At 40.9% G+C, this 140447-nt stretch overlaps 2 protein-coding genes across 4 annotated transcripts; both read right to left on the bottom strand.

The window, feature by feature from the left end:
- Positions 1-19269: 19269 nt before the first annotated feature.
- Positions 19270-88586, bottom strand: SCN4B (sodium voltage-gated channel beta subunit 4). Of its 2 annotated transcripts, XM_075191525.1 has the most exons (7): positions 88436-88586; positions 83513-83623; positions 81621-81770; positions 44059-44240; positions 25798-26041; positions 21183-21312; positions 19270-20067 (listed from the first exon to the last, which is right to left on the bottom strand). In XM_075191525.1, exons 3-7 carry the CDS (start codon positions 81709-81711, stop codon positions 19983-19985), a joined length of 732 nt encoding a protein of 243 aa, XP_075047626.1. In that variant the 5' UTR covers positions 81712-81770; positions 83513-83623; positions 88436-88586; the 3' UTR covers positions 19270-19982. The 2 variants fall into 2 exon arrangements, with proteins under 2 accessions (XP_075047626.1, XP_075047625.1); XM_075191524.1 differs by lacking the exons at positions 83513-83623; positions 88436-88586 and adding an exon at positions 81927-82091.
- Positions 88587-95186: 6600 nt separating this feature from the next.
- On the bottom strand, positions 95187-114389 carry SCN2B (sodium voltage-gated channel beta subunit 2). 2 transcript variants are annotated; one of them, XM_075191527.1, is made up of 5 exons: positions 114169-114389; positions 110343-110506; positions 101389-101599; positions 100788-101024; positions 95187-96998 (listed from the first exon to the last, which is right to left on the bottom strand). In XM_075191527.1, the coding sequence occupies exons 1-4, from the start codon at positions 114233-114235 to the stop codon at positions 100813-100815; spliced, it is 654 nt and encodes a 217-aa protein (XP_075047628.1). In that variant the 5' UTR covers positions 114236-114389; the 3' UTR covers positions 95187-96998; positions 100788-100812. The 2 variants fall into 2 exon arrangements, with proteins under 2 accessions (XP_075047628.1, XP_075047627.1); XM_075191526.1 differs by having other exon boundaries at positions 100828-101024; positions 114169-114387.
- Between the last annotated feature and the right edge of the window lie 26058 nt (positions 114390-140447).

Here is a 140447-nt window from a genome sequence, read left to right as displayed (position 1 = left end):
AGATCTTGCAAGCAAGGACCTCTGGGATCTGAAAGCAAAGCAATTTGAATAATTTCCTCAAAATGTGACTGTAGTCTGTTTTCCACAGTCCACTGGTAAAATGTTAATAATAACAGGCTCTGAAATATCCAAATGAATGAATGTCAGTAGCCACACAGGTGCGAAACACAGGTAATCTCATGTACAGGGATTTCGGGGATAAACAAAGATGTTCAGTGACATAAAAGATCAGGAAACCCAACACGTTTCAAGGACAACTAGTTGGGTAGTGAGCACTTAGCATTGTTAAATAGCTGTAGAGTAAATGAACTGCTGTCTATGGATGAGAACACTTGCGAACATTACACAGTGCAGAATAGATAGGTGATCAGAAGTGTCAATGTACTTCTCCACAATGAAAATTCATGCAAAGAATTTTTCATTTCAAAAATACATTATTATGTACTGCACACATATTCACACACATGAGATCACTGGTTTTAAAGCGGCAATGGCCAGGTTCTGCCATTTCCGCCTTAAAACCGGCAATCTCACTGTGTCCAATTTAAGTGACGAGAATCCCACTGACTGTATTTTGTACAGTCGCAATTTATAGCAACCGGGTCTCTATTTCCTCCTTGTCCCCCTTATAGTCATCGGTATTAATACTGTCAGATTTATTAACACCGTAATAATGGTTACCACTGATAGGGAATAGTAAAATACACAAATACAGAAGTGGTGGCTCTGGGGTGTCAGACATTGGATCAGTAGTTGTACATTTGCCACTCTTATTTGGAAAGCCCTTCCTGGGGTAACAGTGAATTTTGTTATTCTGTCATCTTGGTGGCAGGGAGGTTTATTAATGCATTTTATGTTGCAAATGTATCAGCCTGTGAATCCATGCACTTTTAAAGCCTTGTTCCTGCATCTTTCCCATGAAAGTGCAAAGGAGATATCTCATGATGTAATTGCTGATCACACAGGTTATGATCTGGCCTTTCAGCCCAATCATCATATCTGTAAACAATTTGGCCATATACCATAGTTTCCCACTCTCCTGGAATGTCTGGGAGACTCCCGAATTTCTGTGAGTCTTTCCGGACTCCCGGGAGAGCAAGGCAACCTCCTGGTTCCTGACTACTACATTAGTTGAGTGGCGGGGCTGGGGATTAAGATGCGATTTATAGGTCATTCACCGAATCCCACACACACACACCTCCCCCAGATCTCCCAGAGACCAACTTGCCAAAGTTGGCAAGTATGCCATATACATGTAGGGGAAACTGCACAAATCCATCTGTTCAGGTGCCAAAATATAAAACTTCAATGTGCCTATTCTCCACTTAGAGTGTTGTGCTCCTCTGCATTAAGCAAAAAGTGATCATGGCTTCTGTGGACCTTGAAATAGTTCTCCTGATTACTAGGAAGAACATATTTTAAGTCTCATTAACACACATCTTTTAGGTGTAACAATAGCACTAAGCTTTAATAACTAATTAGATGTATGCTTGTCTAACTTGTACTGGATAGAAAAGACCTGGGGGTAAATGTATCAATCTGTGGGTTCTTCAACACCCGCGTGTTCAGCCTCTTCCGCGATTAAATTTCAAGCGGCGCTGCATTGTAAAGGGTTAACTTCCCTTTACAATGCAGCGCCGCTTGAAATTTAATCGCGGAAGAGGCTGAACACACGGGTGTTGAAGAACCCGCAGATTGATACATTTACCCCCTAAATGCTCATTGTTTGCTGTGTTTTTGAAAGGGCTTTTGATATAAGGGAATACATGTATGTGGATGTGTGTGTAGTGGGTTAATATTCAGTCACCAGCCAAAGTCTTGAGTTGGGGTCAAATAGGGGCTTTATTATGAGGATCCACAGCCAATGGTCAAAGTGGAAATTTAGAGGTAGCGGTATGGAAAATGTAAGTGAATGGAATTTGATAGTTTTACAATGAAAGCAGTAGGTGGCCACCTTCTGACTCTTAGAGCTATCCTAAAAAAAAACCTATGCCTATGGGATAGGTTTATTATGGAGAATATTCTTAATCTACGGTACCATGCTACGTATTGGTTTATACAGTCAAGTCCATAAATATTGGGACATTGACACAATTCTCACATTTTTAATTCTCATTATGTTTTAGAGGTTGTTTGCTAAACTCTAATCTGGTCTTCCTGTTTTTGTGGCTCACAAATGATTTACATATTGTGGTGAACCATCTATATTCACTCTTGGGAAGTCTTCTCTTGATTGTTAACTTTGACACATATACACCTACCTCCTGGAGAGTGCTCTTGATTTGGCCAACTGTTGTGAAGGGGTTTTTCTTCACCAGGGAAAAATTCTTCTGTCATCCACCACAGTTGTTTTCCATGGTCTTCCGGGTCTTTTGGTGTTGCTGAGCTTTCCGGTGCGTTCTTTCTTTTTGAAAATGTTCCAAACAGTTGATTTGGAACATCAGTTTCATTTCAAATAAATTGTGGTGGTTTATAGAGCCCAAAATATGATAATTGTGTCGATGTCCCAATATTTATGGACTTGACTGTACATCATTTTACTCATCGTAGCAAGAAGCTCTAGCACTTAGACTCTCAGTACTCTGATTCCAATCTCGGCCCATCTCCCTTCTTGGAGCGAAGAATCCAAAGAATCATCTTTAAGTGCTTTCTGTCAATGCAAAATATCTGTATTTGTTGGGTCATTGAGGACATACTGCAATCCATCATTTATTTTCTTTCCCTATAATAAGAGCAGGGATCATATCCTGCCCTTCTATTAACACAATGTTAATCTCAGAGGGCCCATTACCCTGTTGATCCAAAACTTTAGGGGGTATATTTACTAAACTGCAGGTTTGAAAAAGTGGAGATGTTGCCTATAGCAACCAATCCGATTCTAGCTTTTCATTTTGTAGAATGTACTAAATAAATGATAGCTAGAATCTGATTGGTTGCTATAGGCAACATCTCCACTTTTTCAAACCCGCAGTTTAGTAAATCTAGCCCTAGGTCTTTTCAAAACCTGTAACTGCTTAACAGCATGCAATACATTCTCATCAGCTACACTGTAAAGTTTCCCGGTGTGCGACTCCGGATGTTCACCCTCCCCAACACTACTAAAATTATCACATTTACATATCACACAAACAGTGTTCTATGGTAGAGCTTCAATCAAATAGTATACATGTATGGTTGTGTTGTGAAACACATTGCTAAAAACCGTATCCAATAAGGCTTGTATCACCACAAATTTACTATGAATGAATGAAAGATAATGACAGTTAATTGTCCAAGACTATACTGCATCTGTAATACAAAGCATTGTTATCATTGTATAGTTGAAACGGTCTAATAATATCTGCAGTTGTAATATATATAACCCACAGCTAGATAGTGACCATAAGTTGGTGCACATAGAAATAATTGCTGTGGTAACATACTGTATAACTAAAGTGGTCAACTCCAGCAATTGTGATTATCACTCCTAATTTTACTGACAGGTCAGCATTTAGTTTCAGTATGTAATATTAGTCGTCACTGACATTAATAATATTCTCTTCCCAGTAGCTTCAGTGAAACCGGCTCCACTGTTGTAAAGGGTAATTAAAGTCACTGGGCCTGATTCATTAAAACAAAAATAAAGCAAAAAAAAAGAGTAACTTTGAACTTTGGCAAAACCATGTTGCATTGGAGGGGGAGGCAAATTTAAAATGCAATGTCAGACTTATAGTTGGGGTAGGGCATGTTCCAGATCACCTTTACATTTCAGTGTACAAATAAAGCATTTGTGTGCTACATGAAGTATTTGTGTGCTACATGAAAAAACAGTCAGTATTTATCTTATGTACAAAATAATAATCTAACTTGCACCCCTTGCATTGTAACATGGTTTGTCCAGGAGAAAACGTAGTCATTTTTTGCCTTACTTTCCTTAATGAATCAGGTCCACTGTGTAGGTCTTGTATACTCTTTCTCTGTGCTGTCAGTATAGCAGACAAATTCCTTCTCCATTAAAGACAATATTGTACAAAATGTCAAGTCAGTCTAATGCAGATATTGGGCTTCATTCATTATGCATGCAAGTACACCCGTATTCAAGTACAAGCGGATCTGAACAAACATTTCTAGTTCAATACAGGTATAAGTATGCTCAGCCTATACAGCACTTGCTATATGCAGTAAAACAGAACACAGTGCAGAATATGCACAATGCATATGTATATATATATATATAATTAGTCCCATAAGAACGCATAGATAAAAAATATATATATTAAATAAATTTTTATTATTATTAACTAGAGATGGGCGCACTCGGATTTCTGAAATCCGAGCCCACCCGAACGTTGCCGATCCGAGCCGGATCCGAGACAGATCCGGGTATTCCTGCCAATTGCAAAACTGAAATCGAGGCTCTGAGTCATAATCCCCCTGTCGGATCTCGCGATACTCGGATCCTATAAATTCCCCGCTAGTCGCCGCCATCTTCACTCGGGCATTGATCAGGGTAGAAGGAGGGTGTGTTAGGTGGTCCTCTGTCCTGCTATATCTCATTCTGTGCTGTTCAGTTCTGTGCTGTGCTGTGCTGTGCTGTGCTCTGTGTTCTGCTCAGTCCAGTGGTGCTGTGTCCTGTGCTCTGTCCTTCTAAGGGCATTGTTATTTCACCATTATTCTCAAATTATAAAAAAATGTAAAAAAAAGTTATAAAAATTTTTTCAAAAAAAGTAATTATAAAAAAAAAATAAAAAAAAAAAAATCAGAAAACTATCCTGCAGTATAAGTCCATTGGTACTGCTATATTACAAAGTTCACTCATTCTGCAGTATAAGTCCAGTGGTACTGTTATATTACAAAGTTCACTCATTCTGCAGTATAAATCCAGTGGTACTGCAATATTACAAAGTTCACTCATTCTGCAGTAAAAGTCCATTGGTACTGCAATATTACAAAGTTCACTTATTCTGCAGTATAAGTCCAGTGGTACTGCTGTATAACTCCAGTCCAGTGGTACTCTCCTGTGCCACATATAATTTTTAAAAGCTTTGCCGAGTGTGTGTAGTTATGTATCACAGGTTTTAAGAAGACGCACAACACTGACAACCTGTTAGAGAAACTGAGGAAAATAATCTCTCTGTGGCTCACCCCACTTAGACTCTCCTGGGGATTCGAATAACTGCCATTTCTAGTACTACCTTCTTTCTTTCTCTATTTAAAAAAAACAAAAAACTGTCATTTCTATTACTACGTTAATTGTTTGTGCAGTCACAAAAAAGAGGAACTGCGCCCTTAACTGCTATGTTGGTTTTAGACATCCATCCGGTGTCCGCCATCTGTGCACTGGAATTGAGACCAGTTGAGGGTTTTATTATTATATTGTGGCCCCGGTATCAAATTGGGGGCCACTCCACTACGCAGTCCAGATACTTGTTTGGTGGAATTCAGACCAGTTGAGGGTGATATATTGTGGCCCAGGTACCAAATTGGGTACCGGGACCACTCCACTATGCAGTCCAGAAAGCTACCTCGGTGAAACTTTTTGGACTAAAAACAATATTGTGAGGTGTGAAGGTGTTCAGAATAGACTGGAAATTAGTGGAAATGATTGTTATTGAATGTTATTGAGGTTAATAATAGCGTAGGAGTGAAAATAAGCCCAAAAACTTGATTTTGGAACTTTTTATGCTTTTTTCAAAATAAATCCGAATCCAAAACCTTAAAGCCGAACCAAAACCTTTCGACAGGTGTTTTGCGAAACAAATCCGTACCCAAAACATCAAGCAAATCCGAATCCAAAACACGAGACACCAAAAGTGGCCGGTGCACATCCCTATTATTAACCTTAATTTATAGGGCACCACATAAGGACCTCTGCGCTATACAGAGGGCAAACAACAAGACAATACATGGTAAAAGAGTACAAAATAGTGAACAAATAGCACTACAAAACTCAACATAGCTACTGGAGTACAAGGGGTATATTCAGTGCAGCCTGAAACCTGTGCCCATTAGCGTGGGCATAACTAACAGGTTTAGAGCCAAAGACAACGGAGGAGTCAATGGGCAGAGAGCCCAACGGGGAGGTGCATAATGTAGTTGGTGAGTAAAATTTATAGGTAATGATAAGGGCGGACTGGGACTAAAAATCAGCCCTGGCATTTAAAATACACAGGCCCACCTCAGTTCAAGCATGAAAGAAACTGTGTGCCGGTGCGCTGAAAAGGGCGCGACCACATTGTGTTGTGGGTGTGGCCAACATGGGGCATTGATACATACATACATTATAATAAAACATTACATTTATCACGCCCTCCCAGCCACATCAGACCATCCCCAGCCCACTGTACTAATCTATGCTTCTGGTGCAGAGTGAGCAGGGAAGCTTTTTGTCTCACGAGATTACCAAATCTTGTGATACTTAGAGCTCCTCGGCTTGCTCTGCAGGCTGTGTCCTGTCCGGGATCTGAGAGCAGCTATCGGTTCCCTTCCCCTAACCAGAGCTGGATTAAGGCTCAGGGGGCCCAGGGTATTTAAGACATCAGGGCCCCTATTATGTAACATGGTTATCATTTTAGACAAATACACAGGCAATACTGTGTGCACTACTGTTAGAAGCACACAGCTCTGCCTTCACAAGCAGTACGTTGTGAAGCGGGACATACCTCCCAACTGTCCTTGCAGTAGGACCAAATCCTGACTAAGTGAGACAGTCACCCAAATTCAAGACTGCCTCACCAGATTCAGGACAGTTGGCAAACTGTTCTGTTCTCTCCTACCTGTCTTGCTCACTTTCACCACTTGTAGCAGCTGGTTTGTTTAGCTTAGTTATTTCTTGTCTTGATCCTGGAATATTGGATGCCCTATTTTGCAAAAATGGGGTACATGATATTTAGATAACTCCAACCAGCCCTGGTGTTAAAACAATAGCACTCACGTTTTATAATTAGGCCTCCCTCCAGTCCCTACAATAATAATATTCACATTTAATAAGTATACCTATTTCCTTCCAACTAGCCCCAACATTAAATTAACCATATACCCATTTACTCAAAACATATTTCCCTCCCTCCAAACAGTCCCAGCAATAAATTAAATAGCATTAAAGTTTAATAAATATAGCCATTTTTCACAACCATCCCCAGCAATAAATAATTCATATGCACATTAAATAAATAGCCTTCCTCCTCCAAATCAGCCCCATATTCAATTGATAGCCCTAAACCACCCCAGCATGAAATTAAAGGTTCCTTCACCTTACCTTAAAAAATTAGCCCCCACCTACACTCCACCATTAAATAGCCTACCTCAAACCCTATATTAAGATCCTCCCTTCCCTCACTAAAATACTGCGCCCACATGCACACAATATGAACATGGCCACACACACATATATATAATGTCCAGACTCGCAATGTACTGATACACGCACAAATGCCAGCCACACACAGCCTCCCCAGAGAGAGAGAGACACACACAGAGCCCCCCCCAGACACAGCCACTCCAGAGAGACACAGCCCCCCCCAATCAGAGAGACACAGCCCCCCAGTCAGACACAGCCCCCCCACAGTCAGAGAAACACAGCCCCCTCCCCCCAGTCAGTGAAACACAGCCCCCCCAGTCAGTGAAACACAGCCCCCCCCAGTCAGTGAAACAAACACAGCCCCCCTCAGTGAAACACAGCCCCCCAGCCCCAGTCAGTGAGACACACTTACCTTGTTGCTCGGTGGACAGAGTTTCAATGTGATGTGCGGCCGATGTCAGTAATCACATGGGACGCGCACCATCTGACAGGTGCCATCCCATGTAATTAATATTACATGGCCGCACATCACATTGAAACTCCCTCCACCGTGCAGTGCACTGCTTGGGCGGGCATGGTGCCCCACCGGATTGGCCCAACTAGCCATCGGCCTTTATGGCATTTGCCAGAAGTGCCCGATGGCCAGTCCGGCCCTGGGTAATGAGAATAGTAGGTAGAGGGCCCTGCTCACTAGAACTTACAATCTAAAGGGAAAGGGGCAAACAAACGGTTGACAAATGGGGGTGAGCCAATGTAAGTGGTTCTGAGGTCAAGAAGCAAGAAAGAGAGAGATGGAGGATGATAGTGGGTGAGGTATACTACATACGTCACCTCAGGAGAAGATTCCAATAATCAAGACAGGAGATGATGAGTGCATGGATGATAGTTTTGGTGGCATCCTGAGAGAGGCCAGATGCGGGCCATGTTTTGTAGTTGGAAGTGACAGGCTTGGACAAGGGATTGAATGTGGTGGGCAAAACAGAGAGAATAGAGAGAGGAGTCGATGGTAGCATACGCCACCTCCCTGAGTACTTAGGAAAATCATAGGGTGCTCCTCCCATAGCAATGTCACCTGGCTAAGGACAGCTCCTAGTCCATAGTTAGATGCGTCGGTCTGTACTATAAATCTCTGTTTGAAATCTGGGACCTGTAGCACAGGGGACTGGACCAGAGCAGACTTCAGAGCTGTAAATGCATTTTCACAATCCTCTGTTAAATTAACCACCTGTGGTAACTTCTTTTTTGTTAAGTCAGTCAGAGGTTTGGCTAGAGTGCTATAATGGGGCACAAATTTTCGATAATACCCAGCTGTACCTAAGAAAGACATGACCTGCTTTTTTCGTGGTAGGGTTCGGCTCTAACATGCCTGGCTCTGGGCGGAGGGTACCGCCACCTACACGGTGCCCCAAGTGCTGCACTTCACGCATGCCAAGCTGGCATTTCTCTGGCTTGATAGTCAGACCTGCCTAAGTAATTTAGCCTAACACACTATTCAGATGGATCAGGCTCTCCTCCCAGGTCTGGCTGAACATCGCAATGTCATCCAGGTAGGCAACTGCTTGTCCCTCCTAGCTCTCTAGCAGGTCATTGACCAGACGCTGGAAGAACGCAGGGGCATTTTTCACTCCAAAGGGCATGACCAAAAACTCAAACAGCCCAAATGGGGTGATAAATGCGTAGCGTTCACGTGCCTCGGGTGACAATAGGATCTGCCAGTACCCTCTACTGAGATCCATGATAGTGATATAGCATGCCTGGGTAAGCTGATCTAGTAGTTCATATATTCTAGGCATAGGATAAGCATCAAACACTGTGGCGTCATTCAACCTCCTATAGTCTATACAGAACCGGGTGCCCCCACATTTTTTTGGGACCAGTACCACTGGGGCAGCCCAAGAACTGTGAGACTTTTGAATTACGCCTAGCTGCAACATCTCCTCTATTTCCATTTTCATTGCTTCTATGCTTCTAGCACTTCTAGGGAAGTACAATATGCTGAGGGGATTCTGGTTGCCTGTGTTTACATGTGTGACCAAGTGTGTTTTTCCAGGTTTCCCTGTAAAATGGGACTGATCGGGCTGTTGCATGTCAGCTAGCTGCTCCAGCTGAGAGTCAGACAGCTCTTCATTGCATTGGGCATCTGCTGGGGACCCTGCCTCTTTAACAGCAGCTGCTAAATCTACCAAGGGTTCAGACTCCTTAACACTCTCAGGCAAGCTACACGCAGCTAATACAAAAGCTTCCCTGTCATAATAAGCTTTGAGCATATTGATGTGATATACCTTCTGCCTCTTTTGGCCCTCATCTTTTGCCACTATATAATTGACATCATTAATGCGCTGTACTAGGGTGTAGGGACCCTCCCAGGCAGCCTGCAAATTGTTCTGCTGCATAGGGATCAGAACCAGAACCTTCAAACTTCAAATATGCGTTCACTCGCATTGTGGTCATACCACAGCTTATGTTTCGCCTGCGCAGCTTTCAGGTTGCTCTGTGGCATCCCCATTAAGGACAGCAATTTTTTCCTGGACTGCACTACATAGTGTACCACTGACGTTTCTGGGGTGATCAATTTCTCTTCCCACTCTTCCCTAATCAAATCTAACAGACCGCGCACCCGGCGCCTGTACAGGAGTTCAAAGGATTCCTGCGGTACCTTGCGCTATGCAAAGACGAGGTACGGCAGGAACCTCTGCCAGTCGTCTCTTCCCTGCGACTCCACAAAAGTCCTAAGCATTTGGTTTTGGGTGCCATTAAGGCGTTCGCACAGCCCCTTTGGCCTGCGGGTGATACAGGGAAGTAATTAGATGATTCACCTGCATTTTTTTACAAAGACACTGCATTAAGTTAGACATGAACTGGGTACCTTGATCAGTTAACATTTCTTTTGGGAACCCCACCCTGGAGAAAATAGCTACTTTGTCTGAGCGAATGGAGGAAAGAGCTACTGCTTCTGGGTACCTAGTAGCATAATCCACTACAGTGAGAATGTACTCTTTCCCTGAGCTACTGGGAATGACTAGGGGACCCACAATATCCACAGCAACCCATTCAAAGGGTTCTGATATGATGGGCAGGGGAATGAGAGGGGCTCTCCCCACATCACCAGACTTCCCAATCACCTGGCACACATGACACGAGCAACAGTACTTGGCTATGTCAGTCAGCATGTCAGGCCAGTAAAAATTATGTACCAAACGAGCTTTAGTTCTGGCAACACCCAAATGTTTTGCTAGGGGTATCTCATGGGCTACTTTCAGCAAGACTTCCCCATAGGTTTGAGGTACAACTAGTTGCCTGTCAGCAATTACATCTGGATGTATACTCGTGACATTTTTCTCTCTGTACAAAAAGCCATTTTCTCAAAAAATTCTTCCTTATTTTCAAGACAGGACTGTCTAACCCTCCCCCTCACTGTTTTAAAAGTGTCACTTCTGAACTTGTCAGTGTTGCACACAGCATGAGGTCGTTCATTCAAATCACTGCCTGAATCTGCAGCTTCTACAGTGAGGGAGGGGGACTGGAGGGGGATTAGTTTCTAGTGAACATCCCTCCACTGTTTCAGGGGTTAATGCACAGCTCCTCTGTGCTGCTCTCCGGGTCACTGCTGCTAAAACATTGGATATATTTTCACACTTTGGGTCACCTTCAGAACTGAGCACATGTAAATCGATCTGACTACCTAAAACATTATCAAATATGGTAACATCCATATCATCATCATCATCAACATTTATTTATATAGCGCCAACAAATTCCGTAGCGCTTTACAATTGGGAACAAACATTAATAAGACAATACTGGGTAATACAAACAGACAGAGAGGTAAGAGAACCCTGTTCGCAAGCTTACAATCTATGGGACAATGGGAGTTTGAAACACAAGGGCATGTGCTACATCATATTGCACAATGGACCAGCTAGAATGAAAAGGTAAAAGTATTGAGTGGGCTGTGTGTGTGGCAATGTTGGTCAGAGGGTTGTTGTCTTGCGTTAGCAGTGTAAAGAATGGTAATAGGGTAATCTAGGGAAATTAAGATGGTGGTTGAGGAATATCATAACCTTGTCTGAAGAGGTGGGTTTTCAGTGAACGCTTGAAGGTTTGAAGACTAGAGGAAAGTCTTACTGTGCATGGGAGGGAATTCCACAAAGTGGGTGCAGCCCAGAAAAAATCCTGTAACCGAGAATGGGAGGATGTGATGAGAGTAGAGAGAGACGTAGATCTTGTGCAGAACGGAGGTGTCGAGTTGGGAGATAGTTTGAGACAAGTGAGGAAATGTATGTATCACATTTAGGCACAATTTCACACATTTTGCTCTGATCAAATTCACAACCCAGGGGGTTTAAAGTGTTAGTCTCTCCAACAAATCATCAAACACATTGGCACATAATCCCTCCCTTTGCATCACGGGTACCTGCAAATCTACATGAGTATTCTCAGCAGCACATGAAATTTCATTACATATTTTTGCCCTTATTTTATGCTGGTCAGCAGAGTTCACCTGGGAAAGATTAAGGTTAAATTGCACCAGTGCATCAGAAATTACACTTTCATTTATATAAATCACTTTCATTTATATAAGCCGCGTGCATCCCCATTTTAGGTACACCATGGCTAGGGGTACTGCAGAATGTATGCCTCCCACTCCTCGCACAGCAATAGTCTTCCCGGGGATAATGTTCTCTGGGCTCACCAAAGCTGGATGTATAAGAGTCAGGTCTGCACCAGAGTCTAACAACCCAAGTGTGACTTGGAGTCCTACCTTAACCACTTGTCTCTGGGGCGTTCTTGAGGTTCTACGGCACACAGGATGGCCGGCACTGGCTTTCCTGCAAGGTCCCCCACAGGAGAAGGAGTTGTTTTCTTCTTTTTGGGGCAATTGACACTGATGTGTCCCACTTAATCACATGTAAGACACCTGCAGCCAGTTGTCAAAACAGGATTTCCCCCCGCCCTCCCCAAAAGGTGCAGCAACAACTGGTTTAGTTGACAGGGAACTCAGGGGTGATCCTCCAGTTTGCCTCTCTTTCCACTTAGTTTTCCCTGGCGCTTCCCAACTCTTCTTCGTTACAAGAGCCCTAATAACTGTCACTTGTCGGCTAGGCTAGCAGCTGCTTGCGCTGTCTTAGGGTCACGATCCACAACTCACCACTCACTCACCTCAGCTGGGCACAGTGGTGAAGAACTGCTCCTGGAGAATAAGATCCTTTAGCTTATCATTGGTATCAGAGGGACTGCACCATGAGTCTCGAAATTTCCACCGATAAGCCTCAGGAGTTATGATGAAACGAAGTAACAAAGCTTTCATAATTGCGACATAATTGCTGTCCAGTTCCTGGGGTAGGTCTGCAAATGCTTCCAAACAGCGCCCGTGCTAGGGTTCACGGCGCCCTAGGCAAAATTTCACCGCCGCTGCAACCCTCTCCTGACCCGTTGACTAGATTAGAAAATCTAGTCAGCGGCTCCCTGCAGGTCCTGGCGCCCTAGGCAACTGCCTAAGGTTGCCTAATGAGAGCGCCGGGCCTGCTTCCAAAGCTTTCCCTCTCAGTACAGGGGTTAAATAGCTGGCCCACTCACTGGAGTCCAGTTCAAACTATCGGTAAGTCCTTTAAAGTCCCCTCAGGAACGCATCAAGGTAGTTGTCTTTTTCCAACACGGGAAAATGGTCGTGCCTGGGTTTTTTCCTACCCGGATCTTGGTCTACTGACTGTCTGTTGAGCCTGGCTAGTTCCAGCTGGTGTTTGCGTTTGGCTTGACACTCTGCAGTGGCAACCTCCTTGTCTGCAGCAGCTTGTTGCTCAGCAGGCTGTCTGCACAGCATTTGGCATCTTGGAGTTGCTGGATCAGCTGCAGCGAGGTTGCAGGGTTGGCATCCTTCAGCTGTTTGAGAGCAGTATAAAGATAACTGTCTAGGATAGACTCCTCACTTGATTGAACAGAAGTATTAGTGGTAATGCCCAATGCTGACTGCTCTCCTGAAGCTGAGAGATTTTCTCCACTGTCACTTCAGACTCTTGATTTCTGATCAGCCTCCACAAATGCTTGGATCAGTTGATCTTGGTTCCTTCCTGGGACGACAGCAATTCCTCTTTCGACAAACAAAGCCAAAAGCTCATCCTTTTTCATCTGCTTATAGTCAGGGGTCATCCTGGACCTCACACTTCCACCAAAAATAGAAAGAAATCTAGAAAGGGGGAACAGAAAATATTTGTGCAGTATGTCTTTTAAAATTTTGTAAGCCTTGCGTGTAATCTCTGGTCAATTAGGATGCTGACTCTCTCTAGAATCACACACCACTAATTTACTTATGTTCTTATGGTAAAAAGAAAAATATTATCAAACCCACCACTACCAACCAGTTTGTCACAAACGCCCAGCCGATCCTAGATACAGAAATCTGACCCGCTGGCCGTGACTGGCATCACCTTAGTTACTTAGCAATGAATACACCTTTTCTGCCACCACAAAATAATTATTATGGTGTCCTCACGTTCACCAGAACCACTTATTAATGTTTCACACTTAAATCATATACACATATAGCATGAGAATCCTTGGGCTTCGTAAATTAATAGAGTATCGCGGATAACACACTAGATTAAATTTATGTAATCTGAAAACTGTTTTCAAGGCTTAATTACAAAAAAAGTTAATTATAAGACATACAATAAATTTGCACAAATAAGTTTTAGACAATAAAATAGAAATAAATGAAATCAGAATTACTACTTACTAATTAAGTCCTTGGAGTAAATGTATCAAGCTTAGAGTTTTCCGGTGGGTTTGGAAAGTGGCCTATAGCAACCAATCAGATTCTAGCTATCATTTTGTAGAATGTACTAAATAAATGATAGATAGAATTTAAATGTTTTTTTCAAGCCTGCGGAAAACTTTCAGCTTGATACATTTACCCCCTGGTGAGGGCACACAATTGAGGAAAATGAGACATATCAGTCTTGATAGACCCCCTCATGAAAATGCACACAGTAATGTCAGAAGATTTTAAACCTTTTTCCACATAGCTTTCACCCCCCATCTTTGGAGTTTAGCAGTCAATATGGACAGATTGATCTCCCAAATGTCACATGGCTTTCAAAGGGAGCTAGGGATGTCCTGAGATCGGAATGTTCACAGGACCTGATTTCCCACCATTGCTCGTTCTACTTGGCTAGATGGTTTTCAACTTTGGGGCTTCAAACTCCTCCAAGATCCTATCTCTCCCTGGTCTGGCTATTTTCAACAGATTAATGACACTTGCATAAGTTCAAACTCATGTCATCTAGCAAAGCACACGCTGAGATTACATTACAAGATTACATAAAATATACATTGTCATACATTAATTCAACAGAAAATAACAATCAGTCATTAGTTTTACTACATAATAGTCACAGGTAGTATAGAGTGAAAAGAGTAGAGGGTCGAGAACAGAGCCCTGAGGGACTCCTACAGAGAGGGGGTGGGATGGAGTTCGAACCAGACGTGGATACAGAGAAGGAACGGTTAGCGAGGTATCATCATCATTAGTTATTTATATAGCGCCACTAATTCTGCAGCGCTGTACAGAGAACTCACTCACATCATTCCCAGCCCCATTGGAGCTTACAGTCTAAATTCCCTAACATACACACACACAGACAGACAGAGAGAGAGAGACTAAGGTCAATTCTGATAGCAGGTAATTAACCTACTAGTATGTTTTTGGAGTGCGGGAGGAAACCGGATTACCTGGAGGAAACCCACGCAAACACAGGGAGAACATACAAACTCCACACAGATAAGGCCACGGTCAGGTATTGGGTAAATCAAGCCAGAACAGAGCCAGAGGGACAGAGAGAGAGAAGGGTTTGCAACAGGAGGGGGTGGTCCGGTTCACAGTGTCAAAGACCGCAGAGAGGTCCAGGAGGATGAGTACAGAGAAGTGACCCCTGGATTTAGCTGATAAAAAATCATTAGTAACTTTGGCTAGGATACTTTCAGTGGAGTGGAGGGGGCGGAAACCAGATTGGAAAGGGTTGAGGAAGGAATTGTCTGAGAGTTGTCTGATGAAGCAGTTGCAGACAATCCGCTTAAGTATTTTAGAGGCATAGGGGAGAAGTGAAATGGGGCGATAGTTGGCAAATAAAGTGGAATCGAGATTGTGTTTTTAGTGGATGGGAGAGATAAGGGCAAGTTTAAATGAGGAGGGGACGATGCCAGAGGAGAGTGCTCCTAAATAGCACACCTCTTCAACCGGTCAGGCAGTGGGGGAGAGAGAGCAAAGGAGGTGAAAGGGGATTGGATCAAGGTGACAGTTAGATGGGGTAGAGGAAAGAATAAGAGAGTGAATGTCATCACTCGAAGAAGGGCAGAAAGAGCACCAGAGTTGGTTGTTGGAGGAAGGTGGAGCAATGAAGGTGGCATGAGAAGGATGGGAGGAGGAGATGTTGAGTCTGATTGCCTTGATTTTGGAGGAGAAAAGGGGGGCAATGTCGGTAGCAGAGAGGGAACACAGGACAGGAAGGGGGGAAGAGGAGAGAATTGAGCGTGGCAAAGAGATGGAGGGGATTAGAGGACTGAGAAGAAATGAGGAAATTAATGAAAGATTGTTTAGCGAGGGAGAAGGCAGAGCAGAAGGAAAAAGGATACATTTAATATGAAGGAACTCAGCCAGGGTGTCAGATTTCCTCCAGAGGTGTTCAGCAGCGCGAGTTCACTTCTGAAGGAAGCCGGTGAATTTGGAGTCCAGTGTTGGGCAAATTAAGCGGTACCAATGGACAGAAGGTGCAGTGGCGACAGCAACCAGGTTAGTAGTGAGAGAGTGGTTATAGTGAGAGAATGCCTGGTCATGGCAGACCAGGTTGGGAAGAGGGGATAGAAGAGTTTCAAGAGAGAAGGAGAAAGAAGTAGGGTCAATGGCATCAAGATTGCAGGTAGTGAGACTTTAGGCAGGGGGGAGCAGGGGAAGAGAACGGAGTGAAGGAGAGGAGATGGTGGTCAGAGAGTGAGTAGGGAGAGTTAGAGAAGTTGGAGAGATCACAGTGATGAGAAAAGACGAGGTCAAGGGAGTGACGAAGACAGTGGCTGGGGGTCCACTGAATGAGGCCAAGGGAGGTGGAAAGGGAGAGAAGTTGGATGGAGGCAGGGTTAGAGGTGTTATCAATAGGGATGTTAAAATCACCAAGTATGATGGAGGGTAGGTAAGAAGATAAGTAGTTGGGAAGCCAGGCAGCAAAGTTGTCAAGGAAGAGAGAAGTGGAGCCAGGGGGATGGCAAATAACAAAGACACGCAGGTGGATGGGGGAGAAAAGACTGATAGAGTGGATTTCAAAGGAGGAGAAAGAGAGGAAAGGTACAGTGGGAATGACCCAAAATGTGCAATTAGGGGATAGGAGGAGCTCCACCTCTCGGACGGTCATCCGGTCTGGTGGAGTGGGTAAAAGCGGATAGGCCCCATAGGAAAAAGTGGTGGGAGAAGCAGTGTCAGTAGAAGAGAGCCAGGTTTCAGTGATAGCAAGAAGGTTAAGAAAGATGGAGATGAATAGGTCATGGATAGAGGGCAGTTTATTACAGATGGACCTGGAGAACGAGAGAGAGGGAAGTGGGGAGTTGTGGATGAAATTGGCAGGATTGCTGGAGCGCAGGGGAGGGTTACAGTTGGGATGGGAAAGGGGGCCAGGGGAGATGATGGGTATAAGACAGGAGCAGGGTAGCATGGTGAGAGACCAGGAGATGAGGGGTGGAGAGAAAAAAAGAGGGGCAGAAGAAACAGGAGGAGGGGTCAGAGAGTAAGACAGACATGAGGAGCATCAAAAGGCAGACCATAGTGAAACAGACCAAATTTTAGAACTAAATAAAGACAAAGTAAAACGATAAGGCAATGACAATATAACAAGATGAAATGAAATAAAATTAAATAAAAATTATAATAAAATAGATATTAAAATAAAATGAAAGGCAATAACAATTATGTAATGCTACAGTGAGTCATGTTGCTACAGTGTGCTACAGTGAGGCGAATCTTAATGAATGAAGCTCATTTTGTCTACAAAGGTATGATATTGTCTTCTTCACTCAACAGTAATACACTACCGATAATAGTCTGTATTGGAATTCCATATGGTTGCTGGGGATGTCACTTACTTAAGTAAGCAAGTTGTTTCTGTTGATATCAGAACTAGAAAGTGGCCAGTACACAATTCACAGTTTTACAAGTATACTGTCAACCGTCAACTTGCAGAAGGTATTAAGCCTGTTTCTGCTGTTTGTTTTAAGGACCTCCACATATTCCAGAGGTTTCTGCCAACTTTGATATCCTAATAAATGTGGTCACTCATATCCGACAATAACGCTCCTTGTCGTTATTTATGACCTCTCAGCCTTTCTCCAACAACCGTGATCATACACCTATCCACGTAATATTTCTCCAGTGTTCCCCAGTATCATGTCCAGTCCTCTCTTAGCTGCTTCATCCAGATTCAACTGTCACCTCTCACACCTAGCTCAGGCACCAGATTCTGTGCTGTTAATCAGTTATCTCGTACCACAGTACAGTGTCACAGGGCAGTGTCTGGCTGCATATACATATATGAGTGTGTGTATACATATTATATATATATATATATATATATATATATATATATACATATCATCATCATCATTTATTTATATAGCGCCAACAAATTCCGTAGCGCTTTACAATTGGGAACAAACATTAATAAGACAATACTGGGTAATACAAACAGACAGAGAGGTAAGAGAACCCTGTTCGCAAGCTTACAATCTATGGGACAATGGGAGTTTAAAACACGAGGACATGTGCTACATCATATTGCACAATGGACCAGCTAGATGCAAAGGTAAAAGTATTGAGTGAACTGTGTGTGTGGCAATATTGGTCAGACAGTTGTTGTTTTGTGTTAGCTGTGTAGAGGGTGGTAATAGGGTAAACTAGGGGAATTAAGATGCTGGTTGAGGAATATCATAAGCTTGTCAGAAGAGGTGGGTTTTTCTGAGAACGCTTGAAGGCTTGAAGACTAGAGGAAAGTGTTACTGTGCGAGGGAGCAAATTCCACAAAGTGGGTGCAGCCCGAAAAACCGAGAATGGGAGGATGTGATGAGAGTGGAAGAGAGACGTGGATCTTGTGCAGAACGGAGGTGTTGAGTTGGGAGGTATTTTGAGACAAGTGTGGAGTGGTGCAATTTTGTTGACGGCCTTGTATGTTAGTAAAATAATTTTATATTGGATTCATTGAAATACAAGCAACCAATGTAGAGACTGACAGAGTGGCTCAGAAGAGGAAGAACGGTTTGCAAGGAAAATCAATCTAGCCGCTGCGTTCAAAATAGATTGTAGGGGTTCAAGTCTGACTTTGGGAAGACCAGTAAGGAGGGAATTGCAATAGTCGATGCAGGAGATAAGTGCATGAATTAATGTTTTTGCGGTGTCTTATGTGAGATATGTGCATATTCTGGAAATGTTCTTTAGATGTAATTAACATTATTTAGATATAGAGTTGATGTGGTGAATAAATGACAGTTGTGAGTCAATTGTAAAGCGCTACGGAATTTGCTGGTGCTATATAAATAAATGTTGATGATGTTGATGAAGGATTACACCTAGGCAACGAGCTTGCGGGGTGGGATTTATGGTCATGTTATCAACAGAAATAGAAATGTCGGGCAGGAAGTTTCTGTTTTTGGGTGGGAATATTATTAATTCAGTTTTTGAAAGATTGAGTTTGAGTTGGCGAGAAGACATCCAAGATGAAATAGCAGAAAGACAGTCAGTAACACGAGACAACACAGATGGTGAAAGATCAGATAGATCAGACAGCTATAGAGATATATATATATATATATATATATATATATATATATACATACGAGTGTGTGTGTGTGTGTGTACACGGACACACATATATTTACCATCTTTCCCAACAGTAGTTTTTGCAGTTTACATAATTTTTTGTTGACTCATGTGCAATTGATACACATCACTCGCAAGCACGTTTATTAAAGATTACATTTTTATTACATTCAAGAAGGAAGCAGCAACAATGCCCAGGCAGCGACTGCAGTAGCAACTGGCAGGCATGATATATGTGTGGCCAGCAATTAATAGTATAAAAGCCAAGTCTTAAAGAGGGTCCTCTATTACATGGAGAAATATCATAGAGGATGCCGGAAACATTGTGAGTCAAGCAGAGATAGATGCAGGATTCTTGTACACCATAAATGCTGTTTAAAAACATCTAGTATTTCTTTGTTCAGGGAATTTGTGCATGTCTGTGTGTAATATACAGTAAATATAGAAATGTACATAGATATTTACACTCACTGACACTCAATGGCAGTGATCCTTTGTTACCACCCCCTCCCCATGCATAGAAAAAGTAAATTATGTTTTTTGCCTCCCTCACACACCTGGCTGGGATTTTTTTCTTAGGGAAAACTAAAATGAGGGTGATTCGGAGAACCCCATTCCTCTGAAGAGCAACACATTCACATATGATGAATTATATGGCATCATACAGAGGTATGTACTACACCTACCCAGAGGGTGTAAGAGAAGGCGATATTATTACTGTGCAGTAAAAGGTTATATCATTGAATATGCAGTGGAGAAGGTGCTCAGCCTTATTACATAGGATTCTTTCCCCTTCAAATGGGTTCCTATAATTCCAGGGCTTTGTGCTATAAGCTCCACAGTCCATTCACTACATCATGCTTTTGGCTTGGCTTTGATTTCTGGTTTTGAGGCATTGTCTGTATTATCGTTGACTGAAGAACTCACAAGGCAGTCTTTCCTGAGGACAAAGAAGAGTTAAGACATGAGAACACTTACCACTGAAAGAATCCACTTACAGTTACGTATATGCCTCATTCGCCCACAGACTGAACCCTTTGCATGTTCAGGATGCAAACATTGACAGAGGTATGAACCTGTCACGATCTGCCTGCAGCATACTGCTTTGCCTGGCAGCTCCTAACCTGGACTATCAGACTTTGCTATTGTATTAATTGTATGTGTTAGCAGCAGTACCTCCATTCACCAGAAGTGCTGCTATTGTGCTTATTCTTTTGCTTTAGGAGTTAATCTTTCTGTTTACTAATTATCTCATGCACCTGGGTGTTCTCATTTCCCCTATATATACCTGTCACTCCCAGCACACATTGCTGGTCATTGATGTCATATCCTGTTGTTACACCCTGTGGATTCTTCCTTCTGCCTTGCTTCTATGATTATGCTGCATTAGGATCTCAACATTCATTGTGCTGACCTGATGTCATATCCTGTTACACCCTGTGGATTCTTCCTTCTGCCTTGCTTCTATGATTATGCTGCATTAGGATCTCAACATTCATTCTGCTGACCCGTTGTCATATCCTGTTGTCACTTCCTCCTGTTTGTGCTCCTGGATTTATGCTGCTGGAGATCTATCTCACATACAATCTGCTGACCTGTTCCTTATGTGAACCTGGGACTAATCTGTGCATTTCCCTGTACACGCTGCCTGGAATATTTCCTGTATATCTGGTAAATTCTGCAAGCTACTATGTCATTAACTGTTCATGCTCTCCAGCAATAAACATTATTTGTTTTTTCACCTATCCATGGCCCCTTAGCTGTATTTCTACATTGATTCGTGACAGAACCAGAATGGTGAAAACTTCTATTCTGACCGATTGCTATCTCTTCAATTTAATTCAGGTTTATGTAATGTTAGAAATCACCTCTTTATTTATAAGACATTGTTATGCCACCGTTTTGCTCTTTTTACAGTATACATCGCTGCGGAATCAGTGGCACTATATAAATAAATGGTGATGATGATAATGATGATGATACATGCTTTAATCATTCTCTCAGTGCAATTACAGACTCAGAATTTCACAGCATCCTCACAAAGCAAAAACTCACTTTTTGTCACGGTTCCGCTTGAGGATGAAGCCAACTATCTTCTTTATAATAAAGATTAATATAAGAAGTCCGATCACCCCTCCAACAACGGACGCAATGATGAGAGTCAATGTGTTATCCACAACCTCAACTGTGGAGAGAAATGGTGTCAATGGAGCTAAAAGACATATATCCAAGAGATTCTATCATTGAACATTTCGGCATATGGTATCTCTTTATAGTTCAACTGAGCAAAAATAAAAGTCTCTCAGATTGAATCTAAAGGGTATATTTACTAAATTGCAGCTTTGAAAAAGTGGAGATGTTGCCTATAGCAACCAATCAGATTCTAGTTATCATTTATTTAGTACATTCTACAAAGTGCCAGCTAGAATCTCATTGGTTGCTATAGGCAACATCTCCACGTTTTCAAACCTGCAGTTTGGTAAATACATCTCTAAAGGTTTATTCTGCTGGAATGCTTGTCAAGTGTCTAATCTGGTACACACATTGGCTGCATTTAATTAATGACTCTGTTTCACATTTGAGTGCCTCTAATTTCTCTCTATATATGTTTATATATATATTATATTGATCTAATTTTTGAGAGCCGAGGGACGGATCACTGTTCTACTTTGCTACAATGGTGGGTGGGGCCGAATTAGACAAGATCCAGTTGTTCAGCACTGGAACAAAATGGGCACATTACTTGCTTCACCGGGGCCTGTTAGTATGCTCAGAAGTTGACACAGGCTGATTGTCGTCATCTTCCAGCCAACATACCCAATAATCATGATGGAGGGGAAGGGATTGCACTCTACTCCTATTTTATGTTGCAAGAGCAGCATTAACAAAAGGTATCCCTCCCTTAAGACAATATTATATAACACAAGTTAAGCGCTCATTGACTAGTAAGAAGACTTACAATGATATCAAATGGTACTAAAAGTCTCTAGATGTTGGTTAATATACTTATCTAAAAACATATATCCTCATATAAACAAGATGAACCTCTAAGAGGATACTTCTTTTAATAAATACATAGTTATCAAACAATCAATGCTCCAATTTATTATTATTATTATCATCATTTATTTGTTAGGCGCCACAAGATCTCCGCAGCGCCGTACACAGTACAAACAGTAGACTATACAGGGTGAAACAGTACAGAACAATAAACAAAAATACCAATACTTCAGAAACTCCAGGCAGGATGCTGCAATAAGCATGGAGCAGAAGAACAGGTGAGGAGACAGGATGGAAGAGAGCCCTGCTCATGTGAGCTTACATCCTAAAGGAGGTTAGACAGAAACAGGGACATGGGGAGCCAGAAGGGAGAGCGAGTGGAGGAGGTGAGGTGGTTAAGTAGATGGTTGGTAGGCTTTGCGGAAGAGGTGAGTTTTGAGTGCACGTTTGAAGCAGCCCAAAGTAGGAGAGAGACGGATGGAACGAGGGAGGTCGTTCCAGTGAAGGGGGGCTGCACAGGAAAAGTCTTGGATTCTCTAGTGGGAAGAAGTAATAAGAGAGGAGGAGAGGCGGCGATCATTGGCTGAGCGCAGGGAGCGAGCAGGAGTGTGAATGGAGAGGAGGTTAAAGATGTAGGGGGCAGTAGAGTGGGAGAGAGCCTTGTAAGTGGTGGTGAGGAGCTTGAAAAGTATTCTGTAGGGGAAGGTAAGCCAGTGTAGGGCGAGGCATTGGAGGAGCGGCGTGAAAGGAAGATGAGTCTTGCAGCCGCGTTGAGTATAGAGCGGAGGGGGGAGAGATGGGAGTGGGGGAGGCCAGTGAGGAGAAGGTTGCAATAATCCAGGCGGGAGATGATGAGTACGTGGATGATGGTTTTGGTGGCATCCTGAGAGAGAAAGGGACGGATACGGGCAATGTTGCGTAGTTGGAAGCGACAGGACTGGGCAAGGGAAAGAATGTGGGGGGCAAAAGAGAGAGAAGAGTCAAGGGTGACGCCTAGGCAGCGGAGTTGGGTGACAGAAGAGATGGTAGTGTTGTTGACGACAATAGAGAGGTCGTGGTGAGAAGGGAGTCTGGGTGGAGGAAAGACAATGAGTTCTGTTTTGGAGATATTAATTTTAAGAAAATGCGAGGACATCCAGGAGGAGATGGCAGAGAGGCAGTCAGATACCCGAGAGAGGAGGGTCGAGGAAAAATCGGGAGAAGAGATGTAGAGTTCAATGTCATCAGCATAAAGGTGATACTGAAGACCAAAGGAGGAGATGAGAGCACCAAGAGAGGAAGTATAGAGGGAGAAGAGTAAAGGGCCGAGAACAGAGCCCTGCGGGACTCCTACAGGGAAAGGGTAGGGGGAGGAGGAAGAACCAGACGTGGATACGGAGAAGGAGCGGTTAGCAAGGTATGAGGTGAACCAGGCAAGAACAGATCCGGAGAGGCCCAGAGAGAGGAGAGTTTGCAGCAGGAGGGGGTGGTCCACGGTGTCAAAGGCTGTGGAGAGGTCAAGGAGAATAAGTATGGAGAAGTGACCCTTGGACTTGGCGGAAAGGAGATCATTAGTAACCTTGGCCAGGGCAGTTTCGGTGGAGTGGAGGGGACGGTAGCCAGATTGGAGAGGGTCAAGGAGGGAGTAGTCGGATAGGTGTCTGGCGAGGCGGCTGCAGACAATCCGCTCGAGTAATTTGGAGGCATAGGGGAGTAGTGAGATAGGGCGATAATTAGCAAGAGAGGTGGGGTCGAGATTGGGTTTTTTGAGGATAGGAGAGATTAGAGCGTGTTTAAAAGAGGAGGGGACCATACCAGACGAAAGAGATAAGTTGAAGAGGTGAGCGAGGTAAGAACAGGCAGTGGGAGAGAGAGAGCGAAGGAGGTGAGAGGGGATGGGGTCGAGAGGGCAGGTAGAGGGTGGGGAGGAGAGAATAAGGGACCGGACTTCTTTACCTGTTGTGGGGGAGAAGGAGCACCAAAGTTGGTTATTGGGGGGAGGTGAAACAATGAGGGTAGCGGGGGAAGGGAAAGAGGAGGTGTTCAGTCTGATGGCTTCAATTTTGGACGAGAAAAAAGTGGCGAAGTCAGAAGCGGTGAGGGAAGGCGGGACAGAAGGGGGTGGGGGGAGAGTAGGGAGCTGAAGGTGGCAAAGAGGCGGCGGAGATTGGAGGACTGAGAAGAAATGAGGGACTTAAAGAAGGATTGTTTGGCAAGGGAGAGGGCAGAGCAGAAAGAGGAGAGGATGAATTTGAAGTGAAGGAAGTCAGCTAGGGAACGAGATTTTCTCCAGAGGCGTTCGGCAGTGCGAGAGCACTTTTGGAGGAAGCGGGTGAGTTTGGAGTGCCATGGTTGGGGAATAAGGCGGCGTCTGCGGATAGAGGAGGCAGGGGCGACTGCGTCAAGGGCAGTAGTGAGGGAGAGGTTGTAGAGAGAGGACGCCTGGTCAGGACAGGCCAGGGAGGGAAGGGGTGATAGGAGAGTTTAAATAGAGGAGGAGAAAGAGGTAGGGTCGATAGCATCAAGGTTGCGCCTAGTGAGGGTGGCTTTAGGCGGGGCAGGAGAAGGGGAGGAGAAGAGAGTGAAGGAGAGGAGATGGTGGTCCGAGAGTGGGAAGGGAGAGTTGGAGAAGTCAGAGAGATCACAGAGATGAGAAAAGACAAAGTCAAGGGAGTGACCAAGACAGTGGGTGGGAGAGGAGGTCCACTGAGTAAGGCCTAGGGATGAGGAAAGGGCGAGAAGTTTGATCGTGGCGGGGTCAGAACAGTTGTCAATGGGGATATTGAAGTTGCCAAGTATGATGGAGGGGAGGTCAGAGGAAAGGTAGGGGGGAGCCAGGCGGCAAAGTTGTCGAGGAAAGGGAGGTGTGGCCAGGGGGACGGTAGATGATGGAGACACGGAGGTGGATAGGGGAGAAGAGACGGATGGAGTGAACCTCAAAGGAGGAGAAGGAGAGGGAAGGTACGGTGGGAATGACCCGAAAAGTGCAGTTAGGAGACAGGAGGAGGCCCACCCCACCTCCTGGATGCTCGTCCGGTCTGGTGGAGTGGGTGAAGGAGAGGCCCCCGTAGGAGAGAGCAGCAGGAGAGGCAGTGTCAGAAGAAGTAAGCCAGGTTTCAGTGATGGCCAGAAGATTTAGAGAGTTGGAGATGAAGAGGTCAAGGATGGATGATAATTTACAATTAATTTGTAAAATAAATAAATAAAACACCTAAAACATCAAAACACGTGAGCACCAGGGCAAAAAGAACATTGCAAGGAATGTTGTGTTGACATTCTGCAGCGACTTGACACAGATCCAAACCTGTTTCATAAAGTAATCACTTGTGATGAGACCTGGTAATCATGTATGTGGCATTTTTAGAGGCTTAATAATGCATCTGATATCATGGCACTTGGCCAAAATTCAAGGTTCATACCTGCTAGGAACAAGCACAACATTGGAAATTAAAGAAGGAATAAAATGCCCCATATTGTGAGGAAGGAGAATAGGGTGAATAACATTGAACTTTACCATCAATTTAACTTTCTTACTTTTACATTGTTCTTTTGCTTCCCTTTTGTCATCCCTGCATTAATGTTCCCACCTTCTAAAGCTCTATTTTCTTCTTTTTTTTTTTATCTCCATAACCAAATAAAATGATAAGTGATAGATTGAATAACAATTGTTGCAGATAATAATGACACTCACACTTGTCCACCACTGTAAAGTAGATTGTAGCATTGCTTGTAGTGTCTTTTTCCTTTTTATTTGTCACAATACACGTGTACCTTCCTGAGTCATCAAAGTCCACAAACCTCAGGAGCAATGTTAAGTTGTAATCCTTGGTTTCATTGTTCGGAATCAGGGTAATGCGATCATGCCGCTCATTTTTATTTTTAACTTCATAGGGTTTAGGGCTGGACTTCTTGTTTTTGAGAAATCCCTTGTAAAGCTGGTAATAAAAAAGAGTATGTGAGTGTTCGATGGGAGGAGAGTGTCTTAATGAACAGACAGTACACATACAGCAAAGAAAAAAATACATGTAACAATATATTATAATTTTCCCATTTTGCTTTGTACAAATTGTCATAAATGACCCCAGATTTGAGAGAACTGATATGACACAGTTTTGCTAAGAGAGAAATAGATGGAAAGAACCAATAAGAAGAGATAATAAAATATTGAGAATCACATGGTGGTGGTATATGGTATTATAAACTGTCTAGTGTAAATGATAGGGCCATCTAGTGTAAATGATAACACCATAGCATTATGTGAGCATAGTAAGACAATGGGCTGCATGTCATGTGACATGGTATTCAAGGTGACTCCATTAGTTCTTATTATCCATAGCAGGGATTCTTAATATTTTCAGTTTGGGGCCCAGATTAATTGGATTCACAAATTATTGTTCAGATTTTCATTAATAGTGTAAACTGCCAAAAGTTAAATATATTTATGGTAAACACACTATTTATAAAAATGGAGACTTGTATAAACTTCCAATCTTAAAATCTAATTTAATAACACAAACATTTTTTAAGTGAATGAACGCAAACAATCATAAGCAGCCCTCTCTGCCTAGACTCCGAGCCACACTTGAACCTAGAGTTAATCAATAATTAAAACAAAATTAGAAACACAACTGGCGCTAATGATAAACTTAAATTAATAATACCTCTCAAAATAAAAAAATATTCAATTGAAATATATACTTTTTTTCTTTTCTTTTGCAAGTCCCACAAGTGACAGTCACCAAGATTATACAGAGTCACAGTACTTGATACAAATGATGTTCCTGTTTATTTAAATGTTCAGCTCTCGATGATATGATTATATTCATGCCAATCACATCATGGAGAGCTCAACAACGAAAGGAACCGGAACGTCATTTGTATCATTTACTGGGACTCTGTGTAATCTCGGTGAGATCACTTGTGGAACTTGCAAAAGGAAAGAAAAAAAGTATATATTTCAATTGAATTTTGTTTTATTTTGAGAGGTATTATTAATTTAAATTTATCATTGACGCCACTTTTGTTCCTAATTTTGTTTTGAGTATTAATTTAATAACTGGTATATTAGTCATTAATACACAGCAAGTTTGTAATGAGAGAATCCTGGAGACCCATCTTCAACGGTTTGGTGACCCATGTTTTGGTCGCAGACCAATAGATTTTGGAAAATCTTGAGCTATAGTACATTGTTTATTATTCAGAAGTGATGCAATGTCGAAGTACAATTCTAAAGTGTAAATGGAGTAAAACAAATAAGGTATGTTTTTCTATATTATTATTATTATTATAAATTTTTAATTTATAAGGCGCCACAAGGTGTCCGTAGCACAGTACAGGGACAAACAAATTACAATACATTAGGAGACAGCACAGTACAGTAAACAGTAAGCACAGTAACTCAATAAGCTCAATGCACAGCTAGAGAGGGTGGGGAAGGGGGAGGGAGGATCCACAAATGACGGGGGCCCAAGAAGGAGGGCGTGGAAGACAGGGAGACCCCCAGGGGGGAGGAGGGAGCGAGAGTGGACGTGGGGTGGAGGACCCTCAAGGAGGAGGGCTAAGTAGCTGGAGAGCAGAGTTAGAAGTGGTGGAATCAGGAGGAGAGATGGCCCTGCTCAGAGGAGCGTACAATCTAAGGGGAGGGGTGGACAGACAGAGAGACTCAGGGGAGAGAGGAAGAGTAGGGGAACGGAGGCAGAAGATAAGGTAGGAAGCTAAGTGAGAGACAGAAAGGCTTTAAGAAAAAGGTGAGTTTTTAGGGCCCGTTTGAAACTGGACAGATTAGGGGAAGTTCTGATGGAGGGAGGGAGCTTGTTCCAGTGGAGGGGGGAAGAAGGAGGTTATAAGGGGGGAAGAGAGTCGACAGTCAGAGGCAGAATGGAGAGGGCGGGATGGAGCATGAATAGAGAGGAGGGTGGAGATGTAGGGCGCAGTGGAGTTGGAGAGGGCCTTGTATGTAAGAGTGAGAAGCTTGAAGAGGATTCTGAAGGGGAATGGGAGCCAGTGAAGGGCTAGGTAGAGGGGGGAGACAGAAGAGGAGCAGCGAGAAAGGAAAATAAGCCTAGCGGTAGCGTTAAGAACAGAAGGGGAGCGAGATGAGAGTGGGGGAGGCCAGTGAGGAGGAGGTTGCAATAGTCCAGGCGGGAGATGATCAGAGAGTGGATAAGGCATTTGGTGGCATCTTGGGAGAGGAAGGGCCGGATGTGAGCGATGTTACGCAGCTGGAAGCGGCAGGATTTAGCAAGAGATAGGATGTGGGGGCCAATGGAGAGAGAGGAAAAGATGTATATATATATATATATATATATATATATATATATATATATATATATATATATATATGTATATATATGGGAAAAGATCTGAAAGCTAACATTTATTTGCTTCAAAAGCCATTTTGTAAATGTAGAGAATGATCACATTTGTATCCAGTGTATCACATCTCCTATGGGTAGATTACTCATACACAAGTCAGGAGTTTCAGACTACACAGATGAGTCAGTGGCAGTGGTTGCAGATAGCTGATGTTTGGGTGCACAAATGGTGAATTCCATCAATTTGAATATTTATAACTATCTGGTTATCTACAAAGTTCTAGAATCCAAAATATAATTGACAAGTTTTTGTTCTCTAGGCATCCATAAGAATATGTGAATTTGACTTAAGTCCATCATAAGCCAGGTCACCTAAGATATTACAGCCCTTGCTATATTATGGATAGACAGAAAAGGTTCAGAGTGCAGTGTATGTAAGTGCCTCAATGAAGGAAACATTTCAATCCTTTTCTGTTACAAGTAAAGGAGCAACAACAGAACTGTTTAAGGACATTTTATAATCACTTATCAGCCATGTCCCTTAATGCCACAGAAGCATGCCTGTCCACTGCATATACTAGTTGGCATGGTCTAGGAGGGATAGAACAGTTTGGCTATACATATTTGCAGCAACATATTTAGAACAATCATATAATGTCAAATTGTTTTGTTTCAGTGTGCACTTAAACAATTGGCAACAATTTAAGCAATAATTTGTGGAAAGCCATAATGGACAGTTTATTACAGAAACAAGTTTCTAATTCAAGCAGTCCATCACTGAGATAAACATAAAGGGTGTACTTGTCTTCTTTGTCAGAGGATCATAAAATAGATTTACAGAAGGAGATGGATCTGACTGTAGTAATAGGATATCTTCTGTATAATGATATTATTCTATTACAGCAATTACATCTTTGCCCACAACATTAATTATAACACCCATGTAATCTGATCTGGTGACTATAGAGCTCTCTATTTACATGTGTTGGATTCAGATTATAGCAGTACTCCCTTATGATCCTATTGATCCCTATCAATCTCGTGCATATTTTCATGAGTCCAGACAGAACACTGACTTGTTTAAAGCCAGCCGTGGAGACTGGGGTGACATAAACGTTCCTATGATGTTACTTTGGATACAAATATTAATGGGATTTTGTTTAGGACTCCACTACCACTGGCTTCACCTGTATGTGAAATCCAGTGATTGAAACATGTCTGCAATTCCCACAATACCATGACCTATGTTACATATAAACAAAAACATGTTAGTGACTCAATGTAGAGAACCAAGCCCCAAGGGGACTTTTCTAATTGCCTTCGATGGGCTCTGACCTTATCCATAGCTTACGATTGTACACTATGTAACTAGAATATTCACACTGGAACAAGGATTCATTTGATAATCCTTTGCCATATCCAGGAACAATGAAAATAAAGAATTCAGGCTAGACCATGTAAAGGCCTTGGTGAAAACCGTTGCCTAAACCAAGAATTTGGAAGACACTTTTAAATATTATGGAAATAAAATTTCAAATGTATTGCCATGTGTTACTCTCTCCATATTCCAATAGGAATGAAGATTGAAGATTGAAGATAGTGGAGTGTTCCGTGCCACAGAGGGCAGCATCTGAGAGACTCGCAACTAATCAGATGCCACCTTCTATGTCGCTAAGAGCTCCTACTTTGTCAAACCTCTCTCAGGCAATCACCATTGTACACTGGGGATCAGCATTTATGCCAGGCTACTTTGCAACCCTTTTAAGGCAGACCTATCCAACTTTCTAAATACAAGTTAGGAGCCAAGGCCAAGACAGCAATTTACTAACATAAAATTTGTGAACTACATAGAAAAAGTCATTAGTAGTGGGGATACACACTCTATTTCGACTGCACAGCATATCAGCATAGCAGATCAAACCTAAAATAACAGCATTTACATTTGTGCAATTATATATTACACAGCCCACAAGACTTACATATTATACTAATTTGTTCCCCAGTCACTCCCAGAAACATCATTAAAAAAGAGAGTTAAAAAAAACACTTTGTGGCTATCGGTGGTAATCGATAAAACGATTAGCACTATTCCGACACTGAGGACACCTACAAAGAAAAAGCGAATGTAGGAAAAAACAATTGCAATATAAATAGACTTACATGAGAACTGACGCTGCACATCTCCGATGGCCCCAGCATGCTGACCGCAAGTGATTCCGAATGAAGAGGTGGCCGTCACTACACTGTGACGTCAACGCAACTTGTAATAATGTTAATTTAAAGCTGCAATGTTGGGACTAAACACTTAACCCGACATTGCCACTTTAAATTAACATTATTACAAGGGGCAATGACATCGCAGTGTAGTGTCGGCCACCTCTTCATTCGGAATCACTTGCGGTCAGCATGCTGGGGCCATCGGAGATGTGCAGCGTAAGTTTATACTGAAATCGGTTTTTCCTACATTCGCTTTTTTTTTTGTAGGTTTCCTTAGGGTCGGAATTTCCACGATCAAAAATCCATACCCAACCCGTGCTATAGTCTCTTTATTGTATTGTTGTATCTGCAGGGTGCTTTACTTATGTGTACACAAATATTTTGTGGTTATTAGAAATACAACAGCCTAAGAAGGATCCTATCTCTATACATTTGATATAATCCTTTATTATTTCTAGGCAAGGGTGGGCTGGCAAATTTTAGCCCAGGGGGCAAGACTTGACTCTGCAGCCTATTAGGAACATTTTATAGGAAAAAGAATGCAGTTGGCCCCTGACCCAACCCACTATGGGACTGTCCCGGGGGGAAGATGCCCCCCTCTCCCCAACCCAAGCTTTCTGATTTGCACTATTTATGGATTTTAACAATATACTCTTGCTAAGTCAATTCTAGAGGGGTATAGAGGCTAAGTGGTTAGCACTTCTGCCTTACAGCACTGGGGTCATGAGTCCAATTCCCGACCATGGCCTTATCTGTGAGGAGTTTGTATGTTCTCCCTGTGTTCGGGTGGGTTTCCTACGGGTGCTCCGGTTTCCTCCCACACTCCAAAGACTTACTGGTAGGTTAATTGGCTGCTAACAAATTGACCCTAGTCTGTGTGTCTGTGTGTGTGTGTGTGTGTGTGTGTGTGTGTGTGTCTGTGTGTTAAGGAATTTAGTCTGTAAGCCCCAATGGGACAGGGACTGATGTGAGTGAGTTCTCTGTACAGCGCTGTGGAATTAGTGGCGCTATATAAATAAATGATGATGATGATAACACTTGGCATTCTTTATCAGATATCACCTAACAAATAGACATTAATTCATGTGTCTAGAAGGATATACATTATCCAAACTGTAAATTATTGTTGCTAGGATAACTTCGAGTCCAATGATGCTTTAAAATATTCAAATGATGTCTTCTCACAGGACCCTCAAATATTGAGGGATTCTGTTAACTGACCAGAATGCATACAGACACAATATTATTTTACTCGTATATCCACTTGCATTACATAGTATTCCTTCCGGAATACTATAATCTTTACTAATATTACTTACTTGAAATATGTTACACTAATGTCAGCCAGAATTAATGTAACTGATATGGTCTCTCTCGTCTCAATTTTTAGGTGACCGGGGACTAATTCTAATACAAATAAATAATTAATTTGGTTAAGGTAACATTTGAGAAGGTATTAGCCGCTCTTTCACTTTAACAATGATGATCTAGGTAGACTAAAGGAATGGTCAAGAGAGTGGCAACTAGTTTAATGCCAAAAAATGCAAAATCATGCACTTGGGTCTCAAAAACCCAAAGGCTAAATATAGTATTAATGGCACTATAATGGAAACTACTGAGGAGGAAAGGGATCTAGGAGTCACTATTTCAGGTGACTTAAAGGCAGGTCAGCAATACAACAAAGCAATGAGGAAGGCAAGTCAAATGCTTGGTTGCATAGGGAGAGGAATCAGTAGCAGAAAGAAAGAAGTAATAATACCACTGTACAGGTCATTGGTACGGTCTTATCTAGAATACTGTGTTCAGTTCTGGAGGCCATATCTCCAGAATGATATAAATACATTAGAACCTGTACAAAGAAGGGCAACTAAAATGGTGCATGGCCTACAGCACAAAACTTACCCGGAAAGACTAAAAGATCTTAATATGTATAGTTTGGAGCAGAGAAGGGAAAAGGGGACATGATAGAAACTTTCAAATATATCAAGGGTTTGAACAAGGTACAGGAGGGAAACATTCTTCAAAGGAAGAGAAGTACTAGAACACGAGGACATGCACTGACACTGGGGGGAAGTAGGTTCAGAGGAAATTTGAGGAAAAACTTCTTCACAGAAAGGGTAGTGGATAAGTGGAATAGCCTCCCATCACAGGTGGTAGAGTCTAATACAGTAGAGCAGTTTAAACATGCTTGGGATAGACATAAAAACATACTTGCCAACTCTCCCGAAAAGTCCAGGAGACTCCCGAAATTCGGGTCAGGCCCCCGGGCTCCTGCGAGAGCTGGCATTTCTCCCGCATCTCGGAATTCACAAAGAATCGCGTCATTTGATGCGATTCTCGGTGAATTACGCCATTTTGGAGGGCGGTGGAGGGCGAGGCCAATCGCGTCATTTTGGCCCAGCCCTCCACGATGTAAATGACTGTTTCGTGGGGGCGGGGCCAAAATGACGACCTTGGGCCCGCCACACCCCTTCCCGCAAGTTTCCAGGAGTAGGCAAGTATGCATAAGAATATCCTTATAAAGAATAAGGGATCAAATTAGAGATGAGCGGGCTCGGATATCTGAAATCCGAGCCCACCCGAACGTTGCCGATCCGAGCCGGATCCGGGTATTCCCGCCAATTGCAAAACTGAAACTGAGGCTCTGAGTCATAATCCCGCTGTCAGATCTTGCGATACTCGTATTCTATAAATTCCCTGCTAGCCGCCGCCATCTTCACTCGGGCATTGATCAGGGTAGAGGGAGGTTGTGTTAGGTGGTCCTCTGTCCTGCTATATCTCGTGCTGTGCTGTGCTGTTCAGTTCTGTGCTGTGCTGTGCTGTGTTCTGCTCAGTCCAGTGGTGCTGTGTCCTGTGCTCTGTTCTTCTGAGTTCAGTGGTGCTGCTGGGTCCTGTGCTGTGTCCTGTTCAGTCCAGTGGTGCTGTGTCCTGTGCTCTGTCCTTCTAAGGGCATTGTTATTTCCCCATTGTTCCCAAGTTATAAACATTTTTTAAAAAAGTTATAAAAAAAAAATAATTGTAAAAAAAAGAAATTAAAAAAAATATCCAAATACAATCCTGCAGTATAAGTCCATTGGTACTGCAATATTACAAAGTTCACTGATTCAGCAGTATAAGTCCAGTGGTACTGCAATATTACAAAGTTCACTGATTCTGCAGTATAAGTCCATTGGTACTGCTATATTACAAAGTTCACTGATTCAGCAGTATAAGTCCAGTGGTACTGCAATATTACAAAGTTCACTGATTCTGCAGTATAAGTCCATTGGTACTGCTATTTTACAAAGTTCACTGATTCAGCAGTATAAGTCCAGTGGTACTGCAATATTACAAAGTTCACTGATTCTGAAGTATAAGTCCATTGGTACTGCTATATTACAAAGTTCACTGATTCAGCAGTATAAGTCCAGTGGTACTGCAATATTACAAAGTTCACTGATTCAGCAGTATAAGTCCAGTGGTACTGCAATATTACAAAGTTCACTGATTCTGCAGTATAAGTCCATTGGTACTGCTATATTACAAAGTTCACTGATTCAGCAGTATAAGTCCAGTGGTACTGCAATATTACAAAGTTCACTGATTCTGCAGTATAAGTCCATTGGTACTGCTATATTACAAAGTTCACTGATTCAGCAGTATAAGTCCATTGGAACTGCTATATTACAAAGTTCACTGATTCAGCAGTATAAGTCCAGTGGTACTGTAATATTACAAAGTTCACTGATTCAGCAGTATAAGTCCAGTGGTACTCTCCTGTGCCGCATATAATTTTTAAAGGCTTTGCCGAGTGTGTGTGGCTTAGGGGTACGCTCTCTTGTGCTACATATAATGGAAAACAAAAATTTGGAGGATAAAGCTGCGTGGAAAAAGCTCAGTTTTCCTAAAAGACCCGCTGGCGGGGATGCTGATAACATCTGGGGGTAAATGTATGAATCTCTGGATTCTTCATCTCCGGCGAGTTCAGCGTCTTCAGCGCTTAAATTTAAAGCGGCGCTGCCTTGTAAAGGGAGACTTCCCTTTACAAGGCAGCGCCGCTTTAAATTTAAGCGCTGAAGACGCTGAACTCGCCGGAGATGAAGAATCCGGAGATTCATACATTTACCCCCTGGTCCGGACTGAAGGACCTGCCAACCATTGCAGATATTTCTACTGTTGCTGTATTGGATGCTGTCACAATAGAAAAAATGGTGGAGGATTATTTTGCTGACACCATCCAAATAGACATGTCAGACAGTCCATATTGTTACTGGCAGGAAAAAAAGGCAGTTTGGAAGCCCCTGTACAAACTGGCTCTATTTTACCTGAGTTGTCCCCCCTACAGTGTGTTCTCGGAAAGAATTTTTAGTGCAGCGGGGAACCTGGTCAGTGAGCGGCGAAGGAGGTTGCTTCCTCAGAACGTTGAAAAAATGATGTTCATAAAAATGAATTATCAATTCCTCAATCAAATACAGCACTGCCCTCCAGATAGTACAGAGGGACCTGTGGTTGTGGAGTCCAGCGGGGACGAATTGATAATGTGTGAGGAGGAGGAAGTACACACTGTAGGGGGAGAAGAATCAGAGGTTGAGGATGAGGACGACATCTTGCCTCAGTAGAGCCTGTTTAGTTTGTACAGGGAGAGATGAATAGCTTTTTTGGTGTGGGGGCCCAAACAAACCAATCATTTCAGCCACAGTTGTTTGGTAGGCCCTGTCGCTGAAATGATTGGTTTGTTAAAGTGTGCATGTCCTATTTCAACAACATAAGGGTGGGTGGGAGGGCCCAAGGACAATTCCATCTTGCAACTCTTTTTTTGGCATTATGTAACCATTTAACAGTCGTTTGCCATGAGCACAAAGTAAAACAAAATTAAAACAAATTCTACTAATTAAACTAAAAGTAAAATGCCCTGTCATAATCAAAAACAAGAGGTATTGATGTGCTAGAACTACTGTAGTGTTTATAAGTTATAAACACTACACTTGAAAGCTTGAGCCTTTAAATGAAAAAGTCACTCTTCATTGCACGAATATTTGCAACAGGGACAATTTTTGGGTTAACAAAGTCAACAAATAACACTTCGACGCTGTCTGTCTTTCACATACTTGATGGGATCTCAATGATGAATGCTCTGTACCATGGTCGTCTAAAACAAGAGTTATTGACGTGCTATAACTACTGTAGTTTTTATAAATTATAAACACTACACTTGAAAGTTGGAGGAGGTATTGTGGCCCCGGTACCAAATTGGGTACCGGGGCCACTCCACTATGCAGTCCAGATAGAGGCGTATCAGATATTAAACAACGTTGACTGTTGCTGCCAAATCATAAATTAATGAAAATGACCTGTCATCGTCAAAAACAAGAGGTATTGACACGCTCGAACTACACCCTGTATATGCTGCAGAGGATGTAGGAGCAGGCAGCTGTGCAGTGGAATTCAGACCATTTGAAGGCGGAGGTATTGTGGCCCCGGTACCAAATTGGGTATCGGGGACCACTGCACTATGCAGTCCAGAAAGCTACCTCAGTGAAACGTTTTGGACTAAAAACAATATTGTGAGGTGTGAGGTGTTCAGAATAGACTGGGAATTAGTGGAAATGATTGTTATTGAATGTTATTGAGGTTAATAATAGCGTAGGAGTGAAAATAAACCAAAAAACTTGATTTTAACACTTTTTATGTTTTTTTAAAAATAAATCCAAATCCAAAACCTTAAATCCGAACCAAAACCTTTCGTCAGGTGTTTTGCGAAACAAATCCGAACCCAAAACCTCAAGCAAATCCGAATCCAAAACACAAAACACGAGACACCAAAAGTGGCCGGTGCACATCCCTAGATCAAATAAGGTTTAAGGTTACCATAGGTTAATAAAACAATGGGCAGACTAGATGGGCCAAGCGGTTCTTATCTACCATCAAATTATATGTTTCTATGTTAACATTGCTGAATGTAATTCTCTGATAGATCATTTATACAGCCCTGTAGATCAAGCTGTCTCAAACCTGGGAGTAAATGTATGAAGCTTTGGGTTCTTCAACACCCGCGAGTTCGGAGTCTTCAGTGCTTAAATTTAAAGTGGCGCTGCCTTGTAAAGGGAAGTTTCCCTTTACAAGGCAGCGCCGCTTTAAATTTAAGCGCTGAAGACGCCAAACTCGCGGGTGTTGAAGAACCCGGAGCTTCATACATTTACCCCCTGATGTCTTTTATAATACAGCTCAGGCACCTTCAAGCACATTATTTTTAAACTGCTATTATCATAAGGTTTCTCCTCCAATAAATGTATACATTCATTTGAGGAGTATATATTCAAATCTCCATACATAGTAGCTATTCATTACTTTACATATCCATTCCTTGTTATGATAGAGAGTATGTTCAAATACTGTGTTTGTAAATAGTGTATCCATATATGGTATTGCAACAGATGCATTTTGGTGGGGCATAAGATTTCCAGCCCCTGACCCTTCTGCCCGTAATTATAAGGTGCATTGTTGTCATTTTATAAGTAATATTATCTGATAGTAGCGATCTGCCAGACCCAATTCATTATTCTTACACTGTGGAGACTTGCTTTTGCAGACCCCAATAATAAGGTAAGTTGTGCTGTCTCAGAGCCTGATATCACTTGTTTTACAGCTGTAACTGCTTCAAGCAGAAAGATCATCATCATCATCATTTATTTATATAGCGCCAACATATTGCGTAGCGCTTTACAATTGGGGACAAACTAATAAACAAACTAGGTAAAACAGACAAAGAGGAGAGAAGGCCCTGCTCGCAAGCTTACTATCCATGGGATACAGTCAGTTTTTAAATTGCTGTGGATTATGGCCATGCACCTATGTATACACAGGAGGGACCAATAGAAAGATTGATATAAAATAAAATTTGCAGCCGTGGTGCATTTTTTATGTTTTGTAAATGAACAACATGAGTTGATTCCCCATTTTATAGCATTGCTTACAGATGCCAGGATCTGAATGAACGTTATCTGAAGAGCTGAATACAGTACATGTCTAGCTTTTTTTTTTTTTTTTTTAAATAACCTAGCATGCAAAAAAGCAATCTGGCATACGATAATCAAATGCAAAAAAATAAACATTGGGAAAATAGCAGACATTATGCAATAATATTCTACAAATATAGCAGAGAGATTAAAAAAGTTTTAAAAATGTATACAATTTAGACCTCTGCTTACATTAATTCCTTGGATGTAATCCAAGGAATTAATGTTTACAAATTTAGGGACTGATGCTGAGTTAGGAGCAAAGCAAAGAAAAGGAATAAATTTGCACCTTGGCAAAACCATGTTGCATTGGAGGGGAAGGTAAATTTAAAATGTAAGGACAGATTTATAGTAGGGGTGTGCACCGGCCACTTTTGGTGTTTTGGGTTCTGATTAGCTTGAGGTTTTGGGTTCTGATTTGTTTTACCAAAACACCCCACAAAAGGTTTTGGTTCTGATTTTGGGTTTTGGGTTCTGATTTTTTTTTAAAAAAGCATAAAAAGTGCTAAAATCCATATTTTTGGTTTTTTCACTCCTACACTATTATTAACCTCAATATCATCCATTTCCACTAATTTCCAGTCTATTCTGAACACCTCACAATATTGTTTTTAGTCCAAAAGGTTGCACCGAGGTAGCTGGATGTCTAAGCTAAGCGACACAACTGGGCGGCACAAACACGTGGCCCATCTAGGAGTGGCACTGCAGTGGCAGACAGGATGGCAGTTTGCAAGAGTTTGCTAGAGGTGCAAGATGGAATTGTCCTTGGGCCCTCCCACCCACCCTGATGTTGTTGAAATAGGACATTCGCACTTTAACAAACCAATCAGGAACAGTGAACGTAGTTTAATCTGTGGTACTAATATTTCTGGACTGCTGGAACAGTGAACGTAGTTTAATCTCTGGTACTAATATTTCTGGACTGCAGGAACAGTGAACGTAGTTTAATCTCTGGTACTAATATTTCTGGACTGCAGGTATAGTGAACGTAGTTTAATCTCTGGTACTAATATTTCTGGACTGCAGGAACAGTGAACGTAGTTTAGTCTCTGGTACTAATATTTCTGGACTGCAGAAACAGTGAACGTAGTTTAATCTCTGGTACTAATATTTCTGGACTGCAGGAACAGTGAATGTAGTTTAATCTCTGGTACTAATATTTCTGGACTGCAGGAACAGTGAACGTAGTTTAATCTCTGGTACTAATATTTCTGGACTGCAGGACTATCTCTGATCGAGATCATGGAGGAAATTGACGAGGAGGGTGTTGCTGGTGTGGATACAACAGGACCAAGGGATTTAGGTGTCCCTGGACTGCTGACGGTCCTAGCCACAGGTCCTGAACTAAACACTGAATTATGAAGGTTCTTCAGGTGACGTATAAGGGAGGATGTCCCTAGGTGGCCAAGATCCTTACCACTGCTTATTTGAGCTTTACATAGGGTACATATGGCCATACATTTGTTGTCCGGATTGGGATAAAAATAACTCCAGACTGAAGAGGTGGATTTTTTGGTCTTCTGGCCAGGCATGACGATGGGCTTTTTCATCCCATGGACAACAACTGTTTCCCCACCTGGTGCCTCATTTAAGATAACCACATCAGCATCCTCCTCGTCAAGTTCCTCCTCAGCGCCAGCTACATCAATATCCTCCTCCCGGTGTACAACATTGACACCTTCATTAGCCAAATCTGTAACTGGACTGTGGGTGATCCTTCCAGCATATGCAGAGGGCGTGCTGCAAATGGTGGAAGGAGCCACCTCTTCCCGTACAGTGATGGGAAGGTCAGGCTTCGCAACCACCAACACCCTTGGACTCGCCTTGGGGATTTGTGATGCCATCTCTTTAGAAGGCAGAGTTGTTTGCTGTGTTGTTGATGACAGCTTAACTCTCTTAAATTTTTTAGAGGGGGGGGAGGAGGAAGGCTTAGATCCTTGGGTGAAGCTGAACCACTAGTCATGAACACGGGCCAGGGCCTAAGCCGTTCCTTGCCACTCCGTGTCGTAAATGGCATATTGGCAAGTTTACGTTGCTCCTCAGATGATTTCAATTTTCTTTTTTTGCTAATTTTAGTGAACTTTGGCTTTTTGGTTTTTACATGCCCTCTACTAGAAGATTGGGCATCGCCCTTGGCAGATGACGTTGATGGCATTTCATCGTCTATGTCATGAATAGTGGCAGCAGCTTCAGCATTAGGAGGAAGTGGTTCTTGATCTTTCTCTACTTTATCCTCCAAATTTTTGTACTCCATTATAGTTTAATCTCTGGTACTAATATTTCTGGACTGCAGGAACAGTGAACGTAGTTTAATCTCTGGTACTAATATTTCTGGACTGCAGGAACAGTGAACGTATTTTTATATATTGCAGTACTAATATTTTTGACTGCAGGAACAGTAAACGTAGAGTAATATTGCAGTACTAATATTTCTTGACTGCAGGAACAGTGAACGTATTTATATATTGCAGTACTAATATTTCTTGACTGCAGGAACAGTGAACGTAGTAAAATATTGCAGTACTAATATTTCTTGACTGCAGGAACAGTGAACGTATTTTTATATATTGCAGTACTAATATTTCTTGACTGCAGGAACAGTGATCGTATTTATATATTGCAGTACTAATATTTCTTGACTGCAGGAACAGTGAACGTATTTATATATTGCAGTACTAATATTGTTTGACTGCAGGAACAGTGAACGTATTTATATATTGCAGTACTAATAGTTTTTGACTGCAGGAACAGTGAACGTATTTATATATTGCAGTACTAATAGTTTTTGACTGCAGGAACAGTGAACGCATTTATATATTGCAGTACTAATATTTCTTGATTGCAGGAACCGTGAATGTATTTTTATATATTGCAGTAGAAATTTTTTTATACTTTTTTTAGAATTTTTTTATATTTTTTTTTTAATTAGTTTTGTATACTTTTTTTTTAGAATTTTTTTCATTATTTTTGTATAATTTTTTTTGTCTTTTTTTTGTATTTTTTTATAACTTTTTAATAATTTTAAAACAACAATGGCCTTAGCAGAACAGAGCACAGGACACAGCACCACTGGACTCAGCAGGACAGAGCACTGGACAAAGCACCACTGGACTCAGCAGGACAGAGCACTGGAAAAAAGAACCACTGGACTGATCAGCAGGACAGAGCACAGGACCAAGTAACCACTGGATATTAAGCAGGACAGAGTGACAGGACACAGGACACAGGACGGAGCACCACTAAACCTATAACCTCCCTCTTCAATGATCTGAGCCCGACTGAAGATGCCAGCCGCGAGCGGGGAATTTATGCAATCTGAGTCTCGCGAGAACAGACACGAGACTTGGACGTCAGAGCCTCACTTTCATTTTTTTGGGGCGCCAGAAATACCTGAACAGTGCTCGGATCCCGTCGGATCCGCACTGTTCGGGTGGGCTCGGATTAGCGCAATCCGAGCCCGCTCATCTCTAATTTATAGTTGGGGTAGGGCCTGTCCTAGATCAACTTTAATTTCAGTGCAAAAATAAAGCTATCAGGTATTTGTGTGCTACATGAAAAAACAGCCAGTATTTTCCTTGCGTGCAAAAAAATAAATCAATTTGTACCCCTTGCATTGTAACATGGTTTGTCCAGGTGCAAACTTGCTCCTTGTTTTGCTTTTTAATTAACTCGGCATCAGGCCCTTATTGAGTAACCTAACTTTTTTTGTAGCTTTGTTTGGTTTGGCACCAATGGGAGGTCTAGAGTGGCCTTAGGGTATTTCTGGGCATTTATTGGAATGTATCACCTGTTTGTTAAGCACACACACACACTCTTACAAGTAGTACTAGTGGGAATTAAACCCATCTGACAGAAGGAAGCACCTTGAAAGTATTGAATGACTTAAACATATATTATCAAATGTGTGCAACTCAAACATAGGAGTCTATTTATTAACTAGAGAAACTCCTACGTCTGGGGATGAATGTGTGCCATACTATTGTCAGCGGTAGTCCTCGCCAGCAAAGAGATTCATTGGCTATCTGCAGTGATATCTCTCCCCATGGGGAAACCTATGTACCAAAGATCACAGTGGTATATGTACTGCCGAAATCCTTCTACCGTTATTGCCATCTCAGGAGATATAATATTTAAAAAATATTTTACAAGTTTTTAACTAGAATGAGGGGGGTGGCTCTTTAAGAACCATAATCCTACTCCCACATGTTGTTTGAAAAAACAAGGCGCACCCTTGTTTGAAAAAGGGGAGTCTCCTCTTTCAAACTATGGTGCCCCTTTTTGCTTTTTGTTTGGTGATCAATTCTGATCACCAAAAAAAAACATAAAACACAATACTTATATAAGCACAAGGGATTGTCTGTTTTAGAAATCAAATGTCTGCAATAGTCTATATGTAAAATACGCAAGGACTCCCAATTCAAACATGGGAGTCTTTGTTTATCTATTGTGTTTGTTATCACTTGTGATTGCCAGAAAATTAAACATATGAATGTAATTTAAGATATTAGGTCTACATTTGTTCTCTGGCACCCTGAAACAAATTGGCACCATTCTTGTTGAGAGACCAGCAGCTATTTAGAAAGGTATGACATCCCTTTTTTTATCAAAGGTTTGCACAACTTTAATTTAGTAAATAAATAAAAAATGTGAACAATTTTCCTCTAATGTGCTACCTCCTGGTTGCTATAGTGCATTACCAGCTTAGGTTATAAAGGTAATTGTTCACTCGTGTGACACATTAGATTGCCTAGTTTTCTAAATTGCATGCCCTCCCCACTTTGCCTCTGTACCCTTTACAATGTCATCTCATTTTTGAAGGGGGAAAAAAAATCGCAAAGAGTGGTAGTTCTGATTGGGGTGCCAGGAATACAAACATTCAAAGTAAACCCATACAAATGAAACACCATTCTTATTGGAAGAATTGTAGATATCTAGAAAGGTATGACTATCCCTTCTTTTCAACAGTTTTCCCCACTTGTATTTAATAAATTAAAAATTTGTTATTTTCTGTTTATTGCACCACTTTCTGAAAACGACAGTGCATTTTAATCTAGGGTTATAAAGAAACCAATGGAATTTTCTGAAAATGCAAAGTGTACTGGAAAAAATGCATGATTTTTTTGGGGCACTGTACAGAAAAATTACTGATATTGTAGTTTTAATGTGATAAGCCTAAAAGTGCCAAAAATATGCTTAACACATGGGTTAAAAATTCTAAGCAGCCCAGGGGTTAAAAGAACGGAATCAGCACAGCCAATAGTCTTGCTGGCTTCCCTACACAGCTGTTGTGTCCTGCTTTGAGATTTGAGGGTACATTACAAATTTTTTGCTCAAATATTTGCCACCACATATGGCTGAAAGATGAATTTTGGAGCCACCTGTACCAGTGGGCACAATATTACAGCCACTGGGGCAGGACTACAGTCCCCCTACACTGGGCACATTGTGGTGTGAAATTACATCCTGCTGGGCAATTACATGGCATACTACATTGAGCTAGGAATTTGCTGAGCATTTTACATCCCGTTGGGCATTGAATAAAGGGGAAGGTTGGTGAAAAGTTAAGGGTTAGAGGTTCACATCCTCATTACCACCCAGAGCCCATTGTAATCTTAATTCAATACTGACAATATGTATGACGCTATGCTGAATGTCGTGCATTGTATTAATGGATTGTAAGGTGGGAGTCAGTCTAATGGGATGCCTAGGAAAGATATCAAATTAACTTTCACAAATATCTCTGAGCATAATCAAAGTAAATACTGCCCTTTAACCTGAACACCGTAAAGGTCATTTGAAGAAGTGCCAAAGCACACCCCTGCACAGACACAACATTGCGAGGCCCCATAGCAAAATTGGGTGGTGGGCAGTGATGCTGTTCATCCTTCCGCTGCCGCTGCTCTGCTCTGTATTTGCTTCACTGCATTTACTATAAAAATGGGTTCAGGCAGTGAATTAATTATTCCCATTGAATGGTGTGTGGCGTCTAAAGCTGCCCTTCACCTCCAGAACCCACAGCTGCAGCAATCCTTGCAACTGTAAGAGTTCCACCATCGCCCCTGCAGAATTTACACCTATTTTTGTGACAATCTGCTAAAGTTTATGCAGCAACTGGAGTTTGAACAGCAAAATGGTGGTGTCTGGAGGAGTGCAAGATTTTCCCTGTTGTGATAGGCACTGGTCTGCCGATTGAGGGCACCGACAGTGGAATATGCACCCTAGCTACGCCTTATATTACATCCATGTGCAAATATTTGATTGTGTTTGTGAGACCAGATATTTAAATTAAATTACATTTTTCTACTAATACTTAATAATAAAAATATTATAACAAGTAATAATATTTATCATTAACAGGAAGAAAAGGACATTGGAAATACAAATAGCAGGTTTGGACGGGATGTCCCTCTATTTTAAAATGCTCACTTCCTCTGGCTTTGATGATTCGTTGAACGTTCTGTATTCCCAGGAGAAGGTCACATCCTCAAAGCCGATGCAGGTGGTGAATACACAGGGCAGGTAGACATCTGTTCCATTCTGGGCTTTCATCTGAGGGTTCTTGCCTACGGATACTTCTAATGTAAAGCAGGTATGGGCAAGTAGCATAGCTGGGGGTAGATATAAGTGTTAATCAAAATGTGTATATTAGGCCATTACTACATAATAATTGATGCTCTTTGTTTCTGAAATGTAAAAAAGCAGGTAGTACAGTATTTTATTCCTACATTACAATAATATAGGGCCCCCACATAACCTGGTTTTCTCAGGACATCCCCTTTTTTTCCATCCAAAATCTTTAACTCAATTTACTTCTTTTACTATAATGTAAACTCCTGATAAACTCACATAAACAGAAAAAGTGGGAATAAATCCCTGCAGTTGTTTTATGGGACCTAAACGAAAGTATATGGTGGACTTGGTGTAAACTTTAAGTCACAGCATTTTATAATAAAATTATGGGAGATCTATAATAACAAAAAGGAGGGGAAAGTTCTTTGGATTTAATATATTAATGACAATTATTATGATGAAAATGGAAGGTACGTATACTACACATATATTTGCATCTTTGTACAGGAGCAAACAATCTTTTGTTGCTGCAACTGACCAATATAGACTTTTTTGTTTAGGGGGGAGGCTTATCAATTATATAATATAATTATACTATATCATTATTATATTGACCTCGTAACAAAAATACATCTTTTTGTGTATATCTGGATTCCCTGTTCCGCGTCATCTGTTCTTACTCCAGCTGTTCACTTCTGCATTATTGTGCGTGACCCAGGGTTAGCTTGCCTGCAAAAGGCAGTAGCGGATCCAAAGTGGAGCAAGCTGTATAGTCTATATACATTTGCCTGTTGGCTAAGTGTGCCTGGGCAGCATCCACTGCCTGCTTCGCGGCCGACAGGCACATGTACATAATATGTGACCGCAGACAGCTCGCCCATGTTATGAGTGAAAGAGGGGGCACTAAATTGCCCCCTTCCCCAATGACTGGAACTGTCCACCAGAGTGTAGGGGGCCGTCAAACTTCCTCTCCAGCATGCTGAAAGACAGCATGGGACAGGAGGATGGGTAAGTAATTAATATGGGCTGCCACTAGAGATAAGAGGTCTGCAGATTATCACCAAAAGTTGTAGAATTATAAAGCCAATAGAGAGCTGGGGTCTGCATCTTTTTTCATTAACAGAGATTGGGAGGTGTGGGAGCTGCCAATAGAAATCTGAGGTCTATCTAGTAAAGCAACCAGAGATTTGGTGGTCTATATTTTATAGTAGCCTCCAGTACACTCCGAGGACAGTGGCAGGTGGGGAGTTTGACTGGGGCGGTACACCTGTCAAACCATAATGCAGGTGTCCTAAGGTGAGCTAAGGGAGGACAGAAACCTCCCGTGGAGCAGAAGGGCAAGGGTTGGAATTGGATAGTAATCACTATAATGCATTATGTTTTCTTCTTCAGAATCCATGGAAGCCCCACGAATAGGTTAATCCTTAACCAGCTAAGTAGTGACAGGAAAAAAGATGACACCCACAGAAGATTTATAAAGTGATCCCTTTCTATTCTTGTCTTTTTCCTGTCTCTTCAGATGTTGAATAAGACAGTGGCAAAGTAGCCATATATTTTGATTTGTTATCCAGATTGGGCTTACCTGTTTCTTGGAGAGGACCCAGAAGGTCCTGGTGTTGCACCCATATGAATTATCCCACTGAGACAAGGGGTGGTCTTGTTGGGACTGTTTTCTTCTACGGGGCTAATGCTATATCCAGGTCAACACTCAGGAAGGAAGGAACGCATCACTCTATTGCTGAGTTCTGGATGCAGCCTGCAGTATGGAGCCGTGACCTAACCCTATTATACTGAAGAACACCCTTTCCAGGTAAGCCTTAGTAAGGGGCGTTGGAGCTTGTTTATGCCCTTATTCTATCTCCTTCCCAGTACTTTTACAAAGCCTGTGGAAGGAAAAAAGACTGGGAAGTTATATAATCGCATGTTTGGAGCATGTGATAGAGAATTATCCATTGATTATATAGAGGCTTTATGCATGGAATGTATGCCTAAGAAAAGGACTCCAGTACAACCCCCAGAATAATTTATTTAATTAGTGAGTTGGATGAAGAAGAATAAAGAAGACCATCAGGCATCCCAAGGGGTTAAAATAATCATTCTCACATGGGTTTAAATTTGGATGAAGTACAGGACTTATATTCAGAGGAGTTTATAGAATCATATGAGGCAAGCTCATCTGAAACAGAAGAAGAGGATGCAAAAGAAGAATCTGGGAGATATCATCCTAAATTGTTCGGGATGAACAATATATATACTGACAAGAAAAAGTAAGTAGACAATACTGGTTAAAGAATATGAAGATGATGAGGAAAGGAATGGATTTCCTATGTCACTTATCATTGGATGGTGTGACACTTTTATCTAGAAGTATAGCATCCACACTGGTGGCCAGAAGAACCCCGACTATATACATGTACAGTAGACCAGCAGTCTAAAAAACATTTAACTGCACTATGCCTAAAGGTTTTCTGTTTGACAAAAGACTGGACTCAAAAAGGTGCAGAGAATAAATTAAATCAGTTACCTATAACTTGTAAAAAAAACCTTTTTCCTGTTTCTTCTTCTAGGTAGTCAGAATTTATTGTCCTCGCAAACAGTATACCAGACAGTATGTGGTCAATCCATCCAAGTGGCCCTTTCAATAGAAGGAAGGAACAAAGAAACTCACAATGACTATAGATTGATCTAGTCTCTAACAATTCTGTTTGGTGGGTAGCTAGATTTCAAGGTATGGGGAGACGTGGACAATGAATGTTGGGTCCAGGACATTGTAATCAGTGGGCACAAAATAGAATTCTACAAGGTGCCCGTGACATATCGTTTTGTAAGATCACACAGCCCATAATCTCTGCTGCAAAGGACAGCAGTCTACAAACACTGTTAGCAAGTAATTTGTCCAGTACCTACCAACCAAAGGGGAACAGGCTTTACTCCATTCTGGTCAGGAGATTTTTGAACTATTTTGAATCTGGAAAGGCCTAATTGGTTTGTAAAGACAATGCGATTTTGCATGGAGTCTGTAAACTCCATTCTCAGAGCAGTAAAAAATGGAGATTTCTTAACATCAATAGATTTACAGGATGTCTACATTCACATTCCAATCACACCACAACATTATCATTTCCTCAGATTCTTCAGCATAGGACAACATTTCCAGTTTACCTGCCTACCTTTTGGCCTCTCAACATCTCCTAGAAAATGTATAGAGGTGTTGGCCCTGATGGCTGCTCTCAGGAAATAGGGATTTGCATTACTGCCATATCAAGATAATAGTCTGGTAATAGGAAAATCAGAGCACAGTGCCAAGACCAAGACACTTTAGGTAATTGCAGTTTTTGCAATTACATGACTTGATTATAAACTTCAGCAAGGCACAAATTGTGCTGTCCCAAGAGATTCAATTCCTGGGTACAGACAGATACAGCAAGAGAAAAAGCATCAGTGTCACAAGAAGGAATCCAAAAGATTCAACGACTGGCTTATCTAATCCAAGCTCAACAGGTCTTCTGTGAGGGAATGTCTCAGAATCTTAGGCACATGAGACGTCTACAACTAGAAGTACTCAAACAGTAAAATCACAATCCAAAATCATTGCATCATTATCTGAGGCTTTCACACAGAAAGATCTTTGGAATGGTGGCAATATTAATGGGGTATACCTCTCTTAAAACCAACATGGACTTCAGTAACAATAGACTCAAGCTTCAATGAATGATGAGCTCATCTGAACACAGAAGTAATACAAAATGCATGGAGTCAAAATTAACGGAGAGTACATGCAAACTCTCTGGAAACGAGAAATGTGGTGTGCAATACAAAGTTTTATGCCTCAACTGCGACACAAATATCTAAGAATCTTTTCAGACATTTGGACAGTGGTAGCTTTCATAAGCAAACAAGGAGGCATCAAGAGCAAATGCATGATGGCAGAGATATTAACAATCATATCCTGGGCAGATAACAATCTAAAGTCCCTATCAGTACTTCAGGTAGTGGGGAAGGGCAACAAAGTGGCAGATTATCTTAGTTGTTACCAGATCCATCCAGAAGAATAGGTATCGAACAGAGAAATGTTCTGGAAAATAACAGAGACGTTTGGGGTCCCACAAATAGATTTGATGGCGACAGCAAGGTAAAACGATCATATTTCAATCAGAAGGACTGAAAAGCAGAAGGAATAGATGCTCTAATGAGACCTAGGAAACTTAAACTGGGATACTTGTACCCTTATGTGCCTCTAACTGCACATATACTGAAGAAAGAAGAAACAGAAGTAATACCAATACTTCCATTTTGGCCTCGAACACCTTGATTTGTGGCAGCATGGGAGATGCTCTCAGAACAACCATGGTCTTTACCAGCTCGGCCAGACCTTCTACATCAGGAGCCAGCTTTTATACAAATCCAGGGAGTCTCTCTTTGATAGTGTGAAGTTTGAGTGCGCACTGTTGAAGAGTAAAGATATCTCTAACAGTGTTTTACTAAAAGCAAGAAAGAATAATTCTTCTATAGCATACTATAGGATTTTGAAAACATTTATGGATTGGTACAGTCATTTCTTTAAGAAGTTTGCAGAAAAGGCTTGCTTACTGAAGGCACAAATGTCAGTGCTGAGTCTATTCCTGGTCACAACATTAATAGCAGATGACTTAATCATGAAGGTATTTCAAGCAGCGAAGATAGTTCATCCTTGCATGAAATCCTTTGTCGCACATCTGCCCATATTCAAAGTTACATTTTTGACAGCCATCATATCTGGTAGAAGAGTGGGAGAACATCAGGTCATATGGTAGAAAGAACATTTTCTGAACAAACATGCAGATAAAGTGGCGTTACGAACAAATCCAGCATTTGTACTACAAGTAATTTCCAAGTTTAATGTTAACCAAGACATTTTACTTCCAGCTCTGTGTATAGAGACATGTAATTGCAAAATGCATTCATTGGATCTAGTCAGAGTAATATCTATGTATCTCTCCAGGACAAAGGATGTCAGTAATAATGTCCAAGGCAATGTCCAGCTCCTTATAAAAACACAGAGGTCATTTCATATGCTTATAAGAGGAAAGGTCGGGACCAGACAAAATTTTTCTACAAGAGCAATAGCGACCTCTTGGGCTAACAGTGCGCAGGCGTCAGTAAACGATCTCTGTAAAGCAGAAGGGTGGTCATCAGTCTGTATATTTTCCAGGCACTATCTTTTGGATGTCATGACTTCTGAAGACTTCAGTTTGGAAGGAAGATTTTGCAAACGGTTGACCAATAACAAAAATTATGTGTATGAATTGATCAGTGCTTGTTTGATTTATTCTGTTTGAGCCCGCAATATTTTATTGCTTGTATATATCCCATTTGTGGGGCTGTCATGGAGTTTGAAAGGGAAATATGCATCACTCAAAAAGACAAGTGAGGAAAGAAGGAGTCATATTACCTTCTGGGGAGGTCAGATTTTTTCCTATCTTTACTCAGCTGCTTAAGCAATAACTCATTCATGGGGCTGCCATTGAGTTCTATAAGGAAAATAAATTATCAGGTAATAATAATTTGCTTATTTGAATAGTGGTCATGAGAATGCTTTCTATAATATATAGATGTCACCATAATTCTGTCTCTGTATTATATAGCGTTCACAAGAAAGTTCTCTGTATTGTATACAGATCACTAGAATGTTCTCTGTATTGTGTAGAGGCTATTGGCATGTTATCTCTATTGTATATTGTTTATTAAGATGCTTTCAGTATTGTATATTTGTCATGCTCTCTGTATTGCACATTAGTCACTAAGGTACAGTATAGAGATCATTAGAATGCACTCTGTCTTGTATATAGGTCACTAGAATTCTCTAGAATGATCTGTGCATTATATAGAAGGCACTAGAATGTTGTCTGTATAGTATACAGATCACTAGAATGCTCTCTGTCTTGTATATAGGTCATTAGAATGCCCTCCGTATTGTATAGACATCTCTGGGATGTTCTGTGCATTATATAGAAGGCACTAGAATGTTGTCTGTATAGTATACAGATCACTAGAATGCTCTCTGTCTTGTATATAGGCCATTAGAATACCCTCCGTATTGTATAGATATCTCTGGGATGCTCTGTGCATTATATAGAAGCCACCAGAATGCTGTCTGTATTGCATAGAAGTCACTAAAATGCTCTCTATAGTAAATATATAGGCTTCCAGAATGTTCTCTGTACTGTGTATAGGTTACTAAAATGCACTCTGCAGTGGCAGATGCAGCTCCAACTTCTGCAGAGGGCAGGGAAATGGGGCTTTACTATTTCTTTACTATTACTATGTCCATCCTCTACAGGCCTCTGCTCTGCTCAGAAGAGCAGAGGCCTGTAGAGGATGGACAGGCATTGCTGGATCCCCAAAAACAGATTGGCTAAGGGGCCTCGTTCGTGTTATGCCACTGGCTCACTGTATTATATATAGGTCACTAGAATAGTCTCTACATTGAATAGACTATTGGTGCTGTTTATATAGCTATTTTACATAAACATTTTTAATATATTTAATTGGTCATATGCAGTATATAAAATCAACCAAAATTAGAACAACCATGCCTGCACAGTTTTTGTCATATTATCATCATCGGTTTTGTCAACATCAAATCCCTACAGCACCAAACTTCCCAAATGCTCGGACTTGCTGCCCTCAAAGGGAGAACACTTACTCATAGGTGGGAGGTACTACACGAAAAAAGTGGGTGTTTTAAACAGGTTTGTTTATTTAGTCCCTATTTCATAAATGCCGGGAGTATGCAGTACAGCCCAGCCCCACATCAAATCCACAAAATATAGTTCACCCTACCGTTCCCCACATTATTAAATCCCCAAAACATACACAGTTTAACTTTCTTCTTCCCCCCCCCTGCCATTACTCTAGAGACCGCCTACCAGTTCCCTTGCCCACCAATATTACATAGCTTGATCCAGTGACAGTAGAGAAAAATCCTTTCCTGAGTATCCTCTGAGAGACAAACGGCACAGATGATGATTCATGTTTCAGGCAGGGGCTGGAGCCTGCTCTGCCTGTTCGTGGAATCAGAGCTTCAATTTGCACAGACGTCAGTGCAAGCAGGGGGTTGTGATTGATAGTTCAAAATAGGGGGCACAGCCAAGCCAGGTGCTGTTAGTTGGACTGGCTAGTGAGCAGAGAGGGCAGTAGCATGGAGTCTGCTATGACTAGATGAACAAGTGTGAGAAACAGTCCACTCATGGTTAGCAAGTGTGGTAGGATGTGGAACAGCTGAAGGGCTAGAAGAGAGAGCCTGGTACCACAGTGACTGGGAGAGTGAGAAGCAGAATGACAATACCAGTATGAGAGAGTGTCAGCTCTCAGGCTGCTGGTTGCAGGGAGGAAAGCTGAATTAGTAAACATGGGAACTATTAATTTAGAGGGATCACTCCATTGCTAGGCTGACCATATTTCATATACCTATCCTTTTTCCAAATAGGGACCCAACATTCCAGGACACAGACAAGCAGCAGGTCCTATGTTTTTGGAGCCCCACTCAGGAATGAGCATTGGTTTTACATTCTTTCTTTAAAAAAAACATTTTATTTTGAAGTTTAAAGTACAGTAGAGCATAACAATAATAAATAGGTTTACATGGTCCATCATTATTTAGATAACAGTAGAAAATGGATATCCAAAAACATAGATTTAATAGAATTATACATTAAGAAAAATATAAAATAGTAAGAATTGGGGTGGCGGGGCAGGGACTTTTACAGAAGAATAAGTGTTATATGAGAGTTGGTGTTGAATGATTTGTTGCAAATGTAAGTGTACATGCTCTATGGGGCCACTGAAAACTACAGCTCCCAGAAGCCCACAGGTGGAGAGAAGGAGCAGGGGACGGGGCATTTGTGATGAGCCCAGGAAACAGGGAGCACAGAGCCAATGAGTGAGGAGGTGGCAGTGAGTGGAAGAGCCACACAGAGGGGCGCTGTGCAGAACTGTGAGAGGAGAAGGATCTGAAGAGAACCTGGAAGTAGGCAGAGGGAAACAAGCAGAGGAACAGATAAGTGTGCTTATGCTATAGGAACATATATAGAGACTGTGTTTTACCAATAGGGTGACTAAGTTTGTCAGGGATAGTGAGGATTAGCCCTGAAGATTGATATTGATGCTAGTTATACTTGGATAATGGACTGTGTCTGTCTTTAGAATGAAGAGAAGTTATCAGGATACCAGAGATTAGCCCTGAAGATCACGAGCAGAGAAAGATATTGGAAGGAAGGGTTTTACATGACAATAATATAAGTTTAGTGCAAATTTGCTGCTGAGTTTGTGGCACTACAGCTCCCGGCAAACTGTCAGACAACTGTATGCATTAGCTGTTGTCCATTCCAGGTGTAGCTGCCACCTGTGGAGAGAGGACATTTTGTTAGTTCAAATCCACTGCATAGTTCATAGAGTTTTGGTAGAATGTAATAAGGTCGGCCTCGGTTACCAGTTACATGTTACAATTATTTCTATGATAATAATAATAATAACATGTACATGTTGTCCACACGTATAGACGTGTGTTTAAATGTAAATATTTGGGTTCTATGGTCATAAAAAAAAAGGAGTTTACTTTCAAAGTGTCTGTACCTGGCACTGCCTTCTGTTTAAAGAAGTTATAGAGAACTGTGTGCATCTTATTCAAAGGAAGCGCAAAATTGTTGATCTCGGGAAAGTCGCAGAGCCCGGACCATAGTAAAGAGGTGTGGTTGATCATGTAGATAATATGTTATCTTTTCCATGCATGTAACAAATTCTGTTTTTAATAGATGATACAGAAGGAGTGTTGACATTTTTCTGATAAGCTGCAATTATTAATTTTGCTACTACCAGTATATGTGAGATCAATTTGATAGAGTAGTTGGATAAATTATTTGGGAGGGGGTAAGAGATAATGGAAATCCACAAATCTTTTGAATATTGGAGATTAGGACAGGGAGTTTAAAAGTCTGTGCAGAATATCCCAAAGTAGATGTTTCTCTGTGGCCACACCTTCTCCAACAGGTAGGGTCTGATGAGGGATACATTTTGTTAAACTTACTGGGGGTATAGTACCATCTATAATGCAATTTGCACCCTGTCTCCTTAATCAGATTTAATATTGAGAAACAGACTATCTTGTTCCTGATCTCCTCCCAGTGATTCCTCTCAGGTTGTGGAAAATGCCTTGAGGAGGGAGTGAGAGACCAAACTCTGTTTTGAAAAAATGGAAAAATAACATGGAATAACTTTGCCAAATAGTATCCATTTTCTCCATCAGGAAGTTGAGCTATGCATCTAATCCCAGCATGAAACAAGGACTTAAAGAGCTTAACGGAGCAACTTCTATTAAAACAAGAATAATTCCATATGGGAGTAATAGGCTAATTGATAGTTGAAGAGTTAAATTTGGCCATACACATGTAAATTGACCATTGTAAATTTAAGTCAATGAATCTGTGCACTTTGGGAAGTCCCCAGAGAGAGGAAAGACAGGTAAATCCAAGGAACATTATTCCTATGTCTATCCAGCCAATCATATTCACTGAGATCTGAGATACATTCTTTCAGTATGCAGTTAGCCTAATATATTTCCATTTATCATTACTATCTTAAAACTTAGGTTTATGTGGTTTGTCATGTGCTTCATACCACATATCTTTAATATGTGATCAAAGTAGTTCTATTCATTAAGATTTCTGTCTTTTTCATATGGAAGTGTAATGGAAGCTATTTTTATCTACCTTATGGATAGCCTCCTTCCAGGAAGCATCAGTCAATGTCTTTTAAAGCTCCTGGGAAAAGGAGGAGGAATAAAGGACAACAGAGAGAACAGGGAAAGTATGAAACCCATTAAAGAATCAATATTACGTCCAACAAGGACAGAAGCGATGAAATGTACCAGTTCTGATTCATGTTTTTACATGTTTTAATTCAAAAAATATTAACTAATATAGTAATCAAAATATTAAGATGTTAATATCTGCATACAGCATATTGAAAAAGAGAAGTGTTGATAAAGAACAAGAAATACAACTGAGAATTGCCCCACTTCTGAAAAGTATTATTTTGCTGTTTAACATACACACAGTTTAAGAAATAAAATAAAAGTTGTAAAAAGTTAACTTGTATCAGAGCAATAAATGAAGAAGGGTCTGTCACCTGCAGAAGCACTATGTCCACCCATATAATGTAATTATTGCCACATGCTAATGATCAACCTTAAGCGTCTCTCTGACCAGATTGTCAAACTTTTGATGGAACCTGATGTAGAGTTGAACGTACACCCATGTTTGTAGTGTAAGTGCATGCCCACAAAATAACCTGCAAGTGTCTATGCTTATCCATAGTAGCTTGCATACACACATGCACCTGAAGTGACGTTATGGGGGAGGGAAGGGGCGTTCTAACGTACCCTGAGTGCAATAAGGCCGTGGTCATGGAATTGAGAGCTGATAGTGACCTGAACACAGATACACCTTATGCAAGCCTATGTGCTGGTGCAAATGCACGCCAGTATAACTAACCGCTTCGGATTACCCGATTGTGTTTTCTCCTCTCAAGCTGCAGGGTGGTTTCTACATTGATCGAGCATATATTATAGGATCTTGTGTATGTATTTATACAAAAAAAATCTAAAGATTCGTGTGTACACGAGAGGGATGTATGTATGTATTATATGAAGCCTAATAGTAAATGTGTTTTAGTTATGAAAATAAATGTTTACAAAGTTTTATTGCACTTGCGACCTGGTTCTGTGTATGAGGGTATAAGTACGTCTGCTGTACACCTAGCGCATGTTCTACATATGCAGAGCTGGACGCATCTTGAGATGTCTCCAATTCAACATATGGGCTGTAGTACAATGTTTTTACATGGGACTTTTGGGCTGTAAATTACACCCAAGTTACGTTCAACTCTGCATCAGTCCTTAAATTTATATGAACCAGGCAGACACCTATAGCTGCAAACAAATTGCGGCTTCCATATTAAAGAATGATGGAGGAGACTGATGAACATATTACCTTGCTGCAATTATCCAAACTGATGGAAGGTCAGTCATGTCAATGAGATAAAGGCTGCACTGTTCATAAGAATGTCTACAATATAACTCTGGATTGGACTGAGCTTCTAAATAGCTCTATAATGCTACCGCTTTAAAAACAAAGTACAGGTTAACTGATTAAGTGATTGATTCGCTACAAGAACAACAATAACTTGTTCTGGTGCTAACTGCCCTCCTTACATCTGGCTGCACACTACAGATCTTAGGTTAGGAGTTAGGAGTAAATCCAGCTAGATGGCTCATGTAGTCGGGATTTGAAACTACTAACATTATGCGGTGGTGAGAAGGAAACGAGGTGGTGGTAACTGGACAAAAAAAAGTAATTGAACTACTAGTAGCTGACTTTGGACCTGACCATTAGACAGCCTTTGGACATGTAGGGCCTTGCCAGGCAATAAGTGGGTCAAACTGTCTCACTTATGGGATAAGTGAGTATATGTTACTACTTGTTCTTCCTGGTAAAGAATCATACGTTGCTCTCTAACCCTACTTACCAGGTCTCAAATGGTGGCATTTATTCTGGAAACTAATCCCTACAAATCAGTATCGCAAGCAATTAGATGGTCACGTTACCATCTTACTACACACAGGGACATAATATACACTGCTCTCTTTTTTTCTTGGAAGTCGATCTTCTACCAGAAGAACCTGAAGTTAATATTAACAATGTTACTGGTAACAAAAGTATAAAAAAGGAATCGATAGGATTAAAAAGATGCAAAACTAAACCAACCTGACATTTTTGTATAAGGATAAATTAGGAAAAAATGCTGTGATTATATACACACGTATATGCGCACACACGTAATCCCCAACAGCACAATCTCACAGTTTTGTGAATGTAACAATAAAAAAATATACAGCCCTTTATGCAGCTGCTTTCAGGATACAATCGCAGGAGACACCGGCTGTAGTGCACATGGAGATATAACTTGCTGATATTTCCCGGTTACAGCTCCATTTGTTCCAGCCAATGTCTGCTAATAATTTCAAAGTATTTCTCACTCCACTATTCTCCAGATAAGTTTCTATGTGATCATATATTAACCCTAGTTTATTAAAGTTACATTTTAAATTCTGCACCATGAGATGGTACTTGTATTATTTCTAGGTTGTCTCTCATGGAAATACACAATAATGTTACTTGAAGAGCTCAGAGGTACATCACTGTATAATCATCTATTTGATTTTAGGCACCTAATTACATAACAGTAATAATACAATATACACACAAACACACACAAACACACACACACACACACACACATACACACACACATACACATATATATAAAAGCCTCAGATAATTATACATTTTAAAATTGAGTAAAGGGTATTGGATTTCTTTGAAACCGGATAAGGGCTTGAAGTAGAGTACATCAGAGTTGAGTCTTTGATGTACTTCTTTTTAATTATCCACTAATGGCCCTGAGTTGCATAGAGAATGCTTTCATATTATGCCGACTATACAAAATTATGCAAGACAAAAATGTCAGACAGTGAAGTCTGTTTAGGCAATGTTGACTGTTGTTGACTGAGCCCTGGCTATATAATAATGCCACTGTATAGGTCATTGGTACGACCTCATCTAGAATACTATGTTCAGTTCTGGAGGCCATATCTCCAGAAGGATATAAATACATTAGAAACTGTACAAAGAAGGGCAACTAAAATGGTACCAGGTCTACAGCACAAAACTTACCTGGAAAGACTAAAATATCTTAATGTGTATAGTAGAGAAGTGAACTGGGGGACATGATAGAAACTTCAAATATATCAAGTGTTTGAACAAGGTACATGAGGGAAACATCCTTCAAAGGAAGAGAAGTACTAGAACAATATCAACCTATTTTTTGCATCCACGGGGGGGCGGCCGGCACGTACAGCCGTTAGACTGCCCCCCTGCCCCCCGATCCAGCCCGCCCCTGGAAACATTCTTCAAAGGAAGAGAAGTACTAAAACAATATTAACCTATTTTTTGCATCCACAGGGGGGGGGGGGTCCCCGGTCCAGCCCGCCCCTGGAAACAACTGACAATGGGGGGAAGTAGGTTCAGAGGAAATTTGAGGAAACACTACTTCACAGAAAGAGTAGCGGATAAGTGGAATAGCCTCCCATCAGATGTGGTAAAGGCTAATACAGTAGAGCAGTTTAAACATGCTTGGGATAGACATAAGAATATCCTTATAAAGAATTAGGGATCAAATAAGGTTTAAGGTTACCATAGGTTAATAAAACAATGGGCAGACTAGATGGGCCAAGCGGTTCTTATCTGCCGTTAAATTCTATGTTTCTATATTGTATGCCTCTGATTCCCGTTCTTCATAATAACTCAGGTGGTGGTGCAACAAAGGGAATGGAGAAATGTTTGTGCAGACAATGGAAATCTAAGCAAGGTTTTAAAATTTCTTCTTGGTAACTCAACTCTACTGAGAGCTGTGCCAAATATTTATATTCTGCCCAGAGGTGTCTACAGACATAATCCATATATGTCTTGTAGATGACTGGGAGGTTCCATATTTGCAAAGTATGGGGCATACTAAGGTGCAGGCATGAGAATTTTCAGTTGCCTAGAAACCCCTAATTCCCCTCCTCGGCTCGGGGCACTTATGCTTCCTCGAGGAGGCCCTCTCCTGGAACCATTCACCTTATAGCCTGTGGCCACGGATTGTTCTGATCCATTACTTCCCTGCGGCGTGCCTCCGTCCCTCCTTCCCCACTCCCAGCATGTCTCATGTATAGACAGTGCTGGATAGAAGTAGGTAAGGTGGGGGGGGGAGCTTTTAATGTAAGTTTGGAGGAGGGTTTTTTAATGATTTAATGTGTGTTGGGAGGGGGCTTTACATGTGAGGGAAAGGAGCTTTTAATGTAAGTGTAGTGGAGAGGGGCTTCTAATATAAGTGTGGGGAAGGGAGGAAAGGGTTTTTAATTTAAATCTATAGAAAGGTGGGTAGCTCTTAATGTTATGTGAGTGGGGGTGTGAGCTATTAATGTCGTGGTAGGGTGAAGGTGGGAGTTAATCATTTAATGGTGAGTGGGAGTTTTTAACTTATTGGTGTGGTTGTTGTGGAGGCTATTTATTTGATGGTGGGACTATTTAATTTAATAGTGGGGTTATTAATTTAAGGTGGGTGCTGGGACTATTAATTTAATGCTGGAGTTATTTTGGGCTATTTCTTGAATGTGGAGCTGAGTTTAAGGATCACTATTACTTGAATTTGAATACTCATTTTTGTTGTAATAAAGATAAAACACTTAACTACTGCCCTACTGCCAGGACAGTTCAGAAATGTCAACAATGACTACTAGATAAAAATCTGTTGCTAATCTTGCATGGTCCTTAACCATCAGAAGACCTGCAGTAAAATGGAAAGAAAGTGATAAGAGAGCACAACTACTGTAGTATATTATATACCTCTATAAGGAGACAGATATTGCAGACTTTATAAAGTTGAATAAACATGTTTATCTGGAATGAAATCGCTTAGAGGTTGGTATCTTCATGAGGGCTCTTCTGTTACACAGAAGGTTACTTCTCCTCCAGACACAGCCAGACAATCCCCCGTAAACATCTAATATTTGAGAGGAAACAGGTTTATTTAATAAATATGAATGCTCTTAATGTAACGTCCAGGCAGGTTGGCGGGGGGACAGGTCTATTTATTAAATATGCAAGCTATTAATACTGGGACTTGTCAAGAGGAAATAGGTCTATTTAATGTTAGGGTTGCTTGGAGGCGGTAGATCTATTTTTAAATGTAGATGCTAGAATTTTAATGTTTTAGCTGGTTTCAGGGAGCAGGGCTGTCTTAACGCATGGGTACGCTGGACAGTAGCCCTGGGGCCACACGAGCATAGGGGCCCCGTAGGCTTGCCAACTTTTCAGTATAATATTCTGGAATTTGCACAATGTGCATGACCGTGACCAACTTTGCAGGAGAATATTCATTATCAAGACTGAAACTGATAAAAAAAATAAGCACAATGGGGCAGCAGTGTTTGAACTGGCTTTCACTTATATGTATAGAAAATGACATCCTGAAGAACATTGACTTTAAGCCAATTATAAAGCAATTCTATGCAAAGAAATTTTGTAAATGTTTGTGTTGAACACGTGATTAAGTATAAATAATTTGTAGTAATTTCGTACTGTGCCATCTCCATCTATATGATTTACCAACTGAGTACCATTTTTATGTTGAATTTCTTGTTTTTCAACTTTAAGGCTTATGTTATATTGTCCAAACTTTTGTGTGCATTAATCTCTGCTGTACAGCATGTTATTTTAAAGTTTATCACTGATTTTGTTGGAGGAACCAAAAAATATAAGCTTAATTTATCGATAATTTACATTTTTATTCCTTTGAGTGGTTGTGTAGGCACGTCCCTAGTTCACTCTTTTGCCCAGGGTCCTATAATGCTGTTAAGACAGCCTTGTCAGGAAGGGAGGTCAAAGTGTTCACTCATTGCTGGGCTTTCCATAATTCATGTATCTATCCCTATTTCCAAACAGGGCCCCAACATTCCAGGATCCAGGCAAGCAGCAACTGAGCTTAAGACGCAAGCAGCAGCAGGAAATGAAAGCTACAAGAACAGATAGGAGACAGCAGGACAATCTGCCAACTGTCCTAATTGTGGTGGGTCAGTCAAAATTTTGGGTGACTGTTCCACTCAGTCAGAACTTTGTCCCAATTACAGGGACAGTCTGGAGATATGCTCTGCTACACCCTGCAGTGCTTGTGAAGGAGGACCTGCATGCATGTAACAGTATTATAGCATTGCCTGTGTATTTGAATGGGATGGAAATAGAATGATAGCCATGCTTCTTACATGCTGGTCCTGGCCACTTTGGCAGCTTAGTGTGGATAAACCCTGAGAAACCCTGCAGTTATTGTAAATACAATAACAAAATTTTATTGTATTAAAGATTGCTTATTACCTTTCATTATTATTGTTTAATTATTATGTTTAATTATAATACACTCATACAAATTAAAAGGAGATTCACAAGATAGATTTGCGCAGGCACATCTTTTTTTATATATATATTATTTAATTACTATTTATCTTTCTAAGCCTTCTAAAAAAAATCAACCACATTACATGCATTGTATGCTCCAAAGCAGAAGAGGGCAGAGCAGAGTTACGGATTTATAAGAAACAAATCAAAGGCACGTCACCAGAAATTGGTTACAAAAATGCTTTTTTGTAATATCCACTAATAAACATAATAGTATGAGCTTATTTTTTTCAAAATTATCATTGTTTGGGATTGTTAGAAGTACAAAAAATGTTGGTACAAAGACCAGTAAAGTGTCTTTTTCATTGAAAGCTAGCTCAACTTTAACACCAACAACTCCAGTAAGATATGCCTTAAAATGCATGTTTGCAAAGACAGCAACGTATATTTCCTCATTAGTTGTTAACTAATGGACTAAAGCACTACCTACCATATCATTTCCTTACTGTCAAAGTATTCAAAGCCCTAGCACAAGCAGCTTGTGACCTTGTGTGAAACCTGGCTGTTAGACCAGGAGAATGCAGCATGCTGAGTAGCTGGGAGGAGGGTGCAGATCTCCTCTTTTGCTTGCTAAGCATTTAAGGGCCTATTTATTAAATATACAGGAATAGCTATGATTTCCTATCACAAAAAAATCTGCTGCCAGTCATCAATAAACAATAATTAGCTGTCTCTGCAAAACTGTCTGGGAGCAGTAAGGCTTAACTTACTGGGGATATATGTACATGTGTGATACAGCTCGCACCTTTCTGCATGTGCAGTGGATATAAATAGGCTTTCAGTTCCACTAAAAAAATAAAATAATAATAATAATAAAGACAAAAATAGATAAAAATATTTTTTTTAACTATTGATAATTGAAAAGATGTTTTTTTTTCAAATAATAAAGCATTTTTATTATATTTTTTTCCTGTTATTGCCCTGTTAAAGCTGGCAAGTATTTCTGTGCTACATGCAAAAACAGACAGCAATTTTCCCTGCATGCAAACAAAATATATTTGCACCCCTTCATAGCAACATGGTTTGTCCAGGTGCAAAATTACACCCTTTAGCTGGATTTACTCCTATCTCTAATCAGGTCCCGCTGTGTACCAAGAATTATGATTATAACTGCATTTTTATGCTGACTAGTATAAATAGGAAATAACTATAAGATTGTGACAAGCTGCAAGTCGCTGCTTCTGCAGTTTTGGTGCCCTTGGCCCAGGCCTATATCACTTTCCCACAAATTCAGGCCTGTGGCTGTATCAAGATGCACTGTTTGGGTCTGTTTAATAGATATGCACTTTTTGGGCCTGAGCTTTAAGTAAAGCAAAAAACAGGAGTGACTTTGAACCTTGGCGAAACCATGTTGCATTGGAGGGGGAGGTAAATTAAAAATATGGGGACAGATTTATAGTTGGGATAGGACATGTCCTAGATAACTTTAAATTTCAATGTATAAATAAAGCTATCATGATAAAACAGGCAGTATTTTCCTTATGTGCAGAATAATAATAATAAACTAATTTGCACCCCTTGCATTGTAACATGGGAGGTAGGGGGTACAGGTTATGTTGGTTGGCAGTGGCCACTTCTAATCCCCCCAAACACCTTCATTGCTATGCAGATAAGCAGTGAACAGAATACCTCACAACTTTTCGACCCGTCTGGGCAACGCTTTCCCGATCGGGATGACGGGTCAGCGTCCTAAATTGGGACTGTCCCGTCTAACTCGTGACAGTCAGGAGGTATGCTATTACATAGAGCACACCATAAACAAGAATACTTTCTAGGCCTATACTGAGGGCTTATTTTTACTGGAATATTTCATATTCATGCTGTTTATATAGTTATACATTTATATACAGTGGGAGGTCACTGCCGGACGACCGGAGGGTTATATATAACACCCTTGTTTATTACATATTTATGGCCATAACCCAGCAAATATTGTAGACACATAAACCAAAGGGATGCAAACCATAGCATTGATAAATGGAGGTCGTCCTTTCTACAGCTTACAACAGATACAGTGCAACTTGGACTTTGCTTTGATAATTACTGACCCAGATTAATAGATTAACACAAAAGTGCACGATTAAGGAATTCCTGAAAATATGACCTATTAGTCGTAATTAAGGAACCGACTGAAGTAACACTGCTGTAGAGGATAATATATTATCATATAATAAGAGAAAATGAATCAAACAATTGTTGTGCACAGATCAATACATTTATTACTAAATAAATATTTTTTTTTCCCCATAAAATACAAATGGAAGGTTTCCAGAAAAAGCAGCAGTGTAGCGAAGTATATATAACATGACTACATATACTGTAGATAAGTATTACAAATCTGCTAAAATATTTAATGAATATAATCATTTAGAATATCATTTCAGTTAATATTAAATCACTGTCCAGTCCAGGTCAAGCTGACAGTTTAAGAAGATAGAATGCAGTACATATCAACCATGCAACCTGAGATCAGCTAAAATAGAAGTCCACTGCTGATATTACAAACTAAAAAAGAATAAGAATGTAAACTGTATAGGTAGGATGAACTCCAGTCAATGTACACTCAATCAAAAGGATCACTACTCTCCACCCCAGCATCAAAAGGAATGTGAAAGTAATTTAGGTGGGGAAGACAAAATAAACGTATATGGAATATTTACTCACTTCTTGGGAGCAAGATCTATTTGATTATCTCTCCTTTTAGAATTCACTATATAACCCACTGGTACATAAATCTAACTGTAACCTTCACCTTCACCTGGTGCAGTGTAGGGAAGACATCGATCCATATAACTATCAAGGAAGGAATCTATAAAACAATGTACAATGGTATCTAACCCTATTAAGACTTACAAAGCTTAATCCCTCCTTCTAGATTCCCAATTGTTTAGTCAAGGCTCATTGTTGCACATTTACGGGCCTATTTATCAAATAGATTTGTCCTACAGAAACTGATGTTCTTCTCACTATCTATCAGAGGGGCATTTTTAACAATAACTGCATTTTTGACACGATCATTTTCATTCATTGTCGCAATGATAAGAAATTAAAGACTGTGACCATTCATTAAAAGTGTTCTGCTGGAACAGCAGTCACCATAATCTCCGATCTCCTCTATGGTCACTATACCTTTGCTATAGTATCTGGAGGGGAGAGAAGGTAAGATGCGGGAAGAGATCTGAAGATCCCTCTAACGCAATACTCTCCCCATAAGCTTCAATGGCTAATGCCAAAATCTTGGTAAATTACGTTAAATAGCAGTCCCCATAGAAACCTATGGGGACTGCATTTGTATACGATAATAGTGGGACCCTTGAGTTATAAATAGTTGGGATCCTTACAACTGCGGTTGTCCTCTGAAAATGGCGGTTTAGGAGCTTCAAAAATAGCCCCATAAGTGTCACTGCAGGCGATAGCAGTGCTATTGTTGGCAAAAAGATTCACTGGATCTCACTGGCGGAAGCTTTTCCGTGCAAAGAATGGGAATCCTTTTCAACATGGGTCACAGCAGTACACAAATCGTTGAAATCCTTCTTCTGCCATTGCCATCTCAGAATTATTTCAGTAAAACATTTTTCAATCATTAATATCATTAAAATATAAAAAATTTAAAATGTTTAGATTTTTTTAAAATATTTATTTTATAATTTTTTTTCATTAGTGTAAGTGAAAGCTCATGTCTATGCTTTCATTTCCACTACACATGTGCCAACCAGCTAGCCGTTTCACACATGCTGATATCCCCTGAGACTGACCCAGCGAAGCGGTAACTTAACCTGGCAAAAAATTTATTCACAAATGGCAGCGATTACAGATTTTCTATCGCCATTATAAGCAGCGATAGAAAATCATCATTATCATTATCACCAAGTCCAAAAATGCTTATTTAGCAGAACAAGAGCTATATACTCTATTGCCAATTGCTCAGCAGCTTGAAGTCTTGCGCAGGCGCACACCCAAACTACTGAGGTCGGCCACATGACTCAGCAGTGTCGGCTGGTCAGAGAGCACTAAATAAGCCTGGCCGCCTGGCTGTAGGAAACTATTAGATGAGCTCTGCTGCAGAGTGTAGTTAGCAAATGATTACACATATTGTATTAGAGGGATCGTATTTTGTATATTTAAACTCTAAAAAAACCATAAAGGGGCATTTATGCTTTAATATAAAAACAAAATTATTTATTGCTAGAGCATCTATTAACCCAGGTTGCTGGAGGGCATTTCCTGGTGTTACATACTACTCAACTAATTAACCTCATTCCTGCTTCACCTCAGGTGCAGAGACCAAACATACAAGCTCATAGGGAGGAACCTGCACTTCAGTTGGCACACTTACCCATACTTGCCAACTTTCCCGGAATGTCTGGGAGACTCCCGCATTTTGCGAGAGTCTTACGGACTCCCGGGAGAGTGTGGCAATCTCCCGGATCTGCCCAATTCACTAGAAAGTGGGCAGAATTAGGTCCCAAATGGAGCGATTCCTGGTGAATCACGGCTTTTGGCCCCGCCCCCATTGTCAAATGACGCGGATGCGTCATGACGAAACAGGAGGGCGGGTCCAAAATGATGCACATTTTGAAGGCCCGCCCCCATCACGCCCACCTCCCCCGCAGCCTCCCGGATATCATCATTCCAAGGTTGGTAAGTATGCACTTACCTATCATTTCTGCTTTTACTGTTTTTATGCATTATGTAGGTCCTCTACTTAGTATACGCATACAGATTATACAAGCACGTAGGCCACTAGAAACTATTTGCCCACATCACAAAATTTTGAAAGATCTCCTTTCTTCCCTACCTACCACTCATCAGGTGTACCCTATCATTCAGCTGAGATTTGATCTATCCCAACATCATATGAAACACTTCATATCAAATTTACCTCATTGATACATTCATTTAAACTGTATATACAGTACTTTTATCTACTGCTGACTAGATACTGATACATAAATATGATATGTCTATGCACAACTGTGCATACAAGTACAATAACATGAGATGCACTTATCCATCAGCAAAAACCCCTTAAAAATTGTATTCAAATATTAGCAATATTGTCACAAGCCGCGGCGGTACTCACAGCCGCCGCGGCTCGCTTCCTGTCCTCTCCGGCGTGCCGGCCGTCACCATGACGACCGGGACGTCACTTCCTCCCTACTCCCGACCGGTCGGACGCCTCTTCAGCGCAGCGTCCCGGCAGCCAGGCACGCACGCGCATATGGGGCAAGCAATCAGATTCAGCCTGTGGCTGAATTAGCAGGCATTAGCCTGCAAATGTGGATGCCAGGGCTAAGCCCTGATTGGTGTTTAGTGTCGCAGACAATTAGCCTGCAAGTGTGCTCTATCTGGGGGCAAGCTCTGATTGGTCCATCTGGGTACTTAAGGCAGTGAGGTCTGCTGCCTCACTGCCGGTTATAGCTTCTGTTCCCAGTCTGCTGACCTGCTCTGCTCTGTGCCTTGTTTCTGCCTATTGAACTTTCTGCTGGTTACCCGTGTATGACCCTTTGCCTGGATTTGGACTTTGCTTGTGTATCTCGAGACCCTGTCTTCTGGCCTGTTTACCGATCTTCCTGTCTGCTCATGACCCTTGACCTCGGCTTGTTAATTGGAATTGCTATCTGCTGCCGGCCCTTGACCTCTGCTTGGACTTCACTTCGTTTGCCTTGGTTCTCCCCAGTCGGTACACACTTCACGACCCTCTGTCAGTCTGCAGCCCAGCCTGTCCCCACCATCAGGGGCTCCAGTGAACACCTGATTGGCAGAGTAGACTCCGGGTTGTGTTGTGCTGGCTGGAGGGGTTCCTAACAAATATGCTATATTTAGTTTCTAGTTTCCAGGATGGCAGTGAATGAAGGCACTTACAATGAGTAATTATGCCCCTTACATTGGTATGCCATGCTCTCCGTATCCACTCTGACACTGGTCAGAATGTATGAATAATCACCCAGTACAGAGTAAAGCTGGGTACACACTATAGAAAATTACTTCAGATGCAATTTCTATAAAGATTTTACCAGCGACTGAAAGTCCCGATGAGCATGCAGATTCATGTGTACACACCTACATCATTTACTTTCAGATCTGTGCTCTAACCATCTGCTGAATAGATTGTGACTCTGCACACTCTATGGAGATCTGCTTACACTGCTGGTCGTGAGTGCATACACACTTCCACATTTGCCCAACATCATTGATCATGATTTTTGAGTTTATAAAACCAAATTAACCGATGCGATGTGCTTTGGCGCAATAAAACATGATGGCGGGAGCGTGCACACTCCGCAATATCAGAACAAACGGTAGTTTATCGCGTGATCTGCATAGTTATTGCATCAGCGTGTACCCAGCTTAACCCCTGGAACATACTAAACAGAAAATTATATGAATATAATTTAAAGATACTTCCTGCTGCCCTCTATACAGACACTATTATAAACACAGTATTACTTGTGATCATGTCTCTGAATTTCCGAGTATTAGGGCACGTGACAAGAGAGAGGTTTTCCAGTTAGGCCATCTGTAATATTGATCTGTCCATGTAAGTACTAACTCAGCATATGTCTGCACTTAGATCACCACATAAAAACACTGCATCGTACAGAGCACACGCTGCACCACACAAAGCTAGTGAACAAGTAATTGTACTAAAAAAGTGTACAGCAGTATAAAAAAGCACCACAATTATATAAAACCCTTTATAAATGTCCCTCACACAGTCACATTGAGCCTTTCCTAGGTCATGTCTGATATAAGGTAGGCATGACGTATAAACTTCAGCATTTCTATCATATTTATTTTTATAGTAAATATTGTGATTTCCCTTATTATTATGCCTGCGAACAAGGTAGAAATAACCAAACTTTGCTTAAAGAAAATTAGCATTTCTTTAAATTCCTGTCTGTTTTGCTGCCATGTTGCTGGTACTACAGAATGGATATTGGATCACATAATAAATGTTATTTTGATCAGTAAATTAATTCTATTATAAAGTTATTATACACAGTCCATAATTACAGTTCTCAACGATATGCTCCATCTACACCAGAGCTGTCCAATGTTGTCTCTATGTAGGACAGCACTCTCTGACTGCAGGGATTTATGTATTAATAGTTATGTATATAGCAGGTACATACTATGCAGAGAATATTTAATAATTTACATCAATTTCTGCCCTAGTGGAGCTTACAATCTATATTCTCTACCCACAGACACAAACACACATTAGAGTTAATTTCAGAAGCCAATTAACCTACCAGTATGTATTTGACATGTGGGAGGAAACCCACACAAACATGGAAAGAACATATAGGACCTCATTTAGAGTCGGACGTAAAGTCCGTTTAAGAAATGTAGAAGTGGGACTGTGCCGCAGCTTGGTAGGGTACTACGAGTGGCAAGCAACCCCAGTCGTGTCCCACTCGTAATACCCTACCTAGCTGCCAGCAGTCCATGCAACTAGCTAACGCTTGCACCACCTAATTCCTGCCGCACAGCTTTAGCCCTGTTTTGATGAGTGTTGCATCTGCGCCTCACTAGGATGTATTTACATGGTCACGCCTTCACAAATCCATGTTCCTCCCATTCTCTCGTAGTGAGTCGCAAGCTGTCGCAAGTGTTAATTGCGTCCAAGATGCAGGCGGATTTGGTGCTTTCTGCACATGCGTGGTAGTGTTTTTTTGCTGGATGCGCCTAAAACTAACTTTGCGTCCGACTCTAAATGAGGTCCACAAACTCCAAGCAGATAGGGCTGTTAGTCAGAAATGAACCTATGACCTCAACTCTGTGAGGAAGCAATGCTAACCACTGTGGCACCATGCTGGAGAGAAGTTACATATGTCTGTTAGTGTGTATTTCGTGGTGCTTCTGTAGAATGAAATTGAATGTAGTTTCAATCAATGAAGTGTGTTTCTCATTGCAACTGTTCGGCTTCCTGATTGGCTAGCCTGCAACAACTGTTTCAACCATTGAAACCGTGGGTTGCTGTGACTTATAACAGTGAAGCCAAGCAGTTAAGGTAACCACTCTGCTTTATACCGCTAAAACTACAACAATGGCAGTTTTTTTACAGTAGAAACCATTGACTGCTGTTTGTACCATTCTGGTGGCCTGGCAGGCTGTGTACAGCTTGTCAGCTGCCATATGGGCAGCCCTCTTCTATTCTATAGTAATGTTAAATGATATATCTTCTGCCTCTTATGGTAGCACAGACCCAACATAACATGACTAAATATTACATGGAGGAAAACCATAGACAGAAATTATTTCTAGAGCCATATTGAGGGCTTATCATTTACTGGAACCTTTTATATTCATACTGTATTTTTATAGTTATAGATGTATATACAGTGGGCATGGGAGTTATATATAACCCCCTTGTGTATCACATATTTATGATTGAATAAAAAAAACTTGCTTTCTCATAGGCTGTTTCACTAGATGTTCTAGGACCAGAAACTGGAAAATTAGTTAATAGAGATTAAAGAAACATCAGTCCTGATTCAGGACCAGTCTTGGATGTTTGGTTACATTATGAGCACAATCTAATTTTCTGGTCAATTCATTTCCCACTGGTGAACTGTGTGTTTCTTCCCATTGTGCAGCTCAGCTGTGTCTCTTGAGACATGGTGAGAGACTGGATTAAAATCCTACATGAATTTTACTTGTATTAGTGCAGCAATGCATTATCTGTTTCTGTTGTATCCCAATACCAGGCCTCCCAAAATGTCAAATGTGTTGTGAGATTTAGGTTTGTTATAGAAAGACACACTTTTCCATCATGGAAGTTTATGGGCAACTTAAGTTGCCTATAAACGCAACTATTTTTTTCACCTGGTGCAATCATATTTAATGCAGTTTCATGATTCTCACTATGTGTATGACACACAAGATATTAATTGAAGAGAAAATGTTGATTACCAGAACATGAAAACACATCAGAATGTATGTGGGTGATCATAATTAAGCAATTGGTTTTCTCTGCATGCCCAGTATGTCAAGTTTGCCAGTTTAGTACAAATTGATCATTAAAAATGTAAACTCGCAGAGTTGGAGCAAGAGTGAGGATAATGTACATTCACTATAATATATACCAATCAACCCAAACATTAAAACCACAGACAAGTGTAGTGAATAACAATGATTATCTCTTCACAATGGAACCTGTCAAGGGGTGGGAAATATTAGGCAACAAGTGAACAGTCAGTTCTTGAAGTTGATTTGTTAGAAGCATGATAAATGGCTAGCGGAAGGACCTGAGCAAGTTTGACAAGGGCCAAATTGTGATGTCTAGCCGACATGCAGTGGTTAGAACATACTAAAAGTGGTCCAAGGTAGTCCAATAGGTGACAGGGTGATGAGAACCCAAAGCTCATTGATGCGCGGGGAAGGGGGTGGGGGTGGGGTGCAAACGCTAGCCCATGTGGTCCAATCCCACAGAAGAGCTAATGTAGCATAAATTGTTGAAAACGGTTAAAGCTGCCTGTAATAAAAAGGTGTCAAAACACACTGCGGCTTGCTGCGTATGGGACTGCGTAGTCGCAGACTGGTTATAGTGATTATTGAATATAGACAAATATAATTGTTAATTTGTAACTAAAAAGTATTAGGCTGGGTACACACTACAGAAAATTTCTCCCGATGACATATCAGTAATGATTTTACAAACGACTGAAGAAAAAAGTCCCGATCAGCATGCCAATTCATGCATACACACTCTACATGTTTAAAAAAGATTTTCCCTCAGATCTGTGCTCTTCATCTTTCATAACCATTGGCTGAAAAGATCATGAGATATATTTACTGCACTGCGGGTTTGAAAAAGTGGAGGTGTTGCTTACAGCAACCAATCAGATTCTAGCTATCGTTTATTTTGTACATTCTACAAAATGACAGCTAGGGGTGAATGTATCAAAGTGCGAGTTTGCCAGCGTGTTTAAATCGCGGCAAATCGCGAGTTTTGGAAAAAAAAACTGAAATGTATCAAGCTGCGATTTTGACACTGATGTTTAAAATCGCTGGTCATCTCTGGCGATTTTGTGCGATGTAAAACACTCCCGAGTTTAGCTAACTCTCCTGTGTACTCTCCTGTGTTTGGCGAACTCTCCTGTGTTGTAACAGTGAGTTGTAAACACATCACTGTTACCAGGGCCGGATTGGGACTAAAAATCAGCCCTGGCATTTCACGCATACAGGCCCATCTCTGTTGATGAGCATGAAAAAACTGGGTGCCGCTAAGGGCGTGGCCACATTATGCAGGGGGCGTGGTCAACATGGGGCATTGATATATACATTACATACATTATAATAAAACATTACATTTATCAGGCCCTCCCTATCATGCCACCCCTCCACCCCAGAAACACATTACAACACCCCCAGTCAACTGTACTTATCTATGCTTCTGATGCTGCTGACATCCATCATAGTGGGAACGTCCTGTAGAGTGAGCAGGGAAACTCTTAGTCTCACAAGATTAATAAATCTCATGAGACTTAGAGCTCCTCGGCTTGCTCTGCAGGCTGTGTCCTGTCCGGAAACTGGGAGTAGCTATCCGCTCCCTCCTGCTAACCAGAGCTGGACTTAGTCTCAGGGGGCCCTAGGCACTTAAGACAGGGGGCTCCTATTATATAATATGGTTATTAGACACATTTTCAACGAATACATAGGCAAAACTGTGAGCACTACTGTTAGGTGCACACAGTTCTGCCTTCACAAGCAGTACAATGTGAAGTAGGACATACCTTCCAATTGTCCTTGCAGTCAGACCAAATCCTGACTAAGCGGGACAGTCACCCACCAAATTCAGGACAGTTGGCAGACTGTCCTGCTCTCTCTTACCTGTCTTGTCATTGTCACCACTTGTGGCTGCTGGTGTCTTTAGATCAGTTGCTGCTTGTCTGGATCCTGGCATGTTGGGGGCCCTATTTGGAAAAAAATGGGTACATGAAAGTTAGAAAACTCCAAACAGCACCGGTGTTAACACAATATAGTACCCACGTTATAAAATTAGGCCTCACTCCAGCCCCAACATTAAAATAATAGTATTCCAATTTAATAAATAAATGTATTTCCCTCCCTCCAAACAACCTCAGCAAGAAATTAAATAGCATTTATGTTTAATAAAAATAACCATTTCCCACAAACATCCCTGGCATTAAATAATTCAAAATCACATTTAATAATTAGACCTCATTTTCTCCAAACAGCCCCACATTCACTTAATAGCACACATTATAGTCATAAACTGTCCCCCACATACATTATAGTCATAATGTCCCCCACACACATTGGCCATTTTTATTTTCCCCCTCCTACAGCCATTGCCCCCCCCTGCAGACATTTTCAATCACCCCCTCTCCCCCCCACAGACATTTATTGCCCCTCTTCCCCCCTCGCACACATATTCCGTTTCTCTCCCCCACTGCACACATATTCCATTTCTCTCCCCCCTGCGCACATATTCCGTTTCTCTCCCCCCCTCCCTGCACACATATTCCGTTTCTCTCCCCCCTCCCTGCGCACATATTCCGCTTCTCTCCCCCCCTCCCTGCGCACATACTGCGTTTGTCTTCCACCCCCCCTCTCCACACATACTGCGTTTGTCTCCCCCCCTCCCTGCACACATATTCCGTTTGTCTCCCCCCCCTCCCTGCACACATACTGCGTTTGTCTTCCACCCCCCTCTCCACACATACTGCGTTTGTCCCCCCCCTCCCTGCACACATATTCCGTTTGTCTCCCCCCCTCCCTGCACACATATTCCGTTTGTCTCCCCCCCCCTAACACACATATTCGGTTTGTCTCCCCCCCCCCCTCCCTACACACATATTCGGTTTGTCTCCCCCCCCCCTCCCTACACACATATGCGGTTTGTTTCCCCCCCCCTCCCTCCCTGCACACATATTCTCTACACTTACCAAAGCACTGACAGTTGCCTCCACTGCAGCTAGTCCTACGCGGGAGCCGGGCCGGCGCACAGAGCCGTTATGATGTCACACGTCATGACGGCTACACACGAAAAAAAACACTATCAAGCAGCGTGTTGTATCTGGCGTGTTTTGATGCAAACTCTCATGAGTTTGCTTACTCGCAGCTTCATACATTTGAGAGCTGTATAGCTGCAGTGGCAAACAGTCCGGAGTTTGATCTCTGGCGATTTTGCATGAAATCTCAGCTTCATACATCAGCGAGTTTCAACTCTCCCGAGAAAATCGCTGGAGTTGCAAACTCGCACTTTGATACATTAACCCCCTAGAATCCAACTGGTTGCTATAGATACATCTCTACTTTTTCAAACCCGCAGTTTAGTGAATATACCCTCATGACTCTGTAAACTCTATGGAGATTCTGATCGTGAGTGCCTACACACTGCAGGATTGGAACAATATCATTCTAGTGATGAACAAGATTTTTAGTCCGGTTTAAAAATCTTGTTCAACTAAACAAGGGGTTTTGTAATGATAATTGTTAAATGCTACAGCGTACACACTAAAAACACTGTAGTATGTACCCAGCCTAAGTGACAGCTCATTTTTCTTGGAGAATTGAAATGACCATCCTCTTCCTGGTATAGCACACAGTATTGCAGCACACTCTCTTAATAATCTATTAATTACACATAACCTTCTGTGTAATTAATAGATTACCTAGTTCTCTCAAAAACTGACACTCAGTTGTTCTTTTCAGACTGCAATAAAACAAAATAGCCTCTACCTATAGTTTTTATCTGGAGACATTGCAAATCAGGGGGTAAATGTATTAATGTCCGGATTCTTGAACTCCCACGAGTTCGGCGTCTTCAGCGCTTAAATTTAAAGCGGCGCTGCCTTGTAAACTGACAATTATTATAAGCATTTCTCCACTTTTCCATTTTAATGTTTATGCACTGTTCTATTCTCATACAATTAATTTAAATTTTTCCAGAAAATAAATACCAATGCAATTTCTCTTTCTCTCACTACTTTCTATTTTTATACTGACCTCACACACACATCTCTAATATGATGAGTATTTCTGGCTGTTATCTAAAATTGCAAAATGAATGTCCCGACTCTTAAAGAAATTCAAGCTTTAACTATCAATCACATCTCTCTTTGGGCACACTACTGAAACGTTGACCCCCAATTAAAATCCTTTCTTCTCAATGTTATCCAAGGACTGGCCTCCAGCTTTGAAAATCCCTTTGATTTTCCATAAACAAGAATGTGTTTACAGTTCCTAATTCCCTTTGATATTACCAGTACACATTGTGTCACCTTGTGTATAAGAATCAGACCATACCAAGGTTACAGCTTCTCTCTGGGTCCTATTTGACATTGAAAATCCCCACTGTATTACTTACAATATCATATTTCTTTCACTTTCACCACAGGAAGCAGCGTAAATATATCAGTGTTTAGATACTATAAATACAATCTATGTAAGTATGTTATTTCCTATAATAAATTAAAACTGTTATTGTTATTTTGTGCTTTGAGAGACTGGAAACTTGAGCTATCGAGTCCTGAAAATATACTCCTGGTAATCCCCTAATGTCTGTGTTCACCTAGGTGACATAAACTGCTACACTATTACCTAATGTGCTTGCATGCATTTTAAAACAACACTTTGCAAATCTTTAAACTTTGCAGTACTCCTAAATGGATATTTAATTGTAGTATAGTATAGTAACAATTTACTAATAGTACTAATATTATGCTCACTTTTAGCAAATTGCTATATTATATTTCCATAAATAACTATAATTTATTCTCATTTTCAGACTGCACCCCCAGTGATGTTATACCAAAAATGTGAGATATATCCCTTGCTAATAGACCACACCTCCAAGTTAATGTATGGTGAGACGATTACTAAACCTCAATTAGATTGACAGTGGAGCAGAGGAACTAAAGAGCTAAGAGAAATCAAATAATGAAACTGTACTAAATGTTGAGCTCTGCAAGCACCATTTATAAACTAGGTAAGTTCCTATAACAGGATTATTTTTCTGAGGATATCTTTTAATATTTACATTAGACAACTACAAATGGAAGTGCACACATAGGACGAGAAAGCTTTTAATAAATGCAAAAGAAAAATTGTTCTATTCTATTCAAAGAATCGTGTGTTCTTTTAAACAGTCATAAAATACTGATAAAATATGCCATAATTATAGATCTGTATTCTGCCGTTATCAAAACCATGCATGCCCCTCTGTGCCGTCAGAAGAACCAATCTGTAGAATGTATTTGTCCTAAATTTTCTTTAATCCACAAAACCACAAATAACAATAAACCTAAATAAAAAGTCTGTTGAGACGTAAATGTCATGCTAGCTGGTATATTGAAAGGGTTAAACTAACAACATCAGGTGATACTCTGTTGCTTTGTAATTGGTTATTTCCCCTGACACATAACATAGGATATTTATAGCTTTCTTCTTTCCGGTGAGAAAAAGTTTCCCAGTTGAAAGCAGTTAAATGACATTAAAGACAAATATTATATACTAGGCGCAATATGATATCAATATGTCGCTATTAAACTAACCAACTTGAGTTAAAAAGTCTAATGTAAGTAAAACGACCCAAAAGTTTGTATAGGAGACAGGAAGAGTTGTGTGTTTCTCCTTGGCAAGTGTACAGGGCCGGATTAAGGGAATGAAGGCCCCTGGGCTAAGGGGGCCTCCATTCCCCCGTGAGGGCCCACCTCCGTGATCCGAGCTGCCCGCACCCCTGCTTTCAAGCCCCCCCCCCTCCCCCCCGGCACTTACCTCCTTCTCCGGCGCGCTGCATGCTCTTTACTGAGGAGATCTTGTGAGAGTGAGACTCACGAGATCTCCTCAGTAAGGAGACTACAGCGCGCCGGGGAAGGACCACAGTGAAAGTGCTCAGCAGCACTGATCGCGCCGGGGGCGCCCCGCCCCCGACCGATCAATACTGCTGCTGAGCACTTTCAAGGGCCCCCTGGATGCCATAGGCCCCTGGGCTGTAGCCCAGTTAGCCCTATGGTTAATCTGGTCCTGTAAGTGTATTTTTAAAAAGACCTCCAACGTTAGTGACGTGACTGGTGTAATCCCTCAATCCGATCAACTAGCAGAACCATTGGAGAACTTCCAAGATATACATTTGGGAGAACAGGGAGCAATGCTAGCGTAGTTAAAAGGCAAGTGTCACCAACAACCTTTAACTTTTAATATGTGTAATTAAACGCAATTCAACGTCAATTTATCTAACTGAAAAAGTTGCCACTAATACAGTTATTTAACCTGTATGGTTTCTTCTCTACCTGGCTTCCCACAGAACACACTTTCAAATTTTGCCTGCACAGTGACAGTGCTACATGGGAGAACTGTTATTAATATAATTGTTGTTGTTGATTTGAAAGGTGCCAGAGTGCTCCACTGTGCTGAACAGTGCGGAAAACAGCAATCAGTGACATACAAGCTGGACAAAATAAATGCAAGTGTGAAAACAAATAGTAAAGAGGGCACATGAGTGGAGTGTATGTCAGAGGCATCATCAGCTACTTTTATAGCGCAACTAATTCCACAGCGCTGTACAGAGAACTCACTCACATCAGTCCCTGCCCCATTGGAGCTTACAGTCTAAATTCCCTATGATAAACACACACAGACCGAGAGAGACTAAGGTCAGTTAATAGCGGCCAATTAACCTACTAGTATGTTTTTGGAGTGTGGGAGGAAACGCAGTACCTGGAAACCAGATCTAAGACAGCATAAAGGAGAGTATATCAAGCTGTGTTTTGAGATTTATAAGGGGGTGGTGTTGTTGAGGACTTTATAGTTGAGGATTATTAATTTGAATTGGATTCTGAAAAATGGGGAGCCAGTGTAGGGATTTGCAGAGTGGTGCAATGAATGTAGAGCCTTTGGAAAACCAATCTTGCCACAGCACTTAGGTAGCATTGACATGTGGACAGATGGGTGTAGAGAATGTCAGATAAGAGAAATTGCAGTAGTCAATTTGGGACCTGATGAGAGAATGTATAAGAATTTTTGGTGGCATATTGTGTAGGAAAAGGGAATATTCTAGGAATATTTTAAAGACAGGGGTGACAGTACTGGGTGAGAGACTGCATGTAAGGAGTAAAGCAGAAGGGACACCAAAAGCAGCAGGTTTGAGAGACTGAGGAAATTGTGGTGTTGGTGACAATGAGGGAGATTTAAGGGTTGGTGGTGATTCTGGAACCAGAGAAGAAAATAAGCTCTGTTTTGGACATGTTAATCCTTAGGTACTGTTTGAATATGCATGTGGAAACAACAGAGAGAGACAATTTGTTGCACAAGATAGTAGAGGACGGGAGAGATCTCAAGAAAGAGACAACCACATCAGTGTAGAGGTGGTACTGGAGGCCAAATGATATAATTATTTCACCAACTGAGAGATGTACATTGAGAAAAACAGATAGCCAAGAACAGAGCTTGAGTTTAGGGAAGTATGTACCAACGGTGGAGACACTGAAGGAGCTCTTGAACAAGTAGGAAGTGAATCAGGAGATTACTGTGTCAGTAAAGCCAACAGAGTGAGGGCAATGCTAGAGAAAAATATGATCAACGGTGTCAGAGAGATCCAGGAGAATAGATATGCTGAAGTAACTCTTAGGGGTATATTTACTAAACTGTGGGTTTGAAAAAGTGGAGATGTTGCCTATAGCAACCAATCAGATTCTAGCTGTCATTCTGTAGAATGCACTAAATAAATGACAGCTAGAATCTGATTGGTTGCTATAGGCAACATCTCCACTTTTTCAAACCCACAGTTTAGTAAATCTAGCCCTTAGATTTTGTAAGCAGATTACTTTTGTGAAGGCAATATCAGTGGAATGGTTTAAACGGAAGTCCAATTGCAGGGTGTGACATGAGGAGATATTCTCTTCAATGATAATTTGAAGTAGTTTGCAAAGTCAAGAACTGTTAGGGAGGAAGGGAAACATGGTGCAGGCGGGCAGAGCAGCAAGCTGAAAGTGGTGAAGAGGCATCAAGATTAAAAGAATGTGTAAATAGGTTAGTGGCACAGTTGTAAGACAAAAGGATAAATTTATCATGAAGAAAGTTGGAGTTGGAGAGACATTAACTTGAGTGGTCCTCAGTGGTCCTAGTGCAGAAGCAAACTGCAGGTAGAGGGCCTATTTGGTATGACACAGTCATTTTCACTGGAAAATGTATGTGGTGGCTGGAGCTTCCTGAGAATTACAGCAAGTGTGTGGTTGGTAGTAAAAAGAGGCAGCCAGATCTGAGCAGGAGGCAGAGGGTACTAATAGAAGAGAACAGTAGTTTTAGTGAAGATGAGATGTAGATTGAGTGTGGATTTGGGTGCAGGGTGAGTTCGTGTGGTAAGGTAAAGGTGATGGAAAGGAGGTTGTGGTCAGAGAACACAGGGGTCAAAATGGAGAAACTAGAGAAGGAGCACAGTAGAAGACACGAAAGGGACCATCACAGTCGCTGGGAGATGAAGTCCACTGCAAGAGACCAAAGGGGGAGATAAGAGGGAAATAAGTAAAATAAGTTTTCTGGAGGTAGACACAGTGGGTTGTCCATGGGAATGTGAAACTTTGCTAGTACGAGAGAACAGGAAGTATTTGAGCCAAGCAACAAAGATGTAAAGAAATTAGGACACTGGACCTGGGAGCGATAAACTATAGCAACACAAAGGTAGAGGGGAGAGATCAGACAAATTGTGTGCACTTCAAAGGAACAGAAGAAGAGGGAGGGTTCTAGGGGTATGACTCAGTAGGTACATAACTTGAGAACGTAGGATGCCTACTCTGTCATCCTGTCTCTGGATCTGGGAGTGTGGCTCAGGAAGGAGCTCCTGTAGGAAAGAGCTGCAGGGGATATAGTGTCAGAACAGGTACACCAGGTTTCTGTAGTGGCAACATAGTTGAGGGATTCTGAAATTAATACATCATGGATGTTTGTGAGTTTGTTACACACATATCTTGTGTTCTAGAGCGCACATGAACAGGGGACAAAGGGTAGTGGAGAGATTGGAAGATTGAGGTGGATGGAAAATTTCAGATTGAAAGAGGAGCATGAGCAGGTAGTGGGGATTGCTCAAAGCCCGGGGTTGGGTGAAATGCTGCCAGCAGCCATGAGAAGGAGGAGGACATAAGATGATTTGATAGTGAGGTCAGTCCAGGGAGCAGAAGTGTTTGTGGGTACAAACAAGCATCAGGGATGTAGGGAGGGGGAAATAATGATGGGAGAGGGAGAAATAAGGTATTGGAGAGAAAATAGGAGTTTGGGTCAAACAGCTGAAAAGAGATGACAACCAGGTACACATATAAGGGGATTTCCACTTGCCTGCAATCAACCCCCGCACCACTCCATTCCTGGGCGTGGTATGCTGCCCCCTCCTCCAGAACCAACCACTTTACTGCAATGTGGCAGCGGATCATCCTTGTCTAGTCCTTATCTCCCTTCTGACTCTTACTCCGCTGACATCATGTCCCACATGGGGTGCACTCCGCTGCAACATACTTTGTAAGTGTTTTGGGAGAGGGAGGGACCTTTTAATGTAATAGGGGTGGGCTAATAATTTAATGGTGAGTTGAGGGTGGGGGTTATTCATTTATTGGTGAGAGGGAACCATTAATTCATTGGTGGGTGGTATTTATTTGATGGTTGGTGCTATTTAATATAAGCGAGGCATCATGGTGGTGCCTATTAAGTTAATGGGGGGATGGGACTATTAGCTTAATGTCGGGTGGTTTGTGGGCTATTAATTGAATGTGGGGCTGTTTGGGGAGAGGGATTGCTATTTCTTTAATGTGAATTCTAATTATTAATGTTAAAACTGTTTGGCAGGGAAATGGGTTTATTTTGTAAATGTGAATTACATTTATTTAATTTTGGGGTTGCTTGGATGAAAATAGGCATATTTATTGAATGTGAGTACTATTATTCAATTTTGGGTCAGGTTGGGGGGAATAGGTTTATTTAATAAATGTGAATGCTATTTAATTTCCAGGCACTTTGCACAGAGGGAGGCCTAATTATTAAACATTGGTACTGTTGTTTTAACATTGGGTTAGTTGGGAGAGGGAGGCCTAGTGTGTTTAATCCTTCCAAGGATTCCGTGTACACCTATCCTTTTTCCAAAGCGGGCTCCAGCCTTCCAGGATCTAGACAAGCAGTAAATGAGCTAAGACATGAGCAGCAGCAGGTAGTGAAAGCTGGAAGAAGAAGTACATGAGCGAAACAGTCTACCAGCTGTCCTGATTATGGTGGAGCACTCCTGATTTTGAGTGACTATCCAGCTTTGTCAGGGTTTTGTCCTGACAGCAGGGAAAGTTGGGAAATGTGTCCCTCTATACAATGCTCTGCTTGTGAAGGAGGGAAATGTATGCACCTAGTTTAATTATATATGCCTGAGATATGCCCCATAATAGGTAATTGTTGCAAAGCCCAGTGCCTCGTACTACATGAACTTTAATAATGGAGTCACTGACTGGAATCTAATGCCTCTTTGATGGTGCTGTAGACTATTGACTTTAAGCAATCAGTCATCGAACTTTTAAAAGGTATAAGCTGTAATGGCCCATTCCAAGTGCTTCATTGTTGGACAAAGTTTTACTGCTGTGACTGCAAAGAATCAGTTTCCAACTCGTCTAACAATGTGTGACTATGGGGACTTTATAGAAATTGTTGAACCAGATGATTTATTATTATTTAACCCAAAGAAAACAAAATATTCCAACCACAAAAATGCTCATCATATTGTGCCAGAGATCAAGCAATGCTTGATATTAGTCTAAAACAAGCATATGAAACTCATATGAGAGTAGTGTTATAAAGGGAGGGGAACACCTTGCCAGAGTAAATGTTTCATTAAATACATTACATACAGATTTAAACTGTCTATTTTTTTTATCTATATAACACATTCATGCTGCTTTGCAGGTGAGTGATCATGCCCTGAACAGCATTTCATTATTACATAGTGCACAAATGTGAGTGTAGCACTCATATAGAATGATAAATATTGGTACTGGGTTGAGGCCATGAATATTTTGGCCAAATTATGGACAACACATTTTGACTGAAATGACAGCAGCTGGGTTCTCTTTCATATCAAGTTAGAAGAAGGTAATTGCATAGTGTCAAATATTGAGGAACATTTAATAGCCTTTTAGCCTAAAGAGGCATATAAAACTCAAATGATACTGAAGGTCAAATTTAGTGAACAAAACTAAGTGAGACTCGTGTTCATTCTAAATGGAGCAGCACTTTGTTGGAATGACTGATACATTATTAAAGGTCTAAAAGCTTCATTGTTTTAAATCATTGCAGACCAAAGTTGTAATTAAGCTTAGAGCAGTTTGTACATTTTCCACTCCAATACAAAAAAAGAAACCAATGAAAAACTTAAAATAAATCAAAGTATTGTAAATAAGTATTGTAACCAGGGTCACAGAAGTAGCCTAGAGCCACACATTTGAAAGAATGGTTTAGGTAGGTGAGAACTGTGTAGGTTAGATGCAGGATTAATATGGGAATTATATGGCATGGGACAAGAAATCATTTTCAATGAAATGGTGATCAGCTTTGGGGAGAAAGTATATAACACAGATATACTGAAATAGCAGTAACAAGGATTGTGTGTAATTCAAGGCACTTACTAAGCGAGAGTAAAATATTGCATATTCTTCCAAAAGAAAATGCAATCAGACTTTGAATAGTCTCACTATAACAAACCCCTTAATATGTAAATTAGAAGAGAACAGTAGAGCCTCCAGGGCTGCTGAGACAGTAAGCAGGTAGCATACCCTTATGACAAGTGGCAGAGGTGGCCTGTTGCTGACTCAGCCTGCAGTTTCTGGTGCTTAATGCTGAGTCACTGACAGGGGACATAAATTATCTGTTCAGATGGAAATTGTGTGTTTCCCTAGAATAAATATCCCGAGATTTTTATAGCATTGCAATGTGCGGGCAACAATGTCAGACCTACATTATATTCACAAATTCTAAATGTTACACCACGCCCTCCTTTAGTCTCTTATCCCTGCAGTCCCTCTGCAGTCTCTGTCTGGCATTTAATGTGTGTGGTGTGTGTGTGTGGTGGGGGTACTATTGTCACGTTTGGCTAAATTTAGATGTATAAATTGTGTTCAAATATAGGAGAGGGATAAGTATAGCGGGGCACACACACTTAATCTGGCAGCCACTTCACGCATACAGATAAATGAACTATGTGCTGCAGGAACACTGCATAAAGTAACTTTCACATGTTATAAGTATAACAGTCCAGGACAGAGCTGGGGAATTGTTCATAAGCGCTACAAGCACTTAACAGGGTAAGCTCTTTGAAAATTAAATATTCTCACTTACCCAGGGTCAAGATGAGCCATGACTGTCGATGCCATAGTGGGCCACGTTCATAGGGGGGTAGTTCTCGATCCCACGGGGGTCCCATGGGCATTTTCTATCAGGGAAGGAGGGAATTTGAAAAACGGAACGTCTGGAAAGTGCCGTGATGATCTTGAGGAAGGAGACACAAGCGTGTGTAAAAGATGAATAGTTACTCTTCTCAATCCCTCCCAATCACAGTGTGTCCCTGTGTTACTCCTTTCCCTCATGTAACAGATATGATCTTCATCGCCTGATACCTACCTGGGTACCACAGTATCTACTTACCTGCCTGCCTCAGTATATTTTCTTTCTACTGCTCTCCTCCAGTATATGTCGCTCTCTCCACCTTTTGCCCTGTTCTCCTTTTACCTCTCCCTCTATCCTTCTATCCCCGTACTGCTTCCCATGTGCAGATACACTACTGCTGAGTTTTCCTCTCTGCAGTTTTAATGGGGGAGGAGGCAGGCACAAGCTCCGCCCCTTGTCCCTGTCTGCAGATTCTTCTGTATGAAGATACTCTCAATCACTATACAGCGCAGTGAGTTCATTGCAGGCAACATATACATACATATTGCACTATGCAGTACTTTCATTGCATGGTGTACAGATAGATACTCAACAGAATATACATCCAGCTTAGCGATGACCAATATTACTAAATTCCTTTGACAACAAAGCAGGTGTTTATTCTCATACGTTATTCTCCAGAAAGGTTGCTATAGTGAGTTTACAAGTACACAAATCAACGTGTGTCCCACGAGCTGCATGTATTGTATCAACTAATACCCAGATATATATTGTTTCATTTAGATAGTTATCACACATCCCAATGCATACAAGGATGGAAAAACAGCAACTACGGTTAGATTACTCTAGATACCCTGTATCATTATTTAGTGCAACTTGGTAACTTCATTAGGCTGTGGCTTTATCATCAGTAATGTGTGTAGGCTATAGCTTATCAGGAGAGATACAGAAAATGATAAACACATTAGACGGTGCGGTCATATACAGAGGACAGAGTGAGGGAAAGAGGGGGGTGGGTAGCACATGCGACAGAGAAAGAGGAGAGTGAGGAGAGAGAGGTCCTGTAGTCAGATTGGGTAAGAAGTAAGACAGTGAGGCAAGAATAGAATTGAGTGATACAATGGTAGCAACGGAGATCGGAATGTTAGGTATGAACTCAGTTATATCTAGAGGGACAAGGCTGCTAAGGTAACTGTGGAAATAGAGAGATCGTGACCTGGAATGAATGAAGTAGGATATGGCACAACGTGGACAGCAGTGGATAGACTGAAACGACAGATTGGAGTGACTAGACAAGAAAGAAGAGTCCAATGGGTAAGTTGTATTACTTTATGCATCACATATTCCTAGGTAATAGTATACCATAGTTTCATCTCTTCCAGCAGTGTGACGTTCTGCTTGCCTGGTAAGGTTTATTCTTTTATGTGTCTGCGGCAAACATGGGTCAAAACTTTAAATTGAGCTTCATGACTTTACACCACCTTTGCCCTTTACTTCAAGAGGCATAGACGTTTTGCTTCATAATTGCGCTAAACTCATTTTTTCTTAGTGTTACAATAATCACTGTACTGTAGAATTGTAACAGATTTGAATCAAATAACTGAATGAACTGTGTTCTGCTATAAACCTTTCAGGCTGATTTAATGTATGCCTTCATCAAGACATTATACTGTGAATAGTCATATATCTGCTGAGCTGAGCAATTAGCTGAGCTGAGTACGTTGATGGTTTCCTTGCTTGTTTTTAGCCTGCTAGACGTACTGATAGGATACAGCTAATGACAAGTGCAGCCATAAGCGAAACATCCCTAAACTCAGATGATAGGGATGACAAATGGTACTTACAGTTTAAGGGTTAACTCCTCTCCAGTTTCCACTCAATGGGATGGAGGTGGGTGTTGACTTCCTGGAGAGGATATACGTCTGGACAAAGCATGTGGAAGCTTTCTTTCGCTTCTGGAAATCAACAGGACAACATCGTACAGGCTTAGTATCATCACTTTATTATTCTCTCCCTGCTGTTTTTGCTGTTTTCCTGCATTGTTCCCTTTGTTTTCTCTGTGGTTTTGTACTGTCTCTGCGGTATTTATTCCTTTTCTCCTTGCTTTTATTTCTAATTTCTCTATCCTTGCAGGAATTCCCTGCCCCCCTCCTCTGATGTGTGATTTCTGCTGTTGTCCTATCTCCAAGATTCACCAGCTCTCCTGTTTCCACCTGCTATTAGCATCTCATTCAGTGGCTCGTTTATCCCTCATTGTATTGCATTGTATGATTAACCCTACTGTTTTTGGACGAGGATATTTGCTTCATTCCCTTCATTCATAGGCTTTGTCCCCCCCCCCTTTTTCTGTAGCGTGTTCTCCATTTCTATTTCCAGTTCCCATATTATCCGTGTTTTCCTGCGTCCCCCGCTATTATCATACCTGGCAGTGTGCTTGTTATATCCCCCATTCACTACCTACATCCCAGCAACATGATTTTTGGGACAGGAATAGGTCACACCAACCCCCAGCACCCACCGGGACCCAGCCACCATCTATGCCAAGCATAACGCTACAAAATACAGATGTAGTGGGGGGAGCAGTATATTGGCCCCAAATTCCGTTATCATCAGTAGCGCAACAAAGCATAGTGCAGCCAGGCAGTCCACCAGGTAGCAGAAATCAAACTAACCCTTTTTGTCAGCACAACAGGCTAGCACGACAAGTTCAGCAGGAATTTGCCCGGGTCCGGACAACTCATCTGGAAGCACGTACCAGGCAGCGGGGCAAGTCAACCATCCACAATCGGCCAGTGAGGACAACGCATCAACAGGGCAGACGACGGTGGAGGACACAACGATGACATAAGGTGAACATTAAAGAATTGATGTGGTATGTTCACAAATATATAGTCCACCATTAGCATCCAGTGACGAAGGGTCAGAAGATGAGCAAGGGCCACGTAAATTAATGAAAATTCTACACGCTCTTTTCACAGGGGCCAACACGCAGCAAAAAGAAAGTTGCATACTCAGCAGGCCGTAGGGCGCAGACGTGGTTAAATGCTCTTATACAGCATTGCTGATCGTGCTTCGGCCGTGTATCAGAGACAGGATAAAGAAAGGGTTTTATGTGTATCTATTAAACTCACAGAGGAAGCAAGGAAAAAATTAGAGACAGCGAGAGAGAAAGGGGGGATAGGTAAAGGCGCTCACAAAACTTTACCACGATGGGTGTCAGGTTACTGTTCTTTCGCAGCCACATACATTGAGACGTGACCAGAGGCTGTGGCACACGTATGGCGATATGTACATCTTATTACTGATATATTCCTGACAGATGGGGAGTCGCATTGGTGCAATTATGATGAGAATTTCGGGAAAAGAGTATCTGGCCAGCATATAATACCTTTTGATTGTAAAGATGTAGAGGTCTGGCTAGATATGGTTCATGAGTGGCCGCAGCGGCCCCTTCCACTAGGCCCCAAAAGCAAGGGAGGCAAGGCATGCATCAGGGAACACGCAATGGATGTTTTGCCTTCAACAACGGGTTGTGCACCCGTGGGAACGCAAGTAGGTATATGCATGTCTGTTATTATCAACCACAAGCAGGTTAATATTCAATGGATAGGTAGACGAGGTATGCAATGGTCAGCCTTTATTCCCCTGCTGTCCATGGAAATTGCAGAAGACAGTGCCCCGGACATTTTAGTAATACATCTAGAGGGTAATGATTTGGGCATAGGTAAGTCCCTCGACTTGATTATAGCCATAAGGGAGAATTTGGGGACAGTTAGAGCCCGATGGCCATCGGTTTATCTTTGTTGGTCAGAAGTCATACCCAGATTAACATGGAAATGTCCTATTAATCTCTCAATTATGAAGCGTATCATCAAAAATTGAATCAAAATATAGGTAGAGTAATAAGATTGTTAGGCGGAACCAGCATTAAACACCCCCAAATCACAGTCGATCAAGTCCATTTATATCGTGCAGATGGGGTACACCTAACAGACAAAGGTTTAGGTCATTTTATCAGGCAGTTAATTAGAGGGCTAGAAGGTGCGTGTAGAGCAATCGGTGGCAGGCTGTAGGCCTGGGAGGCTGCCAGTTTTGGCAGGAAGACAAATTTGGTGAGTCAGAAACCGGTCACACAGTGCTATCGCTGATTGGCCGAAGGGCACTACCCTCTGCGAAGCACCTTGGCTCTTGGTTCTTTAGACAGGACTCCTTGGCCTGCTCTGTACGGGCAGGACATTGTGAGTCCAGAGGGAGGCAATTAAGCTGATGCCAGATTTAGCACCGGCCAATCGTAAAGGTCTTGACCTGGGACCGGTGATTAGTGCTGGATGGACATACACTGTTTGGTAGTGCGGACGCCAGAGTTAGCACCTACCAATCGTAAAGTATTTGTCCTGGGACCAGTGGTTAGTGCCGGATGGACATACACTGTTTGGTATTTTGACATAGGTTAGGGCGCCTCACCATCCTTGCCTTCTCCACCACAGATTTAAATTAAGAACCAAATTCTAATTGAAATCTAATAAATTGCAACTTAAATTATAGCCAAATTTAACAGTTGTCTAGTGTCGTTATTTTTAGTCTTAAGTTTTGGTTAACCTTGTCTTTAGGGGTATAGTAACAGAAGTTAAGAACTCTTCAGTCTTCAGTTTATGACAAGTACAGACATAAGCAAAATGTCCCTAAACGCAGATGACAGGGATGACAAATGGTACTTACAGCTTAAGGGTTAACTCCTCTCCAGTTTCCAGTCAATGGGATGGGGGTGGGTGACTTCCTGGAGAGGATATACGTCTGGACAAAGCATGTGGAATCTTTCTTCCGCTTCTGGAAATCCCACTGCACCCTCCCTATATGTTTGGTTATTATGCATTTGTCATTAACCTTTTGCTTTACGGAACAGGTTTGTGGCAGGAAGACAAATTTGGTGAGCCGGCAACCGGACACACGGTGCTATCGCTGATTGGCCGAAGGGGACTACCCTCTTCAAAGCACCTTGGCTCTTGGTTCTTTAAACAGGACTCCTTGGCCTGCTCTGTATTGGCAGGGCATTGTGAGCCCAGAGGGGGGCATGCAAGCTGACGCCACATTTAGCACCGGCCAATCGTAAAGGACTTGTCCTGGGACCAGTGGTTAGTGCCGGATGGCCATACACTGTTTGGTAGTGTGGAGGCCAGAGTTAGAACATACCAATCGTGAAGGATGTGTCCTGGGACCAGTGGTTAGTGCCGAATGGCCATACGCTGTTTGGTATTTTGACATAGGTTAGGTCGCCTCACCATCCTTGCCTTCTCCACCACCAATTTAAATTAATAACCAAATTCTAATTGAAATCTAATAAATTGCAACTTAAATTATAGCCAAATTTAACAGTTGTCTGGTGTCGTTATTTTTAGTGTTAAGTTTTGGTCAAGCTTGTCTATAGGGGTATAGTAACAGAAGTTAAGAACTCTTCAGTCTGCAGTTTATGAGTTTTTGCGTCTACATGTTTTCAAATTTGCAGTAGTCATACTGTAACCAACAGTGACATTTTATTGTTTCCTGTTCAAAGTTTTCATTTTATATGTTCATACAGAACAAGCAGTAACGTGGGGTAAACATGAAACAAAATAAAACATAGTAAAAGCCTTCTTAATATAGAAGGTATTCACATGTCCCCAGACATAAAAATATAATTGCCTCACAAAACTAAGTAATTCAGTTTGCATGTGTTCACTTAAATCCCTTAAGTGGGGATTACATCCCTCATTGTTTAGTTGTGTGAGGAAATGCCACCAAGCATGCCTTGAAGTATAAGTAACTGATTATGGATGCAGCCATGAAAGCATGACATATGACACAACCCATTTTATATAGACAGATATACTATACAATACAATTAATAGCCAATGTGCAAGAAAGGCACAAAATTAATTGAACCAGAGTTCAACTATGAAAACCAGATTAAGTAATCAGTCAAATAAACCCTGTTTTGAGCCTATAGCTGGAATATGTGACACAATGTAAAATATATTAAATGTATAACATGCATTTTTCTAGAAGTATGGCAAATGGTTAATGTTCTGTAAAATGTGTGCATGTGACAAATATAATCTACAACATATTAATACTTAAGTAATACATTTTATTTGGATCCTTTGTTGGAAGAATAATACTGAAGCAATTGCTGCACACATATTTAATGAAAGTGATATTTAGTTCAAACTTTTTATGCTTGTGGGTCAAATAATATTAAAAAAAAGAAGAGATTTTAGGGGTCAAAAAAGTCTTAGAGGGTAGCATTGGGCCACTAGCCCACCCATTGCTTGGCACTTTTGTACACAATACAAGTTTTAAAAATTGATATTTCAAAGAAACTACTTACACTAAATAGCTATTGTTGGTGTTAATTATGCTCTATCCAATGATTTTACCGGTTTATCTCTTGTCGATATTATTTTACCTTTTATTGCTCCAGCACACACTGTAGCACTTTATATTTGGAAACAAACACAGAAATAAAACAAGTCTGAGTATTAACAAACAGACAAAGAGGTATGAGGGCCCTGTTCCCATGCTTACCATCTATATACTTTATGATTATCACCTGAATTGTATCTATTTAGTGGATTGTCGAGGGCACACAGGGCTTTACTGTTCAATGTTGATCTCAAGCTGGCATGCAGAACCGTCACTGCCATTAGGTGAACCTAGGCGGCCATCTAGTTGTTTTAATGTACCCTGTGTGCTGGCTGCTGACATGTAGGAGAACCCCGGCAGCTTCTTACCTGTGAAGCCGTTGGCTGCTGCTGCTCCTCAAAGTCAGTGTTGGGCTTGGAAAGTGGTGGTGGGATTTGACGTCCCACTGCCCAGCACCACTCTTCCAGACAGAAGTGAGCATAAGATGTCAACCCCGCTCCTTCCCAATAGGGGGGCCACTTCCAAGGAGGAGGGGGGGACAACAGTGCTTACACCAGTCATACTGGTATGTCTTTAAGAATGAGGTTTATTTTCAGTGTTTATGTATTAGGTAGTAAAATGTCAGTCGGTTTCTTGTTCAGTTTGGCAGTCCTTCCCGGGACAAATTCTTGGATGTACCTCAATTCATAACTGCAACTCACACTTTTCTGTGACCACAGTATCCAATATGATTTTTGTATCTTTTCTTCCCTGCATTCCATGTTTTTTTTCTAGCATAAATGTATAAATGAGGTGGTTTCTGCTCTTGTGGTACTTTATGCTCTCTTATGTCTCTTTGTGTTACACTGAGTTTCTTAGAACCTTTTCATGCTTCGTGCTGTGATAGTTGTGTCTGTTATATTGATATCCACTCTGAGTTATATTAAGGTTTCCAAGCTTCCTGTGTGCAATGCTAATACTAGCCTGATGAAGTGACAGTATCCTGTGTAGGTGACAATCTGGGAATTGTGCCCAGACACATGCTATTCCCCAAGCAAAGCCTTATCTGGGCACCTGGGTGGGAGAGGCAGAGCCAACCTGTCACTGAGCTGGTCAGCCATATAACACCTCTTAGAGGTCACGTAATACAGACACAACAACAACAACCCTGTTACCCCTTCTGTTTACGATAAGCGTATCATTGGAACCTAAAGAGATTAAACAATTACTTTTCATTTGGATAGTGTAAAAAAGCAGAGTAATTTTGACTTCAAAAGTCACCCTTGGACACTGTAAGATAAAAAAAATTCTAAGCATATTTTCAGGATATTGCAGCAAGACCAGTATTGTGCTTTTTGCTTATTAAGGGAATTAATTGGTCCTATTTGACCTTGGATTTCTGTAAATCTACAAAGACCAAATAACTAATTAGAACATAAGAGGTTGAAATCATTCTACACTGTCATCACCTCTGCAGTTGCCTGCATAAAAAAATAATGTAAATATGCTAGAGTTTACTTCATGGCACAATATCATGGCAAATGAGCAATGTTTCTATATGTCATATGAAATTCCATTATTAATAAATAATTAATAAATTCATTAAGATTAGGTTCTGTGGTTACAACATGTAAAGTTAGCCATAACTGTAATCTTACTTATAACCATAAACCCCAAGCAAAACACCAAAGTGGAGCAAAATACCCAAACCCTAACTGAAACCCTGGTTCTAATATATAAGGGTCTATTTATTAAGGCCCAGTTTTTTTAAGATTTCCTATTGCTGCCTATAACAGTGATAGAAAATGTTCGGCCGCCAAATTTTTCAATAAAATTTCCCCGGGGCAACTAAGTGATGCTCAGCTCCAATACTGGCTGGCAGTGGTAAGAGAATTCTTAAGCCCCGCCAAGCCAGTGCAGGGTCCCTCAGCAAAATTGTCTTCACCCAGTTTACTTTCACTTACTAAATCTCAGTACTTTAATGCTCCTATTAAATACTGTAGAGTTGCCATTAACTGATTTCTTGTTATCGGCTTAAATTCCTCCAACAGGTAAGATGTCTTTTCAATTCTCAGCATTCAAAAAGAGAGAAAGAAACTGGTGCATTACTCTTTTAAAAACAATACCACCTGCAAAGTTTGGGAAACCCATATCAAATACTGACTACGAATGCCGATGAATTGGCTACAGATGCTAAAGCCACAAAAACTTAAAAGGCTAAGCCCTCCCTGCCTTAAATACTCCCATCAACCAATCAGGGCCTGACAGGTTAAATTAGCCACAGGAGGCTAATTGTTAAATAAAATATTGTTTGCGCACGCGCCCGGCTGCCTTCATGCCGGAATGCGGCGCTGACATACTGAGCATCACGCCAATTGGCCTAGTGACGGCCGGGACGAATGTGGAGGTGATGTCCAGGTCGTCATGGTGACGGCCAGGACGCGGCCGGGGAGAAGACAATGAACCATGGCAGCTTGAGGCACCGCCGCAACTCATGACAATTCCTATTTAAGTTACACATAAAGTTGAAAAATGTGTCCTTGCATATCATGTGGTTGACAAAGGGAAAACTATACTTCAACTAATAATGACAAGTTAATATATCTAAGTTCAAAATAGCATATAATTAAAACTATAAAGGGGACAATGGAATTTATAGTGAAATGTTTACAGCATGAACCAATATGAACTTTCCATCAATAGAGCAATAAATAAAATGGAGCAATAAAAGTACCAGACAAAGGTAGGGTTAAAATGAGCAGCATAATTCTTATAGTCTAAAAACTATCGACGAGAGGGAAAAATAAAAAAGGGGAGAATAACCCAATGCTTATACATAAAAACCATAGATAAACAACTAAATAAAATTATTTTCTTATTCTATAAACCATCAGCTCGAAATCCACATTGAGTCTTTTAGGAGATAATGTTTTTAAATGAAATTTCCACTCCATCTCCTTTCTAGCCAATAAACTCCTGATATTCCTATCCCCCTTCTTTAATATGATATATACCACAAAATAATTTACTTGAACCTACTGAAGACTTATGACTTTATTTGAAGTGTGCAGGTAATGAATGATTAGTCATATCTTTCCTGATGCTTTTTAAGTGCACTCCTAATCTTATTTTTAAGGGTCATGTTGTTCTTCCTATGATTTGTTTATTACACTCACACTGTAATAAATATATTATGTTCTTGCAGTTACACAAAATTAACTCTTTAATAGGAAATCTTTTTAAATTGACCATGGATGTGAACTCTGTGATTTTACTATTCTCATTTTTACAGGTTCTACATATTGCACAAAATACACATCTATGAAAGCCCTTAGTTTTTATTTTTCCTCCTTTCTTCTTACCAGGTAATTAACTTCTTACTATACTATATTTTATGTTGGAGTTTTTATAAATAAACTAATTTATAAATGAATTTGGGACAACGTGAAATAATGTCTCCTTAAGTTGGATCTTTAACTAAACATTTCCAATTTCTCCTAATACTTTTTTCCACCTGTGTTGGGCACAATACCTTGCATTAAATCCTAAGTCCAGTTATTTTTTGTTCATCATTTCTTTCTTCTGTTTTAGAGTTAAAACAGCTTTTCTATAATTCTGTGGTATTTTTCCTATGCTGTATAAATCAAATTATTGGAATATCCCTTATCGAAAAAATGTTTCCATATTTCATCAGCCTGTTTTTCAAATGTATGATTTTATGTGCAGTTTCTTTTAACCCTCTTTAATTGTCTGCTTATTACCAAGCCAATTCTAGTGATGATGAGTCTTGGCCACGATATATGATTTAATGTCTCTCGGTTTAATAATGTTCTTACTATGTATCTCATTATTTTTAATATACACGAGATGGTATAAAAAATTTACTTCAATATGACAGATATCAATGGTACATTTAATGTAGTTGATGTTATCATTAAGATAAATGCAAAAGCCTTCAAAGCCTCTTTTTTCCCTGTGCAAATGAAACATATATTGTCTATAATGCTCTGCCATATCACCAGGTTTGCCCCCATTCATGACCATTCCATACTTTATGTTCATCCCACTAGTTCATGAACAGATTAGCGTTACAGGGGGAGAACCTGGTGCCCATGGCCATTCCAAACTTTTGGAGATAGTATTCCTCAAGAATAAAAATATTGTTTATAACTATGAATATTATACCTGCAGTCAAAAATAAGTTTAAATCCTCACTAAATTCTCTCTCTTAGGTTTTTACTTCTTCAACACCTCTTTCATGTTCTATAATGGTGTGGTGGTGGGAAGGAGGTGACATCTGCCGTTAATTTAAAAAAAAAAACATTTTTATTAATTAGTAAGTGATAATGTGTGGAAAATGCATATTTATTCATGTGTAAATGCATATTTATTCATGTGTAAACATTTTACTATAAAAAACATTGTTCACCTTTATGTATTTAATTATATACCAATTTATCAGTGGTAATCGTAATACCGATTCCGACAATTCCAACAAGTGTTATACCTACAAAAAAACCGGAAGGCAGAAAAACACAAACCAAATAGAAGCAGACTTACCTGAAAGACGAAGATGCAGATGTCCGATGGCACTGCAGGCTGACAGGCAGTGATTCCGACTGGACAGCTCTCCAGCACTTCAGTGTGACGTGTGTGCGACTTAGATGAATGGTACTTTAAAGCGCCAGTGTCTGGATCCTGCAGGCTAAGTGTTTAAATTACCATTCATCTAAGTCACGCACACATCACACTGAAGAGCCGGAGAGCTGTCTAGTCGGAATCACTGCCTGTCAGCCTGCGGTGCCATCGGACATCTGCCTCTTCGTCTTTCAGGTAAGTCTGCTTCTGTTTAGTTCGTGTTTTTCTGCCATCAGGTTTTTTTTGTAGGTATAACACTTGTCGGAATTGTCGGAAGCCGTACCCAACCCCCATTTTATACTTAGAAGTATTAACATAGAAGTATAGTGTTTCCATTGGTGACCACATGATATGCAGGGACACATTTTCATCTTTATGCATTTATATAGATACATTGGGCCCTTTCTTTTGTCTCTTTCTGCATGGTGAGAATTGAAAAGACATCTTACCTGTTGGAGGAATTAAGCTGACAACAAGAAATCAGTTACTGACAGCGCTACATCATTTAATATGAGGATTTAAGTACTGAGATTTAGATTAGAGTTGAATGATGACAATTCCAATCATGGGTCATGTTCAATGGGTATCAGGGGCACCAGAAGCAAGTTAGGCCCTTCAAAATGCTGGTCCACCTCCAGCCACCTTCAAAACACCCTTTAATGCCATTCAACCCAGTGACAGGTATGTAGAGCAGCAGTGAATGGGACATACCTCCCAATGCTGTCTGACATTAGAGCTGCAGGACAAAGGCCTTAAATCAGGGCTGTCCTGCCTAAATCGGGACTGCTGGGAAGTGTGTTATTATTATCTTAATTATTATTGTTGAAAGTTATTTACATACATATTAAACAGCTCGTTACAGAGTATTATCTAATATATTATAATACTTTCCATAAAATTAAAAATGATTCTATTTATTTAAACAATATATAGTTTAATTATACATAGTCATTAGGTTGAAAATAGTAAATACATATAGTTACAATGGGATAATTATTTTGACCACTTAACTTGCATGTGTAGGTGTGTCTATTTATGATAAGTTTTAGTTGAATAATAAAAACTATCCACAGGCTACAATAACACTAGTGACATTTTTTCGGTTATGCATGATCAAAGTAAACATTTATATATTTTTTGTTAAATAGAGAACCTTGATATCAGCGATATTTCTCATTACCACCAATTCCACAGCATAGTACTTGTTATTACTATATTGAAACTAGGTCAATACAGTTACAACAACTTTATTTATTATTGATTTATGCATAACAGTTGACCAGAACAGAATGCAGCTCAAACAGAGTTTTAAAAGGAATCATAGATCCTTACAGTGACCGCAAAGGCCGTTCACACGATAATTTAGGACAACACAAGGTTAACGTGTTTATGCTCTGTCAAGCATTCTCCTATGTGGCCAACTGAACAGCCTTTGTGATTACAATAGGGATCTATGACCCCATTTTAAAGTTCCGTATGAGCTGTATTCTGTTTAAGTCAGCGTAAGATGAACACGCACCTAAGGCGAAGGGACTACACAGACTAAACGTACGTGTCCATACACCTAATTAGCAGAGGTAAATCTGTAACATCCATTTTTATTGAAACTGTGGTAATTCACCTTTAATAAAGAAGCGCAACTTTAGTTGTCCATCCAATAAACATTAAATCAGAAATTACACCACACATATTTTTAGTGAATTAGAAATGTCAGCGTACCTTAACAGGAACATTTTAAAGAAAACAAAAATGCAGGTAGCCCAGTGACCTAGCCCAAGGTAGCCCACTACGGGGCCTGCCCTAGAGGCAGATCAGTGGGGGATCCATGGGGGGGGGGGGCGATCGGGGCGATCGCCCCCCCTAGCAGGGGCTTGCTGCCGACGGCTGCACACTATGTGCAGGTCCATTCGGCAGAGACAGGCAGGGAGAGTGTGCTGCCCAGCTGCTCTGATTGTGTTTTTAATCACAATCAAAGTGACCAGGAGCACACTCGCTCTGCCTCTCTCTGCTGAATGGACATGCAGCCGTCGGCAGCCTTAGCTGTCAAAAAGGGGGCGGGGACTAAATTGCCCCCATAAAATAAAATTCTAGTTCCGCCCCTGGGGCAGATGCCCCCAACCCCTGACAGGCCTGAATTGTATGGTATGATGAATGAAATGAGAGTATGAAAAGCTTATTTTTCAGTTGTGTCTGAAATTACTGGTATATTTTTAAGTTTAAAAAATGTGAAATGTGTGACCCCCATATTACGTATTAACAGCCACCCAACATTGCCCCTTTAAAAGACTTTGCTGATAGACCCTTTATGTTGTTGACCGCAGCGTAATCAATGCATTGTACAAGTGAAAGATGATTTATTAAGGTGTAAATTATTAAGAGAACTTGGAACTGTAATAAACTCATTAATGCTATATTTGCAAAAGTTTACTAACAAGTTAAATGTTATGTAATGGTCCATCAGAGTGTGCGGAGAGATTATATATAAACACAATGGGATAGATGTAGGCTTAAATATTTTATTATCCCTGAAATAATAATGGACAAAGTGAACATTTGAGTACTGTGTCAAACAGTACTGAGCTCAACCAACTTGGAACCAAAAAGTGAATCTTTTAATCAGTGACAACTTTTCATTTTCACGTATCACAGCAGCCATCCAAAAACATTGCTGTGGCTTTATAATAAATAGACAGTGCACACTTGTTTTTACCTCTAACATAGGCATGCAGTACCTATATACATAGAAATGCATTATGCAGACATACCCTTCTGTTGTGTATAATGCTTAATGGCTCAAAAGTGTGTCTTATCATCTTACATATAGGATAGAATGTAGCATCATCAGATAGTATTGCACTTAGGAGAGGCATTTTTTTACTGGCTAGACACGTCACTGATTGTATTGAAGCAACAAGAATATAAAAGAATATTGCTAAAATATTAAGGTTGTTTATACCCATATTGAAGCATTTGGCACATAGTTGTCACCTGTCTTAAATCTCTAGGGACAGTCTCAGGTTTTAAACATTTGTCTCTAGAAATGTCCCTGTGTTTCAAAATTGACCAACTGCACAGAACAATGTCTTATATTCTGCATATTGGAAGCAATTCTTACTACCTATTTTTGTTCTTCTTATAAGTTAGTTGTTTTTGTAGAGGATAGTTTCAAATGCATAAAATTATAACGCAATTAATATCAGTATGACTTCTGTAGTGCACCAAGATCCACGTAGAAACTACCATTTATCGTGGACTCAAATATGTGTTCAGTAGCAAAGTTTCCCTGGACATTATTTCAAAATTTTGGCAGTGTATTTGCAGTGCTGGATACTGTGTAAATCGTCTTGTTAATAAACATAGAATATTTAGTAAAACTAATATTAATTGATAAAATGTTCTTTGCCCTCTTTTATAGAAAGCGTACAAAATAAATTGTATTACTTTTTACTTATAAAGCTAAGAAATGGAATGCTGTGCTGTCCAATAGCTTTTGGTTCTTATCAAAATGTCAATGAACTAAATAGCAGCCTATGGTCTAATCACTGCGCGCTCAGTTTGACATTGAAATATTGTACATAAATCTTTCATTCATTATAAACACATGTGTCCTAAATAAGGTCAACCATCTAGCTAACATCCATGGCACAGATTGCCACATGCAGTACATAGTTCAACGTGTTTCAACTTGCTCATACAATGATAAGATATAGACCCATGCATTGCACTGTCAGACCTTGCCACTAAGTGATTAACTCAGCCAATGGGGATCTACTGTACAAACGCATAGTAAAAGAGAGACAAGGTGACCAGGGTCTATGCAGTGTCAGGGAGGTTCCTTCATTGTGTAAATGATCTTTACATAAAAAGAGACCTCTCTCACAGTCTGGATAGCACCGACAGGTTTACAATGCAGTATAAATTCTTCAGTCTGTCAGGATCACATACACTGAGAACTACCTTAACCTGATATGATCAGGGTGTAAGGTTTCTGACTTTCAATCAAGAACATACACAGCAGCCTGTCATGACCACAAACAGGAAAAGGGTACACTCAAAGTGTCAGCATTACAAAGAGCAAAAGTGTTCCTTCAGTAGGCCAGGAAGGATCATACACAGGAGAAGGGTTCCCACAGTCTGTTAGAATTATAAACATCGTATGTCACATAATCTTCATGTCCTGGAGCTGATTAATGCTCAAATGAATGTCAGAGTATTATTAATATTTTCTATGAACATATCGTCATCTTCTCCCTGGGAATCCGCTTCACTCTGTAAGTGCACGGGGACAAGTCATAGAACCTCAGGTATGGTGGCCTGTGAGGACGACAATGGGAAAGGTGGGAAAACAGAAAGAGAGACATAGAGAAAGTGCATTAATATCAGTTATCTCATGAATCTCGTTTTATATGATTTCAACATTTTTTTAAATGATTTTACAGAGAATCTTTACTTATTCACCCCCTGCCCCAGTAGAGCTTACAGTGTAGATTATCTACCACACAATCACAAATATTAAACTACCAGCATGTATTTGGACTGTGTGGAGTATGCAGAAGCAGCCCACACAAACATGAGGAGAACATACAAACTCCACACAGTCAGATAGTGGGATAGAGCTCATGACCCCAAGATTGTGAGGAATCAATGCTAACCACTGTGACAACCTACTTATAGATAATATACATTACTTAACTACCAAGGTAGTAGCTAGATATGTTCTGACACCACAAACAAAATTTTGAAGAGGTCCTTTCCAGGCACTCCACACCTCTGCTCCATTTCGTCCCTTACAACCGCTAAAATCTGCCCCATTCCAACCCTACACCCAACACTGCAAAGCACTACTTACAATCTAGCAATCTGATACAATTTTCTGACCCATACATTCATAGCTGCTAAATCTGAACACAAAAGCCTGAAAAAAAATATGATACATGAAGGCAAATATTTTTCTTTGGGTCTAAAACATCATACCATGGGTGCTTATTGACCCTTATTTCCAGAGACAGCCCCAAGCTTTAATTCATTGTTACTGAAACTATCTCTGTAAATGTCCATGCTTACCAGTGCTGACCAGCTGCACTGTGTAATTCTCACTCTCTATTCTATTCTATACCGTGTGTGGCTTAGTGGTTATCACTTTTGTCTCACAAAACTGGGGTCATGAGTTCAATTCCCAACCATGGCCTTATTTGTGTGGAGTTTATACGTTCGCGTGGATTTCCTCCGGGTGCTCCGCTTTCACCCCACAATCCAAAAACATACCAGTAGGTTAATTGGCTGCTGTCACTAAAAAATGACCCTAGTCTCTCTCTCTCTGTGTATGTATATATGTTAGGGAATTTAGACTGTAAGCTCCAATGGGGCAGGGCTGATGTGGGTGAGTTCTCTATACAGTGCTGCGGAATTAGTTGCGCTATATAAATAAATGGTGATGATGATGATGATGTTAAGAGGCCAGGTCCAACAGTAGGCAGTTAAGTATACCATAATTACATGTTGGTTTACTGTACAAACAACAATCCCTGGTTCAGGCCCTTCTGTTTCATAGGGGTCTATTTAACAAAAAGATAAAAATGTCATTGGGTTAAGAACATCTCTCTATTTAACAAAGCCCCATATTGGTGCGAACTATCATCGGATATCACCAGCAGTAGCCTTCATCAGGTCCTCCAGCGACACTTCCCTATATAAAGTTGTCATCTCAGGATGGCAATAGTAGGGGGAATACCTAAGGAAAGGCTTTATTTATTTAAATATTTTAGAATAATAATATTTGTCTGTAGGGTAATCAGTAATATGTTAATACCACTATGCAAAAGGCATTTACTCAGCAAAAGAAATCAATAAGGGGACAATGAACATACAAAGAACAACTTTAAGAGGAACAGCAATAACAGATAGGGTAACTGGTACAGTAATTACCCAAAGACTGTATAAATGTCAAAAGGGGTTCATTTTCTGCTTCAGCATTCACCCTTTGCTACAAAAACAGTGGTTTGAGGTAGTGGTCCCATTCCTAGCAAGTCAAAAAGTCTTGCTATGATCTAAATATTGTACATGCCAAAATCCATTCCAAGCTCAGGGAGGAGACCATGGTCCAGACTAGGGGAACTCTAATCACAGTAAACTGACACTTAGGGCCATATTCAATTAAGATGGCAGATAGCGGTTACACGCGGCTGCACACTTCGCATTACCACAACATTGCAGATATCCCTTTGTACTGCATAGGGTTGCTTAGGGATATCTGCAATGTTGCAGTACTGTATTGGCACTTTATGTGCACAGCTGCGAGTAGCTGCGATCTGCTGTCTTAATTGAATATGCCCCGTAGTTGCCATCTATGTAATTGCCCATCAATTGTCCTTTTGATGCATTTGATGCTTTATATTACCCTTCTACAATATATTACCCTTCCTGTATTACTACTTCTGTTTGTTTCCTGCACTTTTCAGTTATACTTGTGTTATGTAAATTATTGTGAACTTTTGTTTATGTGTGAGTATACCTACCTTATTTCTACTACTGCCATGTATGGTGCTGTGGAACTTTGTGGCGCCCTATAAATAAATGCTAATTAAATTAATAAATTTCCTTTTCTACAGAATTCATTAAATATCTTAGAAACAGAGTCACTGATCAAAAAATTGCTGGCCCCTCCTCAATACCATATAATCAGACTTGACAGGCTGTCTTGGCAGGGTACAAATTTTGAAAATAAACATTTTAAACATCCCACATATGGTGCTATAGTCCTGTTTTAATAGTATTGGTCATTCATTACTACATAAAAGTAGAAATTGATATTCCAGCTGACCTTTGGCTTGTATTGCTACCCAGATCCATTGTTCCACCATCCAAATACACAAATCAATGATTTCCCATATCCATAACACACAAAATATGTTTATTTCCAGGTAATGGAAGTCGTTCTTTATACCCATTATTAGATAATGTGATAATTAGATAATTCTGAGACTGGATGAGATCAATCAAGCACATGCAGTTCAAAACAGCTTGAAATACTGAAAGTATTCTGAAAGTTTTTAGAATATCTGAGCATCATAGATTCTTTTCATAGATTCATACAAGGTGACATTAGTCAACTTGATTGGTCCCTTAGGCTGGAGGTTTGGGCTATGGTGGCACAGTGCATCTACTTCACTGTTATTCCACTCCTTCCTCTTTTCATTTATTTTTTCATGTTCTATGTAGCATGGCACAACCAATAGAAAGTCCAATATCTACACGAACATCTAAGTCAGTCATACCGTGAAACACACACTGCTGCATTCTTAGCCCTGAGAATGATTTCCATTCTGGAACACAGTGTAACACAATATGCTGATATAGCGACATCCCTCTGAGGTACTGCTGAAACTGACTGCTGACCTTGTTACATGTGTGAATAACAGACCATGAAATATTTACATTAATAGACATCTCTGGGTCTGGTTTGTCTTTATATTATTTCAAACATAATTAAAAATTAAACATAAAAATGGGAAAAAAGTTGAATGTGTCAATTGTTTCTTTTGGGATTGGACCTCTTGATACATTTCATTGGCAGAACTACCATTGGTGCAGCAAGTGCAGTGCAACTGGGCCAGTTGAGAGAATGGGGCCCACTGCAAAGGAAACTAGTGAGCTGTGGGCTCCGGTTCCCTCCTCCCGCTTCCCAACATCAGGACCCAGAGCTCACTAGTTCCACCTCTGCTACACTTAATATAACTCTAACATGAAAATGTAAGAGGTGTCCCAGCTGTGTCTGCAATTCCCCTAGAGATTCTTGCAGCTAACTCCGACAGACATAGGTCTTCCAGGTTTACCTGTCTCCCAAATTTCATTATAAAAAGACTACAATGACACGCAGGCCTTGTGCAGCTTGCAGACTGTGGGTTATGCATCTATGTGCTATAGTAAATGTATCATGGCCATTTTTGGGGTCTCTGCCTGCGGCAGACATGATGGCAGTTGCTAAGCAATCCATTTATCAACTCACTTGTTGCATATTTTGCCTAGTGGAAGTTTTGTTCTGCTATTTCCATGTTACTCTCTTTATCGCAATGACCAAAGAGATAACTCCCACTCCTTACTCACCCTCTCCCTCCTCTCCCCAAGCTCCTCATTGTTCACATACTTTCAATTCTCCTTCGGTGTTCCCCTCCCCATCAGTCTTCACTTCTTCCTCTGTTTTCTGATCCTCCGAGTTAAGATTTTGCATTTTTTTTCTTCTGACACACTTTAGGATGACCAGGAAAAGAATGATAATAGCCAAAAAACCTCCAACTGACGCTCCAACCAAAACTGCAACCGTGGAATCTCTCTCTGGAGGAACTAAGAGAAGATGACACAAAACACTCTGTTGGTATAGTGCACAGGGCAGACAGTCTCTCTCAGTATATGTTATATGTCTGACAACTTGTGGAACCACTCATGGCATAGTATGCAGGGCAGATGAGCTTTTTCAGCATATATTATATGTTTGACAACTAATGGTACATGGTGTATATATAGCTGCTCACATTTGTTTTAAAAGTTGTTTACCATGAACCCATTTTCAATCCTCTGTAGAACAGGACAAAAAATATGCTTGATTCAGTAGGAAATACACGAGCTTCCACTAATGTTGCGGTTATGCTTCTAGGTTGACAATACACTAAAAACGTACATTCAGGTAGATGCATGGAGATTCACATACCCTCTGTAAGGACCTCCAAACGAATTTTCCCTGTGCCCCTGTGTCGGTCTGGGGGATTCAACACATGGCAAAGATACTCTCCACCATCTTGCAATTGTACATCATGGATTGTCACAGCCAAATCATTTTTGTTGGGGTTTCCTGTAAATTCAACTCGGTTTTGAAAACGCTCAAGACGCTGGTTGATAATCTTCTTATCATATTGAATGAACTGTGAGCGCAAAAATACAGTATAGGATAGTTAATGCCAGAGTTAGTAAATGGCAGTACAAATGATGAGGTGTAAGGACACAGATGTTTACAGAATAAAGGTAAGTGGTTTTTGAATTGACAGATGGTGGTACATTGCTGAGACAGTGAGAGAACAGTGGATTATCATTGAAAGAAACAATGTATGTTCTACAAGACCGGCCCCTCCTGAGGGCTGGACTTGTCTTCATTCAGCAAACTAAGGAGTTATATGACCAACACTGTATCCAAAATACCTGCCAAGTTACCTTGAAACTCTTGCAAGCAGTGAAGGCTGTCCCCAATAAGTGGACCCATGAATACATGACCAGGCTAATTAAAATGAATGTATTTCATTCAATGTAGACATCAATGCCAAGACTTGATAAATATAGATTATAATACTGCAGTATGGCACCATACAAAATCAATAACAATAATGCCTTTATAAATCGCTTCTAGTTTGGTATTTCTGTTCTCTAGCTACAACTAATCTTCTCTAACGTTTTAATAGTTTTGTGTGTTTAGATTTTATCAGTGTACTTGTCATCTGCACAAACTGGAGGCATACATTATGTGGATGTAATCAATATGTACCAGTAGCTAGTGACTGTCTGTATTCACTATGAGGTGACAATGGGCATATTTTAAAATGTTATACTTGATGTAAAGTCCTCGATATATACCAATTTGGTTGGAGCAAATATTTAATCCTTTTGTTATTTGCCAATATTTTATAAGAGTTTCAATTTGTGATGTTGCTATAAAGTTCTCCCATCCTGACAATACCATGAGAGTACATTATAGAACATTCATCACCACATTCTAAGACAAATAAGTTGGATGTATTATCTTTGTTTCACATAGGGGTGCATTTGACACCACAGTCACCACCACAAAGTCATTACTCATGGCTATTAATGTTTAGAAGCTTGGATTGGCTACGTTGTCCTGATCCCTCCCACTTTAAACGTCCCTATACAAGGGCACTCAGGACTTGGCTGAGCTGAATGCTCTGTGTATGCGTAAACATTATAATGTTCTATTAAGGACACGCGGCTCTCGACCTGGCCACTTCATCTCATGCATGTCTGGGGGTAGCCAATTTGAAGATTGAATACAAAAGTTACTGTGATCCTCATCACACCTGAATATCATTCCACATTTGTAATTAATAGTGGCAATATACAGCAGTAGGTCTCTGACGGTGGACTATAATGTCACTATCTGTTGTGATACAATCTGATTAGGCAAAAGAAGAAAGCGAGAAAAAAGATGTCTAGAGGCCAAATATTACATGTAACTTTAGGTGAAAGACAAAGCTCTCCTCATCTGGATGCACCAAACTCTGCTTCCCCCTATTCTAAAACTAGCATTCCTCTTCTCTTCGTAGTTCTATTCATGACTCTGTAATCTAATGTTGTGCCTCTGTAGTTTTCCGCTCTCTTTCCATATCTTTAAACTCCAGTTCCAACTTCATTCCCACACCCGCCACCCGCGCTTTTGCACCTCCTGCGCTGATTACCTGAGGAGGATATTTCACCCACATGCTTTATGTTCACTTGCAGAAACACATATTTCATCCCTGGTGTTCAGTGTTATACACTAATGTATCAGGCTCCTTAGCTTACTAATCCAATACACATTGCTTCTTTTCTGTTTTAGACACCATGCTAGGTTTCTATTCCATATCTTCCCACACTCTTGTATACACTCTGCACGATTTTGTAGCCCACTTCAATAGCATGGTGAGTTCTAATTACTGACAAATTGTTATATTTCCATTAGTGTCTGCCCTCCTTCTGCATTAAATCCCTTCAGTTTCATTTTTTGGAAGAAAAAAAATACATCACACTTAAAACTATTTTCTTATTGTCTAATTGAGACAAGAATAATTAAAGTTATATTGTTTCCCTTGCAGTTGCTAAGGCGAAAAATGTAGGCAGTAATCTATGTAAGTTCAAGGTGTCAGGAACGCACTATTTATTTTGCTCTATATTATTTTCACCTCTTTACTTTCCAGAGGGAAATTAAGAACCCCAGAGTCATATGTGGGAAGGGGTAAGATTGCATGCAGTGCTGGAGTGCTTATGATATTCACAGTAGCAACATGTACTAAGAATTAAACCAGCTACCTCTAACACCATAATTTTATGCGTACCGTTTTATGTACGTTTTTAAAAGGTCAAACTTTGGCTCTCGAGCTGCTGTTGAAATGTCACCTATGATTCTGAACCAGACAACATGGCCGTGGATAAAATTGGATAAATACAGTAGCTTAGTCGCAACTAGTGTTGACTGTTACCAAACCAGACCATGTGTATTTACAAATACAGCGCAGAATGGCAGTACGGGAAATGGTGCAGCAAAAACAAAAATTGGATCGCAGCAACTATTCTGCAGTGAATGCTTAAATGAAACAGTATCTAGTATATTACTCCATGTTTTCCAAATCTACAGGTCATATCTATTCTGATCCTGCTACACCCTCACCTGATTGTTTTATTAGTGACCACTCTTTTCCCCAGAGTCTCCACTCTTTAGGCATGATGGAGCTGTAGAAGATTGACTCAGCACTCTATGGGCAACCTTCTCAGGAATTCCTGTAATCTCTTTTGTATGAGATCACAAGCACACATGTATTCTAAACATATGCCTCCATTGGAAAAAATAAATAATGAAAACATGCTTAAGATTTTGGACAAACTGACAAGTAGTTTGTACAGTGATCTATATAAAGGAAATTCTTACAATATGCAGGTTGTACTTTATTTTACATTTATGCTATGTGAAATGATGCATAATTGGCCTTTTTGATTTATTTAATTGGAAAAAATGTTCTATTGTATTAGTTACAATGTGTTATGAGCAGCAAGTGGCTTTGTAGCCTATACAGTTTATTTAGAGGTTACTGACTAATAGTTGACGTATTTAAACAATTTAAACTCATCAAGTAGCTTTAAGCAATCACCTCACACATTTTTTGTCTCCAAGAGGAACCTTTTCTTTATTCCCTATGAGCAGTATGTAAGCTTTCTTCAAAATCATCCAGTTTAATTGGCATTTCTTTGTGGTTGGTACTTAATAGTAACTGCGCTGCAACTGGAAATCCTACATGTGAAGCTGCTGTTCCTTCATGTCAGTGTCACACTGGGAGTGTGGCTGTTGGCTATGATTTCACAGCCATGTACCCTACTCCCAGTCCAATGAGGAGAGGGTGTCGTCCCCATGGTAAGCAGCAGAGGTAAGGGCGCCACATGAGAGTGGGCTGGTGGTGCCACTTCTGACAAGTGGGGGGACATCACCTAGGAATCCCCCATGGCTTGCGCCAGCCCTGGAGGAGATACAGCTGGGGGAAATTACTTGAAGACTCTTACAAATGCAACGTAACACTTGCCTATTTATTTCCTAATGATTTTGCATAACTTTTATGTGCATATATATGTTCACCATTATCAAACTTGCACTAGACAGATAAAACAAATTGGAGATGAGTTGCTATAATATTAGTGAAGCTTTTTACTGTTGAGTAATGTTAATAAATAACTCTCACTGTCACCAACACTTCAAGACAGAATGCTCTTTTTTTGTCATTTTAACATGACAAACATAACATACTGTAGGGTGATCTGGTACCTCAAAAGGCCACATAGCAGTATATTTTTGAATAACAAATAAGTTCTGAAAAGGGGGTGTTGCATACAGTGCATGTGTCTTTGCTAAAAGTTAGGGCCATATATTTTAGCTCAATCTATCACTAATATATATATATATATATATATATATATATATATATATATATATATATATATATATTATGTTATAAGGAACACATGCAAACTCAAAAACAGAAAAGGTACGTTGGGCTAATACAGAAGTCTGTTTGGCTTGGTGTCTACTTTATACATAAGTGATTTGCCATTAGAGCTCTTTTTGCAATAATAGTGTTCCTTTAGTTAACTGAGGGCTGTGAGGTGTGATTTTAGGAGGGTGGAGATACTGTCCGGACAGTAAATGTTATACACAGTACTGCCCATTGAACAGCGACTAAATCCTTAAAAGGTGTTCTTCGGTGTAGAGCATAGTGGATGATTTATCAAAGGGTGAAAAGCCCTTATTCTGAAGGAAAGATGTTTTCCCTAGCGAAAGAGCTTGTTTTTGTTTCACCTTTGGGGAGCCTATTTATTGAGCATTGAAACCCTACTTCCTGTTCTGATAACATCATCCTCAGATGGCATTAACAGAGCAGAAGTGCTAAATAAAATAAAAAATGCTTTACCCTTGGAATAAAGTGACAATGCCTACGGGACCCTGTCAAAAGGTTCCTGTAGGCACAAGTGCCTGAATGCTGAATGACTTACAGCTGCCTGGCCTACACAAATGCTGCTATACAGCCTACATAAATGGTGACCCCAGCCCAAGACATTTAATATGGGACTTGTCCTGGGGGTGCATGTCCATTCCCCGTCCCAGGTGCAATGGTGCTTTGGCAGTAATGTGATGGGAACAGGGCCTGATCAACCACTAGGCTGACCAGGCTGCAGCCTGGGGTGCTGGGTCCCGGGGGGGGCTGCACTGTGGGTATTTTATTATTTTTTTTTTTTTTTAAAAAAATAATTTATTTTTTTTTACATTTTTTTTTTTTTTCATCATTCATTTTTTTTCCGGGGTGGGGGAGGGGGGGGGGGGTCGCCGCTGGGGATCGCCGCGGGGGGGGGGGGGATCGGCGCGGGGGGTGGAGGGCTCGACGATCAAAAGCATAGGTGGTCAGTGGTTAGCAACACACAGCCAATCGCCAGGCTGCCTGTTGCTGTGCAGCAGACAGGAAGCAGGACGTCTTCACTTCCTATCTGCTGATCTGAGGAGAGGAGCGACGCTGGCACAACTACAGGTAAGTGAAGGGGGGAACTGCCCTGCATATCTATAGGGAGGGGGGGGGGAACTGCCCTGCATATCTATAGGGAGGGGGGGGGGACTGCCCTGCATATCTATAGGGAGGGGGGGAGGGGAACTACCCTGCATATCTATAGGGAGGGGGGGGGGAACTACCCTGCATATCTATAGGGAGGGGGGGGGGACTACCCTGCATATCTATAGGGAGGGAGAGGGGGGACTGTCATGCATATGTATAGGGAGGGAGAGGGGGACTGTCATACAAATCTATAGGGTGGGAGGGGGGGCTGCCATGAAAATCTATAGGGAGGTAGAGAGGTTGATATGTATGAAGGAGGGCAGAGGAGGGGGGCTGATATATGTGACTGGGGGAGTTTTGATGTGACGGGGGGGATAGCTAGCTAGCAGAGTGGAGGTAAGGAAAATAGCTGCAAGGGGGATGGATGCAGGGTGGGAGGTAAAGAAAATGGCTGCAGCAGGGGTTAAGGAAAATGGCTGTGCGGGGGGGGTTGTGGTTAAGGAAAATGGCTGCAGGGGGTATTTAAAAAATAGAGCAGCTTTGGGGGGCAGAATCTCATGATTGTGTGGTGGTCACATGGGTGGTCTCAGCAATCACTAGAATACTAAATATTAGTGAGATGGGGCTGGTAGAGGTTTGTATTTGATTGACAACAAATATTCAGATATTGCTTATATATGCCTGTCCAATGGGGTACTTTAGCTGGCCATAATGGAGTTCTAAAGGGCCTAATCATTCAGGGTTTGCATTATAATACATTTTTGCATTTTCAAAAAAGAACGCCAACTTTCCAGAAGCCAGCGAGAGGATAACAAAGTTGCAAGAGAGAAGAGCAAGGACAGGTAAGAGACAATGGCACAATCTGTCTAAATTTGAATGCTGGAGAATACACCTGAACATTCATATTCAGGAGTGTTCCTATACACCTATATATTCGGAGGGGGGTGGGGGGGGGGGCGCTGCGGCCGTATTAGCCTAGGGCGGCCAGAACCCTTAATCAGGCCCTGGATGGGAACCTCACCTCAATACTCTGTGTTGTTTGTTTTATGTGTAGCTGTTCAGATTGTCTACAGGTTGCGCTAGTCCCTCAAAGTTCCCTTCACAGGTTACACCTTACTTGGTTCTGTTGACATTCTAAAGCTCTACAGGCAGTTCTAGACATGCTCACTTCATATCCTGCATGTCCGTGGGTAACCAGTTTTGAAGTTTCAATATAAAAGGTAATTTGACTGCAATCACAACTACAAATCAGACTGTAAGTAATTAATAGTGTGGCTTCACCATCTCATCATGACACTGCTCGTCGTCACATGCAGCCCTTTCCTCACTCAATCACACAAATGTACTGATCACTGCCCAAAATTTTTTAAGGGCGGTACCAGTTTTGACCTTTGCAAAAAAATTATACTGTATGTACATCTGCAATTTCTTTCTTCATATTTTAAACAGTAGTTTAGGTCAAATATCACTGTCCACAAAATCAGCAAACTCATATCCTGGAATAATAGGTGGCTACACGTTTCTATCCCCACCACATGCAGAAACAGCACACACTGAAAGTTAATTATTTATATGTTTACACATGCATTCATTATTTCAGAAATAAAAGAAAATGTGTCTGTTAAAAGCATTTATATTTTTTAAACGTATATTTAACCTACTTGGTGTAACATTAACCTTGATTCACAGAGACATTTGGTGTCCAAAGAAAATGTAACAAATATTTTGAGTATGTAGGGGAAGATGTAGTTGTTTACATTATAATACAAAACAATTGTATTGTTTTGCTAGGTTGAAGTTTATTCTGTATCTGAGCATGTGTAAAGCAATGTGTTATCAATGGAAGATGCAGAATAATATAAAACGTGTGGAGCAATTTTAAGTCATTGACTGACTTAGATTGCTCAATGTAAATAAATTTATCATTTTATACTTTTTGTTAATGAATAAAATGATTGATCTCTTCCATAACATAATGGTCTACTTGTATTTTTCCAAAATACAGATGTGTAGGAAATGAAGAATAGAACCAAAATGTGCTTTGAACCTTGTCAAATGTCGAAAGTCATAAAGAAAGGAGAAGAGAAGAGGATAAAACGACTTAAGGTGATCTTAGTTTAACCTCCCTGCCCCAATCCTAACATCGCACCCTGCACCTTTTTCTATGTTGTGAAGGCTCCAGTGAAAAGCTCTAAAGATAACATTTTCCCACTAGCAACAGGTTGCCTATCTGCAGCATGTCAGACATACTTTTCATGTTGTTGTCATTTTATACTGCAGAACTCAGCCAGAAAGGTCCCGTAACATAGCAGACATACCTGCTGCCCTCCGTTTGGTATAAAAACTGGAAGAAGGCAGGTCTTCCAACCAAACACATTGTAAGGATCTGTGTAAGGAAGTGGACCATCTATACCTTTAGCAATTGGCACTTTGGACACTGAGTTTATTGATCATCCTTGCAGACCTCCCACCCCCTTCAATAGAGATTTGGAGGTATATTTACTAAACTGCGGGTTTGAAAAAGTGGAGATATTGCCTATAGCAACCAGATTCTAGCTGTAATTTTGTAGAATGCACTATATAAATGTAAGCTAGGATCTAATTGGTTGCTATAGGCAACATCTCCACTTTTCCAAAGCCGCAGTTTAGTAAATCTAGCCCTTGGACTCCACAGGAAGTGCACATGTGTCTTACAGGAGGATGCTAACAAGCAATACAAGTCAAAACAGAAGACACGTTAAAGTTCAGAGACAGGTAGCAGGGAAGCATAGACCAAGATCAGGACAGGCTCCAGAAACCAGCAAGGCAATGTTTGTGCAGTTAGCAGTGTAATACCAAGGGGTTTACATAGACAGAGAACTTCCTTGATAGGCCACATGGGGAACACAGATGCAAACAATGAGTAATTAGAGTCCACAAAAGGCTCAGAGAAAATATTCCACAGAGAGTATAAAGAGCCAGGGAATAATTCGTAAGATCACTGCTTATGAGTAGACAGACCATGATTCAAATCCATTCTGTTATAGATTATCACCGCTACCCATGTCAATGAAGCACTGCTCATTGGAGGAAAAAGACACGGGGTAGTGGAAACTTATGGGTTAACTTTGGGTGAATTATGTAGGCCAGTATAGGGGGATATTACAGGTGCAAGGAATACCACCCCCTTCAGACTGGACTCACCGATATAAATAGGAAGATAAATATTTGCACTGACATTTCTAGCACACACATTATACGGACTCTTTTTTTAAATGCTCTGGGATTTATAGGTTTATCTAAAGCAGGATGTATATATTATTTTTGCTATATACAGTATTTGTAGAGTATGTATATTCAGAATATGACTATTTTTGTAAACAGTAATTTTGGTATGTCCCATCAAAATCCCATGCTAGCCCCTCAGTAAGGTTGCTATAGTCTCTTTTGGATAGGAGTGGTGAGGCTATAGATATGTTTTGTAATAAAATGGTTTATTTAGTAAATGGCTGTAAATCCAGCTCTAAATGCAAAGCATTATTATAGTATATCACCAATGAGATCTAATCTTGTTGCAATGACAAACACTTTTCTGCCACAATAAAGGACATAAGGCGTAGGATAAAATGGTAATGGAAGAAAAGTAAAAGAGGACATTTGACAAATGTGATGTAACCAAAAACACGACAGAAAAAAAGTTTTTATAAACATAGATGTGAGTGCTGGTGTATACTTGTGGTACATTGAAAAGATACACTGGAAGACTCTGATTTGGCAAAGATGCATGACAAATAGGTGACCCAGTAAATACACAGTGATCCACATTATCTCTCACCATCTCTTCAGTACAGTTGTCACAGCCCCGATATGTCCAGTTCATAGAGAACTGTTTGTTGTCCATCCTGTAACATGAGTTGAAGTTGCAAGGCAGTCGTATGTCGGATCCATTCAAAGCATAAATCACTGCAGGCACAGTGATCTCCATCCCGGATGCACAAACTAAGCACATACAACCATTAGTGGCATAAATATAGTATATGCACCTTTACATGCAGAGCAATGTGTATCTGCAATTTATACAGCACTAGACCATTAAAGAATATTCAGAAAAATGTTTAAGACTTATGAAGATGAATGGTCACGCTGAATGAATGGTCACGCTGTTTGTATTGCAGCTTTGCAGTTTTAGCTTCTCTGTATTCCTGCATTTCCAGGGATTTGGGGGTTAGCAGGGACTCTCAATTCGAGTGCTCAAATACATACAGCGAGTCATGTTTTAATGAACTGGTAAATGATCTGGGTAATTATCCTACCTGTTCCTACAGAGGTAAATCCTCAAAACATAACCTGATGAAGATAACACCATTTACAAATATATGGTTTTTCATGAGCCAAGTTGTGATTCGGCCATATCACTCTCCAAACAAATTACCATAAAATAGGTTTGGCACCTCATATTTATACTATAGCTTTCTTTAAATTCTCAAGAAAGGAACCGTTTTCTTGCTGCCTAAAATGGATCTCCTGCTTTGATACATCATATTCTTCTTTGATACATCATGTTCTACTCATTGGTGTTTCTGTGCCAAGTAAAAATTAAGATGATCATGAAGTTTAGAAAAATAAAATGATTCCAGCATCAAAGACCCAAAGGATTATCTAAATCAGTCTCGGATGCTTGCAGTGTTGGAGTAATTTAAATGTTATGATTATCAAAGTTACAGCACCAGTTTAGTAAAGTATTCTGTCTTCAGATTTTGCTTTCCTCTGGTCTCTCTCCCCCTCTCTTCTTCTCTATCAAGTTTGCAATACAATTTAACAGTTTTTGCCTCTATACTGTAGATAATCCCTAAATGTTTTTTTTTTGGGGGGGGGGGGTTTTCTCAAATTTTGGCATGGGAAAAATATATGGCTCATAGCATGCATCATATCATCATTGATTTATATAGCACCAGCATATTCCATAGCGCTGTACAATTGGGAATAAACACATTAATAACATAATACTGGGTAATACAGACAGACAGAGAGGTAAGATGGCACTCAGATTTTAACACTTAAATATAATATGAATCACATCCACTTTTTCACTTTTTTTGCTTTATGACTTTATGCAAAATTAAACTTGTTACTGTTTTCTTTAAACACTACAGAAAACAAGGGCATATTACCCAAACAATGGTTTTCTTGTTGATACATGTAGTGTAATATAAACTGTCACATAGTTTGATAGCTCTAAACTGTACATATGTAGCATACAGCACACAAGGTTATACTGTACATGAGCCATGCAAAGCCAGTTCTTTTGCTCTGAAATAAGGGTACAGGTAAAACAAATAAGACATTTTCCCTGGGCCCAAAGATTTTGAGACAGACATCATAGCCCATTATTGAAAACATCTTTCAGTGTTTGTTTTATATTTGTAGAATTCTACCTTTATTAGTAATATTTTCACTTGTAAATAGAATTCTAGTGCTAAGAACCAAGCTTGTTTTATGATCAGAAGAGAAGATATGAACATGTGCGCGTCCCCTAAAATTCCACATTTAAAGTTTCATTGCTGTGACATTTCACAAATGAAAATGCAATGTAATCTGCAAGGTACCACAAGTTATACATGCATATTGCATAAAAAGAACATCTGGATCCTGATCCTCGATGTGGATGAAATTTGTTTCTGCATTTTTGTCATGACAGCATAACAGTGAATTTGGTCCAAATAAATAAAGTACAGCTATATATTTAGTGCAATTAATAATGAGTGAAAGTAATATTGAAATTTATTGGGAAGGAAATAGCAAAACTTCAACGTGTGTAAAATACATATGGACACATATGTGTATAACAAAATGATGTAAACTATCCCTGTAGTCCCCAGCATGGTGCTCGCTGCAGCCTGAAATCAGCACGTGTTTCTGGATCTAACTAGACCTTCAGCCTCAACCTCCATTCAGCTATACGTCAAAGTGACCTTACTGCACATGCAGTAACATTGAGCAAAGTAAGAGAATCACTAATGCCTAGAGCTACAAGGCCTGCTCATTATCATTGTGCAGCCTATTATATTAACTATGCCCTTTAAACTGCTTAAAATAATTACCTGCATACTTCTTAAGCTACTCTCTAAAAGGGAATGTTTATAACATCAAATTAATAAAACTTAAACCAGCTTTAAAAGCAAGACCAAAAAACTAACCAAAGTGTCTGGTCCTCCTGACTTGCAACATTTTGCAGTGCTGAGCACATTATCAGTGAAAATATAGTTAGTTAATTACCAGTTTATAATTTATCAATGTCCCCTTCAAGGACTAACGTCGAAGAAGCGGTTAACTATTTTCACAGTCCCACCTCCTTATGCGGGTTCTCTCAACACAGTCAAACAACTCGTTACTACTCTCTTCCTCTACATCCCCCCTCCCACCCTACTGTAAGTCTGTGCTTGCTGCACTGCGGGTATATCTTGGACTTGGCGTGTGATGCATCCATGTGGGTCACATTGCAGAAGGTTTGGTGCGGGATGGGTTAATACGCCTCTAGTGGAGATTCTTCATACTGGTTCCCCTCCTGCACGTTCCACAATCGGAAGGGTAACTGCGCAGACACAACCATAATTCAATGATCAATATCTACTCTCTGCTGAGTCAAGTTGCTGCATTAAGGTAGAAGGCGGGGTGGACCAGTTTTAGTGTATGCAGCACGATGCCCATTTCAGTTTCTGATCTAGTGATACCTACTCAACACAGTGTAACGTATTTCCCTGCACAGCAAGGATATCCTCAAGCAGTCATTTAAACATGTTTCATATAGACCCTATCCTAATTTCCATATACGTTTCCCGTTGATTCAAATATGCCTATGTGTTAAGATAATAAACCGTTTACTCGTGAAAGACCCTTTTTGCCAATTAATAAGAGGAGGCTGTGAGCATTGATACTTGCATGTACTGTGCACCTGACATGTACTGTCTGTGTAGGTAACAAGGTCAACTTGTTCCATTGGTTTGAGCATTTTCTGCTGATCCATTGAAATCCATTAACTCCTTAAGTTCCAGTGCTAACTACTGAAATCTCTGCAGGTGAATTGCATCATATAGCATTCCCTGATGCGCAACCCACTGTTCTAAATACATGTACTTCATATTTTGATAAAAAAAAAAAAAAAATTCCCCATTACCTCTCCCTTTATTGTTAGTCTGTATAAACCTCCCTTAAGCTCCTCCCACTACTCCATCTAACCCCCCTCAGTATGTTTTTTTTTCTTAAGAAACTATAAATCATTATAATTTCTACAATTAGGTCAGTTACATAAATATGACATGGAGTCTCTTGCAGCCATTAACAGGATAACTGAAACAGGAAAATATCCATTGGCCAGTAATACACATTTTAAGCATATATGCAAATATTTCAATCTTGGCCTCTAAAGCAAATATTTTCTTATTAATTTTGACAATATACACTATTTAATGTTGGTGTCATTTAAAAGCTTTTCTTTAAATATACATGAAGATATTGGATTATGGTTTATATGTCATAGTATGTTGGATAATATTTTGCCCCATCTGGCAGTTAAAGGGTTAGCATGGAGTGTGTGAAGGGTGGAAGTACATTGCGACAGATGTACATCCAGCTGTGCATGCAGAACTGGCCATACAACTTACCCAGGAGGCTGAGTGCCAGTGTTACCAAGCTTAGCCCAGGGGGTGTTGGGCGCTCTCTCCTGCCCATGGCCTGGGAGGGCTAAGGAGGGTCTCCGGTTCCTGTCCTGGAATATATCTATTTATATAATGTAATTTTCCATCGATGGTGCAGCTCTGAGAAAACTGTAAACTCAATATGGCCGGATCTCTGGCTGCTGCAGAGATGCAGGAGGGTTGGGGTTGGTGGGTGGTGGGAACACTTGGTTTTATGGTTAGTGGATTTTCAGGAATGATGCAGGAGGGTGAAAAACATATTTTAAATTCTGATTTCTTATGATTTTGTTCATGTTTTTATTGTACAATTGTAATAGGTTTTTTAAGCTGTATGTAATAAATCTCATTACTGTTATCTCATTACTATTCATCACAATGAACCTGTACTGTTGTCTTATATGAATGCTAAATTTTCTAATGTGTTAAATATATTAAATTTTAATATCGATAGGTCATTATTTTACACTTTTACATCAGGATGTACCTGTATGTGAATATATGCATCCCTTTTTTACACCATTTTGTTAGTAATACATAAATACAAAAGAATATAAAAAAACAAATATAAAATATGAAGTGAAAAGCACTATGTTGGGAGGGATTACAAGTACTAAATGTTGTGCATTCAAGAATTTACTCTTCCTTAGGTGTAGGCAGCTATGCTTATTACTTAATCGTTTTTGTGTGTTGTAAGTTCACATTATAACTGGCAAATTTCTAGCTAGGGAACAATTATCTGTTTCTAGTTTATGAAATATTAATTCAGCAGAGCTAAACTGCAGACAGGGCATTGTTCACAAATGTAATGCACTTAAGAAAATGTCTGTTCACCATGTATTTGTAAATAAGCATGTCCCTTCTAAGAGTCTTAAACAACCTGTGGCGGTCCAGCTGTTGTGTTGTTTTCCAGAGGTTGGCAGAGCATGCTGGGACTTGTAGTTTCACATCAGCAAACAAGCCACATGTTTCTTACCTTTGCCTTCTGCAGTCAAGGGGTTTCTACCCCTCTGTTAGCACTCTTGCCCTGGCTGATTGAGTATTCTGAATGGTGCACTTTAGCACCAGGGTTATTAAGGAGGCAGTGGCTCAAGGCGAAACACAATCTGTGGAAATAACATTCTGTCTGATTGACATAAAAATACACACATTGTTTAAACAAAAATATAAAATTATCAAGCACCTCTACAATAGTTTTCAATTACAAGGAGATTGAACAAAACCTAGAAGAGTGGTGGCCAGAGACACAGAGCCCAAAAACATTTCTATAAGTACTGCAAACAACCAACTTTACCGTTTATATGTGTTTTATATATAATGACAACGGGAGTGGTTTGCCACAGGCTTCTAAGAGAGGAGTTAGGTATTTAGCTAGCAATCTGAAGAGCAAGGCTGCAAACAGAGTTACACATTTGTACAGTAGTTCACTTAGGTTAAAGAGATACAGATGGAGGACATATGTGTGACAAAACATATTTTGGAGTGGTTTAAAAGCATCTTTTTTCACAGCTAGCAGCAGGCTGACAGGATGTCTGCAATGAAGAGAACTCCTTTTTAAAGGCAAGGTATGAGTGTCATCTGTCCATCAATTTAGAGCTGTGGGAGGAGTATAACCTAATTAAATCTATCTTTTTCTTCTGTACAGTGTAACCAATGTCCAACAGTGGCTGATGTCTAGGGAGCTGGTCTCTTTTACTTTAACATTAGGATCACAAGAAAGTGTGTACAATGTTTTGTTATGAATTACTTTGCCATTCTGACAATAAAAGCAGAGTAAAAAGCAAGAAGGTGTTTGTACATCACAGAAATGTGCTTGTGTCACAAGTGGTGTCAGAAGTGTGAATGCTTAAGGAAGCAAATTTCCGCTACACAACCTGTATAGACATTAACATAAAGGAAGTTTTGAGAGCCCTCGTGAATGTGGCCACTGCACTGCAAGAGCAGCAAGCTCAGGTGCTACAAGTTGCAGAGACACAGAAGGAGAACACCATGCTCTTAAGGGAAGAGGTTGTCCAGGTGTAGGATGGCAAAAATTCACTACTTGGTCCGGCTCTGCAGAAAATTTCACCAGCTGATGACATAGAAGCATATCCGGTGTCCTTTGAGAGAGCTGCAAAGAGGGAAAATTGGCCTTTTGACGTTTGTGCTGAGAGGCTGACGCCATATCTAACTGGCAAAGCTCAGTAAGCTTATATGAATCTGGATGAGGTCCTGACTTAAAGACCCATGGGGTTCTTCTCTTAGCTGCAGCTGTAGAGAACGAAAACTCAAACCCAGCTACACTGCACCTTCCATGAATCAAATCCCAGAATGAATATATCCTCCCCCCTTGAGTGGCTCCTTATACCTAGGGTCAAATTTCCACAGTGCTTTCCGCTCCCTGGGCAAACCTCTGGGCCTCTCCTTGTTAAACATTGATAAGTCCTGGACTAAGGGGGTTGGAGAAGGGAGTCGAGATGAGCTGTACTTTCACAGAACCTCCCCTGCCAGATTGTAGACCAAACGTCTGAAGTAGTCTTGTGAGAACAATGGATACTAATTAGCCTTCCCCCTCACCAGGATCTTGCAACCTTATCCCTACCCATAACCCCCCTGGCTTCACTTTAAGGACAATGAATAACAACCTCACTGGCACATCAACAATATACAATAACCAATATACATATTTACAATGAGCTACAATGTCCCCTTATCCACATGTAATTAGACACTGCAGTCGTACTCTGTTGAGCTGGGGAACAAAAGCAAGGGCTATAAAAAGTACTTGCTATAATCCACATTATGAGAGAAACGAGGGACAGGCTGGTTAAAGTGTTACCAAACTCGTTTTGTCACAAACCTGGGGGACAAGGTCCTAGGCCTGGTCTTAACCCAGGTGAGCAAACTTTTTGTCCACTGGAAAGGTCGGTATGAAGTCCTAGGAGTTTTCTTTCATGTCAATTTCAGGCTCTGTCAATTGGGGAGGAGAAGGGAGGAACAAATATACCATGTCAATCTCCTTAAACCCTGATATGATGAGGACATCTCTCCTCGGGTAGTGAGTACTGTCATTGAAAAGTCTGAAGTTCCCATGTCTCCAGCTTTATCTATTAGGGAGAAACAACAGACTGAGGAAATTAAACTCCCAAAAAGGGATGTTTTCTCTCCCATTCCTGGGCTTACTACTTTGTTGTTGTACAGCATTCCCAAAGCCAGATGGACTGATGTGAGAAAGGAGATCAGGGAGATAATCCAGCAGGATATGATTGTGGAATCCACTAGTGAGTGGAACAGCTCTATTGTGCTTGTCCCAAAACCCAATGGGAGTATTAGGTTCTGCAACGACTCTGGACGGCTAAAAAGTGTATCCCAGTTTGATGCCCACCCGATGCCATGTGTGGACGAACTGGTAGAAAATCTAGCAAGCAAAATACTATTATGACTTCTAATCAGAACTTTCTAGGGATTGCTGTCTAAGTATACAACTTAGTGCCACTTCACTTTTTACAACATCTAGGAAAACAATGGGAATACCTCAGGTGCATACCATACACTTGCTGCCTGTATAAGAGAGCTATTTTACAACAAGTTGATAATACAGATGCGTTTGCTCTTACATGCCTTCTATCGAAAAAGTCCATAGACTAATCTTTACAAATTTCCCCCTTATACATCAGCAAAACAGAGTCCATGTTACATAAATGATCCGCCACAATTGTGGTACATAGAAAACAAAATAAAAGATATTATGGTGCAGTATTTCAAATTGTGCATGTAAATATTGAGCACCAGAAAAAGCGATAATAAGATGACACTTCCAATGCACGTCAAGTAATCTGTGTCAAAAGAAGAAACGCTATTCCTATTCCTAAACGCTATTAGCCAAGCCAAAGACAACAGTTTCTACCGCTGAATGTCTCTTCCAATATAAAGTCCTACTCTTTGGGTTGCATGGGACAGCTGCCACCTTCCAGAAGGCCATGATTAAATTATTATGACCCCATACAGTTTATGCATCTGCTAATTTAGATGACATAGTGATTTTTTTCCCCAAACTGGAAGTCACTTCTGGCCAAAGTCATGGCGGTCTTAGCTTCATTGAGGTCTATGGGATTATACAAAAAAGTGTGCTATGAGAGAAGCTAAATATTTGGGTTATATTGTTGGGCGAGGACAAGTAAAACCCCAACTAGACAAGGTGAAGCAATCAAAAACTGACCAAGACTGGAAAGGAAATCGCAGTTAAGAACCTTCCTAGGCTTATTAGATTACTACAGGTGATTCGTAAGTCATTTCGCCATTAGAACCGCTCCACTTACAGACATGTAAGGGAATAATTGTTCAGACAAGTTAGCCTGGACTGATTCTGCAGAAGCTGGTTGGTCAGATCTTCGCTTCGCCCTCTGTTCCTCTCCAGTTCTACAAACATCTGACTTTATCCGGTGATTTTTCCTTTAAACCGATGCCTCCTGTGTCGGCTTAGGTACAGTATTATTGCAATAGAAAAATGAAATAGAAAATCCTGTCCTGTATCTGAGTCGGAAGATACTTCCAATGGAACAAAAATATGCAGCTGTGGAGAAGGAATGTCTCGCCATAAAATGGGCTACAGAAGCTCTGCACTTATATCTTCTTGGCAGAGAATTCTCATTAGTAACAGATCTTGCATAACTGCGGTGAATGCTGAACAATGGGGAAGTAAATGTCAACGTAACTCGCTGGTTTTTTTCACTGCAGCCTTTCAGGTTCACAATACAACATAGACCTGGGATTCTGCATAAAAATGCAGATCTATTGTCACAAAAAAATTTGCATCTCTTAAGTCCACTCCCCCCTACTTGGTGACACTAGAGGAAGGGATAAGTGACAAAGGGAGTGCTTTGCCACAGGCTTCTAAGAGAGTAGGTAGGTATTTAGCTGGCAATCTGCAGAGCAAGGCTGCAAATATTTGTACAGGAGTGCACCCAGTTTAAAGAGATACAGGTGAAGGACATATGTGTGACAAAATAATAGTAAAGAGTCTGATTTAACTTACATATTTTGGAGTGGTTTAAAAGCATCTCTTTCCTCAGCTAGCAGCAGGATAATAGGGTGTGTCTGCACACCTGTAAAGAACTCCTTTTTAAAGGCAAAGAGGGAGTGTCATCTGTCCATCATGTTAGGCCTGTGCGAGGAGTTTAAACAATTTAAACCTGTATTTTTTTTTTGTACAGTGTGACTGATGCCCAACATTGGCCGGTGTCTAGGGAGCTGGTCTCTTTTACTTTAACATTAGGATCACAAGAAAGTGTGTGCAACTTTGTTATGAATTACTTTGCCATCCTGACAATAAAGGCAGAGTAAAAAGCAAGAAGGTGCTTGTGTGTGCATCGCCAGAAGTGTGCCTGTGTCACAATACATATACACACTATAAACATGCATACATAATGTACACACATACATTGAACATTTAACATAGTGAAAAAGAACATATCCAACAGTGCTAAAATATTCACAAGAATCACCAAATCAGTACTGCTTTTACCTCGCTGCTGTATCCAGAAGGTTCAAAAGGGTACTTATAGTCTCTTCACAATAGCTCATGCTGCTACTGCACCCACACTCGCTGTGGAGAGAACTTTTGAAGTAGGGATAAAAAAATCATGAATGGCCAACATGCCCCTCAGACCTCTACACATGCCCCTTACACAGTCACATATCGGGGTCTTAGTCACACTTACCATGTTCATCTGTGTTATCTCATGTTCATCCGGGCCTCTCTTTGTCGCCTGCAGCATTCCTGAGCACTATATCACCTTTTGTAAACAAACACTTTCTGTTTGTTCTGCTGCATGGGAGTGGCCATTTTGGATTCTGTCAGTTGATCTTCCCAGTCCAGCCAGACTCCAGCAGTTGCATTCACATGACCTGTGTAGTCAATAGGGAATGGAAACACCCTATTTTAACCGGCTTCTGAGTTCAGCTTATTGCCAGAACAACACACTTTTTTTTCCTGAGGATAGTTCCCTGACTCCAGGCTTCAGTTGTTCGCAGCACTATTCCTGAAACAATCTGCATTTAGAAAAGTGTTCATTTCTCAGCAAGAACTCTGCATTTACCAAACTGCTTATTCCTCAATAAGAATTATTCATCTCTCAGCAGACTCCTGAATACATAATTATCTTCTTCACAGATCTCCATTTCATTTTGCCAAGGACCTCTGGGTTTCCTTCAGCACTCCTATTCCGCAGTAGCCTGGTCTTCTGCCAGTATCATCAGTCTTCTAGCTGTGGATAGCTCTGAGTCTCTAGGGCTCATTTCCAGTTCTGTGAATCTATGTGTGGTTTCCAGGCTTGTTTTCAACTCGAGTCCTGAGTTCTCCTCTCCTGGTTCAGTTCTGAGACCTTTTTCTAGTCTTAGCTTATTCTGTTTTGAGTTTCAGTGGGTTGCATTCTTCTGAGTTCTCAGTAGTGGGTTCCAGCTCTGTGTGCTTGGATACAGGTGCCAGGGTTGAGCTCTCCACGAATGGTTCCAGATTATTACAGCAGCGGATTCTAATTCAGTGTTTTGGCGCAGACTCGGGTTCTAGACTTCTTCCTATCTGCTAGTGCTTCTCTGAATTCTGGCAGTTAACGTATCATGCCTCGGCATCCCCCAGATGAGCAGAGGTTTTATCAACGGCCCCAGGTTCCGCTATACTCCTGCTTCAGCAAGACTCAAGGGTCAATTTAGATTTTCTCCTAATGAATCATTATTGAGTGGAAGAAAAAAGAAGAAAGTAAAAGAGTGTTTTTTTTTATGTTGCACAAGTCTAAGTAATTAATTTCTATTTATTATACCTTAGTAATAAAAATACATGACACAGTCTTATAATCTAAATTTTTATTTAATAGTATAACAACTTAAAAAACAATCAGTGTACCAGTGATCATATTAAAATGTGTATTTGTATGGTGTGTTAAAAACACACACTGGGAATGTATGTAGCAAATTAGTATAATATAATATGTCCTCTTTCTATAAGGCTATCTTCTTTCCCAAGATGTAATTTTAGTGTAGTACTGGGCTAGAGTCACTTGCTATAGATATATCATATAGTAAGGATATCATAAATCATAATAAATTGTTCCCACTAAGTCAGCTAGATGTTATACAGTATTTATTTGCCACTTAGTATCTTCATACAGAAATATTACTCATTTATATAGTTAGAATAATTTCGTATGAATGTCCTAATGCAATGAGAGTAGCTTAATCCATTATATTGAGGCTGTTTATTTTTTAAACAGCTACTTATTTCTCAGTTCTTATTAATTATAAATCAACCTTTTGCTGCAGGGATAATCAGTGTAACTTATAAAATCAAGTTCCTACAGGTTTCAATAAGGAGTTATATATATGTCCTATACCTTTTATCTTCTTCTCCTTATTGGAGTAATATTACAGCTACGAAAGCACTAAATTTAGCTCCTAATACGATTTAATGAGAAGGACAGTGAACTCAATGTGAAAGTTAGGGTTCTCACTAAATAGTACAATTTACATGTAGTTTCAATAAGAACATGTGTATATATCCAATCTCTTGTACTTCGTTGTTTTTATTGAAGTGATATTGAGAATGCTTGTTATTACGGAAGCATAAATCTCAGTTCCCTTTACAGTCTCCATAACTTTCTAATATGGGTTTTGTAAGATATAATTCCTTGCAAGGCTTAGAAGATATCCTCAAATGCTCACTTGCTTTCCCACAAGTAAGTTCAATTATTGAAAGACTGTGAAGTGTCTCTGTGTCACAATGCCTTATAATAATTTCATATCGCAAGTAGTACAGGAACTGTCAGTTTGTTTGTCTGTTCAGAAGGAGACCTCCAGGGTAACCTAAGCTTCCAGAAGTCTGGTAGTGAAGCCTAAAGTGAACCTCCCTTACCATTTCTTTGGCAAACGCAAACTCTTACACAACTTTACGGAGAGTTGCAAGTTATATTTCAGACTGGGGCTTAATTCTTCCGGATCTAAACAACAAAATGTGTGAATTTTTATCTCATTACTCCAGGGAGACACACAAACGTGGGCATTTGGTCTCAGCCATAACCATCCAACATTACTCTCTGTAGATGAATTTTTTTGAAGCCCCCGGTTTTATTATATGATGAACTGAACAAGGTAGCCTCCACTGAAATTCATTTGTGATCCCTCAAACAAGGCCGCAGGACACTAGAGGAATACTGTGCGGAATTCAGATGTTGGTCCATAGACAGTGTTTGGAATAACCCAGCTCTGTGCAGTCAATTCCATTTAGGCCTTTCGGAACAGATTAAAGACTCCCTAATCCAGTACCCTGTTCCAGGCATGTTGGAAACAATAATGCAATTAGCGAGTTAGATTGACAGACGCATTAAAGAAAGATGGAAAAGAAGTCATCTAATTTTTACCCCTCTACTATAACTTCTCTTGCCGTGTCTGAATCAGTAGAGCCCATGCAGATTGGGCCTTACAGACTTTTTCTGGAGGAGATTCCCAGAGACGATCTTTGGGAATTTGTATTGTGGTACCAAGGGTCACATGGCCCGCACCTGGCTCAATAAGCCGGGAAAAGACCAAGGGGTAAATGTATGAACCTCCGGATTCTTCAACTCCGGCGAGTTCAGCATCTTCAGCGCTTAAATTTAAAGCGGCGCTGCCTTGTAAAGGGAATCCGGAGGTTCATACATTTACCCCCAAGCCTAGTGGATTTGGAAAGGGTCCATCTAGGCTTACAGTTAATTTCCTCAAATAATTCATTTTTTGTTCCTGCTCTGATCTGTTTTGAAAATCAAGTTGCTGAGATCTCTGCCTTCCTGGATAGTGGAGCTGCTGGAAACTTCTTGGATATTGGACTTGCTGAATCCCTAAAGATTCTTTTCTGCAAAATGGACCCTCAAATCACTGTATGCGATTTTGATGGTAATCCCTAGTCAGGAGTAAAATTTTGAAGAAGACTCAACTTATACTTTTATCCATTGGGAGCCTGCATTTGGAGCAATTTGATTAATTGTCCCTTTCATCTTAGGCCATCTGTGGTTATTTTATCATAATCCTCTTATAGACTGTATTAATGGAGAAATTATTCATTGGGGCCTTATTGTGCTGCCTCTTGTTTGTCAATAACTGTACGGATGCTCCAGTCTGTTCCTCCAAACCTTCCTCATCCTTACCGTGGATTTCTTGACGACTCTCTAAGAAAGCAACTGATACCCTACCCCTGCATATGAGCTATGAGTGTGCTATAGAATTAGTTCAGAGACCACACTGTCTAAAGGGAGGCTTTATTGTTCGCCTTGTCCAGAAAATAAGGCCTTGTAGGAATATATATGAACCTCATTTCGAAAGGCCTTCCAAGTCAACTGCTGGAACCGGGTTCTTCTTTGTTTCTAGCAAAAAGGGGGAAGTCTTCAAACCTGTATTGACTTTAGGGGCCTAAATAAGATAACCATCAAAAACACTTATCCATTATCTCTGATCTCTATATTGTTTGATCAACTCAAGACTGCAACCATTTTCTCTAAAATAGATCCTACTATTTCATTTGTATTAAAAAAGGAGATGAGTGGAAGACCACATTCAGTACTCAATCTGGACACTAAGAATATCTTGTTATACCCTTTGGTCTTTGCAACACTCCAACACTCTTCCAAGAATTAATCAGTGAGATGGTCTGTGGAAATTTGTCTCTGTGTGTCTGGATGATATACTATTTTATTCTCCTTCTCTTGAGGTACATTGGCTCATGTAAAAGATGTCTTTATGAAAATTTAGTAGCGACAGTTGTTTGCCAAAGGGGTAAGATGTAAATTTGACGTTGCCAAGGTTGCCTTCCTTGGATACATTATCTTCCCTAAGGATTTTCTATGGATCCCAGTAAGCTACAGGCCATCCTAGATTGAGGTTAACTCACCAACCTGAAAGCCATCCAAAGGTTCTTAGGTTTTGCCAATTACTATAGAAGGTTTATTCGTTCCTTCTCTGTCTTGGTCGTATCCATCACTGCCCTGACTAAAAAGGGGGCTGTCACTGTGGTTTGGTCACCTAAAACGCTTGTCACTTTTGCTGCATTCAAGAAAGCATTTATCCCTACTCCAGTGCTTTGCCACCCTAACTCAGAATAACCTTTCATCATCGAGTTAAATGCTTCCAATGTCAGTTCTGGAGTCATCCTCTCTGCAAATGATTAGATTTACATCCTTGTGCCTTCCTTTTTATTTGATTTCTTCATTGGAATTCAATTATGACATTGGTAATCGAGAACTTATTACTATGAACTACCCATTGCAAAAGGACATAATACTATCTGGGTCATTGTTGATTGTTTCAATAAGGTGGCTCATTATGTCCCGCTCACCAAGTTACCCACTGCTAAATACTTGGCCTCTCTTTTCGTTCTACATGTATTCAAACTTCACGGATTGCTCTTCGATATAGTCTCAGACAGAGGGTCTCAATTTGGGGCTCAGTTCTGGGTCTTTCTGCTCTTTTCTGGGTAATAATAATAAGTCTATCATCTGCCTACCACCCTCAATCTGAGGAAGACTGAACGAGTCAATCAGTCTTTGAAGCAATTTCTACTGTCTTATATTTCCAAATTTCATAATAACTGGGTTGAATATTTACCATGGGCAGAATTTGCATATAACAAGTCCTGTCATTCATCCTCCAAACTTCACCCTTCTTTTGCGAGTTTTGTCAGCATCCAAGAGCTAATTCTCTAGACCATCTCATGCCTACTAATCATCCTTAAGTACAGAATACCACTCTATGTTTTAAATCTATCTAGAGAAAAGTTAATTTTTGCCTTGTTACATTCATCTTTCCCCTCAAATTCTTCTTGAACCAACACCGTAGAGCATGTACTTTTAAAATAGGTGATAGCGTTTGTTTGTCCACCCGAAACATCACACATCAACAACCATCTACGAAATTTGGCCCCTGGTACATTAGTCCATTTAAGATTATAAAAAAGGCGAATCCTGTTGCCTTCTATTTGGATGTTCCCAGATCGTTGAAAATTCCTAACAATTTTCACTGTTTTCTTTTTATGCCTGTTGTTTGTTCTAACAAATTTGGGCCCAAACTTTCTTCTTAAGCTTTTCCGGTAATTGTCGATGCAGGGGGAGAGAAGGTCGAGAGAGAGAGGAGGGATGAGATGGGTGGGCAGGTAAGAAGACGGAAGGAAGAGTAAATGGGGTGAAAGGGAAGAACAGGCATTGGAATCGAAGGAATGCTAACAGTTAAAGTAGCGGGATTGGGTCTAGAACAGATACAGGAGTTTGTGAATCAGTTTCATCTTGATAGCTATGATCTTCTCCAGCCACGAGATGATATAGTCCTGCCAAATCTTGAGGTCCCGCTTGACTCTGGTTAGAAGGTGAGGGATATTTTCTTCGTACAGCCAGTCATATAGGGAGGTGATGTATACACCTAGATATTTGATCTTACGTTTCTGCCATTGTAGGGTAAAGTTAGCTTGTATATGAGCCTTCAAAGGGGAGGGGACATGTAGAAGCATGGCCTCAGACTTGTTGAAATTAATTTTATAACTTGACAGGGAGCTATATTCTTCCATAATCTGGTATAAGGAAGGTAGAGATTCCTGGGGATTCATGAGAGACAAGAGGATATCGTCTGCAAAGAGAGATATCTTCAATTCCCGTGGCTCCATCTCCATACCCGTATCGAGGCCGTCTGTTGGGCCATCGCTGCCAAGGGTTCTATGACCAATGTGAAGACCAGTGGCGATAGAGGACACCACTGTCTCGTCCCATTGGAGAGGAAAAATGGGTCAGATAAAGTGCTGTTATTTAAGACCCTGGGGGGGTTCATATAGGGCTGATATTCCCTGTCAGAAATTCTGCTGAGAAGTCCCAGGAAATCTGGTCAAATGCCTTGTCGGCACCTAGAAAAAGCAATTTTGCTGGGGAGCGCCTATGGTTGATAATCTGCACAATGTCAATTGCCCTACGGATATTATCTCTGGCCTGGCGCCAGAGTCGTAACTAGACAGGTGCGGGCGTCATCCAGGGCGCAAGCCCGCTACCTGCCTTTTTTACTTACAGCTAACAGACCTCAGAATCATCCAAAATGGTGGCCGGCACCTGGCTCCTCCCCCCTTCTGAACTCTGCCCTCTGCCCCTAAGCGTCTGATATCATGATGTTGCTAGGCAGCAGAGAAGCAGAGAAGAGCCAGGCAGCGACGGCTGGACAGGAAGGAAGAAGAAGAAGGTAGGTCTTCAAGCCAAAGCTTCAAAGGGGGGATGTATGCTGCTATTATGGAGGGGGGGATGTGTGCTGCTATTATGGAGGGGGGATGTATGCTGCTATTATGGAGGGGGGTGTATGTTGCTATTATGGAGGGGGGATTCCCCCACTCGTCCCTCTATTAGAAGGTGGAAAAGTGTCCCAATTGCCACAATATATATAAATATATTATATTGTTAGCAGTTGCTATTTATTTATTTTTTATTAATTTTTTTTTTTATTGAAAATAATACAGGAGAGACATATAACAGGGTAATATACAATTGAGTGGTATTGCAAGCTGTATTTTAAATAACATCAATCAAACATTTTACATCACCAACAAGGTGGTTTGATCATCAAACTCGAAAGGATAATAAAGAGTCCTGCGGAACTGTTGGGAACAGTTATTGAACAAACCAAGTGTGATAATATTGCTTAATTACTTTCATTGATATGGGATAGAGAGGAGAGGGAAGGATTGAAGGATGAGGTGCGGGGTTCAAGCCTCATTTATTCTATTGGGCACAATGTGGTGTCTTTAAATTCAGTCCATTCAAACCATAGTAAGTAATATTCTTTGTATTTATCAGACAAGGATTTAATCATTTCATCCATGGACATATTAAGGTCCAAACGTGCAAACCATTCTTTAATAGAAGGAGGTGTTGGGGATCTTCAGTGGACCGGTATCCTTCTCTGCACTGCTGAGGTACTTCAAGGTGGATTTTTATATTGGGAAATGGGCAATTTAATGTAATTAGATAGCCAATATTTCGGACAATTGATTACCTCGGTTTTCACAATCACCTTGATGACGAGTAAAACTCTGTCCTAGAAGGATCTAAGAGTCGTGCAATCCCACCAAATGAGCAGCGGGGTGCCTAGAGCCAGTTGGTAATTCCAACATAGGTCTGGGGACCTGGGGAACATGTTAGCTAATAGGCTGGGACAATGGTACCACCGAAGCAACACTTTATATTAGCTGCACACTGACTGAGCTAGCTTGGGTGTGTTGAAAACTGTCACATCAGTCCTCTTTGAAGATGGCAGTCACCAAATCACGCACCCAGTCTCTAGTAAATTTGGATGGTGTATCAAAGGGGTATTCAATCAAGATTCAATATATGGAGGACAAGGTATGTCTAGAAAACAGAGGGGCAGTACATAAGGACTCAAACTGCATGAGTGCTCTCCCTGCCATCTCGCACACACCTGGGAAGCATAGAAAGTGTCATAATTTTAGGTTTCTCCACATCTCTGTTTGGTAGTTCCCATTTTGCCTGAATATCGGCAAAGAGGATAATTCCAGAGGTATTCTACAGCTGGCCGAGACGGGTGACTCCGGCTAGTGTCCAGTGTTTGAAAACCTTTCTCGAGTGGCCAGGGGGAAAGTTTGAATTTTCGTGGGGTCAGGGGTGAGTTCAGTGTTGATATATGTGGGATGATACGTAGTCTCAACCATTTAGTCAGGGTAGGAGAAATTGTTGGATGGCGGATAGTGGAAAGCGAGATTTGTCATGGAACTAGTTTTATAGGTGTGTGTGTAATGTATATCCCTCAATCCAAACCCACTGTTTGTCTGACCCTCCTTTTGTCCAGTCCAATATTCTATTCAAACGTCAGCGTCGTAATAGGAAGAGAAGTGTGGCAGCTGTAAGCCACCTGAACGTTTGAGCTTGTATAGGATGTCATGTTTGAAGCAAGGTCGTCTACCTCTCCAAACAAAGTTTTGTATGTCTCCAGGGCCGGACTGGCCATCGGGCACTTCTGGCAAATGCCAGAAGGGCCGATGGCACCGTGGGCCGGTCCGGGTACCTGCGATCACCACTGCTATAATTGGGAAAAAAAAATTTGAAAAAAAAAATTCTACTTGCGGTGGAGCGTGTGACGTCATGACGGCTCTCTGGGCTGGGCCGCGCGATGTAACGTCAGAACGTTATGCGCGGCCGCGTAGGACTGGATCAGACGGCGCCAGTAGCCAGTCCGGCACTGGCTACTGGAGACTATTATATTCAGATTCCTGGAGGCTGCAGAGGCTGCTGAGGTAAGTATATTTCTTTTTAACAGGGAAAATGGGTGCAAGGAGAGGGAAGAGGACCCGATAATGTCTGTACAGGGGGGGGGGAGAGGACAGGACCCAATAATATGTGACGGGGGGAGGGGAGAGGACCCGATAATATCTGAAGGGGGATAGGGGAGAGGACCCAATAATATGTGAAGGGGGGAAGGGGAGAGGACCCGATAATATCTGAAGGGTGATAGGGGAGAGGACCCGATAATATGTGAAGGGGGGGTGAGGGGAGAGGACACGATAATATGTAAAGGGGGGGGAGGGGAGAGCACCCAATAAAATCTGAAGGGGGGGAGGGGAGAGGACCCGATAATATGTGAAGGGGGGAGGGGGAGTGGGGCTGAAAATGTGTGCAGGGGAGGGAAGAGGGTCTGAAAGAATGGCACACGGAAAACAGGAAAAGGGGGGAGAGAATGGCACACAGATAAAGGGAAAGGGAGGAGAGAAAGGCACACAGAAACGGGGGGAGAAAATGGCACGCAGAAAACAGGAAAAGGGGGGAGAGAATGGCACACAGAAAACAGGAAAAGGGGGGAGAGAATGCCACGCAGAAAACAGGAAAAGGGGGGAGAGAATGCCACGCAGAAAACAGGAAAAGGGGGGAGAGAATGCCATGCAGAAAACAGGAAAAGGGGGGAGAGAATGGCACGCAGAAAACAGGAAAAGGGGGGAGAGAATGGCACACAGAAAACAGGAAAAGGGGGAGAGAATGCCATGCAGAAAACAGGAAAAGGGGGGAGAGAACAGCACACAGAAAAAGGGAAAGGGGGGAGAGAATGGCACACAGAAAAAGGGAAAGGGGGACAGAATGGCACACAGAAAAGGTGAAACGGGGGGGGGAAGGATGGCACACAGAAAATGGAGGGGGGGAGAAAAGTGAGGATGCCACACGGGGGGGGGGGGGGGAGAGAAGAGAAAGGATGCCACACGAGGGGAGGGGGGTACAGTATATTCCTACTGGATATTTATATAACCTCACATTTTATGCAAATATACTTTAGTGTTGTTAATATGTTTACTCTGTGGCATAATATGATTTGGGGCACTACTGTATGGCATAATATGATTTGGGGGCAGTATTGAGGTATAATATCAACTGGGGGCAGTATTGTGGTATAATATAATTTGGGGGCACTATTGTACGAACTGGGGCACTATTGTGGCATAATATGATTTGGGGGCTATTAATTGAAAGTGGGGCTGTTTGGGGAAAAAATAACGTCTATTTATTAAACGTGAATAGGAATTATTTAATGGCATTGATGGTTGGGGGAAATAGGTATATTTTTTAAACGTAAATGCAATTTAATTTATTGCTGGGGTTGTTTGGAGAGAGGTATATAGGTTTATTTATTAAACGTGAATACTACAATTGTAATGTTGAGGCTGGAGGGAGGCCTAATTATAAAATATGGGTTGCATTGATTAAACACCAGGGCTGGTTGGAGGTTTCTAAATTACATGTACCTATTTTTTTTCCAAATAGGGCCTCCAGCATTCGAGGATCCAGACAAGCAGCAACTAAAGACACCAGCAGCCACAGGTGGTGTAAGTGACAAGAACACTTGTGGGGAAGTCCTGAATTTTGGTGACTGTCTCGTCTAGTGAGATTTGATCCGACTACAAGGACAGTTGGGAGGTAAGTCCTACTTCACAATGTACTGCTTGTGAAGGCAAAGCTGCGTGCACCTAACAGTAGTGCACACAATATTGCCTGTGTATTTGCCTAACATTGTGTCTAATATGATAACCATGTTACATAATAGGGGCCCCCTGACTTAAATAACCCAGGCCCCCCGAGCGTTAATCCAGCTCTGGTTAGCAGGAGGAATCTGATAGTTGCTCCCAGTCCCTATAGGACACAGCCTGCAGAGCAAGCCGAGGAGCTCTAGGTCTCACAAGATTTGGTAATCTCGTGAGACAAAGAGCTTCCCTGTTCACTCTACAGGAAGTTCCCACCCTGATGGATGTCAGCAGCACCAGAAGCATAGATAACTACAGTGGGCTGGGGGTGTCATAATGTGCCTGGGGAGATGGCGTGATGTGGCTGGGAGGGCGTGATAAATGTAATGTTTTATTATAATGTATGTATCAATGACCCATGTTGGCCACACCCACAACACAATGTGGCCACGCCCTTTTCGGCGCTGCCGCTATGCGGCGGCACACTATTTCTTTTCTTCTGGACCTGAGGTGGGCCTGTGTACTTTAAATGCCAGGGCTGATTTTTAGTCCCAGTCCGGCCCTGTATGTCTCTATGCAAGTCATTAAACCAAGAGGTGTGGATGTGGATCGGGAGTTTGTGTAGTAGGTAGAGGACTTTCAGTAGCAGATTCATTTTCACAATATTGACTCTACCTATCAGGGAGAAGTCCTTTGGGAGCCAGTCTCTCAGGTTTTTACAGATGGGCAAAAAATTATCTGTATAGTTCTTAGATACGACTCTGTTTATGATCACCACAGGTATTTACGTTGGGAGGGGTGCCAGACAAATTGGAATGCAGATTTCAGACCTTCAACTATATTTAGAGGTGTTGTGATATTAAGGGTCACTACTTTGAGTAATTGATTTTAAAGTTTTAGAGATCTCCAAAGGTATGGAATTCTGACATTAAGTTCAGGATCGAGATTACAGGGTTCGTCAGGATAAGAAGGTCATCTGCAAAGAGAGCGAGATTAAATTCCCTATCTCCCATCAGCAATTCAGATATGTCCAGATTCGCTGTTATGGACTGCGCTAAGGCTTCCATATATAGGATGAAAATCATTGGGGATAAGGGACATCCCTGTCTCCATTTGTTTGTTAATCCAGTCTGATAAATCTCCATTAACTTTAATCTTTGCTGTTGGGTGAGAATATAACACTCAAATCCGCTCCAAGCCCAGGTGGCTGAGTATGCCAGGATAAAGTCCATATCCACTCTATCGAATGCTTTTTCTGCATCTGTGGACAGCAGTCATATCGGAGTATAGCAGTTATTGTTTTAATTTATGATCATATAAAAGTTGTGTGCACTCTGATGTGAATTCATTGTAAACATGCATTTTGTTAACATCCTGCAAATGCTCCTAAAAAAATACTTCAGCCTGTATGTGTGTATACACTTATGGAAAATATGCACTGTTTATAAAGACAGTATTTCCATCCCTATTCAAATCATAACATATCTTAAGAAAGGCTTTGATTTGAGAACTTTGCAAAAGTTATGGCTAATTTGCGTTCCAGCTTGAATCAGGCCCTGAATGTCTACAATGGTGTCTTTCATTCATTTTGCAAGAGGTTGGCATGTTAGAAGGTAGGGAGACTGCTGGTGACATCCCTGCAGAAAAGCATTATGTGGATTGGTGGATTCATACATGGGGCAGGTCCCAGCAGTTTAACAGAGTGACATTTCAGCCACTTGCACTGTATCAGATCCATTTGGAACAGTGTTCTAAAGATGTGGGTTCATGATTTTGTAATACGGAAGGGGGGTAAAATTATATTAAAATTAACTTTTTAACAGAACCCAACTAGAAATTTGTAATAACACTCATTGATATAGGTATTTTACTTTCATTAAGTATTCATATATGAAACTGAGATTTTTTTAGTGCATTTTTTATTCAGTTATACTGTAGAATAATTAATCTGGGGTGAGGGTACCCTCAAATAAAATGTTTCACTTAATGTCACCCGTTCGCTTTTTCTTACCTTTGCACAGTGCTTTTTTTGTCATAGAACTCACAGAACTGAGTTCCGGGACCTTTTTTCTTACAAAAAAAGCACTGCCTTTGCATATAAACATTAATGTTACAATTCTCCTTTTTGTAAAAAAAATAATATTATTTTATCTCTGTTAAATGATTGAAGTACACTTCCACTTTGGAAGAAACTCCTCTGGATACCAATGACAACATGTTATAATAATATCAAAACATAGAACAACTCTGGAGAGAAGACCATAAAAACTGAGGTCCTCCCTCAAGACTACAGCATGTAGGTTTCCACACTCTACAGAGATTAATCAGTGTATAGTCCTCTTGCAAGTAGCCACTTCTCCATTGCTGATTTAGCAATTATTTTAACTCATGTATTGCAGTATGTAAAGCACTGTTGCACCCTGCTCCTTCATCAGATAACAGTCACTGCATGCACATATAAACCATGATAGAATAGACAAAGGTCATAATTTATTACATTTAATTTGCAATAACTTACATACATGATATGGCCACATGCTGTTTATGTATTCTTTTTATTTTTAAAGTACAACAGAGAAAAATCACAAACATTTGAAAAAAATAAAGCAGGTGCGTGAGATCTACCATAATTTTTATTCATAAGAAATTAAACATTCATCTTATATTATTAAGGATAATAATAAAAATAACTAACCTCTTGCATTATTATTACTATTATTGCACAAGTCACTGTGTCCCTATGTGCCAGATTAAATGTTGACAGAAGGAACTTTGCTTCATATAGAGGTAAGTGTGATTTACACTGCAGGCGCAAGTGTGGGCTTCGTAGAATTGAGAGGCTCTGAGAATTATTCCACGTGGAAATTTGCGATGGAGATGCAGTTAAAACGCAAAAAGGAAGGTCACAAGTGACCCAGATGACAACCCAAACCTCTGACCAACATATTTGTGTGACATACAGTCATACAGTCCACTATATACTTTGTAACCTTTACATTCTAGCTGTACAAATATTCAATATGATGTAGCACTTACCCTTGTGTACCATTGTCCCATAGAATGTAAGCTTGTGAGCAGGGGCTTCTTACCTCTACGTATGTATGTATTAGCCAGTATTGTTTTATTACTGATTGTTCCCAATTGTAAAGCACTATGGAATCTGTTGGCGCTGTATAATTAGATGATGATCTCGATGATGTGGATAGGGCCAATGTGTTAAGGACAGAGTAGCGTGAGATCGTCCAATGTTAGAGCCGCTTCGTGAGATGTTCACATTTAGCAGCCCCCTTTTCACAGTACTCGGTTGCTCCCAGAGCTTAGGCTCAGGTAGTAGCAGTTGTTGACCTAGCACCTGCAAAGTGGATAGGACAGACACAGCAGGAGGTAATGAGCAACCAGGATGTATTAGCAGAACTCTGAGCTAGAGAGGCAGGGATTAATGGAGAGTAGGCTGGCACTTGTCTGATCAAGTGGACAGCACACAGCAGCAGGTAGTTGGCAACCAGACTGTAAATGGCATAACTCAGAGCCAGACAGGCAAGATTTAATTTAGAGTAGTCTGGCACTTGTCTGATGGAGTGGACAAGCGGTAATAGGTAGTGAACAACCTGAATGTGTTTGGTAGAGCTCAGAGTCAGACAGGCAGGGATCAGGAATAGAGAAGGCAGCAGAATCCTTTAAACGAGACAGGTGTAAGAGCAGGTAGAGTAATGAAAGCAAATCCAAAGCGTGGAGTGGCGAAGACAGCAATTCATAAGCAATCCAGGTCAAACACTGATAGCAGAACAGGTTAGGAATACAAGGCAAACAAAAACAGCTTAAACTCTGGCGCTTAATATATTACACTTAAACTGAATAGAAATAAAAGGCTTCAGTATCAATCGCAGCAGTTCACAAAAGGAGGTAGTGTTAAACCTCCATATATATATAACAAAGAGAAAAACTTGGAGTTGCGCAGAGATACTGGATACAATTGTTTAATATAGTATAAAACACAAATATATGTAAGTATGTCTTGAAACAAAGTGGGCTGGGGAAATGTATGTAGAAAGATAATAATATATGTATCAAAATTAAATACATGCATATAAACTATCTAGCCCGGCATAGATAGACACATAGAAAATAACTACCCTGTATAACAGAAATACACTTACATGTAAATAATATAAGAATCTTAAAACATAAAATATAAAAAACACATGAGTTGCATATATGCACTTATATCTCCATAAGCGGAAAAAAGTGTCCAATTTGAATGCTGTCAACATCAAATAAAGTGTATATAGATATATCTATCCGGATTTAAAGTCACCACATAGACAAGTTTGTATATAGATGACTTTTAGGGCTTGAAAAAGTCTGGGGTTCAGACAAAATGCGTCGCTCTATCTATGCTACTTTTACTATCTGGATTGTATCAATTCTATGAGGAAGTTGCCAACAAGTGGAACTATTTTTCTTTGATACTTGTATCTTGTCCGGACTCGTAGGAGGTGCGCAATGAAGATGTTACCTACACTGTTTCTTTCCGTGAACCACAGTGACGGCGAAAAGGTAAAACTTTTCATTATTTTGTGATCCGTTAACAGGATATGCTGGGAGTAAAACAAGATATACTAATCCCCGGAGGTATGCTTATTCCAACTTGTTTATAGCCGCTCAGCCGGTAAGAAGTATTACGTTTACGGGTGATTACTTTTCAGTACCCCAGCTACAGCGATATTAGCCTGCATTTGGTCTTTGTTTTTGCCAGCCTTACTGACGCCCAAAGGAAGTTACTCTGTTTCCTCACTTAAAGTGGATAACTGCCTCACTTTTTAAATACACTCATAGCAGTGGATATGAACGATCTAAAAGTCATCTATATACAAACTTGTCTACGTGGTGACTTTAAATCCGGATAGATATATCTATATACACTTTATTTGATGTTGACAGCATTCAAATTGGACACTTTTTTCAGCTTATGGAGATATAAGTGCATATATGCAACTCATGTGTGTCGCGGGCACTAGGAGTCTTTGCCCAGGATATCACCAGAAGATGTTCTTACCAGAGTAATATAGCTGGTACTATGGTCCTCTGGTAGCAGGGTGACAACGGAACAGGAGAATCAGCAGATGGTGAGAGAATGCTCAAGGAAAGTCTATGACTAGCAGCAACTGGTAATGACTTAGATGTATGAATACGAGGAACCAGATGGACAAGTAAACGTGAGGAGAGTCAGTGGTCTGCGTACAGCAAGTTGTACCACTGCTATAGTGAGGAGGAATGTCCAGGAGTAGAGAGGAGGTAGTGAAAGTCAGTGGTCTGCGTATAGCAAGTTGTACCACTGTCTATAGTGAAGGAATGGATTCCAGGTGCAAGTAGGTAACGGGGAAGTCAGTGGTCTGCGTACAGCAAGTTGTACCACTGCTTATGTGAGAGGATACTTGAAACTGGTGCCAATGGGAAACAGGAGTCAGTGGTCTGCGTTCAGCAAGTTGTACCACTGCTATATATATGTGAGGAGGGGCACGAGGAGATGAATGGAATACTGAGGATACACGGGCACACGGAACTTGATCCCACGATGATAACCACAATACAATAATAACTGACAAGCGCTTCTTGAAGTATACAAAGTCACTATAGAGATCCAGGTAATAGGAAACAAAGTCAAAAGTAACAATAGCCTCAGGAGATGGAAGACTCCGGAGATGAACACAACACAGTCCAGACGGATATGCAATACAATAGCAAAGTCAATGGAAAGTATGCATACCGCAATTCAGGAGAGCAGGCTGTCAAGGAGACGTGCAGGGATACCTGAATGGCTGAACGCCGGCAGGAGGAGAGACCACTGGAGGATGGAAGCGGTAATCAGGTTGGTGCAGCGCACGGAAGGTAACCGGTAATCAACGGAGCAATACTCAGGAAGCAGTAGTAAGTAAAACTGGAAACGTGATGAACACGGGAGAGTTGAGGCTGTCTGGTATCCGGCAGTAGTAGCGGAGGCAGCGGAGGGAAGGCACGCTGAACACAGGAGAGTAGAGGCGGTATGGAATCCAGCAGTAGTAGCGAAGGCCACGGAGGGGAGACACGCTGAACACAGGAGAGTAGAGACGGTCTGGATCCGGCAGCAGTAGCAGATAGGAATCAGTAGAGAGCTGACACGATGAACACAGGAGAGTTGAGACGGTCTGGAACCCGGCAGTAGTAACGGAGGCAGAGGAGAGCAGACACGCTGAACACAGGAGAGTTGAGGCGGACTGGAATCCGGCAGCAGTAGCAGATAGGAATCAGTTGAGTGAAGCCACAATGAACACAGGAGAGTTGAAGTGGTCTGGAAACCACAATCGAAGTAGACAGGAATCAGCTGGAGCTGAATACACGAGGAAACACAGGAACACCTTCAGAGGCTCATGGGGAATGAGACTCCAAAATCAGGCAACCAGGTAATGATCACAGGTGGGTTAAATAGGGAGGGTTGCCTGATCATCTAATCAATTAAAAGCAACAGGTCATGAAGGTTTCATAAGGGCTGCACATGCGCAGACCCTCAGGATGGTGGACGGCCACGGTTCCTGAACCCAGGAGAAATGGCACTCACAGTCCGGTGAGTGACAGTACCCCCCCTTTTAAAGGTGGGCACAGAACACATGGAACGGGTTTGTCCGGAAACTTGGAATAAAACTTCTTAAGAAGAGCTGGAGCATTGAGATCTTCTGCTTTAATCCATGAACGCTCTTCAGGACCAAAGCCCTTCCAATGAACGAGGAAACTAAGCACTCCTCGCGAAATTTTTGCATCCAATATGTGAGTAATCTCAAAGTCCTCCTCTTGATGAGCTTGAACTGGCCGAGGTGTTGAAGGAGGGACCAAGAAACGGTTGATGATAAGAGGTTTGAGCAAAGACACATGGAAGGCATTGGAAATACGAAGGTTCTTAGGTAGTAGAAGTTTGAAACAAACTGGATTTATCACTTGAATGATCCTATATGGACCAATAAAACGAGCGAACTTCATAGATGGGATCTTCAAACGAATATTTTTGGTTGATAACCATACACGAACTCCGATTTTAAGTGGTGGAATAGCCCGTCTCTTTTTATCTGCAAAAGACTTATATCTGGCAGATGTCTTCTTTAAACAGGTTCTGACCTGAGACCAAATAATTTTGAAGGTCTGACAAACAGTCTCTACAGCAGAAACTTGGGTGGGAGGAAGGGCAGGAAATTCCGGAAAAGACGGATGGTGACCGTAAACCACAAAGAATGGAGTTTTAGAAGATGATTCATGATACATGTTGTTATGAGCGAATTCAGCCCATGGAAGCAAATCTACCCAGTTGTCTTGGTTGGCTGAAGAGAACATCCTTATAAAAGTCTCAAGATCTTGATTGACCCTTTCGGTTTGTCCGTTTGATTGAGGATGGTAGGAGGATGAGAGTGATAATCGGATACCCAAGGTCTTATAGAGGGCCCGCCAGAATCTGGAAACGAATTGCACTCCTCTATCTGAAACAATCTCGGAAGGACATCCATGAATACGGAAGATTTCTTTGATGAAATAATCAGGCAGAGTAGATGAAGAAGGTAAACCGGTCAAAGGAACGAAATGTGCCATCTTCGAAAATCTATCCACCACTACCCAAATAGTATTGCACTTTTTACTAGGAGGAAGATCAGTAACAAAGTCCATACTAATATTGGTCCACGGCTTGGAAGGAATGGGTAGTGGTTGAAGCAAACCCGCTGGAGTTCTGCAGGGAGTCTTAAACTGGGAACACAATTCACAAGCAGCCACAAAATCTTTGAGATCTCTCCTCATAGAAGGCCACCAGTAACTTCGAGAAAGAATTTCAAAAGTCTTGCGTTCACCAGAAGGGCCAGAAAAACGAGAAGAGTGAAACCACGAAAGGATTTTCTTCCTAAGAGCAGGAGGCACGAGGGTTCTCCCAAATGGTAGCACCTTAGTGGAAGAAGCAGCCAGAGAAACAAATTTGGGGTCTAATATAGAGTGGTTAGGACCATCTTCAACGTCTGAGGACGTCACAAAAGCTTGAGATAGGGCGTCTGTTTTTTTATTTTTAGCAGCTGGTTTGAAGGTTATGATTAGTTCAAAACGAGAAAAGAAAAGAGACCATCTTGCATGACGAGGATTCAAACATTGAGCAGACTGTAAATATGACAAATTTTTATGATCAGTAAAAATTGTCACAGGATGACGAGCTCCTTCCAACAAATATCTCCATTCCTCTAATGCTACTTTTATAGCCAGCAACTCCTTGTCCCCAATGGTATAATTCTTCTCCGCAGGCAGAAGACCCCGAGAGTAAAAGGCACAAGGATGGAATTTTTGTTGCTCCGATTTTTGGGAGAGAATGGCTCCTAAGCCAACATTAGAGGCATCTACCTCTAGGAAGAAAGGAAGCGTCACATCAGGCTGTCAAAGAACAGGAGTGGAGGAGAAGGACTCTTTGAGAAACTGGAAGGCTTGAAGGGCCTCAGAGGACCATTGTTTAGTATTGGCTCCTTTACGAGTTAGGGCCACAATAGGAGATGCAATCGAAGAAAAATCTTGAATGAAGCGTCTATAGTAATTGGCAAAACCTAAAAAACGCTGAATTGCACGAAGAGTAGTTGGCTGAGGCCAATGTAATACAGCATTCACCTTTTCTGGATCCATCTGAAGACCTACTCCGGAGACAATATATCCCAGAAATGGAATCTGGGGCAACTCGAATGAACATTTTTCTAACTTGCAGAATAATGAATTTTTCCGGAGTCTGGAAAGGACCTCTGCCACATGTTGATGATGAGAAGGCAGGTCCTGAGAAAAGATTAATATGTCGTCCAGATAGACGACGACACAAACATATAACAAGTCCCGGAAGATCTCATTAATGAAACCCTGAAAACAGCGGGGGCGTTACATAACCGGAAGGGCATTACTAAATATTCATAATGCCCGTCTCTGGTGTTGAAAGCTGTCTTCCATTCGTCACCGGACCTGATTCGAATTAAATTATAGGCACCACGAATATCCAACTTGGTAAAGATCCGGGCTCCCTTGATACGATCAAATAACTCAGTAATTAATGGAATGGGATACCGATTTTTGATAGTTATGGCGTTAAGTCCACGGAAATCTATGCAAGGACGTAATGACCCATCCTTCTTTTTTACGAAGAAAAACCCTGCTCCAGCGGGAGAGGTAGAAGGTCGAATAAATCCTCGCTGGAGATTCTCTTTGATGTACTCAGATGGGGCTTGAGTTTCAGGTAACGAAAGTGGATACACACGACCCCTGGGAGGAGTCTTGCCAGGTTGAAGATCAATCGGACAGTCCCACGAACGATGAGGAGGAAGACATTCAGACTGAATTTTATCAAATACATCTGCAAAAGAAGCATACTGAGGAGGAAGTCCCGGTGAACAAGGTGAAATGGAGGATTGCTGTATCTTGAGAGGAACGACTTGAGAGAGGCAACGATGATGACATTCAGGCCCCCGAGACGTAACTTGAGGAGTGTGCCAGTCAATCTGGGGAGAATGACGTTGAAGCCATGGAAGGCCTAATACAATCGGATTGGTAGTAACAGGAAGAATTAAAAATGAAATTTCTTCCTGGTGTAATACACCAATTTGAAGGGTTACTGGAGACGTACTCTGGGTGATGAGACCATTAATAATGCGTGATCCATCGATAGCAGTCACAGTAATAGGTATTTTCAAAGTAATCACTGGTAGGGACCATTGATTCACGAGGGATTTAGAAATAAAATTTCCTGCAGCTACAGAGTCAATAAGTGCTTGGGACATGAAAGATTTGGTAGCAAAGGAAACCGTAACATCAAAAGCACAAACTTTTAATTTCGTAGAACATGGAGAGGACTCCAGGGACCCTATCTTCACCTCTCCAGAACTGGTTAGGGCCTGGCATTTCCCGATTTTTTAGGGCATGAATTGAGCATATGAGTAGAATCAGCACAATAGATACAAAGTCTATTTTTTACTCTTCGTCCCTCTCCTCTGAAGTTAATTTGGAGCGACCTATCTCCATAGGTATCACCGGAGATGAAACTTAGCGAACTTGAGGACTTGAGCGAAGAGGTGCTTTAAATGAAGTTGTTTTTTCAGACTCTCTTTCACGAAATCTCATGTCTACACGATGGCAAAGAGAAATCAAATCTAGAGAAGTAGGTAATTCTTGAGTAGTCAGTGCATCTTTAATTTTATCAGAAAGCCCCTGCCAGAAGGCGGCAATTAAAGCTTCA

This window comes from Mixophyes fleayi, chromosome 11 (assembly GCF_038048845.1).
Source record: "Mixophyes fleayi isolate aMixFle1 chromosome 11, aMixFle1.hap1, whole genome shotgun sequence".
Lineage (NCBI taxonomy): Eukaryota > Metazoa > Chordata > Amphibia > Anura > Limnodynastidae > Mixophyes > Mixophyes fleayi.
Note: the sequence above shows the minus strand (reverse complement) of the source record. Positions and strands in the feature narration are given on the sequence as shown.

What these genes read in the sequence shown, in the direction of transcription:
- SCN2B (XM_075191526.1), bottom strand. Translation starts at nt 114,235, where the DNA reads ATGGGCAGGAGAGAGCGCCCAACACCCCCTGGGCTAAGCTTGGTAACA. An exon ending in ACTGGCACTCAGCCTCCTGG is followed by an intron (nt 110,507 to 114,168) that starts GTAAGTTGTATG and finishes GTATGTGCTTAG; the next exon opens with TTTGTGCATCCGGGATGGAG. An exon ending in ACAACTGTACTGAAGAGATG is followed by an intron (nt 101,600 to 110,342) that starts GTGAGAGATAAT and finishes TTGCGCTCACAG; the next exon opens with TTCATTCAATATGATAAGAA.
- SCN4B (XM_075191525.1), bottom strand. Translation starts at nt 81,711, where the DNA reads ATGCCCATGGGACCCCCGTGGGATCGAGAACTACCCCCCTATGAACGT. An exon ending in AATCATCAAAGCCAGAGGAA is followed by an intron (nt 26,042 to 44,058) that starts GTGAGCATTTTA and finishes TTTTATTACCAG; the next exon opens with CTTTACAAGGGATTTCTCAA. An exon ending in CTTTACAGTGGTGGACAAGT is followed by an intron (nt 21,313 to 25,797) that starts GTGAGTGTCATT and finishes TTCTCTCCACAG; the next exon opens with TTGAGGTTGTGGATAACACA.